Source organism: Aphidius gifuensis, linkage group LG4 (genome assembly GCF_014905175.1).
Source record: "Aphidius gifuensis isolate YNYX2018 linkage group LG4, ASM1490517v1, whole genome shotgun sequence".
Lineage (NCBI taxonomy): Eukaryota > Metazoa > Arthropoda > Insecta > Hymenoptera > Braconidae > Aphidius > Aphidius gifuensis.
In genome coordinates this window covers 18,876,172-18,998,067 of record NC_057791.1, presented here as the reverse complement: position 1 = coordinate 18,998,067, position 121,896 = coordinate 18,876,172, and the positions used below count along the sequence as shown (strand labels likewise).

At 25.4% G+C, this 121,896-nt stretch overlaps 11 protein-coding genes and 1 long non-coding RNA gene across 24 annotated transcripts; 6 read left to right on the top strand and 6 right to left on the bottom strand.

Moving 5' to 3' along the window:
• The first annotated feature begins 277 nt into the window (after window positions 1–277).
• Window positions 278–23,397, top strand: LOC122855444 (POU domain, class 6, transcription factor 2). 8 transcript variants are annotated; one of them, XM_044156803.1, is made up of 13 exons: window positions 279–1,083; window positions 2,446–2,743; window positions 17,708–17,876; window positions 17,999–18,148; window positions 18,225–18,416; window positions 18,596–18,757; window positions 18,843–19,090; window positions 19,205–19,415; window positions 19,523–19,703; window positions 20,427–20,483; window positions 21,743–21,826; window positions 22,795–22,946; window positions 23,042–23,397. In XM_044156803.1, exons 2-13 carry the CDS (start codon window positions 2,468–2,470, stop codon window positions 23,161–23,163), a joined length of 2,004 nt encoding a protein of 667 aa, XP_044012738.1. In that variant the 5' UTR covers window positions 279–1,083; window positions 2,446–2,467; the 3' UTR covers window positions 23,164–23,397. The 8 variants fall into 8 exon arrangements, with proteins under 8 accessions (XP_044012746.1, XP_044012738.1, XP_044012739.1 ...); XM_044156804.1 differs by having other exon boundaries at window positions 281–1,083; window positions 22,810–22,946; XM_044156805.1 differs by lacking the exon at window positions 20,427–20,483 and having other exon boundaries at window positions 281–1,083.
• A 2,480-nt stretch (window positions 23,398–25,877) lies between these two features.
• LOC122855443 (transmembrane protein 147) lies at window positions 25,878–27,441 on the bottom strand. The gene is made up of 3 exons (XM_044156802.1): window positions 27,270–27,441; window positions 27,062–27,200; window positions 25,878–26,723 (listed from the first exon to the last, which is right to left on the bottom strand). Exons 1-3 carry the CDS (start codon window positions 27,344–27,346, stop codon window positions 26,250–26,252), a joined length of 690 nt encoding a protein of 229 aa, XP_044012737.1. The 5' UTR covers window positions 27,347–27,441; the 3' UTR covers window positions 25,878–26,249.
• A 1,256-nt stretch (window positions 27,442–28,697) lies between these two features.
• On the top strand, window positions 28,698–30,040 carry LOC122855442 (coiled-coil domain-containing protein 130 homolog). Its single transcript, XM_044156801.1, has 3 exons — window positions 28,698–28,911; window positions 29,013–29,327; window positions 29,398–30,040. Exons 2-3 carry the CDS (start codon window positions 29,016–29,018, stop codon window positions 29,998–30,000), a joined length of 915 nt encoding a protein of 304 aa, XP_044012736.1. The 5' UTR covers window positions 28,698–28,911; window positions 29,013–29,015; the 3' UTR covers window positions 30,001–30,040.
• Window positions 30,009–33,800, bottom strand: LOC122855441 (arf-GAP with coiled-coil, ANK repeat and PH domain-containing protein 2). Of its 3 annotated transcripts, XM_044156799.1 has the most exons (6): window positions 33,268–33,344; window positions 33,005–33,184; window positions 32,865–32,922; window positions 32,724–32,782; window positions 32,453–32,626; window positions 30,012–32,382 (listed from the first exon to the last, which is right to left on the bottom strand). In XM_044156799.1, exons 4-6 carry the CDS (start codon window positions 32,759–32,761, stop codon window positions 30,261–30,263), a joined length of 2,334 nt encoding a protein of 777 aa, XP_044012734.1. In that variant the 5' UTR covers window positions 32,762–32,782; window positions 32,865–32,922; window positions 33,005–33,184; window positions 33,268–33,344; the 3' UTR covers window positions 30,012–30,260. The 3 variants fall into 3 exon arrangements, with proteins under 3 accessions (XP_044012733.1, XP_044012734.1, XP_044012735.1); XM_044156798.1 differs by lacking the exon at window positions 33,005–33,184 and having other exon boundaries at window positions 30,009–32,382; window positions 33,268–33,800; XM_044156800.1 differs by lacking the exons at window positions 33,005–33,184; window positions 33,268–33,344 and adding an exon at window positions 33,435–33,799.
• A 196-nt stretch (window positions 33,801–33,996) lies between these two features.
• Window positions 33,997–35,726, top strand: LOC122855440. Its single transcript, XM_044156796.1, has 4 exons — window positions 33,997–34,424; window positions 34,640–34,720; window positions 34,792–35,187; window positions 35,260–35,726. The coding sequence occupies exons 1-4, from the start codon at window positions 34,422–34,424 to the stop codon at window positions 35,464–35,466; spliced, it is 687 nt and encodes a 228-aa protein (XP_044012731.1). The 5' UTR covers window positions 33,997–34,421; the 3' UTR covers window positions 35,467–35,726.
• A 246-nt stretch (window positions 35,727–35,972) lies between these two features.
• Window positions 35,973–38,884, top strand: LOC122855439 (palmitoyltransferase ZDHHC23-B). Its single transcript, XM_044156795.1, has 3 exons — window positions 35,973–36,694; window positions 36,770–36,946; window positions 37,020–38,884. Exons 1-3 carry the CDS (start codon window positions 36,189–36,191, stop codon window positions 37,210–37,212), a joined length of 876 nt encoding a protein of 291 aa, XP_044012730.1. The 5' UTR covers window positions 35,973–36,188; the 3' UTR covers window positions 37,213–38,884.
• Window positions 37,377–52,518, top strand: LOC122855438 (calcium/calmodulin-dependent 3',5'-cyclic nucleotide phosphodiesterase 1-like). 3 transcript variants are annotated; one of them, XM_044156793.1, is made up of 12 exons: window positions 38,986–39,074; window positions 39,489–40,096; window positions 46,656–46,860; window positions 46,970–47,083; window positions 47,207–47,359; window positions 47,493–47,742; window positions 47,822–48,079; window positions 48,238–48,407; window positions 48,531–48,776; window positions 48,850–49,070; window positions 49,144–49,236; window positions 49,302–52,518. In XM_044156793.1, the coding sequence occupies exons 2-12, from the start codon at window positions 40,072–40,074 to the stop codon at window positions 49,364–49,366; spliced, it is 1,800 nt and encodes a 599-aa protein (XP_044012728.1). In that variant the 5' UTR covers window positions 38,986–39,074; window positions 39,489–40,071; the 3' UTR covers window positions 49,367–52,518. The 3 variants fall into 3 exon arrangements, with proteins under 3 accessions (XP_044012729.1, XP_044012728.1, XP_044012727.1); XM_044156792.1 differs by having other exon boundaries at window positions 38,987–39,074; window positions 47,204–47,359; XM_044156794.1 differs by lacking the exons at window positions 38,986–39,074; window positions 39,489–40,096 and adding an exon at window positions 37,377–37,481 and having other exon boundaries at window positions 47,204–47,359.
• On the bottom strand, window positions 42,883–46,200 carry LOC122855437 (maltase 1-like). The gene is made up of 8 exons (XM_044156791.1): window positions 45,902–46,200; window positions 45,643–45,830; window positions 45,202–45,489; window positions 44,621–44,863; window positions 44,362–44,550; window positions 44,023–44,278; window positions 43,609–43,957; window positions 42,883–43,528 (listed from the first exon to the last, which is right to left on the bottom strand). The coding sequence occupies exons 1-8, from the start codon at window positions 46,056–46,058 to the stop codon at window positions 43,363–43,365; spliced, it is 1,836 nt and encodes a 611-aa protein (XP_044012726.1). The 5' UTR covers window positions 46,059–46,200; the 3' UTR covers window positions 42,883–43,362.
• A 1,292-nt stretch (window positions 52,519–53,810) lies between the features above and the next one.
• Window positions 53,811–66,907, bottom strand: LOC122855436 (homeotic protein proboscipedia). The gene is made up of 3 exons (XM_044156790.1): window positions 65,661–66,907; window positions 56,003–56,145; window positions 53,811–55,916 (listed from the first exon to the last, which is right to left on the bottom strand). The coding sequence occupies exons 1-3, from the start codon at window positions 65,923–65,925 to the stop codon at window positions 54,066–54,068; spliced, it is 2,259 nt and encodes a 752-aa protein (XP_044012725.1). The 5' UTR covers window positions 65,926–66,907; the 3' UTR covers window positions 53,811–54,065.
• A 19,819-nt stretch (window positions 66,908–86,726) lies between these two features.
• LOC122854018 (homeobox protein Hox-B3a-like) lies at window positions 86,727–88,656 on the bottom strand (the record flags this gene model as incomplete). Its single annotated transcript, XM_044154431.1, has 3 exons — window positions 86,727–87,204; window positions 87,262–87,487; window positions 88,566–88,656. Coding segments are annotated over 3 exons (795 nt in total), but the record flags the coding sequence as incomplete, so codon positions are not given.
• Window positions 88,657–101,579: 12,923 nt separating this feature from the next.
• On the top strand, window positions 101,580–102,516 carry LOC122855435. Its single transcript, XR_006374074.1, has 3 exons — window positions 101,580–101,695; window positions 101,976–102,065; window positions 102,359–102,516. It is a non-coding gene; the product is annotated as an uncharacterized LOC122855435 (long non-coding RNA).
• Window positions 102,517–108,957: 6,441 nt separating this feature from the next.
• On the bottom strand, window positions 108,958–114,983 carry LOC122855430 (homeotic protein antennapedia). 2 transcript variants are annotated; one of them, XM_044156775.1, is made up of 3 exons: window positions 113,303–114,811; window positions 110,240–110,617; window positions 109,643–110,152 (listed from the first exon to the last, which is right to left on the bottom strand). In XM_044156775.1, exons 1-3 carry the CDS (start codon window positions 114,222–114,224, stop codon window positions 109,950–109,952), a joined length of 1,503 nt encoding a protein of 500 aa, XP_044012710.1. In that variant the 5' UTR covers window positions 114,225–114,811; the 3' UTR covers window positions 109,643–109,949. The 2 variants fall into 2 exon arrangements, with proteins under 2 accessions (XP_044012709.1, XP_044012710.1); XM_044156774.1 differs by having other exon boundaries at window positions 108,958–110,617; window positions 113,303–114,983.
• Window positions 114,984–121,896: the final 6,913 nt, after the last annotated feature.

Genomic DNA, 121,896 nt, shown 5'->3' with positions numbered 1-121,896 from the left:
TTTTCACCACCACTCGATTTTACCCATTACTATTTTCACCCATCTTCTATAGACCCTGTATCCTCATCCCGTCACTCTTACCACCCGGCTCGCTACTTTGTGGAGGAAACTCGGACTCTCACAATAATGATAATAATAATAATAATAACAATAATGATAATAATAATAACAATAATAATAACGTGAACTCACGACTAACTTGCAGCCCACCCTCACATATTGGCAACGCCCTTTGGCACGCCTCCGAGACCCCTTCTATCGAAATTGCACTGGACAAACGAGAGGCGGCAAACTACATCAACGTTGTGCGGCTACCTTAGCATAACCACCGTTTGCAAATCTACAGCATAACGCAGCCAGACTGCGATACGTGTTGTTCAAGAAAGAGTTATTTCCAGCTAAAACATTTAAGTACATGACAGATTAAATGTGCTTCGAAATATAGTCAAAATATTCAAACAACTTTTAAAAGGATTAATTTTTTTTATGTTTTTTTTTTTGATAATATTAACATTTATGTAAAAAAAATTTCTTAGTGATTAATCTAAAATGTGAAATTGAACTTTCATTGTTTTTATAAATAAATTACAAATTGTGGTGGGAAAATTAATGAGTTTTTTATATTTAAAAATTGAAAAGCTCAAAAAAATATTTGCAAATTATAGACATGTGTTGTGATAAAAAATTAAAATTATAAATAAATATATAACTATGACTGATTTAACAAATTTCAAGATTAAAAAATTGCACTATTTCAACAGGTAACAGTTTAAAATATACTCATGTTTGTGTAATAAATTATTTGAACAATAAATAGTGTTTAGTAAATGATCATCAGTCACATAATATAAAAATGAACTATTAAATAAAAATAACATTCTATTAATTTTTAATATTAGAAAATAATTAAATTGTGTGATTATATGACTATTGTGTAACTATTAAAAAGTGATATTTGACAGTTTTAATTAACATTTAATATTTATTTTACAACGCGAGTTTTTATTAAGCTATTAATTTTAAAATGCAAAATGCATTAGTAATTACACATAGATGAGACAAAGCTCAAGCAACTCTTTTCTGGTAAGTTAAAATTATAATTACATTTAATAAACGATAAATAATTAAAACAACAAATTTTATAAAAAACAAAATATTTGTTATTTAAACAGTGTACACGTGGTTGTATTTTTTTCTGTCAAAGTCGCAGAGCTTTTTCCAACAAAATTATCTCTGCGCAGATATTACATAATATTCTGAATTAATTAAAAAATAAAAATTACAAATTGCACTTTTATTTGAAAAAAAGTTTGTTGTTTTAAATAAAATTATAATTCATGAAAATATAAGAATAAATTTTCATAGCTAATGTTAAATTAATTTTAGCGAAATAAAAATATAAAAATTTGTTGCGCTTGCGCTGTTATTATATATGTAGTCTTTTCAAATATTTTATTTATACTTGGCTACTACACGTGCTCTCAAATACCAATCACTGTACACACCAGGAATACATGAATTGAACGTACAAGTCCGAGGGCTACTCGGCTAGTAGAACTCATTTATCGAATTTTTCCACACCGTCATTCAACCACGTGTTACATGATTATCATTATGATGACTTGTGAAAGAGAGATAGCCATAATATATTGACTCGAGCTTTAAACATTTTTTTTTTTTGTTGATAATATTTATTCGATAATTCCTAATGAATATTTATAGCTAAATAAATATTGATATATTAAATTATTTCAAAAAAAAAAAATTAATGCACTTGTCTTTAACCACAAATACCAGTCAAAATAAATTTTTCAAATTGTTTATAATTTTGTACTTGTAAAAAAAGCATTAAAAAAAATTTTTTTTTCAATGAAATTGGGAGTTTTTTCATTGATATTTAAATATATTTGAGCAATTTTTAAAATTGATAAACTTAAATTAAAATTTACAAGATTTTTTGTAGAAGAAACTGTTGATTGTTAGTGTATGAGAGCTTATTAAATTAAAAAAAAAATATAATATAAAGGTCATATATCGAAGCCTTACATTAAGAAAAAATTAACAGACGCATCTATCTGCGTCAGAAACAGAGAGAGAAACCAACTAAAGATTACAGCTTGAGGCAAAGTGGGAGGTTAAAAATTCCCTTCCATAATTATTTTTCTATCTAAATGCATGACCGTAGGGATAATCTCAACCCAAGACTTTATCTGGTTTCTCTCTGGGTTAATAGTTAACACATATCAAGCCGGCGCTAGCGTTAAAGTATACATCAAGTTGACCATGCGCAGCTTTAAATCGCGCCAAAATTAGATACATGTAAGATGATATGATACTTGATACTCGTGTTATATGCTTTCTACAATTATTGATCATAAAATACAACATATCTTTAGCATATATTTATTATTAATAATAATAATATTGAGATAAATTTTGTTATAGAGGCTCGAAATGATCTGTTGACATGGCAGAAGGTTCAGCTGAAGAAGAACAGGGTAATACAGCTGCACCAGCAACACCACCGTCAGATTTACGTTCATATAGCAATCATTCATCAACTTCTTATTGTCATTTTCAAGACTTTCAACCTCAAACACATTTTTATCGTCAACAATCAAATATGTTGGCGACACCCGTTCCAATACGGCATGGCCGAAATAATTTACTATCTGATTATATAAAAACTGAAAACACCATGGACAACACACCATATGATTTTCCACTTAATCTTAAAAATGAGGTAGGTATTTCATTGAATCTTCATTTAATATATAAATAAACTTTTAAATAATCAATTTTTGCAAATAAATAATTTTTTTTTTAATCGTAAATATTGCCTGGTAAGTATTTTCCATCATAATATATTCATTTTTGATTTTTTTCATCAATATAAAATTTTCTGTTCGAAAAAAATGACGGTATTTTGAAATTTATTTATCAGTACATCGATGTAATATCGATTTTGATCAGTGGCGCTGTTTTCGTACGGGTAGTTTTGTAAATTTTGAATTTCTTTCGATTAACAGTAACGACGTGAAAATAAATATTATACAACACTCAAAGAAAAGCACAGAAGTGTCATTGTGTATGTATATTAAATTATTTAAATTAAATAATTAGTGAAATAATTGAAATACTGAAATAACAATAAATAATAAATGAGAATATGCAAAGTGCTTTTACAAAGTGATCGTGTTGACCCACATTTCGATCGAAGACTAAGAAAAATAATAGAAATTTCAGTCCACGCTGAATATCATGTTTATAATAATAATTCAAAAAAAAAAATTGAATCACTTGTTTAATATATGTCGAAGTAGTTTTTTTTATTTAGTTTTAATTTTTTTTTGTGACAATCAAAAACATTACTTTGTGCGGTAACCAACATGATTATCAGTATTCTATTGAAACTCTGACGCAGTTATAGAAATGCTTATCAAGAGTCTCATCGATTGTGATAATTACTTTTGTGGTCGAAAATTTAACCACGATTTCAATGAGTTGTGGCTTTTCAATTCGGTAAGCACCTGATCTCTTATAGCTTGTAGCAATTTTATATGTAACTTGTAAAAGTATACATTAACAAATGCTATTTATTCATATGAAAATTTTGTTTGATATGTCATATCAAATTGGAAAGGGAATTCAATTTTGAAGAAATAAAATGCTCTACAATATTGCAAAGTTTTCATCTTTCGAAAAGAGTTTGATATAGCTGGCGAAGAAAGCCTGAAAGTTTGTCAAAAAATTTCGACAATCACATAGATCGATTGATGAGAAGAATTCAAAAATTTCTTGGAAACTTTCTTGTCATATTACAGTTTGCCAAGGAAATTTATCATCCAATAGATTGAACACTCTAAACTGACTGAAAATTGTGAGTAAAAGCTGCCCAGCTGCAAGAAAAGTGAATTTATTCACTCGATACAAAAATTAATTCACACAGAGTGAGGGTCAATAGAATTTGCATAATTATTTATATCAAAGAAACTTTATCGAGAAGCTTCGAAAATAAAAAATTATATATTTATCAGAAAATCGTATATTGTACCTTATAAATATTATAATTGTTAATAATACTAGTTAATAAAACATTTTAAATGAACCAAACTAATTTATATTTTCCTCATCCTTTCAAAGTAATCAAAAAAAATAAAATAAATATAAAAAATAAAATTAAATAAAAAAAAAAACCTTGAATGTAAAAATGATGATCATTTTCCAATGACCCAGTCATCAACAAGTCAATTGATATACAAACATCATTTCGATAAAGAATTTTTTTTTTTTCAAAAATAATTTCAAAGTGTTAATTCTCGATTGTGGTGGAATATTTTTTTGCCAGACGGTTTCTATGGCAACTGTGCGATAAAAAGATTCGACACAGTCGAGAATCAAATAACTGAAAATTTTATTTACTTTTTTTTTTTTTAATTTCATATACAGTATTATCAAAAAAAAAAAAAAAATTATTTTCGATTATCGTCAGTCAAATGTCGTAACGCCTTGTTTCGATATTATCGATTATCGTCGTAACACTTTACATGTTTATTTCGAAAGAAGATAAGATATCGTTTGTAAATTATCGATTTCACTTAATTATAAATAAAACGAATTGGAAAAAATAAAAAAAAAAAACTTAAAACCTCATATACAATGTTTATTTGTTTGTATGATAATATTTGAATTAGTTGTTGCAATTATTAACTTGCACAATTAAAGTTATATTTCTGTAAAGAAGTAACTTTTTTCTTGTTCAATGTTTACCCGGTAATATTTAGTGGTACAGAGGTAAAAATAAATTCGTATTCATGTACGCTCATACAATACGGGTATGAGTGAATGAATAATACCTTTTTCGGCTGTAATTTTTTATCAGTACCCAGCACTGTGCGCTTTAACGAATTTCTCACACTCTGTCTATTTGGTTATCCCTCGCTTTTGGTCCTCCCCTTACCTCCTACAGTCTGCCCCGGCTCGCTCCACTCTTGTCTCTCCACATTTCGTCCATCGACGATTTCTCCTCCATATCAGTGCTCAATCACATTTGCAATGCATTTTTGCTATAAAGCAGGATTATAATTGCATCACAAGCTCAAGTCACGAACAAAAAAGCAACTTCCAGCATTGCTGTTGCCAAGTTAGTGTGAGCATTATTAATATATATTGCAAAATATTTATATATGTATCTTTGTGTGAGCCTATATATATGCTACACGCTGCATATTATTATATTAATCATCATTGCAGATGCATGCGTGTATGTACGAAGAGAGCGCGAAGGCTCAGTTGAATGATTTTAGGAAGTAATAGGCTGAGTTGCGGTTTAATAAACCATAATGAGCTTATTAATTTATAAATTGATAGAATTCATGCAATGATTGGAGAAGGGCAAAGGGGGGAGGGTTTCATTAAAGATTTATTTTTAAAAAAGTCAATCATTCTATATTATATGATGATCATTGTGTATATAAAATTAAACTCTTGTTCAAATGACAAGATGAATGCGAGGAACCCTACATGTACAAAGAACATGTATGTTCGACCCTTGATTAAATTATTTTTTTTTTTTTTAATATAAATTAATTAACAATAATTAAATTAAGATGGCTTTTTATTTAATGATGTTTTAAATTTTATAGTTAATAATATCAAGAGCTAAAAAGAAAAAAAAAATGATGTCATAAATATATATTGACGAAAATGATTTGATAAATATATCGATGATTTAACTCAAATGGTAAAATATGGTAGGGGAAATTAAGCATTTTGTGAAATAAAAATTTACGTAGATATTGGCACTTTTTAACGTTATATATATATGTATAATATAAAAACATTTTCATTATATTTGTGTGTATACATAGGTCAAAAATATTCAAAAAATTCTATCTATCTTTAAAATACACGTAAAACGTCAATACGAACGATTCTGCATTTGTGCCGCTTATAAATGATATTTATTCACGAAAAAAATACAATGAGGAGGTACAGGGTAAACGTACGAGGCAGATGACCACGAGTAAAAAAAAGGAGTGAGATCAGTATAGGGGGAGGGTCAACATAGATGGTAGTACGGGGTTCGGAGAGAAAAGAGACGCGTCTCCCCGAAAAAAAATCCATACAATCCGATCAGAAACAATACATAAAGCCGTGTGAATATTTGATTGTTTGTACTTTACATGTGTGTGTGTGTGGGTGCATGTATATATTGTATATGTGTGCTAAAACTGTACGAGAACAGCCTGGATTCGAAATGAGCGATGTTCGTTTCTAGCCGGAATTAATATCGTTCATGACCGGTTTCAGCACGTATAGCCGCAATTGTATTTGTACTTATTTTTATCATTAATAAGTTTTTGCATTATTTTTACAAGAGATAAATTTATTATATCAAATATGATTAATATATACGTGAGTCATTGGATCAGTATAGCTAGTAGCAAGTGGCTATTTGAGGCGAATAACATTTTTTTTTATTATTATTGATAGAAGCTTTGAGCTTTTTTTAAAAAATTATTTTAATTAGTCAAGTTATATGCTCTGATGAACGTTGGAAAATCTAGTTCGATTTTTCGATCGATGATTTGCATACATAGCTTGGATCCAGATGTCGCGTCACTCGCTATATATAATATATAGAAAAACTGAATGTATAATCTCTCGAATAATATAAACTTGAATTAAAAATTTTTTTTTGTATTTATTTGATTATTAATAAATAAATTTTTCATGCATGGTATTGGACTTGGACTCGTCTTGTGTGACATCCATCTGGCTGAGCCACATCAATAATTTTATTTCAATTATAAAAAATAAATATAAAACACTGATTTTAATTATTTACAATTTAAAAAGTTTGAAAAATAAATAGTTGACAAAATGAGATGTCATCGGACGAGTCCAAGTTCTATTCCATGCATGGGAAATTTTTTTAATTTTATTTAAATTATATAATTTATGTCAATTACATTTCCAGCGAGCTAAAATTTTGCTTAGCTTTTTTTTATGACCAAAATATCGATCAAAAATGAGACAATAGTTTTTTCATCTCTTCCATTTGTCTAGTATGTTCATTGTTAATTAATTTTCCAGTCAAATTTTGTTTGCAATATCTTATTATGCTAATAAAAATTTTAAATTGACAGTTACGTAATGATTTTCGGTAGAATAAATATTTCCAAAAATAATCATAGACATATAGACTTGGATATATATGATATAATCGTGCTAAGGAACTAATTGGGGAGTTGCAAGTGCGATCAAAATCAGTCGGAATCTAAATTCCTCCTCACTTCCTATCATTGTTCTGGAATTCCATGTATATGATGCTCTGAAGTCTTGCTGCATGCTTTACCAGGACGTAATTTTCTAGGTGAGGTCTAATCATCTCTCAGCAAGGTATTCAAAACATACCACTCTCTGCGTTATCCTGCTATTTGTATCTAATCATCAGTTCCTTCCTTACGTGGACCTCATAAAAATAAAACTCAAATAATTTTATCACCTCGGAATTTAAAAGCTAAAAATTGTCATCATTGCTTAGATTGTTGCGCGTCCACAATCAATTTACAATCTACCTTTTATTTTATATTACAAAACAATATTCGTCTTTGTTTTTTTTTTTTTTTTCCCTGTGTAATTTAGATGAAAATTAATTTACTTAAATTTTTATTTAATACGTACATAGTTTCGATAAATTGTGAGAATCATGAAGCCACAAAAGATCACATAAAATATATACGAAATCATATGAAAATGTTGGCTTTGGCATGAGCATTATGAGCACTAAGTTTTTCACTGCGATTCTTTTGCCTGATATAGAATTTAGACGAATTAAAAAATTTTAACAACTCGCGTAGTCGCATTCAATTTTAAGCCTGAAACCGTATATAACTCATTCGTGTCTGGATACGTGTATTAAATTATAGAAAATCCAAAAAAAAAAGCATTATACAGATGTAAAATAAATGTACATCGAAGCAACATAACCTGTCTGCCGAAAAAATTATTATTCTCTCCTCAAAAATTAAGGAAGTAACTGACAATTAATTCAAAAATTTATAAAAATCATTTAAACTTAAAAAATTTGTTATTTAAATTAAAAATAAAATTATAAATTATTTGCAAATTATTTATTGGATTTTTAAATTATTAAAAATTCAAGAAAAAAAATTTAATTTCTATTTTTTTTTTTAATTAAAAAAAAATTAAAAAACAATAAATATTATTAATTTTAATTATAAAATAATTGAAATAAAACTTTTGTCAGCAGTTGTTTATTAATTTACAAACAAATTAATTGAAAATTGATAATTCTATGCTTTTGCTGTATCTATTTGGCGCTAGTGTCGCTTGGTTTTAGCCCTATACCACAACTCCCCGCTCGGGTGTGACTCCACAACCTCCTTAATTCAAATTAGAATCGATTGGACAGTTCAAAAGTTTGTCTGGCATAAGAACCAGACAGAAGATATTTTTAAAAAATAATATTTTCTTTATGCAATTATTACATGTTTCAAAAATTTAATTATTTTTTAACAAAGAAATCAATTTTATTTGATAATTAATTATTGGATAAATAGATAATATAATTTTATGGGTACTCTGGAAAATTTTAACTAATAAAGAAAAGTGCTTTAAAAGGTTGCTGGTCATTTTAGAATAAAAAAAAAAAATTCAACCTCATATAAACTCCATAATGAACACAAGAAAAATATTTCGTTAGTTAATGAAACTTGTAACAAGAATAAAAAAAAAATAAACTCTCTCAGTAGCTTGTGTTTAAATTTGTATATATTTTAGCTGTTTTTTCTTTTAAATTTTTTTTTGCTGATGACGTGGATAGCCCAAAATTACGAGGGAGAGTTTTGGGTTTACGAATGGTTTCTCAGACTAGTTTTCAGCTCAGTTGACCCGGTGGGTCGATGGGCAAATATAAGCTAAGTAAAACAATTGATTGCTCTGGAAACTATAGTGTTAGACGGTGGTGGTCAGCAAGTGACAGAGACTTAAGTAGAAAGTGAGGCAAGAGAAAGAGATTGTGGTGGTACTGGATAGTGTGGGTTAAGGAAATAGGAATAAAGCTATCGAGACAAGTCCAGGGAGCAAACTAAAAAAAAAAAATTAAAAATAAATTTAAAAAAGAATTTACTAAGTTTGCACATAGTTACTATAGCAGCAGCATTTGACACAATCATTCCAATTACTTTGATGATTACAATGCCTTATTAAACAAACACTTGTAAACTTTTTCTTTTGTTATCATCAAATTTATTTATAAATTTTTTTTCAACTCTCAATCACTAGTCAAGTATAAAACAAATAAAAAAAAACTATAGTCAACTTTTTTTCTCAATAGACGTATATATTTGTTGTTAAAAAATTGATAAAAATTTTGTTATCATTTGACTGACAAGAATCGTAAAATAGCAAGCCGGCAACACTGTCCATTTTGTCACTTAAAATCATCTATCCTTTCATCTATCTCGACAACCCGATCACTGTTTTCCGGCCCAACTGCCTTAAACACTTGGCTATACATAAACAATTATTTTCTCGAGTATTTTTTTTAATACTTTAACTCTATCGCCATCGTTCGACAATCACACCATGAATAATCACATTACACGATCGAACTAAAACTTTTTTTTTTTTTAGAAATTTTTTTGGGGTGGATATTGTGTTATCTATGACACTGTGGCTTTCATAAATAATTTTTTTTCTTTTTTTTTTTTGAAACAGCCTAATATATATATGCAGTATGCATTCGAGATTATAGCCAAATCAGACAATACGTAACACAGACTTTTTTAAAAAATATATACGAGCTAGATTGTTGAATTTTTTTATCGCGATAAATAGAGACAATAGACAATAACTAATAAATATAGCGAAAAAATATATTATTAATATTACTAACAACAATTACATTTGTTAAATTTATAAATAAATAAATAATTTCAATGTAAAATTTAATTTTTATAATTTAACAATATGCTAGTTGTTTAATTTGATATGAAAATATATGAAAATATAAATTAGGGTGATTGTCTATGATAATAATATTCAGAATAATAGTATCAAGATCATGTCTTGGTTATTTTTTATTTGCTCTTTCAACACTCTCGCCATTTACGCTAGGGTAATCTTTTGTAATCTGACAAATTTCGCTCGGTTGGCCATGTACACTTCAAACCAGAAGGTTGTTACAAGTTTTAAACTTATCGAACATTGTTAACAGCTAATAATAATTTTTATATTTTATATAATGGATTATCAATATCTTGAAAACCTCACGAATAATTGTCAAATATTAATTGACTATTTAAAATTATATTACTAATTAATTTTTTCAGCAATTTAAATGTTATTTAATTTCTTTTAAATTGTTCATAATATAATTGTTTTTAAAACAAAAAAAAACTTGTTATTCTTTTGATGAAATAATAATATTTATTTAAAAAAAATTATCCATTAATTTAGCGAGATAAATTGTGTAATGATAAAATTTTAATAATTAAATATCTTAAAGATGTCATTTGTCATCTTCAAAATACTTTTCAATTTAAAAACTCTTCAATTTAAAAATTAAAGTATATATAGTTGAATAAAAATTTGAGTATATTATACATGTTATTTTAACATGGTAAAATAAAAAAGTCAATGTGTGGTTCTCTTTATCACTTGGCTTGATACAGAGAAGTAACTTTTAAGCCCTGAGGCAGAATGAATAAAAAAAAAAGAAGAAAAAAAAAAATTTAATTGTTCACTATTCTAATGTATATGTACTTTTTATGTACACATAAAAGTGTGTATATATATTTACTTTTAAAATAAATACATGACACATAATATAAATGAAAATAATAAAATAGTTTTTTCAATTTTTTATAAATTAAAAAAAAACTAATTTAAAAAAATATTTATTTATTTATTTAAAGTCATCTAATTAGGTCGATATCCGTTTTAAAATCATTCAAACTCATGATCGGTTGAAGGGTTTACGATAAACAGTATCGAAACCTTCTCTAGGTAGTAATGGTGCTCATGCCACTGAGTTGGTCACCCTTCGTAGCGGCGAGCCTGCCTGACTGCTGCTACCTCATTTGAATTTCTAATTAGGAAACCTCCATGCAATTATTGGATTAATGTAAATTACGAGAGCTGCCTCGGTCTATACTCACGCAAGTTCCACCGATGTTCTAGGGTTCCATGCTCGCTCTCTCATGAACTACATCTTCTCTCATACTATCATGTATTTCCTATTCTTGTTTCACCCTTTCTCCAACTGCAGCATTTCTCTCCTCTTGCACCCCAATCCTCCTCTACCTATACCTCTGTACATTCTAGGCCCCTCCCAGCAAGAGCTATAGGAATAATTAAAATCCGTTGATTAATATGTAAATTTAATAAGATTACTGTTTTAGGAATGCCCGATGTAGACAAGTTGGCTTGGACAGCTTTCTCATTTGGGAAACACCCTGCCTTTCGACATGTTTAATAAGGAGTCACACATACATAAATACATCTTTATAACTCAATCGAATTTTATAAATATATAAATATGTATATTATTTTCTATAATTCATATAGTTTTTTTTAATGTAAAATATTTTTTTTTTTTTTCATTCACTTGGTAACACGCGATCGTCAATCAATACAATCATCAATATATCCAAACAAATTATTCAACTAAAATTATATACAATTGTTTAGGTGATATTTATTTAGAAATTTAAATGTAATATTAAAAATAATATTAAAATTTAAAAGAGCAATATATAGTCTATGGTTTGTGAATAAAATTATTTAAAATATATATCTATACAATATAGAAGGTAGACAACTGTTTAAAACACCTATACAATGAAAATGAACTTAATTGAATCACTGTCCGAATGTATAATATATATAGTTTGCATAATATTATAGAACAGTAGAGGTTGCCAGAATATTTCGATACTTAATCTACACGATGCTTGAGATCTCTCACTGCACTAAGAATTTGAGAACCGTGAGTTGGGAATTAGATATACAGTAATGTAAGCAGACCTTTGTGTGGTATGAGGGTTTCTGGTATGGTCGTGTATACTCATAGACTGGTTAGTCCTCTACAATCCTCAAACCATCTTCTTTTTTTTTCATATATTTTCTTTGAAATTTAATTGTTAAATTTTACTATTTTATATATGTAATTAATAATTATAAATTATTAAATTTAATGACAATTTAAAAATAGTAAAAATATTATCAAGTTTTTAAATTATATCTAGTTTATTTAATTTATTTGGGATTTTCCAATTGCCCAAAGTCATTATTTGATTTATCCCCAATATTTTAAATGACTAAATAAAAATAATTGAATAAAATTTACAGTCCCTGAGTGGATTCGAACCACAAACCCTTCAATCGAAAAATTCAAACTTTATCTTCTTATCTAGACGACTTAATTCATTCAAAAAATAAATCTATAATTTTATTTTTTTGCTAAAATACATTCTACTCATTACGCTGAATTATTTCATATTTAAAAAAAATATAAATTTATTTTTTTTTTTGAGAAATAAAAAATATAAGAAAAATATTTTTTGTTGTATTTAAATAATGGCCTGTTTACATTTAAAATATTGATTAAATTTGAAAAAAAGGCTTAAATAAATTTTGTAGACAATAAAAAAAAAAGAAGAAAATAAAGGTAATGTTTTTTAAAAAATGTTGGTCTATCTATAAGGGGTGACGATCTGTATGCGCTCGAATTTTCGGGGTGAACGCGGCTGTCGCCACGGCTCCGGGAATTGCTGCGATAAAAGTTAATTTTTTTTTTTTTTTCGTTAAATTCACAGAGCCTTTAAAAATCAATATGTTCAAATAATTTTTTTTTCCATACATTTTTGCATAATTGTAGCGAGTATATATACATTTATATTATTTTTTCGATAATTTGTTTATGAAAATAGTTGTATTTTCAAAATTGCGGCCTTATTTCAATTTTCTTTTGGGAGAATCTCTGCGCTAAGTGAGGAGTCTGTATATAGGGGTTGATAAAGAGAGAACAAAAAAATGCGCACGCCGATTGTATACTCTATCAAACTCATTTGAATATACATGTATATATTTCTTATGGCATTTCGCACGCACTCATGAAGTCTTCAATTTTTTATCACTCTTTTCTCACTATCCCTGTGTCTTTGGCGAACGCAAAAATAAGAGGGTCACGTACATGATTTTTTTTTTTTCAACAGCTAAAATAAAAATTTAAAATATAATATAGCTTTTATTAATTAAGCTACATGACAATTATTGCTAATCAGACTAGAAAAAAAAATAATAAAAAAAAATAAAATCCATTTATCTATTTTCCAACTAATTTTTTAAACAAAAAAAAAAAAAACCTTTTTCACAAGCAACATTTAATTATTCATTTTACAAGTTATTTTTAATTAAAAATTCAACAAATAAATAAATATTATTTTTATTCTTTTATTCTCTCTCTCTTTCTCTGTTGAAAAAAAAAAAAAAGAGTTAAAATCTCCGGGAATCGATTTTTATTTATATGCTATTATTATTTGTACTAGTAAAAAATCAAAAATATATATTATATTTTTTTATATCAACGAGAAATTTTTTTTTGCAAACGAGGGGGACATTGGAGAAACAAAGAGAAGTAAAAAAAAAAAATTAAACCATGAGTGCGTGTGAAGTATGTTCTCTCTTTTTACAAACCCCAACTAAACACAGAGGTTCTCCGACAAAAAAAAAGAGAAAAATTTAAATGAGCTTGCAATTTAGAATTATGACGATATCTTACAAACTAATTATAAAAAAAAAAAATCATTAAATTTACAATTAAATTCAGATAATAATGTAGAAAAAATAAAAAAAATTCCTCTTGAACTATTTTTTATTGAAAAAATTAAGCAACAAACACTTAACATTTTAATTATCGTGAAAATTATGCAGGAAAAATTGAAAAAAAAAAATAAAAACTCATTTGGTTTTACCGAAATAATCGATCAATTTACTTGGCTTAAATGCAATTTTTTTAAAAATCATTATTTCTTAAATATATCAGTGATATTTTTCATTGATAAATTTGATTGTTTATTAATGATTTTTTGATCAATTAATTATTAAATTTAAAAAAAAATTAACCAGCCTGAAATACAAGTTATTATGCCGATAAGAATATCTAATACAATGATGTTGAAGTACACAGAAAAAATATTTGCAAGTACAATTAATCAGAGATTTTATTATTCATGAAAACTTATTCATATTTATGATTCCTTCCATCTATACGAATTTGTATTTATTACTTGTATTAATGCATATCCCAAACTTATTGTGATAAATTATTATCGAACAAAAAAATATACATTATTTATCTCATTTCGCCATGTTTATTGCAAAACCTGTTATATTTTTTGGATATTAATTTGATATTATTTTTCACTTTAATAATCCATATACAATTTAAATTAAAAAAAAATAAATTTGTAAAATTAAATATAATCATTTTTGGCTATTGCAGCTGCCCATAAGAGTGACTTTTTCTTAATTGATTAAAAAAAGAAAAAATAAAAAAAAAACTATTTCTTATACTGTTTGTAATTAACCGGCTATTAACTGTGGTTGATAACCGGTTAATAATCTACTCGAATCACTAATGTAGAGACACAAGGTATGCAGGAGATTGCAGACGCTAGTTGGATAAAGAAAAAATAATAAAAAGAGATCGACAACAGGTAAAAAAGAACGTGTAAAAATATTTTAAAAAATTAAATATGATAAATAAAGTTGTAGAAAAAAAATAATATAAAGAAAAAAAAAAAACAAAAAACAAGTAAATTAAATATCAAGAGAAAACACAAAAAGGAAAATAAATTAAACAGAAAAAGTTTATGATAGAATGAATGGATAGAATATTGACATTAATTAAAATATGTTATAGAAAATAATAATACAAATAAAAAATAGTATAAATTATTTTACAAGGGGGGTAGATGTAGATGATTGTTAGGGAGCAAAAGGCGCATGCGTTGATGATGTTGAGATGATGGGTGGTAGTGTCGACTGTCGAGTCGACGGGTTATTACAAAGACAAGCCAAGGCCGAAGGCCGTAAATATATACATATATTTTCAAAGAGCTATGAACATACTTATTCAACGGAAATGTTCGTCCCTAAATAATATAATTATTATTTTTTTTTTTTAGTTTTTCGATCTGATTTTGCCTCCCCCTCAAACCCTTAATTTTAAGGGATGATTATCCAGCAGATTTCATTATATGAACAATCATCTTTCACAGCTGGATTTTTTAGGGACAATTGCAATTGATGACACATCACTCTCTCTAACGATAATGAAAAAGGCAATTTTTTAAAAATAAAATCTATCAAACATTTGAGGCTTTCAGGAAATAAAATATTAACTTGAAAAAATCGATATAATTAATCAATAAAATAACAATTAATAGATACAATTTAAAAATAATAAAAATATTTGAAAAAAGAAAAAAAAAATAATAATATATAATTTAAAAAATTATTTTTTAATTTTAAATTGTTGATAAATTTATATACAAGAGTTTGATGATTCACCAATCAAGCTAAAATGTACCTCCAGTATACAAATGCCAAAATATGATAAACATTTCTTTCATAAGTGGGTAATACCCCTTCGCTCTGAAGTTGGCCGACCCGGGTCAAAACATTAATATCGTGAAATGAAGCTCATTTACATTTAAATAAGGTGGCTTGAGTAAGAAGGAAATCATCAGTGAGTTAGAGAGAGAGAAAGATAAAATTATATAGAGAAAGATAGAAGAAACAGGAGAGACAGTATGAAATGAAAAACAAAGGGGTTAGTAAGAGGAGGACTTTAGATGAGCTGCGACGTCCCTGGCAAACCCTCGGACGTAACACACCCCCAAGTTCTTCGTCAGCTAATTACATTCACAGACAAAGCAGCCTTAGCAAGAAGGGTCTAACGCTCCCTATATATATTCGCATAATACTAGTTCGCAATGACCGTGTGATAACTGCAAGGTCTCCCCTGAATCGTCACTTACTATTCGCTATTCATTTTCATGTCTATTTATTTACGTTAAAAGACACAACTACTAAAAATAATATTCTATTTATTTCAATGTTTCAATCAATTTATTTATTTCCACCTCTTTTCTTCATCTAATAAACGCTAATATTATTTTTTTTTTTTTAATTGTAAATTGTCACTGTTTTGTACTGTTTTTTTTTTTAAATATAAATAATTTTTTTTTTGTTTTTGTTTCATTTGAAAAATACACTAAATATGCCACTAAGTTTTGTTGAATAATTATCTTACCATTGTTCCACAAATCACTGGATAAATAAAATAATAAAAAATAGAAAAAAAAAATATTGTAGATTCAACAAAAATTGAAATATTACCCAACACACAGAATAACACATTTTTATAATTTTTTTTTTGGCCAGACTCACTTCAAGGGACTCTTACTCCAAGCGTTATTATATGCAGTTTATAGTTCCCCCTTCTAAAATATAAACCAGTCAGGCTACGTAGTAGGGGCAGAAAATATATACACAGAATTGTATTTGTAAAGTATGCATGCATTAAAAATCCTATCGTCGCCGAACGGTTATACTGTTCTCTGTTCACTCAATCCTTACGTACTTTATAGATCACTGCTCTCAATGCTGGTGCAATGTTAAAATTTTATTTTTCTTTTTTTTTTTCAAATACTTGACAAAAGTACATTTCAATATTGTTTTTAAAATTATATTGTACATTGTTATTTTCAGTGAGAATAACATTATAATTAGTACAAATGAATCCTTTTTTTTTTTCGTTCAAAAAAATAAACTAAAAATATTTTTAAAAAATTCTAAACATTAATTTTTATTACAATTGCCAATAGTAGGGGCAAAAAAAGGCAAATGTATTATCATATTTGACCTATATCTATGCGAATAAAATAAACATAAGATCAACTCTAAAAAAATAAAATTAAACTCAGCAAAAAATTTATTTCGATCGATAAAAAGTAAACAAATTAATTGTCAATAATTTCATTAAAATAAATAAATTATATTTCGATTTTTTATTGATCGAAAAGATGTATAGAAAATAAGATAATTTTTCAGTATTTCGAATGAAAAAATTAATAAGGATTGTTCAATGTATGTATGAAAAATTGAATTGACAAAATAAGCAAGAGCATGCTTGATAAGCGGTCGATGAGAAAACAGTAGTGATGATGATGATGTTACTTGTTGAGTGATCAATATGAGAATATAATAATGAATACGCTCAAGCTACTGAATGAGTTTTATCAAGTTCCACTTGGGGTATTTTTATATACCCCCGTGTTAAAGTTTCTCCCACTAAAGTAACTATCATTATCAAAATGCACGTGTTACTATAGCAACCCGGAGATAAACGAAGTAATCTTTCAAGTTTTATATATGTAATAGATAATGGCCACAGCGTCACTTTGGTTGACCCAAAGTGACCGTGAGCGACGCCACATGCTTGAACAAATTTTTCATGATAACTTTTATGTTTTTATTTGAAGATTATTCAATTTTTTTGATCTTAAAAACTTATGTAAATCAAATAAATGTTTGATTATTTGAAAAAAAATGTTTTCTATAGCCTTTTGTGTTTTAAATTTTGTTTTTTCTTTGAAATTTATTACAGGGAAGTGATAGAAGCAGTACTGGTAGCCCTGAACCAACGCAAGAAGAACGACATGAGCATCATATGTTTATGAAAGGAATCGAACATGTTCGAAGAAAACGAAGAAGTAGATCACCAGAATCTACGACCAATGCGAAACTTGCCAATGAAACATCAACCAATGGCAATCGTAAGTTCAAATTGTTTCGAAAAAAATTAGAGTAATACATCAACGGCTTTCGAAAGATTTTTAAAATAATTTTTTGATCGATTTTGAAGAGAAGTTTTTGACTAGAAAATTTTTTATTTTAGCCGCAGGTGTAGTAAGTTTACAAAATCTACAAAACCTTGCAAATCTTCCAAAAGTTGCTCCGTTACCAGATGGATTACAGAGTATGTCATCTGATTTATCAAATAATCATTTAATAAATACTCCATTAAACCTTACAGTGACCACGTCAGGTAAAAAAGAAAATTCATTGTAATTATAATTATTGATTGAATTATTTTTTCAATATGATATCGTTTGATTATATAGCAACAACTTTATCATCACCTTCAAGCACGACATCAACGCCACACCCTTTGCCTTCAAGTTCAGCTCCGGTAGCATCACTTGGACAATTAGAATCTCAACTACAACCAGTTGCATTACCTCAGTTTATTTTAACGTCAGGTCAACTCATTCAAGGAATTCAAGGCGCACAAATTTTAATTCCAACTTCTCAAGGTACTCGTCATAGCATCAAATAACAATTTATTAATTTGCTAGCTTTGATTCAATATTCAAAATAAAATATTAAATATATTTTCCATGTCTAAATCGTGATAAATTTGACAATGATTCTTATCGAATTCTTCCGAAGCCTATTGCCACAAAAAAAATGAAAACAACTTGTTTCTTTTTAGGCATCGCAACACAAACGATACTCACTATACCTGTTAATCATGTTACGAATAATCAATTGGTTAATTTGGCGTTGAGTAACGGTCAAGTTGTGTCGACGACATTGGCAAATCTTCAAGCAATTGCTCATCCACAACCTTTTATGAATTTACCGTCAGGCAATGGTATGAAAATATGATCAATCAAATGAAAGAAATAAAATTCTTTAAATTAAAATTTAAATGAAATGTTAATTATTTTTTCTGGTAGCCGTACCAACTGGTCAAAGTGGTGGTCAAGAATTAAGTCTAAATTCCGTAGCTCTTTCACATTTATTGGGTAATAATCCAGCGAGTCATCAGCTACTAAATTCGATGCAACAAGGACAACATCTTCAGAGTAAAGCTTCTCGAGCTCATATGGCACCAGCTTGTCCGGTATCACAACCACCACAGCTTGCAACTTCACCTCAACATGGACAACAGCACAATCGACATACGCTTCTCAATCATTACAAGGTATTTTAGCATTTTGAATATTAAAATTTCCGTAAAAGTTATTCGGTTTTTACATGCACACGGTTTTCATGCAAACGAGATAATATTTATTTATTAAAAATTACAATCATCCAGACACCAGATGAACAAGAAAGAATGGAACCATCACCACCTTCAAATAGTCCACCTATGTTTGCTACATCAACTTTGAATCGACTTGTTGCTAACAATGGAGAACTCACGATAACCACAACACATGGACCAGTCAGTGTAGGAATAAAATCATCACCGGGTAGTCAACACAGTGCCAAAGATGACGACGAAGATTTACTAAGCAATTCTTCACGTAATAATTTATATATAATTTAATGAAAATAATTTCGAAAAGTTTTTCTAAAAATATCAATCGAAATTTCGAAAAATATTATTAAAATAATTTTTTTTTTTTTACAGGTCAACCAACAATTAATGAAGCTACCAAAAATCTTGTTGATGGAATAAATTTGGATCAAATTAAAGAATTTGCTAAGGCATTCAAACTTCGACGATTATCTTTAGGCTTGACGCAAACTCAAGTTGGACAAGCTTTGAGTGTTACTGAAGGACCAGCTTATAGTCAAAGTGCTATATGCAGGTAAGCTCACAAATTGACAAAATTTATAAAATTTTAATTATCATTAATTGCATGATCATTTTATGATTATATCACAACAATACAGTTTTTTAAAAAAATATAAATTTGATTTCAACTAGATTTATCTCACAAAAGATTAGAAATTTTTGAAAAAAAAAAAAAATCATATAAAATTAGTAATAAATTAGTAAAATTATTCAAAATAATTTTAATATTTATTTATTACTATCGATTTAATCGTGTTTAAAAAATAATTCAATTCATTTTTTTTTTTTTTTTATAAAATTGAGACAAAGGTAGTTGTAATCAAAAGTTTTATGGCTTAAAAAAAAAATTTACGAATTTTAATTTAAATAAACTTGATAGTAATTTAAATAAATAATACCGTTAGTAAACCATCCGATAAATGTTATTTTGTTATTTTTAATTATTTCGAAAATGAATAAAATATTATTAAATAATTTTATCTAAAAATCGACATGATAATACAAAAAAAAAAAAATATCACTAAAATGGGGTTTAAATTAAAATGCTTAAAACACAGCTAATAATGAGAATATAAATATAAAAATTGTTGATAATATTGATGATATAAATTATGGATAAATGACAATAAAACGGTTATATAATATTTAGAATTAAATATACAGTATTAGTCGAAATGCACCAATAACGAAAGTATGATACATTAGATTAACATAACCATTGGTGATTATTCCCCAGTGCCCTGGCTTCCCAGATGTATGCTGCGTCACAGATTGCCTCTCAGCAACAAGCTATGTACGTTTATTTCTTATTCTATCTTAATTTATCGAAAAAAAACAAAATTATTCAAACAAAAAAAAATATTATCCATATAAGTTTAGTTAAACAAAAATTTTATTCAATTATTCTTGAAAATAAAATGTCAATTGTGCTTGAAGGAAAAATTATATACTTGAAAAAATTCGGACAAGTGTATTTTATTTTTCACGTTATTGATAAAATTATTCTTATCAGAATAGTTGTTATATGATACTGACATATTGTACAATTACACACAACACTGAATGATTTAACGCTTGGCGCTAAAAAAAATCGGTAAATATTTGTCGGATGATGAGCCGTAAATCAATATTAGAAATTTATTTTTCAATGAACAATCATTGTTTATTTTGTAAATATTAATACGTTCAAATTAATCATGCAAAAGCCAAATTAATTAACGAGAAGAATCAAAATTTCGCGCCATTAAAATATATTATTTAGAAAATTTTAAAGAAAATAAATTTTTAAAACCGTAAAAATAATAGAGCAAATAAAATTGCTTAATAAAAAATCTATATTTTTTTTGTTCTCAAATTGAAAGGAAAAAAAAAAACCATATTTTAATTATATTTATTGAATATAATAAAATTCGATAAATAAATAAATTAAAAATTTTTTTTTGAGAAAATGTTTTTTTAAATATCAATTGGTATTATTGATTTGTCGTAATAAAATTAATCGATTGACAAAATCTTTTATATTTATTGTAATAAAATATATTTAAAAAAAAATTTTTATATGCTTAGTTGAATATATATAAAATAAGTCTTTATAATTTTTTCCCAGTAAAATATATAATTATTCTGTGCTAGTTATTTATTTAAAAAAAAAAAAAAAAATTAATTGTCAGATTTTTAATGGATAGTGCATGACTGATAACGGTCAGTTTAAAATATAAGTAGAAAAAATGAATTACGTATTGGAAGAAAACAATCAAACGTTAAAACGGAAATAAAAATAATAAAAATATAATTTGGGTACTGAAAAAAAGGTCTTAAGAGATATCGATTTATTGAGAATATATAATTTTTTTTTTTTTGGGCTATAATTATGATAGTAAATCAAGAAAAATATGATGATAAATTTGATTAGTTCAGATATAGTTTATTTAGCCATCAAGTTATTTTTTGATATATTATAATTTATCGATTGTTAATCAGATCCAATACGAATTTTTTTGTTTTTTTTTTCGAAATAGATGTACCAATAAAGGAATACTTTTATGGCCTTAGGTTTGAAAAGCTGGATATAACTCCAAAAAGTGCACAGAAAATAAAGCCAGTACTAGCGGGATGGATGAAAGAAGCAGAGGAAAGGTTAGTTGCATTATAGCTTGAAATATTAAAAAACGTTTCCGATTTTATGCATCCATTAAAGAATTTCTTTATCGTTTTGCATTTAAACTTAAATTGGCAGCTGTTTTTATTTTCGGTCGATTGAGCTTAATGTAACGTTTATTTCAATTTTTTAAAATTAAAAATTCAATATATTATAAAATATTCAAATGCACTATAGATCGCGACCATTAAAAGTATTTTTTTTTTTAATTTTTTTTATATTACTGTAAATAAATGTAAAAAAAAAAAAATATTAAATAACAAAAATTGATGGATAAGTATGTGTCGAAATAATTAATAATCTACATTGTCATATTATTTTTTTAATTAAAAAAAAAATAATTTTCATTATTTTTTTTTTTAATTGACAATCTATCAATATATTAATTTAAATAAAATTTTCATAATTTGTTTGAAATAGTAAAAAAAAAAAAACATTATTTCAGTGAAAAAAAATTAAATTATTGCGTTTTTTTTTTTTCAAATTATTTTTTCGAAAAATTATTTAATTAATAAATATCGTAGACAGAGTTTTATGAATTAATGGCGTAAAATTATGATTCCTCTTGGTTTTTACTTGGCAAAGCAATGTTTCATCTCAACAAAAATATTTGGCTCTATTTTAAATTTAAATCATCATCATCGGTTCGCGCCAAGAATAATAATCTTCACACTCGTATAAAAATTTCCAACTTTATTTATTCAATACATAATTATTATAATATCGCGACACGAGATTTTACACTATTTTTTTTAACTGGATAAATAGATAAGTTAATTCGTTCTATGTCATCAGATTGTTTCTATCAATCCAAAAGTTTTTTCTATAGATCTACTGTAAAAAAAATTTACCAATAAAAAATTTACCAAAGGAAAAATACTTTTGCATAATAGAAACAATTCACCATTGATAATTTAAAAAAAATTCAGAATTTAATTCAAAAAAGTATGTATGATTGCAGATACAAAAGCGGCGCTAGTAATCTCACAGAATTCATTGGTGTTGAACCAAGTAAAAAAAGAAAAAGACGAACATCATTTACCCCTCAAGCCCTGGAACTTCTTAACGCACATTTTGATAAAAATACACATCCCACGGGTAATTACTTAATTTATTAAAAAATATAAATAAATAATTTAAACAATTGCTTTCACATATCGACTAATTAATTTCCCTTCTTTTCTTTTTTTTAGGCAATGAAATAACAAATTTAGCACAACAACTTGGATATGAAAGAGAAGTCATAAGAATATGGTTTTGCAATAAACGACAAGCACTAAAAAATACTGTGAGAATGATGTCAAAAACAGGTTGAACGTAAAAAATATATAAATCAAAAATTAGCTACAAGTCTACATTATTGTAGAAGCTTCACTTTAACATGTACAAATGCTAATAAAAAGTGAAAAAAATAAATCAAACAAAATCAAATCAGCTAAAAATGAAGATGAAACTTCCCATTTATAATTTGATCTAATTAATAATAGAACCAATGTACTTTAAATAACAAATACATAAAACTTTTTTTGTTTTGTATTTTTAATTGCTTAGTAGAATAGTGTATTATGTGTAAATAATTAATTATTGTGAAGCTGTAGAATTCATTATTAATTTATTATTTGTAGAGAGGGTGAAATTCCCAAGTATCAAAAGAAAAAAAAAAAAAAGAAAAGCAACAGTTGTGTTGGAAAATATATGTATATGAAAATTTGTATGATGTTACGAAAAAAAAAAAAATTTGTTTTAAAATGAATTAACAAAATAAAAAATAAACAGTTTTTCCATATAAGAAAAAAATAAAATATGAAACAATATTAAATAATGAAAATAAACCAATAAAATTATTGATAATGTGGTGCAAGCTAAAACAATTAACCAGTAATTTAAAATTTATTTAAAAAAAAAAAAAAAATTACTGCTGTGTAATAGTGCCAAATTGTGGATCATTGATAAATAAAATACGCATAAATTAATTTGTTTTTTTATCATCTCAAATTGTAGAAAAATATCATAGATTACATGAAAAAAAAAATAAAAAAAATAATGCAGCTTATCAAAATGACAAAACTATCACAAGTTTACATTAATTTTAATGTATGAAATATTTTTAAATTTACTAATTGTAATTCAATTTTTAAATTGATATTTTTTTTTTCTAACAATACGATCACAAGGCTCGTTAAAATTGTCGTTAAGATTTTATACATTTAAAATTGAGTGAATTTGTGATTTTTTTTGTGCAAAGAAAAAAGAAATGTATCAAAAAAAAATAAAAATAAATAAAAATATTGTATATATAATATATCTCTGATTAAAAATAGTTTAATCTAGATATATTTATGAAATATCATACAAGTCACATTTATGGTACTAATAAAGACTTGAGATTGAGCCTGATAAAAAGTCTACGATTTGTCATTGTCATTGAAAAGTTTCTTAAATGTCACTCGAATACATTTGTTCAATAAAAAAAAATCCCAAGTTAATTAACGTTAGTTTATTTTTTCTTTTTGTTTTCGAAAGAATTGTTTGCAGAAATAATTATTATTAAATTAATATCGAAATGAAATTTATTCTTTGACGACTAATGGTGTTGTTAATTTTGAATTTTTTAGTCTCGTAGATATATTGAAATTTAATACACATAGATTGTCATTCATCACATCAACCAGATCAAAAATAAATTAAATGAAAATGTACTGGCAACAAAAAAAAACATACAGATAGATTAAAAAATCATGAAACGTTTTTCATTAATTTTCAATAATCAATTTGTTTTTTTTTTCTGCATTTATAAGCTAAATTATTTAAACAAATATATTTAGTTTATAACAAATGGAAAAAATAATATCTTTTATTGTTAAAAATTTTCATCTATGAATTGGAGGCTAATTTTCACTAATTTTTTTAAAAGAATTACTAAATTATTTGGAGGTTTTTTTCTATCTAAAAATTTTATCATTTCGATATTGATAAATAAATACAATCTTTTGTAATTGCTTGATATATTTTGTTATTACTTTATGATTTGTAGAAAAATAAAACGAAAAAAAAAAGTAAAATAATTTTTGCTCTATTATAGATATAGACTGTGTGAGTTTCATCCCTTTTTGCTTTTAACCCTTGTCTATTCCAAATTGCCACTGCTTCAATAATACTCAAAACGAAGCTCCATGACACTCGGTCAATAAAACCCCCCAAGACTAAGGTGACAGCAAGTATTGATTAACATTTAATCCAGAGAACTTAACCAGTGTATACTACTGTTGACGATAAATTTGGCCCTAATTTTTTTTTGTACTATTCCAATATTCCAAAATTAACAATTTATAAAACCTAAATAATTACAAATTAATTTGTAACTATGTGCTACATCAAGTCTATATTATTTTTAATTATATTATTTTTATTTAAATAATAAAATTTAATAATAATCATTTGAATTTTCGGGTTAAATCATGTTTAAGTTATTTTTTTTATAAATTAAATTTTCACTTACCTTACACGAAAATTCACTACACACTTAATTCTTGACAGATGAATCACATAATAAATATTATTTTTTGTCCAAAAAATCAACGATGCCAAAGTGTAGATGAACAGTGAACTCCTTATCTCCATCATCATCATCATCACAACCACCAAATGAAGAAGAAGAAGAAGGCTTTATCCACCATCTTTTAATGAATTTTGAAAATGATAATGACAATTGTTAATAAAATGATAAAAATGTAAATGAAAATGATAAATAAATGATAAAAATGTAAAAGAAAAGAAAATTAAATGATAAAAGAAAATAAAAATAAATGATAGAGAAAGTAAAAGAATAAAAATTAAAATTATGTCAAAGAAAATTCATGTCGTTTATAAATTATATATTAAAATCTAAAAATATATAATTCATGTAAATTATTTTCTTTTGCTTTCAAGTATATTTAAATTATTATTGTAATTTCAAAATTAACTAGATAATAATAATAAAAAAAATCAACAAAAGACTATAATAAACAAAAAAATAATTAAACTATTTTTTTTTAATTTTGGTTGTATTGATCAAGCAAGTGTTGTTGTTACCCGACAGTAAATTAAAAGTCAGTCATAACACGAACCGATTTAAAAAACCTACATCATTGTAAAAATTAAATTGCTAACTATTTTTTGTTTGATCATTTATTTTCATAGACAACGAACGAATGTAATTCCTCGCATTTTCAGTATCTTATAATCATTCTAATTCTCATTCATTCTTCATCAATATATATATATTACTAGAAAAATATTTTAAAATAAAGAAACTAAAAAAAATTAGAAGATAAACAAACTGTTTATATATCTATATAAAAAAAAAAAAAATATTATTACACGATGAATTAGTACCTAGCAAATGATGATTTGATCTTTTTAAAAAATACCAATTGAATTGGCTAAGCCAGAGTATAAATTTAATGTAATTCCACCGGTGCCTAATGTCACGATAGCTTTAATTAAAAGTGATGTCCATGGACTAATAAGTAACATCGATGATAGTATGTCAACTGTAAGTGGACGATATACAGTGAGTATGAGCATTGTAATAACCAATGGTACTAATACTCGTCGTAAATCATGTCGTGACCATAGCCATACTAAACAAGCTGTTGTTATATGCTGAATAAGTAAAATATTTGATTCCAGACTTTTTTGAATATACCTCCAATCAAATTCAGCACCTCTTGCACCAATCCACAACAAAAGAAATCTTGTTAATAGTACTTCAGCACCTGCCCAACCAACTCCAGCAGTTAAAATTTTTGCATGTCCTTTACCAGGTATTCTATTGAGAACCAAGAAGATTCCCACTAGGTCCAGTAAATCAATTGAATACTTTGAAAATTCCTGTGGGTTAAAAAAAATATTATAGATAATCAATACAGAAAAATAATTCATCATTGTAAAGAACAAATGAACATTTAATTATTATAAAATATTATATGCATGAAAATTTAATGTATTAATTGTTTAAAATATTTTTTTCAATTGTTGGGGGTTTGAATTATTATTTGAGGTTATTGGTGTATTGATAAATGATTTTTAAACACAAGAAAAAAATTGTCAACTCACGTCAAGAATAAATTAGTTTTCTTGTTTGAAAAAAACAAGTTTGTTGTTTTGATTCAAGGAGTTGTAACTTTTGATTTATCAATTTAAAAATGAGTAAATAAAAATCTACTTACACCAAAAAATTCAAATCCTTCTTGTACTGTATTGTCAGTTGTGGGAAAAAATGTAGCCAAAGCCAACATTTTTACAAGCTGAATAAAAACGTAAATTCCTCCTGCTTGAATACATTTCCAAAATGCTCCATACTCAGAACTAAAATACCAAAAAAATAATTATTGGTTAGAATAATAAAAGTATTACATTTATTTAGAGTATACTTACAGTCCTGAATATTTGTATATTAAATAATATGGCACATAAATTAGAGCAACGCAGTTTCCAAAATGATACAAAGTCATGATTGTTTTCAAAATTGTATGAACCAGCTATTAAACACCGGTGTCATGTGCCAATCAGTGCCAATATCAGCCCAAACCACCACGTCAAAAGTCAAAACTCCCCCCCGAGGGTGTCAATTAAATAATACGATTATTATCATTATTGTAAAGGCTATTTTACATTCGAAAAAAAAAACAAAAATGGCCGACTTTTATTCTAGCGGGAAAGAAATATTAAAATTCAAAAAACAAAAGTTAAAACAATAACTAAAACTGACAATAAAAATTGTTTAAATATTATTAATTATTTATAATATTCCTTGAGTGAATATTAAATGACTACTTAAATTAAATTAGTTTAAATTAGTTAAATAAAAATGTACCTATACGGTTTATTTAGTATAAATAACAAGAGGCAAGAAATAACAACTGGATAATAAAAAATAAATGTACTGAAATTTATCCATCTACTAAATTATTGAAATATATATATTCTAATTAGAACATTATTTATTATTTTTATTAAATCATTACAATTTAACTTGTGGTTAATAATAAATTAATAATTAATAAAATTAAATTAATTGAACTTTAAGTTCAAAGTTTATTTGAATTGATTTTGATTTTTGCTCAACAGAAAAAATTAATATTTTAACAATTTTTTGTAAAATTGCTTTTACAAATTGATAGTCAAAAATTTCACCGGAATCTTTAGCTGTTTTTTTCTCAAATAAAATAATAAAATAATAATGTTGGAGTGTGTGTTCTGAAGAAGAAGACCAGAAGGGCCTCCTCTCTCTTCTTCTTCAGACCACACACTCCAACATTTCTTTTAAGCAGCGCAACTATCAACAACAACTATATCGAATTATATTATAACTGAAGGCACCATCTTAATATTTTCATCAACGGTAGTTAAATGAACAGAATGATTCATAGATGATGACCATCTCTCATATTGAAAAAGCCGGGGATCGAACCCAGACTTTCACGATGCAGAGCAGCGGTTCTGCTGCTCTACCATTACGCTATGAAAACCTCCACTCTTTCCTTATAAAATAAACCCAATCAAATTATTTCCTCCGCGAACCATTGATTTGGCAATTATTTTTGTATTTGAAATATTATAATTTGATATATGATTTATTTTCGGAAAAAATACTTTTGGCGACCGCCGGGGAATTGAGGTCTTTACTCTTTAATCTTTATTTAAAATTTATTTAAAAATGTTAAAAAGGCTTTTTTACATCTCTCAATCTCTGGGGTTTTTATTTTTTCCACCAAAAAAAAAATCTCGAGCAGGGTCATTAATGACTGTTAATGACCAACCTGTTTTGTGTTTTTTTTTTTTTTTTCTACAGTAAATTTTGACAACTGACAAGTGACAACGACTTGATAAATTTATTGATAATATTGGATAATACAATTAATAATATTCTTGAAATTCAGCTAATATTTTGGATAAAAACTTTTGCCTACAATTTCAACTGTTCTTGGATGTAATCATCTACCTGAATCTAATAAATTTATTCACTGTAAAGTTGCACTTAAAAATAAACATAAACAAAGTCTAATTAAACAAACTCGTAAGTACTGTTGATAAATAAATAATACCAATACTTGTTTATTGTATTTTCATAATAGATATAATTAATAAAATGAATTTATAATTTTTTTTTAAATATAGAAAATGGGTGAACGCAAAGGAACAAATTTGTACTATCCACCAGACTACAATCCCAAAGCTGGTGGACTAAATAAATTTATGGGTACTCATGCACTTCGTGAACGTGCACGTAAACTTCATGAGGGTATACTGATAATACGTTTTGAAATGCCATTTAATATTTGGTGTGATAAATGTAATAATCATATTGGCATGGGAGTACGTTATAATGCTGAGAAAAAAAAAATTGGAATGTATTATACAACACCACTTTATCAATTTCGAATGAAATGCCATTTGTGTGATAATCATTTCGAAATAAAAACAGATCCAGCTGTAAGTTTACATAGCTATATTAAAATGTAAATTAATTGACAATTTGATAATGTTATTTATTTTATTGCAGAATTTTACGTACATTATTGAGAGTGGAGCAAGAAGACAAGAAAATCGTTGGGATCCAATCGAAAATGAACAAGTTGTTCCAGAAACAAAAGAAGTATCAAATAGATTGCATGACGATGCAATGTACAAATTAGAACATGGTGTTGATGATACAAAAAAAGCAAGATCACAAGATTACAGATTAAATAAAATAATTGCTACAAATAATTTACAATGGAAAGATGATTTTTCATCAAATTGTGCATTACGTGATGCATTTAGAAAGAAAAAAAATGATGAAAAAAATAGCAAAAATAAATCATTATTAATAACAAAAGTTGGAGTTAATTTTCCACTAATTGAAGAGCACAAAGATGACATACAATTGGCACAATTATTAATGAAAAATAAAAAAAATGAAAAAAGAAAAAAATTACCACATGAAAAAATATTATCACATTTAAAAATAACGAAAAAAAATAAAATAGTTAATAATAATTCAAAAGCTGGTTCATCAAAAGAACAAAAAGTTATATTACCTAAAATTAATTCAGAGCCTAGTCCATGTACATCACTTGTCAGCTATGAATTAAGTTCAGACAGTGATGAAAAAAATTCACCTTAAATTTGGTTACCTGTTTAATTAATTTATTTTTCTGTGTATATTATTTATTAAAAATTTATCGATAAATTTAAAAACAATATTTAATAAAAAAATAATATTAAATTGCCTTAATTATTTGTCTGTAAATATTATTTATTATTAATTATTTAAAAATGATTATTATAAAATTATTATTAGACTTAATTAAATATAATTTAAGGCTTTAATTTCATATTGAAATATGTCAAATGGTAAGAAAAATATATTATGTATTAAAATTGTTATTTGGGAGATTTTGAAATACTGTATTCATCACTTCGTCTTTGTAAACGTTCAGGATGAGAGCATGCTAATTGACTGAAATCACGAACAACTTCATTAAATGTTTCATCACCAGTAACTCCAGTATCAGGATTAATCATTTCTTCATTTAATAAACCCAATCTCAATAATGTTACACAATCAGCATTAGCTTGTTCAATAGCAATTGACAATGGTTTAATCCCATTGTTATCTTTAACATGCTGATCAGCATTATGTTTAAGTAATAAACAAACTTGTGCTGTATGTCCATATTCTGTTGCCAAATGTAATGGTGTTTTACCATCTGAATCTTGAAAATTAACTTTAGCTCCATTTAGAATAAGATATTCACAAGACATAACAGATCCACTTAATATTGCTTGATACAAAGCTGTTCTATTATGATCATTTGTATTACACCACATTTTATCAGCACCAGCTGCTAATGCTCTACACATAACTGGTAAATTATGAGCAACAGCAGCTTTATAAAGCAGCAAATCAGCATGTAAATTATCAATATCTTCTTCATTATCAAATTCTTCATCTTCACCAGCAGTTGAATCATGATCAGATGTTAATTCTAATGTACTTTCAATTAATGGTTCTGGTAAATTACAACCAAACACTAATACATCTTCATTGTTATCAATATTATCATCATGTTTTTTATCTTTTTTATCTTTATTTTTTAATGATTTTTTAGGCTTTATTTTTTCATCTAATGTAGTTTGATTTTTTGAATCTGATGTATTGCTTGATTGTGATTTTTTAATAGAACCACTAGACATATCATTTTTATATCTATATAATTTATCATGACTACGAGGACGACGACGTAATTTTTTAACACTCCATCTTCTAAAATTTACAACTTCACGACTTTTATGCTGACGTGATAATGTTAAATTTGCCAATGGCTCAACAAATTTACGATCAATGTATTTTAATTTAATCCATGTTTCACGAATATCATTAGCACATGATGGTGTTGCTTTAATAACAGATGATTCAACTGGTACAGCTTCATAAATACTATTGATAACATTATTACCTAATTCTGCCATGACTTTAAGTATCTCTGGTTCCCAATCATCAAGTGTTAATGATCTAACTTTGCTATAATGAACACCAAGACCTCTGTGTACTCCAGAACAATCAATACACAATGTTATACCTAAATTAATACTTGCCCATCTTGGATTTGAATTACCACAATCACAACATGTATCATTACCAGGTATTTTTAATAATTGTTCCCATATTCTTGTTTTTGGTTTTGGTGGTGGTCTTATTGGTCTTTTATTATCTTGATGAATTTTATAAAATGTACTTAATGTATTTGTTGTTGTATCTGTTTCAATTTCTCTTTGTATTGCAGCACCAATTGCTTGTTGTGTTGCTACAATCCATGCTAAATATATTTTTTCACTATCAGCTTGTAATATATGACTTCTTTTTGGACTAACAACTTCAAAACAATTTCTTCTATCACAATCAACAACTGGTTTAACTGAACATATACGTAAATCTTTTTCCATAATTGTATAATCATCATCACCAGTACGTTTTTTATAAACAAGTTGATGATCTTTTAAACAAAACCATCTTCTATTCCATGTTTTAAATGCATTTGTTGATCTTTTAAATAAATAACCTTCCATTTTTTGATTATCAGATGATAATTCTGGTATTATATCATCTGTTTTAACTTTATCATGACGATTTTCCATTTTTTTTTCTAATTTTAATGAATCATTACGCATTATTATTAAACGTTCACCTAAATCTTTTAAAAAAGGATCTAAATCTTGTGATAAATCACTTCCTTGATGATAATAAGTAAAACATGCATGCATATAACACAATAAACTTCCTAATATTTCATGACGACGACGAGCTTGAAGCATTGTCAATGCATTTATATAATCCAATGCTGTATACTGAAAACATGATCTTGTTGCTGTTAATATATTTGAAGTTTCTTCATACTCTGATGGTCGAGATTTTGATATTTGTGAATTTTTATTCAATGCAACATCTAAATCATTTGATACTTTTTCAAAACAATGACGTAATTCTTTTGCTTTTTTTATATCACTGTAAATAAATTTGATAAATTATTAATACTATTATTTATATTTAAATTAATTTTGATTTATCAAATTACCTTTTTATAAAATTATTTAAATCTTTAACAACTGTTCTTAATGCTTGGTCCAATAAAATTGTTTGAAACTTGTTCATTTCTTGCAATGCATGAACCAACTTACTGAGACTCGTCATAACTTCTTCATCATCATTGAAAAATTGAGACAACTCAAACATGCTGTTTGTAAATTGGCTAAAAAATATAAAATTATTTTCAATGCAATTATCATGTAAATATTTATTATTTTAAAATAACGAAATTGAGAGGAAAAAAATGTTATTTTCTATACCTTTGTTGGTTTAGAAATGATTTACCAAGATCAATCATTGATGAACAATTTTTTAACACCTATAAAAATTAAATGAATTATTATTTTTGATAATAACACTTATAAAAATTGTTGATAATAAAAATACATATGATTATATACCTTTTCTAATTTTTGTTCGAGTTGATCTATGTTTCCTTCTACTTTTTCGATACATGTTCTGTAAATGACATTTTAAAATAAATTAGATATGTATACATAACTTGAAGCATCAAGTTGTACAACAACAAATAATACGTAACCCAAATTTGCATACCAAGCGTAGAGAATAAAAAATATTTCTTCGTTTTTTATTTACTTATTCTTATCATTTGTTATTAATTAAAGCAAAGATGTTATTATTTTTTTAAATAAAAGTAATGTTGAATGTTAAATTGGAGCATTCCAAATTCAAGCAGAATTTATGACAAATGAAATAACTACTAAAATTTAAATATTTCATATGAATTATTATAAAAAATAAATTATTGCCTAATTAATTTAATAAATTGAGGATAATTCTCACCGAAATTGTGGTGAATCACGAAGACACTCATCAAAATTTGTTAAAATATTCATGACGTTTAATTTTTTTTATAATAGTTCAACTGATTGTTTAGAAATATTATTATTTATATTACCAAAATAATTATTATATTAATTTTGAGTAACAAAAAAATTAAACATGCTCACAATTTTATTTTTTATTTTCTTATTATTGTTACTGGTAAAAGCAACAATCATATTCTCAATACTTTTTTGTGTGAGTTTTTCTAAAAACTTTTAATTAGTGTTGATTACTCGTGATAAAAATAACATATCCTGAACAAAAGATTAAATTTATGTCAGATTGTCACAATTGTCAGTGAATCACAGAGTTATAATAATGAGTAATTTACCAAATTACCAGTCATCTTGGTTATTTACTGTTATTTAATATAAAATGTCCAACAGTGTTGGGCTTTTTTTTGTAAATATACGCATTTTGTATTGTTTTGTATTATACCCGTATTATACAGATAAAATTAATTGAAACTAATAAAATATTATTAATTTACCGGTATTCTTTCATCTCTAAAAAATTAAAATTCATTAAAATAATAAATACAAATAAAGTATAGTTAGTCTAGCTAATTGTCAATTTTTTTTTTTTTTTGTTATTCAAGTATTTTAAGGGGTTGAATTTAAAAATTAATCAAACAACAATTTAAGGGTGTAAATTTATTTAACATTTAAATAGGTAATATTTGTTTAAATAAAATAATAAATTTGTTTGTAAATATTGTTATTGTTGTTGACATTGTTGACATTGTTAAATTGTTTATCTCGATTGCAAATTGCAATGAGATTCATGAGCCGTTATTCACGGTTTAGTTAGTCAAAATATTTTTAAGAGGGGCAAGTGGGGGCAAGGAATTGCAAGGAATCAAGGATTTACAAGAAAAGGAACATTGGGGGGAAGTAATTCTACTTGTTGCTGCATAACGGTACCAGAAGAAAAGGAAAAAAAAAAAAAAAAAAAAAACCACGTGTGGAGTAATTTTATTGAGTTGTAAACTGGAGCACTAGCACCACTAGTTTGGCCTTACATCATCTAGGTTTGCTAATTGCTATTTAACTTGCAATTGAATTCATTATTATTTTAAAAATAATACAAGTGGATAAATAATTAAATGAAAAATGGTAAGTAATATTAATAAATTATTTAAGCTAAGCACTTATTTTAAGATCAAATAAAATAGAGGTTATGATGAATTTTTTTTAACAGAAAAAAATAAAGATTAACACAATTATTTAATAAGCAAATAGGATTTATTAATATTGTTGTTTAAATATATTTATTTAAATTTATTTTTGGAGTTAATGGATTAATGTGATTTTTTTTTTTTTTACTTTAGCTTACTACAGATGACATTGAATCTGTTTTTGGTGCCAACGATGATCGCCTGTCACAAATTGAGCTAGAAAAAAAGCAAAAAGTATGAATATTATTATTTATTTTATTAATTTTTGAAAACAATTTTTAATTATATTAAATTATTTTTTTTAGTTTGAGGATGATGTAATACCAAGTCAATGTTTTTCAAGTGACGATGAAAGCTGGTTAATTTCATTTTTTAAAACAAGAAAAATGAAACATAAAATCTCCACTGAAGCATTTAAAGAACTGAAAGAAAGAGAAGAAAAGTTATTAAATCCTGAAGCTGTTGATAAGATTGATAGTGAACATGGAGATAATTATGTTGCACCTGCTAATCTTGAAGGAAGTAGTACAAATTTGGGTGATAAATGTCGTCAAGATAGTATGGATTTTAATGCATCATCATCAGGCTGTGGATCATGTAGCAAACATGACAATTCAAATAGTGAAAATTTTAAATATGATGCAGTTAGATGCAGAGATGCAATTAGAAGAACTAAAGACTTGTTTCAACAATTATTAGATGTAAATTTTATTTTATTAACTATGTATATTTTTATATTTTAGATAAAGTAATTAATTTTGTTTTTGTTGCAGACACCTTGTGATAATGATGACGCTATTTTAAATGACTTTGATACAGATGATAAATTAATAAATCAACGTGATGATACTACATGTGATAGTGAAAATTTAAATTATGATTCAATTAGAAGACAACGAATGAAACGTAAAATTTATATTGAAATACTAAAAGAAAAAAAAAGTCGATTAGGAAAAATTGCTGTTAATAATTTAAGTTGATAAAAAAGGTTAATATTGTAAAAAAAAAAAATTGAATTATTAACTGCATCAACGTGATTGTATAATTATAAAATATACTGTATCTGATTTTTTTTTTTTTTTATTTTTTTTTTATATAAATTAATTATTGTAATTTATATTTTTATAATTATTTGTTGTCTAATTTTTTTTTCATTTAATTTGACAATCGAGTAATGCAGAATATTTTATAAATTTTTTGTAAACTTGCTGCTAACAAAGTATAATACCAAATTGAGTTGCAATTTTTTCCCATTAATTTTATAACATTAGCTGCTAATTTTTGTAAACAATTAAAATATTGTCAATGATTATTCATATGTAAAAATTAATTAATATATTTTATTTATCTGAAATTTATTTATACCAAATTATTCTTTACGCACATGACACTGAGCAACGCGCAGTAATATAATTCCATTAGAAATTTTTCCTACGAAATAGCGTAAATTGACCAGTAAATTACATACTAATATCATCCCTTTTTTTAATTTTGTAAACAAGGCTTGAACGAGGCTTAAGTGTCAACTGTCAAGTGACTAAATGTAATAATCACATGAGTAAGTTTATTGACATTTTTAATCCTTATAAATAATATGAAAATATCGACAAAAAAAACCACTCACTGTGATTGTTACAAGTAAATTTAAAAAAAAAACTACACAATTAAATAAGCTAAAACTGTTGTGTTAATTAAAAACAATATGAGTATTTTTCATAGATTAAGAAATCCATGTTCATGGAGAAATGGTGTTAAACAAATTCCTCTTGATGCAATTATTCCAATTTTTGCTGTACCATTGTTAGCAATAATTGCTTCAAAAACAATTTACACAACATTAATTGTATTTGTAACATGTCCAATAGTTGTTTATCATTTACATCATAATTTTTTACGTTTTTTACCACGTTCAAAATTTTTTTTAATGTGGACAATTACAAGTGTATTAATGTTAATGTTAGTATTTGAATTTTGTGTTGTGCCATTATTAGAAATATTACCTGAAGAAAATTTAGTATTTATAATTTGTGTATTTGGTGCTATTATTTGTGGTTATAAAACACGTATTAATACAGATAAAAATTGTGGTAATCAAGATAGTACTGGTCTATTTGATGTAGCAACTGGAAGTGAAGAGGCATCATCAAGAGTATACTACTGTAGAATTTGTCAAACTTCAATTCTTGGTAGAGAATATCATTGTAAATGGTAAATTAAAAATCTTTTACAATATTTTTATTATTTAAATAATTAAATATATTATTTATTTTTTATATTTTACAGGTTGGATTGTTGTATTGGCTCAAGTAATTTACAATGGTACCTGACATGTTGTCTTTTGTCAGCAGTTGCATTTATTTATGGTTCAAATCTTACCATGACAAGTGTTTGTCATCCATTTATACTTGTTGGAACAGTTTTATTGCCAGATGATTGCAGTGATGTATATCATCAATTTGAGTGAGTTAATTTATTCAACTAAAAATAAATTAACTAAAGATTATTAATTGTTATTGTTATTTATTTTTTTTAGCTTGGCATTGTGTTTTGTTTCATCAGTTTACAGTCTTGTCATTGGTATTGTCGTTGTTGGCTATCTTATTTATCACTCCTGGCTAATTTTCAAAGGCACAACTGCACATGAAAGACGTTTAAATAATAGTAATACATCATCTGATAATGGAGTCTTCAATGGCTTATCTCAACTTGTATGTTGTCAATCATAAAGCTATCAAAATTTAGCTATTTGCCAAATACAAATTCAACAGTTATTTGCGCTGATTTAAATAAGCATTTGCAATAATAAAATTGACTGATTGATTACTAGAAAATATAAAATATTTTCTTGTTGTCAGCTTCAATTTTATGCTCTGATATAATTGTGCTGTGATGAATACAACATATGGCAAAAAACAAAAAAGTAGTATTTTAAAAACTGGCATTTAAAATTCATAATAATAATTGACAAGTTATCTCATTGAGGAATTTATAAAAGGTATTCATTATTATTTATTTTCATTCATTTTTCAATCGTTCATTTTCATTTAATATCACTTGATCTACTTACTAAAAGTTTTAGTAAAATTATTATAACTACAGTTGTGAATAAAAACAAAATTATAAAAATTATTCTTTTACAAGCAGTTTGTAAATAATTAATTTATTTATTATTATTTTAAGTTAAAAATCTATTGACATCACGTATCCAATTTAATTAAAATTTTGTTGACAATCAAATGGTTATCAAGCTTTCATTTGATCATAAAGTTAAATTAAAACACTAAATTCATTTTTACAACAAAAAGTATAATTAGATTATACAAATGTAATAATTTTTTATTGACATGATAGTTAAATTTTTATAATAATATTAGTTATTCATTGTAGTTCAATGATGTGTCAATAATGTTGATGATTAATTGCATTTTTTTTTAAGACTTCAAGTCGATGTATCGTTTGACTTTGTGAGTTTTTTTTTGTTATTAATATCAGTAAATATTTGAGAATAATTAAAGCATGACTAATAACTAAATTTTCATGGCAGATAAATATTAACATTTAGAAAAGGTATTTTTGATCCACCCAGAAAATAAAATAATAAAAAATTCGAATTGCCCACAAAAAATGATAATAATTTAACCCAAGAAAAATTCAAACTACCTATAAATGTAAAACAAAGAATAAAAGTTATCGGTTTAGGTCTATTTATATGGAGGGATATTAAATTGGACAATTAAAACCCTGACCCTTGCTGATTCAGCCTTTTTTCTAAATGCCATTTGACCCTAACATCCCTTATTTTTTTATTTGGTAAACGCAGATTGCCTTGATGTGAAAACATTAAATTTTAAAATGATCAATTTATATTAAAAATTACTTTATTCTTTAATCATCTGATAAACTAATTATTTTATTTTTTAATTTAATTATTTATTAATAAAAAATTCTAGATAAAAAGTAAAATTAATTTTTTATTTAAAAAAAATTATACGAGGGTTTAAAATAATTGTAAAGAAGAAAATATTTTTCATTTCATACCAATGATTTCAGTAGTTACAAAAAAATATTGATTTTAAAATAATTCAAGTATTTTTATTAGTAAAAAATAAAGTTCTGAGACGTGCATAAGTACATTGTTCTATATTTTATAATTTTTATTTTTCAAGTCAAAGGTATGAGGTCAAGTACCGCGTCATTTTAATGAGTTAGTTGACATACAATATACACTGAAGAATAAAAATATTTCATTAAAGTATATGCCCTGTTACAAGTAACTTTATAATATATTTTATTCCTTTTTTTTTTAAGTATATATATACTCAAAATTAGAACACACGAAAATACGAAAATATAATTTATTCAATAGAAAAAAAAGAAAAATATAAATTCATGTTTATAATTTTTGTCTAAAACTTTCGTCACGCGATAATATTATTAATTTTCATATTATTTATTCATAGCATTCTATTTTATTCATTCAAAATGACTAATAATCATGATTAATTGTAAACATAGAGCGCATTTACGTCACTAAAAAAAAAGGGGAGCCAAGTGCTTTGTTATTTGGATCGCATTACGTACATTACAGGTTCGAGTCTACTTCAAATTTTTTTTTTTTATAAATTAAATATATACTCGTGGTATTAAAAATAAACTCATGCTTTTTGATAATTAAATAGTAGTAAATAAATTAAATCAAACATGTTCAACACTTTACAATTTAGTTAATTAATTTTTCATAATTTCGTTGAAAATTTCCATAGCTAAATAGAGGTGTACAATTTCAATTTAATGTAGTACATAACTATGTGAAAAAAAAATCTAATTCTATCTCGTTTTAGTGTCAAATGATGTTGATTAATTTAAAATTTATAATGTTAATTATTTGTGTTGATTTAATTGCTTGTGAAAATATTTAATAATAGTCTATTTATGAGATTGTTTTTGGGGTAAGGTGAATATACTTTTGATCATTGAAAGTAAATTTTTTTTTTTAATCAAGATAATGCAGATGCGCAGGCACGTTTTTGTGTGCACGATAACATATATCGAGCACCGGTGGTATTTAGTAATGCCAGTCTCTGACAGGTCGCCAACGAGCAATCATGCCTACGTTTATTGAGCGAAAAACGTAAGAGTATTGTCAGTCGGTTTGTGGGATTGTTTTTTTTTTATTTTTTATTTATTTAAATATAATTTTTATTTACTTTTTTTTATAAGAAATATTTATTAATAACATTTAATATTATTTATTTTTATTATTGTGATTAATTATAATTTTAAAAATTTAATTTTCATATCAAACAGTTGGGTCATAGTATGAAATTAAAACAACTACAGTTTGTCGATTTTAAATCGTGTTAATTTATTGTTATCATAAAGACTTTTAAATTTAGAAAAACTGATAGTGATTTAATAATCGTTGAAAAAAATTAAAAGAAGAAAAGAAACTCTTCCATTTTTTTTCTAAATGCTGGTATATATTTTATTTTTTTTTTGAATAAAATTTATAAAGAACCTTGGGACCAACCTTACACAAATATTTTTCCAATATATGTCGCTCAATAACGTCAAGCATATCTGAAATGGACAATAAGCAACATCTTCAAGGTATGTGTTTTTTATTTAAATTAAAAAAACACTTTTCTTCATTTTAATTTTGTAATTTAACTTTTTTTTCTTTTTTATTATATGGTAGAATAATTTTTAAATTATATTTATATACTTAACCTCATGCTACATATGTTTCTCAGTCTTACGAAATAAAAATAATACAATTTCGAAAAGAAAAAATCAATGTTTCTATTGTTATATAAATTAGAGTTTGATTTTTGTTGAGAAAAAAATAGACAATTGTTGCACAGCTGTCATAATTCAATAGGATAATTTTTTTCATATTGTAGAGAAAGTTTGTTTACATGAAAATTGATTTTTATATATGTAAACAATATTAATAATTAATGTATGAAAATTTTTTTTCGAATTATTTTATAAGAGTCTTTGAAATAACAATTTTTTCGATGAAAATTTTTATCTATTTTGTCTCAAAAGTTTACTATAATTTTTGAAGATAATAGTAATATATTTCGTGCACGTTAAATTTATATACATATAGTTTTTCATGAGCCTAATAAATCGATTCGTTGTAGGGTAGCTCGTAATTTAGGTTTAGGTCAGTTGGTAAGTTCAAATCCCAGCAGGGAAAAATATTTTTGTATAGGTATTTGTAATTTACGAAAAATAAAAAAAAAATTAAATTTTTAACCGCAATTAGTAGATAGCTCAAGTCAGTCGAGTAATGGATAAATTTACATAATTAAATTTTTGATAAAAATAATTTAAATAATTGAGAAAACAATTTAGAGATAAAAGTTTTTTTTTTTTTTTTCTTGGAATCATCAAAATTATAAAGTTATTTATTCAATAATTTTATTAAAGTAGAATTTTATTCTCATCTTATATCGTATTTCAGAATGACGTCATTTTAATTAAATATTAAAATAAAAAAATGCCTTGGACGCGGTTTGAACCTGAAACTCATAGACCGCAACTCATTAGCATGATTCGCTCTCGGTGAAAAAGATCTTAAAGATTTTCAGAATAAATGCTAAGGATTCTAAATGAATAAATAATTAATTTATTCTCTTTTTTCTCTTCATGAAAAACCATTTAAGAATTTTTTAATCTTTTTTTTTCCTTATAATTGAAAATATCAAATTGTTTTTTTTTTTTTTATTATTTCAATTTATTTTTTTATGGCTTTTTTTATAATACGATTGTGATAAATTTAGCCATGAATATTTTTAAATCTCTATAAAATATAAAATATGATTTTTTTAATACAAAAATATTGAAAAAAATTGAGTGGTTATAAAATATTAACATTTTTTTTTATTGATAAAATAAAAAACAAAAATATTAAAATCAAATTTATTGTTTTTAAAATTAAATTATAAATTTAATATTTTATAAATTGTTTATTTAAAAAATATACACAACATCATTATAAAATCAAATTAAAATATTAAAAAAGTTTTCTTTTTATAACTTTAATTATCAATTTACAAAAAAATAAAAAAAAAAAAACTTAATAAATTTTTAATTGAAAGAATAAATTTAAAAAAATTTGAATAAATCTGTTGAATTATTTAAAATTTGTTTCTTCATGTTGAATATAATTTTTACAAGTATACAAGTCAATTGGATACGAAATACTCTAGGGCCCATTGACAATTAATCTCTGGACATTCGACCTCGACTAGCCCCAGCCACCGATATTAAATTCATCTATGAGTTATTTTAGAGCAGAAGGTTTTCAATATTGATTATTTATTTTCTAATTACTCACACGTTAAACATTCAACGTGCAAGTACTTGAACTTTTTTTTTTTTTACAATATTTTTATTCTTTTAAAAAACTTTGATTGTCTATTGAAGTTTAAAGTTTATCAAAAACTTTAACACAAGTTTTATCACACTTTAATAATGTCCAAGTTTTAAAAAAATATTTATTTAAATATTGTAAAAGATTCTTTAGCATATTTTTTTATCAAATTAAATTGTAAAATTAGTTGAGTTGCTGGAAACTAAATGCGCATGATAAATGACCTTTTTCCACGACGCCATAGCCTGTGATGATGAGATATATGGCAACCTATGCCAGCTGATCAAGTCAGCATAAGAAATTTTTCAAGTTTGTCACGTAGTTGTTTAAAATAGCCATCTGAGTTTCTCCTTTTTTTTCATATTAATAATGTATTTTTTGGAGTTTAACTAGAATATAATTACCTTCGCATATTAGTTTTTCTAATTATTTCATTTTTCGAAACTCAACATCATTTTTATTTTGAAATTAATAAAATATTTTTTTTTTTAAATACAATCTATTTCAATTATTCATTTTATAAATAAAAAACACAATACATTTTATTTTCTGTTATTTAATTTACATAAAAATCTATATGTCTATTGATTTTTTTGTTGAATGGTCTACTTCGGAAGTTGAATTACCTACGCGGAAGAAAATGAAAAGCAATAGGTGTTTTTGTTTATATAGATTATCTATAACGATAATAGTTTTTAGTCATTCTAATTTTAACTACAAATAGTTATCTCTTATGCATGTATTATTGCAATTAATATTTTTTAGCTAAAAATATACAATTTTTTTTTTTATTGAAAAATCATTGTATCCAATCAATTTTATTAATATAAAACGGATATTAACATTGTATTGATCATAAAATACGAAATAGGTAAAAAAAAAAAAATAATAGAAAAACATTGTTAAATGACAGTGTAAACATAAAATTTAACTTGATTAATTTTTTTCTCTTGAAGAATATAAAAATAATTGAAAATTAAAATTTTATATAGACTAAACGGTTATGATTTTTTAAAAAATATATTAGATCATTTTGAAATCTTAGATGAAGCATTGATTCATACATGGTTGGAACCAATAAACTTGACAAAATTTATACCAGATAATTTTCATTGAGTTATTCAAGTCGAGCATATTTTTTTCCAAATGACTCACTTTTAAAATGTTAATTAAATGGCAAGAGAGGATAAGATTTCCAAGGGTTAATAGAATTTTTTTTTTTTTTTTTTACTTTTTACGGTCAGTATAATCTAGCCAGCTGCCAGAATAACTATGTATATTATTTTTTAAGTCATCATGCTCACTTTAGTGGAAGACTTGATGTAAATATAAAAAACTTTGTCGATAAATTATTGATAGATGTATGTTTAAAAATAACACATGATTGATAAGCCAAAAAAAAAAAAAATAAATTTAAAAATACATTGAAATTATCTATTAAAATTTATTTGCAATTATATTTTAATCAAGAGTTTATTCAACAAGAAATTTATCAATTAAAAATTATCAACAATGCTATAGCTAACAAAGTTATAATTTTTGTTGATATAAAAATACTCTCAGCACCATTGTCTTTATTTTCTGGTTTTAATGTATTTGCAATTAATACAACTGAATGACTTGCAGGTACTTTAACTTGTCCAAGTTCTACTTGAGTGCTATTTTTCCAAAAAAAAAATAATAAGTAATTTTATTATTAAATACAATAAAAATATAATTAATATTATTTGATAAATACCCTTCAGTTAAAGATGATCCAAGTGAAGTTATATTAACAGTTGCAGTTGTTAATAAATTGCTTGAAATTTTGCTAGCAACATTGACAATTGCTTCTTCTTTATCCGAAAAATTAATAATTAATACAACAGATTCATTCATTGAATTTCTGATAATTGATAATGTTTTTTTATCATCTGAAACAACAGTCTCAATTGTTCCATCCTTGAGTGCTGATAAATTTTTTTTTAAATTAACTAAATTTTTATATATTTTTAAATGTGATGAAGTTGCTGATGTTTCAGCAGCTACATTTAAAAGTACATAATTATCATGAACTGGAATCCATGTTTTTTGTCCAATATTAAAGCCTAAAATAATTTTTTTTTATTAATTTATATAATATTAATCAATAATATAGTTGATATAAAAATACCAGAATTTGTTGTTCCATCCCATTGCATTGGTGTACGATTAGGATCACGTGTTTTAGTTTGATATTTATCTTTGCCAGCTTGACAACCTGCTGGATCTTGTGTGTCTTCAAAGCTTATATCAGATTTATCAAGCATACCAATTTCTTCACCGTAATAAGTAACAGCAACACCTGGTAATATTAATGTCAACATATTCATTTGATCACCTCTTCCAGGATATCTTGTTGGTGTTCTTGGATTATCATGATTAGCTATCTGTAAAAAAAAAAAAAAAACCATTAGCCATTTGTATCAAAATAAATATTAAATTAATTTTAAAATATTTATGGTTGTCTTACCACCCAGTTTGATACACCTTGTTTTTTATTTGCCTCTGTTATCCATGTATCAATGACTCGTTTAAAATCATCAGGACCAGATGATTTATTAACTTCAGTTAAAAAATTAAAATTAAATGGTATTTGTGATCCAGAAGTATAGTATCTCGTTGTATTATCCAAAGTGGTGTATGCTTCAGTCATCATAATCTAATGGATAAATTAAAGATGCATAAAATATTTTATTATTATTATTAAATAATTAATCAATTGAATCAACCTTTTCATCTGAATCCGTACTATTTGCATAATCATCAAGCACTTTTCGCCAGCTTTGAACCAGGGCATATGTTTCATCTTGATCTTTTGTATAAGGATGATAAAGATAATCGTACTCATTTGATTTAAATTGTGGCCAATAAGTACGTGGCTCATCAGCAAGATCTTCAACTTCAAATAAATGTGGTACTGCGTCAATACGAAAACCATCAACACCTTTTGTCAGCCAGAATGTTATAATATCCTGGAAAAATAAAATAAATATAAATAATAATAATTATTGTTTGTGTTTTCAATGACTGAGACCTTGAAAGTTCAGCTATTGTCAACAGTTAGTTATGCAACAGTATATTTTTAATCACATACTCATGTTTGTCACCGGAAAAGATACAAATTTTTTTTCCGGTATCAGTAATCATTAGTCATTATTTACACACGAACATACTCAATAATAATTAATAAATTTATATTTTTATCTTGATAATTAATCAGGCTTTATCTAATCTAAATTCACTTCAAGAACACAATACTTGAGGGTTAAAAAAAAAAAGTTAAAACTATATATGACTAATAAAGAGTTACCTCCATTTCCTTTTGAACAGCCTTGCTTCGATAATTTAGGTCAGGTTGTCTTCTGTGAAATTGATGAAAGTACCACAATTTTGCGGTACCATTATACGTCCAACCAGAACCACCAAAAACACTGATCCAATTATTTGGTGCTGAACCAATGTCAGTTATTAAATCGTCTGTTTGACCTTTTCCTTTTCGCCAAATATAATAATCTTGATATGATGAATTTGGTTTTAAGGATTCTTTGAACCAATAGTGATCATCTGATGTATGATTTGGCACTAGATCAAGGATGACCTAATTTAAAAATAAAAACACAGTTTTACACGCAATATTCTTAAATTCTTCTAGTCGAAATATATATTTGAAAAATAACAGTTGAAAAGTTTTTAAAATAATTCAAATTTTTTATATGAATTTAATGAATCTATGAGTAAATAATAATTTTACCTTGATACCCAGCTTTTTTGCTTCAGCTACAAGTTCTTCAAAGTCACTCATTGTTCCATAATCCGGATGTACTTGACGAAAATCTGATATATCGTAACCGAAATCTACCATTGGACTGGCATACATTGGTGACAACCATATTGCACCAATGCCAGTATCTCTAATATGCGTCAATTTAGAAGTAATTCCTAATTTAATCAAAGTAAAATATTATTACATTCAGTTAATTTAAAAAGAAAAAAAAAATTAAATATTATACCTTTTAAATCACCGATTCCATCATTATTTGCGTCCATAAAACTTCGTGGATATATCTGATAAAATACAGTATTTTTCCACCATCCAACATTTTTAATTGCACCAACAGACAAGCCAATTGCCAGTGAAAAAATAATAAGTCTAGCTGCTCCCAACATTGTTGCTTTATGCACTCGTAAAAAAATCACGTCGTGTCTTTTTATATACTTGCTTGTTATGAAAAAAAAAAAAAAAACAATAAACTGATTTTTAAGAAATAAAAATCAACACTGATATGACTAGATTAATAATAAGATTATTTATTTTATACTGAAAAATATATAAAGGAAAAATCAAATTATCTAGTAACTGTAGTTTTTTTATTTTTTTCTATTTATTTTTTATTGCACAATACTTGGTAATCTGATAATAAGAATGACACGAAGGATAAGTCAATAGCAATTCAACAAATAGAAAATAATATTAATTACAAAGTATTATTTAAAAAAAAAATCAAGGTTTAATTTATTTTGCTGCTTGAGAACAGATACATTTAATTTGTTAATTAGATAATTAAAAGTAAATGAAAAAAAAAAAATATGATTTTAATTTTTTTTTATTATTTTAAAAATAAATTTTCAAAAGAAAAAAATTAATTAATAAATGAATGAAGTTGGATGTTTTTAATGAATTTCGATAATTTGCAGTAAACAGTTTTTTTATTTCGAATTGAATAGAAAAAAAGAAAAGAGAAAAAAACAATGTATTTGTTTCAGAACAAGGCAGTGTAATGCCATTATGTCGTATTTCAAATAAAGACAATGTCAGCAGTCTAGAAACTTCTCCATCGAATGCCAATATTGATACAAACTTGAGTTGTAAGTCAGTTGATCATGAAGAGCTACTTGACAATATTGATCAAACAGCTGATTCACTTTCTCTTTATGATATACCAAATGCCTGTGAGAGAGCAGCTCTCAGGTATTTATTTCAAAAACTTTATGTTCCTTAATCTATTTTAAAAAATTCACTATCGATTTTATTAAATTATAACAATCAATTTAATTTTTTTTTTAAATTTTAAATTTAGGCTAAGATGTTTGCTTAGACATTTGCAAAGAGGTGAAGTATCAGCTGATACATTACAAAGAAATCTTCACTTTGCTGCAAGAGTATTAGAAGTGGTACTTTCAGACAAGACTAAGTAAGTTTTTCTTTTGATTTAAATTTTATTGTTTTTATAATTTTAAACTTGGCATGTTTTTATTATTTTTTATTGTTCATTTGTACAATTAAATTACAATTGAAATTTATTAATTGCCAGCAGAGTAAGCCCAACTAGACATGATCATTCGCAGTATTCATGTAGGAATGAGCCAAATTCAACAACAGCTGAAGAAGGTAGCATTGATATGGATGGACTACCAAGACATTCAGTCACAATACAAAAACGAACTCTTAGACCTCCAGTATGGGCAAGGTTGCGAAGTATTTAATTTTTAAAATTACATTTTAAAAAAATATACAGATAATTTTTCATTGATGATTTTCATTAAATCAATACCAATGACTCATCAATGTTTTTTATTTAAATATATTTATGTTGACAATAGACGAATAGCAGATGATGATGATGAATTATCAGAAGTACAACCAGATGCTGTTCCACCAGAAGTTAGAGAATGGCTTGCATCAACATTCACGCGACAAGTAGCAGCACCAAAACGTAAAGCTGAAGAAAAACCAAAATTTCGTTCAGTTGCACATGCAATTAGAGCTGGAATATTTGTCGAAAGAATATCACGAAAAGTTACGAATAGTGTAATGATGCGATTTCCACCTGATGTTATCAAAGTTTTAAAAGTAAGAAGACATTTTTTAATTATATAAAATTAAATAATAATAAATATTTAAAAAAGATTTTTATTTTATTTTTGGCTAGACTCTAGATGACTGGTCATTTGATGCATTTTCTTTGAGCCTTGCTGCAAATGGTACGCCAGTTAAATATCTTGGTTACGATTTATTAAATCGTTATGGAATAATTCATAAATTTAAAGTTATACCACAAGTATTAGAAAATTTTTTAACAAAAATTGAAGAAGGTTACTGCAGGTACAAAAATCCATATCACAATAATCTTCATGCTGCTGATGTTGCACAAACTATGCATTATATTTTATGTCAAACAGGATTAATGGTAAGTTTAATTATTTTTATATCAAGTTAATTATTAATTCTATTGATGAAAAAAAAAATAGATCTTGTTTGTTGGTTTAATTAATTAAACTACTTGTAGCAATTTAATTTAGAAAAAAAATAAATAAAAAATACATTTCAGTGATACAAAATTTTCAGAACTGGCTAACTGATCTTGAAATATTTGCAACATTAGTAGCTGCAGTTATTCATGACTACGAGCATACAGGAACGACAAATAGTTTTCATGTGATGTCTGGTAGTGAATCAGCTCTTCTTTACAATGATCGTGCTGTTTTAGAAAATCATCATTTATCATCTAGCTTTCGGTAGGCTGAATTAACAAAAACAAAATAAATGACAAAATTACAAATTCTAGTAACAGGAAATTATTTGTATTTTTAATTTATTCAATTGTTTAATATTATCTGTTTTTTTTTTTTCGATAATAGCATTCTTAAAGAAGAAGATTGTAATATTCTTAATAATTTATCAAAAGAAGAATATCGTGAATTTAGAACACTGGTCATTGACATGGTACTTGCAACAGACATGAGTTTTCATTTTCAACAATTAAAAAATATGAAAAAATCATTGAGTCTTGGTGAGCCAATTATTGATAAAAATAAAGCTGTTAGTCTTGTTCTTCATTGTTGTGATATATCACATCCAGCAAAACGATGGGATCTTCATCACAGGTTTACATAAAATCTAAACTTGTCAATTAATTTGTAAAAAATAAAATAAACTGAGTTAATTTTTTTGTTTTAGATGGACAATGCAATTACTAGAAGAATTTTTTCGACAAGGTGATAGAGAAAGAGTTATGGGTTTACCATTTTCACCATTATGTGATAGAAATAATACTCTTGTTGCTGAATCACAAATTGGATTTATTGAATTTATTGTTGAACCCAGTATGCAAGTGTGCAGTGATATGTTAGAATTTATCTTGACACCATTTAATACAACGGATAATATAAATAACTCAAGTAATCTATTTTTTTTATTATTGATTTCGAATTGAATTTTTATTTTTTAATAATATATTTAAAATTCATTCAGGTCCAACAATGGAAAGGAGATCTAAATTCAAAAAGCCATGGGTAAAATGCCTCGGCGAGAATAAAAAATTTTGGAAAGAAAGAGCTATTCAAGGTGAAATATAATTTATATATATTAAAAATATTATCAATACTTATTATTATTTATTTATTTATTAGACGCACAAGCTAAAGCTCAAAAAGACGCTGAAAAAAATTACGAAGAACTTGATGATAAAAAATAATTTATAAAAAACATACATCTAGAAAATAATCAAATTTTAACTGAATGATAAAAGTAGTTAAAATTTGATTTGATAAAAGAAAAAAAAAAAAAATATCTTGACCTGTATTTTTCTTTAGAATATACTTGAAAATAATAAATCATTACTGTGATTGTTATAACTTGAAATCTTGAAAAAGCTGACTGAAGAATCACTGACTATCCTCTCAGAAATAATACTCAAATAATAGTAATCAAATGACAATTTTCATTTCTTTTTTCATTGATTATATCAATATGTCGCCAGCATATAAATACATAAAATATATCAAATTGAAAATGTATTTTCATCAAGTATTTTTTATTATTTAATTTTTCTTTTAATAATTTATTTAACTATAAGAATTAAAAATATAAAAAATGTCAGCACAGGAATATGATGATAATAATAATTAATGTAAATTTTCCATAAGTTTAAGAATAGCAAAAAATAATTGAAACTTTTTCAAGTTAAACTTGGTAAAGGGATACTTGTTGTTGAGTATTAATTTCTTCCCTGATTGATAGTTTACATTATACAAAGTCATGACAAAGAGCCATGCATCAAATAAGCCACTATATATATTATATGTCTAATAATAATACATGTATAGAACAATAAAAATTCATACGATATATTTAAATAGTCATGAGATAGATATTATACATCTTTTTTTTATTTTAAATAAAAATGTATAGCCTGATTTTATTTAAAAAATTTTTTTCGACAAAGTTGACGTCAAAGTTTGTAACAGTTACATAAGTACCTACTTATAATTTTAAATTAAATTCTCTAGTACAAAATTTTATTATTGATTTGTACTACTTTAAAGCAAAAAACAAAAAAAAAAAAATACTTGAAAAAAAAAAAACATAGTTACTGTGTAGTAGAAAAATAAAATAATTGAATAAATGTGGTTTTTTTTTTTTTCATGTAAAAATTTAAAGAAAAAAAAAACGCACATAATGTTAGCACTTATTTACAAATTAATTTTTCAGTATTAGTTTGTATACATACACACAATTTTTTAAATGTGTAAAACAGGGACAAATATAAATTATGCGGGTCCATAAAATTTTTTGTGTTCAGTATTAGCCTTCTACATATTTTTTTTGTACATATCTTGCAGTTAAAATCAACACTAATTATTTAAAAAAAAAATAAAATAATAACGTACTTGTGATTGTACTAATCACATGATAAATAATTTAATAATTTTAGTTAAACTATATAGAAAATTATATTATAAAAAAAAAAAAACAGATTGATATATAGAAAATAAATAAAATAGTAATACTGTTATTTTCCTGATGACTAAATCACAAAAAAAAAATCTTAAATCAATGATTTATTGTTATTATTTAGTATTTGTTAATTTAAATTTTTCAAATTTATATATTGTTGCACTATTTGGCAGCTCAATGGATTTTCATTAATTTAAAATTTATGATTTTATAAATAATAATTAAATTGAAAATAAAATCAATTGAGTTATCAAATAATGAAATCAATTGACAATGCACTGAATATTTGTAGCGATTTTATCGCTAATTTAAATTTTATTATTTGTACCTAAACACAATAAATTTTCAAATGTAAATTTAAGAACCAAAAAAAAAAAAAAAATACATATGTGCAAATGTAGTGCGAAAAAAATACTAAATACTTATTAATTGTAAGATCATATCAAGTATATAATAAAAGTATCTAAGTGTAATAGATAATTAATTTCACAAAATATGCATTGAAATTGAAGTAGTATTTTAGCTGAGAATATTTTGGAATGATATAAGCATTTAAATAATTTCGATTTAGAAATAAACAAGTAAAGAAAAAATTAAAGCAAAATGATATTGAAATATAAATCAATTGTTTATTGAATTAATAAAAAGAAAATATATATTTAAAATGTTCAAGATGATTTTTAAAATTAGCTATCTTTAAAATCATTCCAAAAAATTCTTAGCTATTGTCTGACTAAGCTGAATATCAAACAAAAAATAAATCTGAAAGCATATAACTTTGTGATACTGTGTAACCTCTAGTGATCATCAGATGGTTAGAAATTTAAAAAAAAAAAATAGAATATATATTTGACTGTATATAAATATAAATGGATAAATGATCAAATTAAATTTCATATATGGTTATATCGCCCGACCAAAAATCAAACTTTGTCAGGAGATCTTACTGGACAATTTTAATGTTACCTTTTGGGAATAACGATATGAAATTATATATGAAATTTTCGATCGTAAAAAGCTGTTAATAGCTCTGGCACAAGCTGAACTTTGCTAAAGTATTAGCTATACATTTGAAAGTTGACTAATCCATATACCAATGCGATCCTAGTCATGTAAAAATATACTAAATTTATTTTATTCTCAATGAGGATTTTGAGCAATCGTATATCAATCTCAGCTTGTCATTTCAAACAAATAATGTCTAATGAATTTTTAATAATGACAAACAACACGTGTCTTTATTTATTTATTTATTTTTTTTAATTAAATAACATTATTTTTTTTATTTATTTATTTTTACACAGTTTTTTTATAGATTCAGGTGGTTTATTGCCTTTTTCGTGAAGAAAAAAATTATAATAATTATTGAAATGCTTTGGGGTGATATAAAAAAAATTAATAAATATTTTGGATATTGTTTTTGATAATATTCAAAAAAAAATAGAGAAAAAAAGTCTTTATTTAGATTTTTTTTTGTTATTTTAATTGACATGTTACATATCTTATTTATAGACGAAAATAAAATTAGGAAATGTAAGGTATAAATAAATTAAGTAAGGATTATTTATGGCAAAATGAATGTGAATAATTTGAAAATACTTTGTTGGATTTTATTTTTAATTTGCCTCTGGTATTGAATTGATTTTGTCATGTTAAAAATTCAAACAAGAGCTGCTAAAAATAAATTAAATTTAGCTGGCAGTTGAGACTTGATTGATTATAAATTTTTCGAAATTTTTATTGAGAACAAAGAAATGAAATAATAATTCGTTTCTATAGATACCAAATAAGTTAGTATTACAGTGATAAAAGTACCATTCATAAATTACGTAGGATATTTATTTTTTAACCGAATAATTTACAAAAAAAAAAAAAAATCAAAAAAGCAATTATTAATTTAACCAACATCTAGCAAACTTACTGAACACTAACGTGGAAAATAAATGAAAAAAAAAAATGTAAAAAATGTTTCTAAATCTTTCTTTAAAGTAAAAAAGCTTCTAGATATTTATGGAATTCCTTTTAAGAAAATTAATCGTAATCTATGAATGAAACTTTAGAGAACAAACTGAAATGAATCTGTAACAATGGACCATAAAAGACAAAATATGTGAAACAAACTGTTTAATATTTACCCTCCTTAAAATGTACCAAAATTTTTTTATAATTCTATCAAGTTTCAGATAAATTTCTGAACGGAAACATCTATTAACATGTTCAACAAATAACAATAATGATAGAGAGCTGTAAAATCAATAAATTTAATGTACTTCCCAAATAAAATTATAGAGCTTTTAGTCTATTAATAAACTGTCAAAATAAATAGATCAGACATAGATGAAAAATATTATTTTCATTTTTCAAATGTAGTCTAGGTGTCCCTTCACTTGTAAAATTTCAAAATGCAATTTATTATGTAACAAAATATATTTAAAAAAAAAATATATGACAAGACTTGCTCTAGATGTGACAGTAGTATTTTTTTTTTTTTTTTCAAGTAATCCTCTGCTTTTTATCTGTAAATTTATTTTGTCCAAAGGCAATGAAAATACTTGATTTATCATTTGAACAAAAAAAAAAAAAGATTGAGGAATATTCAACCTGAGGAAAAAAGCTGAGGAATGAATTTTCATTTTATTATTTTATTTATTTTTTTATCCTTTATTTCTTGTCTGACATTTTTTTTAAATTATTTTTTTTTAATTTAAATTTACGAATGTATTGGTGCTTGTGTGAATTTTCATGTATCGATTATTATACAAGCATGAAATTCTCTTGACTCATATTTCTCTAAAACAAAAAATACTTACTGAAAAAAGAAATATGCCTACGGAACACTCAAAGTGCAATTATCACAATTTACTGAATTTTTAATTTCTATTTATTTACCTCATAATAGATTGTTTTTTTTCGTGAGCAAAAAAATTGAGTAGAATTATGCCAAATTAATTTTCTCATTCATACATTTATCACAAATTTTGTAAATTTTATTTTTCCACAAATCAATAGTGTGCAGCTTTACGAAAAAAAAAAAAACTATTGAATTTTTTTTTCGAAAATTTAAAATATTTATTTATCTAAAAAATAAAAGAAACATTATAATTTTTAAATTTTTATTTTATTTAATAACAAAGAGTGATAAAAAAATGTTTGATTGAAATATTAAATTTTTATTGCGAGTATCACCAATTTGATTACTACCATTCTAATCACATTTTACGCAATATTAGAAATAAAGAAAAAAAACTTACTATATTTACACTACCTCAAAGGGTTTTTTATACTTATTATTTTAAATCATATAACTTTGTTCATATTTTACAATATATTTAAAATAATAGACTCAATATAACAAATCAATAAAGTCTATATCAACTATGTCAATTGTCATCAGCTTGACAAAATTTCAGTCCACCAAGTTAAAGCTAGTTTGCTTTTCAACTAAGTTGATAGTATTCAGGTGCAAAATCATTAGCAAGATTACTCAAAAAATTAAAATCAGATGAGCTATTACTATTATCAGCAGATGGTGTTGGAGCAGTAAAATTAACTGGTTCATATGAATTGCCAAAATTATTGTATGCTTCATTTGTTAGCTCAGCTTGTTCAGTACTATTTGGTGGTGTTATAACAGCAGCATTTGCAGCAGCAATTGCTGTTGATGTTGTCATTCCACGTGATGCAAAATTATCATGTGTTGATACATAATTATTATTGCCACTATGATTATTTACTACTTCATTATTTTGATGAACATATAATTGATGATTTTGATTATGGTGAGTATGATTTTTATATGATTTATTTGTTGGTCTGTAATTTGAACTTGAAATAATTGAATGATAATTATCTAGACAATGATGTTGATGTTGTTGTTGTTGATATGATTGATGCTGAGATCGATACTCAAAACCTTCATAAGAATTTTGAATTGGTTGAGATGCAACTGTTGGATGAAGTGCAGCATTAACATTTCCATGATAATCTCCACTTGTATAGCCACAATTATTATTCATATAATTACTATTTGAATGATCGACATTATAAGAATAATCATTGTTTGTATTATATGTAGTTGAATGAGTACTTCTATTGTAGGAATAACTTGAATTAATTTGTGAATAACCATTGTAATCATTTGTTGTATTTGAATACTGTTGAAGTTGATGTAATTGAGACACAGATGCATCATAAAGTGGTCTTGTTGTCATTCCAGGTTTTTGATAATTAACTCGTGCTATTGAATTTTGTCCGTATGAAGATTGAAATTCATTGTCATTTGGAATGTGTTGATAATCTCTGGTGCTATCAGTTGCTTGTGACTGAGAGCTTTGATGAACACTGTGACGATTTGTATTTGAACTGTTGTTGTTGCTGTTGTGATGATCAGTTGTTCGTGATTGATACAGTGCATGATTATTTGTTGTTGGATAATTACGAAAATGCAACTGAGGATCAACAACACCACGAGAATGTATTGGCATTGTTGTAGAATTTTGTGTAACATGTGAAATTGGAAGTGAACTTGTTGATGATGGAGAACTGCTTGGTCTTTGCATGTAAAAAGGATGTGCTTGTTGAAAATTAGTTGTTTTTTCTTGTTGTTGTATTTGATTTGATACTGGTGTACCTGGAGTTGAAGAAGGAGTTAAACTTCTTACTGAATTTTGTCCTAATAATACTGGTGTACTAACTGTTGAATCAGGCATTGCCAATAGTACACCATTACTTGTAACTGAACATATTTCTTTTGTACTTGATGATGGTGATTTATTATTATCATGTAAATTATGTTTTTTAGAATTTGGACTTTTATTATGTTCATCTTCAACTTTAACACAAATATCATCTGATAATATTTTTCTTGTTGTTGTTGGTGATGTTACTTCATTACGATCATTTGATTTAGCATCATCATCAACAATCATTTTTTCAAATGAACTTGATACACTATTTGTACTTTCAATACTACTTGCACCATTACTATTTGCATTGAATATCACATTTGTTTCATTCAAGTTATTATTTGTTGATGTTAATATGTTATTATTATCACCATGATTATTTGAATTTAATTCTTTTATTTCACCATGACCACTACTGTTGGCATCAGTTACACTTGATATATTACAATTATGGCAACTATTTTTTTCATCATTGTCAATTAAAATTTCATCTCCTTTTTCTTTATCTACACCATCTAATAAACCATCTTTTCCATCACCGTCTTCTTTATTGACAGTTTGTCGTTTATGTTTCATTCGACGATTTTGAAACCATACTTTTACCTACACACAAAAATTAATTTAAATTATACATTGACTTGCGTACAATTAAAAAAACATATAATTTAAATTTTAGAAAATAAACGTACTTGTCTTTCTGTAAGATCTAATGACGCTGCTATTTCTATTCGTCTTGGTCTGCATAAATATTTATTAAAATGAAATTCTTTTTCTAATTCTAGAAGCTGTGTATTTGTATATGCTGTTCTTAGTCGTCTTGGTAAACCACCTTCTGTAAAATATAAAAATAATTTTATAAATTTATTATTATCCAACTGAATAATTTATTTAAAAAAAAAAAAAAAGTAATTTTAATGAATATCTTTTTCAACATGACGCAGTAATTCATAGTATTACTGATTCTCACGCTATCAATATACTATAAGATGGAATAATTTTTTGAATTTATATCGATGCGGAAGTAGTTAAAAAATTTACAGCGGCCATAATGTTTCTACGGAAGTGGGGTTACTGGACAAACAGACCTGTAATTATGGCTGTTGTATCGAATACGTTGTCAGGTAAACTTGGAAGAACGGAGTATATATTAACATGATATATATAAACTTGCCATAAATATTAAAACCCACTGGAAAAAGGCGTTACATATACATAGAGCCAGCTACAACCTATAATCATCGGGGTGGAGCAAATCTAACAACTCAAACCTTTCTATATTATTTCAACTTTCAAGGGGCTGGTCATTGATAATTTAAACTTGTTTTAAATTTTTGAAAAAAAAAATTATTTTAATTTAACATATAATAAAACTAGTTATACATAAAAATTGTGGAAGGATAAAATTGGCTAGATGTAATTTTAATTTTAATTTATCTCAAAGGGTTGATGTTGATTGTATTTTTGTGTTTTAAAATTGAAGATAGAACAATATGTTTTCACTACCTGTGCCAGATGTAGAAAATCCCGAGATTATCTTATTTCCGACCTTTGTGACTTGTAATATGAGTTAAGGGTTGACTTTTTTTATTTTTATTTTTTTATATATATAAAATATGATACATATCTTGAGACTTTTTCAATTTCATTCTTTCTTTTTTTTCCAACGAAGTTATAATGAAACTGGCATAAATCATATTAAAAGAAAAATGAAATTTACTGATGACTTTTTTCTTATTGATTATTTGCAACTGTGACAAGTGTCATTTATTGAAAACTTTGAAATTTGTAAATACAACAGTAGTACCTTTTGAAATGTTGAAAACCAACTGTCGATAAAGCAACGTACTTTTGACAATAATTTAAGCCAATATAATATACAAAAAACAAATAAGTTATTTTAATTTTTGACTAGTTATATATATACGCATTCTTTTTTTTAATATTTGTTATAATTTTTTTTTTGAAATAAATTGAAATTGAATGTACTATATTGTCTCCAACTTTTGATGATGATTGATTAACAATTTCAGATAAAGAAAAACAAAAACTCTCGACAGTTCGTTACGTTAAACAAAATCTAAGAGAAAAAAAAAAATAGAAAAAAAGCACTAAAATCAGTCAATTAAAGAACTTGACCAGAGGCAACTTTTAGTAGTTGCCTGTCAACAGTAAAGAAAGTGACATTGATGATAATCGAGAAACAAAAACAACCCTTGAAATATCCTTTTGATGTATCGATTTTATATTCATTACAATTTATTTTGAAATGCATACAGGAAAATTTTCATGAAATTTCAAGATTTAAAAATTAAATTTATCATGTTAAATAATACCAGCATCTATTATTTTATCTGAATATAAAAATATCTATCAAATAAATAAATTATTTATAAAAATTTTATAAATTTAAAAATATTCTATTGATATAAAAAAAAAAAAAAACAATTGATAAATAAATGTAATTAAAATATAAATACTTTTGAATTCAACATTTGAATAAAAGTTCATTATTTTATTTTTAATTTATATCTAAAAAATATATATGTTATCATTTTAATAAAAAAATTATCCGGAGTGTCGGCCACGTACTTCCTGGCGTAGAACAAGTGAGGAGGTTTATGTCCCACTAGTTCTATGCCAGGAGGTATGGGGACCCGAACGTCGGATTCCTGGCTCGATCCTTATTTAGCCTTGAAGATAATTTATATTTTTCTATGACTAATTGTCAATCACCAACTGGCTCCGAAGCTACAAGGAACTGTTTTTGTATCAAGGAATAACTACCATCATAATCTAGGGGATCCAAGATTCGAACCCGAGACCTCAAGCATCGTAGGCAGAGCTCTTGCCTACTTGACCATTAGGTTACTCGTTGCTTGTTTACTCACATCAAATTATATATAAATAATTTTTTTTAATAGTTACTTATATGCATTTTTCATCTAGCTTTTTGAAAAGCTTGTTATTTAATTATTAAAGTTTTATAGTAAATACTGTTGATGTGTTTTTTTTAGCTATATATATAATGAAGGCAATGGAATGCGTCAAGCAACATTGAGAAGCGAGCTGAAGCAAATAAAGATGGAATTGCAAATTCAGTTAATTACACAGGGAATTCGTTGCTGTGACAGTGACGACACTTAGCACTAAGAATAACTTGAAAGCTTCAAAAAAGAAAATTGTAAAATGCTAAAAAGCCACCCTTAGCGACGCGACGTAACGGTGAAGACAATGTCATGGAGCTTTTTTTTTTTTAAAGTTTATATATACGTGTGCGCATACTCATTGTGAAAAACTTTCGAAAAGCGATCAGAAAACTCACCTATACACAGATAAAATTTACATATAGATATAGGCTGAAATGGGATGAAACCATCGTATATATTATTTATATTTTTTAAAAATAAATTTCAAATATTTAAATAATTTTTTAACATATTTAAAATTAAATTTATGATTTGTTTAATATTTTTTAATATTGCCCTTTTCATGAGTTAAATTTTAAGGTACACTAGAATTTTCTCAGTGTCTTTTTGTTCGACAGAAACGCTTCGATACATTTTATTGATTAAAAAAATAATGTCATCTCATTGACTAATGCCCTCGTTGAGTCTCGTTTTATTTCATCTTTTATTTTTCAAGTAAAAATGCGTGAGCTTGTTCAAATGTTCATCTCATTATTTCCATTACAAGCATAGAAAATTTATAAATTTAAAATTTCATTTAAAAATTCTCACAATCAATGGAAAAATAATATTTTCACGATCATTATTAATGATTACACTGTGCAAAAATATTTTTATTTAATAAATTATATAAAGTTATATTAATGATCTACTCATTGGCTATTCAATAAAACACGAAAGTTTCGCTGTGATTGTTATCTACTGAGAATATAATTTAAAAAATAAAAAAAACAATTTGCAGTATTCATGTGATTTTTTAAAAAGCGTTTTTACACGTAGCTTTTATGAGAAAACAAAATTCAGTCAAGTGCGGTAAGCGCATACTGAGTGTTCCGTAGTAATTTAATTTTTATTCAGATAATAAATTTTTTTGTAGATAATAAATTATCATAAAAAAAACGTAAAATTATGGTATTGAATATTTTTTATATTTTCAAACAAATGTTAAATATGAATTTTATATTTACGTGGTGTTTATTAATGTTCATTACTTGAGTTTATCAATAAAAAAAAAAATAAATAAAAATAGCTAAAAAGTTTTACAAGTAATACATAACATCATAGAAAATATTACACTGTAAATTTTGCATAAAAAATTATTATAAAGTATAGAAAGATTATGTGTTAGTGGTGGAACTTAATATGTAGCCTTTTCGTGGATGTGTATATATATATCCGCAGGTGTACATGGCGGCAAAGAGTCCGCTAGGCATCATCAATCAGAAAAACAGTCAGCCGTCCGTCGGCTAGGCTAGCAATGTTCGTTCATAGTGGTTCATGTTCACAATTTCCTAGTGAAACACCCTCTGACAAACATCAACATTTTCACATTAAAACCACATAATGCGCGCATACTGAGTTAAATGTATTTATCCTCACACAATCTGTTAGTTATCTTGAATTTCATCATTAAAATTTATCCAATACCAAGTTTAAAATGAACTTTACATGTGTATATGTCGAAAGAAAAATTAGCATTCAAGTATAAGGGGCATGTGAAATAAACACTTCATAAAAATATTAATTTTTTAAAATATTTCAACTCTGTGAAAAAACAAAAATAAAATAAAACCTTTTTTTGCAATAAAATATCATTTTTATTATATTAAATTTTTTTAAAATTATTGTTGCAGATGATCATTGATTTATGAATTTTAATATGGAACAAACTGGCGAGATTAATTAGGAATTTTCATCATTAATTGCAGCAATATAAATTTATTAATTTTTATTTGTTTATGGAAATTATTTAATATAACTTTTGAGTTTTGTCAATGAGCCAAGTAAAATAAAAAAATTAATACTTGAAAATTTAAACGTTAATCTACTAAATAAGTAATTTAGTGGCATACTAATTTATCCAATCTATACAACATATGTGTCACTGAAATCAAAAACGTTGAACGCGGCTGGTTGACGCTGATGTAACAGATTGGAATTTAATGTGAGTCCTGGAAGAGTCAGATAGATAGATAGATAAAGATAGCAAAAAAAGAGAGAACGTACGTGCCTTTCCCACAAAGACAGCAAAAACAAAAAATAAAATAAAATAAAAAAGCTAATGTGAGAAGAATGATTGCGTCGACTAGTAAGTTAGAAATAGGATCGACCCTCTTTGCTTGTTTGTTCTCTGTTACTTTTTGGAAGTGTTGATTACTTTCAAAAAGGCCTTTTTTAATAAAAATTAAAAAAAACTTTCTCGAGTTCATATGCTGAGTAATATATTTTTTAATTTTTTTGATAAATTAAAAAACAAGTGTACATGTAAATAAATATATCCACCGCAAAGTTATTTTAAAATTTTATATTTACATTTAATTTTAAGACAAGTAAATGACAATTATTTTGACTAAAAAAAATAGTGAAAAAGTGAGCCTCTTTTATTGTTTAAATTTAGCTGATTTTTATTTGGATATTTTTTGATGTTTATCGATCAAATTTAACACAAAATTACCATAAAATCTGTAAACCATATATCCAACTTTTGTCTGAAATTCATGTATTTATAAATCACTCTTTTGGATTTTTTATTTTTATTGTAACTAGTTACAATATTGCTTTCACATTATTGCAAAATAAACGTTGGATTTACGAGCAAGCATGCGCAGGGGTTCCACATACATGCCAACTTTTTCAGAGGGCTGTACATGAAAAGCTCATAGGAGGAAAAGAGGAGGTATGCAAATCAGGACAGGCCCTTATGTGGTATATAGAAAGAAACTAACAAATCCTTGTAAAAACTTTTGCCTCATACAGTATGCAACTTGATAAAAAAAAATATTTAATTAATTTTTAAATAATTTTATATTATTTCATTATTTTATCTATTTTTTTTATCGACAGGTGAATTTTTCTTTATAAAATTTTTAAATTAAAAAATTGTAAATAATTTTGTATAATTTTTAAATCAAAATTTCTTGTATTTTCAATTTTTAAATTATTTTTTTTCCTCGAGAGAGTAGGTAAAGAATATTTTAAAAATTTATTAAACATTAAACAAAATCGAAGAGAAAAAAAATAGAAAAAAAACCAATAGAATCAGTCAATCAAAGAACTTGACCAGAAGCAACTTTTAGTAGTTGCTGTCAACAGTAAAGAAAGTGACATTGATGATAATCGAGAAACAAAAACAACCCTTGAAATATCCTTTTGATGTATCGATTTTATATTCATTACAATTTATTTTGAAATGCATATACAGGGAAATTTTCATGAAATTTCAAGATTTAAAAATTAAATTTATCATGTTAAATAATACCAGCATCTATTATTTTATCTAAATATAAAAATATCTATCAAATAAATAAATTATTTATAAAAATTTTATAAATGTTAAAATATTCTATTGATATAAAAAAAAAAAAACAATTGATAAATAAATGTAATTAAAATATAAATACTTTTGAATTTAACATTTGAATGAAAGTTTGAAATTTTTTTTTTAATTTATATCTAAAAAATATATTTATTCTTATTTTGATAAAAAAATAATCCGAGGTTTGGGTCAAATACTTCCCTGGCGTAGAACAAGTGAGGAGGTTTTTGCCCTACTAGTTCTATGCAAGGAGGTATGTGAACACAAACGTCGGATTCCTGGCTTACTGTACGATCCTCAATGATAAATGAAGTATACAAATATCAATATTCGAATATTCATGAACAGGTCCGAACGTTTTAAAAGATTCGAACCCGAGACCTCAAGCATCGTAGGCAGAGCTCTTGCCTACTTGACCATTAGGTTACTCGTTACTTGCTTGTTTACATTAAATTATATATAAATAGTTCTTTTAAATAGTTACTTATATGCATTTTTCATCTGGCTTTTTGAAAGCTTATTTAATTATCAAAGTTTTAGTTAATACTGTTGATGTGTTTTTTTTAGCTATATAATTTTTTGAATTAAAAAATTGTAAATAATTTTGTATAATTTTTAAATCAAAATTTCTTGTATTTTCAATTTTTAAATTATTTTTTTTCCTCGAGAGGGTAGATGAAAAATATTTTAAAAATTTATTAAGCATTAAACACAGGAAGGTAAGATGAGAGAGTCAAAAAATATATTGAAAAAAGATTTACGTAATTTATATAAACAAATTGAATTTTCAAAATTATTTAACAATTAACATTTTAAGGTTGAAGCAAAATATTGAAAGTTTTTTAACATTTGACATTATTGTGAAATTTTAAATTACAAAGTTGGTACATCACTCATGAAATATTTAATGAGTGATGTATACAAAGTTTGTAATTTGATGTACATCATAGGAAACTATATGATGCCCTTTAATTTTGTTTTGCAAAGTAACTTCTGTACTACCTTAACAAGATTTAAATACAACTCAAATTTATTAGTTATTTTTTACTAACAATTCAAGCATCTCAACTCGAATCATATCAATCATCATCAATCAAATCTTGATATTATATATTTTAGCCATAAGTGATTCATGAATATACAATAGATTGCGTAAAGTAATTTTTTTTTTAATTTTTTTACATCCGTATTTCAAAGGTTCATCATAAAAAAAAATTATATTCCCCTAATTTATTTATTTTTTTTCATATATTTTAAATTCACCATAAAAAATCAACAAGAATATATTTTATATCAAAAAATTTAGAATTAAATTAGTAGGTATTGTTGTTTCAAAAAGTGAATGGAAATAGAAAGTTCTTGTAATTTTTTATATACACTATTGTCAATTTTTAGACAAATTAATTTAGAAAGTTTAAATTCAAAAAAATTAAAATGATACATAGAATTTTCTAAAGTCTTCGTGAAGATAAAAATTAAAAAAAAATTTCTTCACTGATGCCATGGTGGCAATTATATTTTGTACAAATTTACTTATTTAAAAATTTAATCTTTCTATTTTTTTTTTTTATGGATTTGAATGATGCTTGAAGTATGCTTATTAAAATTTCGTAAACTTTAATCTTCAAATTTTTTTTACCATTATAAAACTAATTAGAATTAAACAGAGAAAATTTTATTGTCTATATTTCAAAATATTAATTTGATTATCATATAAATTAAGACTAATTTTTCATTCAAAAAGTTTTAAAATTATTATTAACAAATTGACGTAAAATTGAATGAAAAAAAATTCAGTTTAAAATTTATTTAAAAAGATTTGTTAACGTTAAATTTAATACAGCAATAAAATTATGTTAGTAAATAAAAAAAATGTGTTATTGAGGGAGAATGTGGGTTTATATAGAAGTTTATAGTGTGAGGTAAAGAATCCTCAAGTTGAAAACGTGGTTGATGATTCGTTGTACTGGGTACAGGACTATGGAAAGAGAAACCCGACGTGAGTTATGGGCATCCCAACACTTCCCGTACTACCGACGCTCAATTCACAGATGATTTCAAATGTTACCACTGTCCAGTGGTTGGTTAACCTCGTCTCGACCAACCACTTTATCTTCTTGATTCGCTGTTATTTTGGTTAAACCGTTGTACATACACAAATTTTCAAAGAATTTTATTTTCTTTTGTAATATTTTCACATTGAAATATACAACATTATTCTATAAGCTTTCAACTCTAACATTGCTATTTAAACTTGTTCCCACATGTACACTGCAGACAAGACTATTGTTTTAAACTTTATACTTTGAACAATGTCAACTTTTCTTATGACTCATGTTGATATATTTTTTCTTAATTTTATAATAAACTACAGTTGATATTTCTTCTTGACGTTTTAAGAAACGACTCATCATGGTTTTTCTTATTTTTTTTTGTTGCTTTTAATTATTTTTATTATTTTGTGACAGACAGTAAAGAGTTGACTTAAAATTATTTTTACTACATGACATTTTATAGTTCACTAATTGGAAAATCCATTTGGATATATTTTTTTTTCCTGGCTAACATCTTAAAAATAATTTTTATATATTCGAAAAAAAACCATAATGTGGGAAATATTATTTTTACTATTTAAAATTGAGACAATTATTAATAATGAGCCAAAATCGAAATGATAAAAAAATAAATCAAAAATATCTCAAATATAGTTTTTTTTGTAATTCGGAATTTTTATTGTTTGCTAAAATTAAGAATTGTTTTGTTTAAATTTAGTAATTTAAATTTGAAAAAATTTAAATAAATAAATAAAAATAAATTTATTCTTGGCGGTAGAGTGAGAGTAAAAATTTGTCAACACTTGACTGCTAACTCTCTAAAATGACATCATCATAAATGAGAAATGATGAATGACTTGGTATCCTGTGGTGTTTCCCGTGTGTCAAAAAATCGGAAGCTGATACAACTTTAGCTTCTTTGGAATGTATACTACAGTAGCTTGAAACAATTTTTAACCCATCGGAGCAATCGTTTGAAAAATGATTATTCACGGTTTGAAAGGGTTTTCACAGAAAAAAACTATAACATATGGTGACCATTCACAGTAGCATCCTGAATCCTGATGATCATATTGGTAATTCATGTTAGATGAATGATCACGCATATGTATATTCATTTAAAAAAGAAATTTAATGTCTTTTGACTGACCATTTGAATTTTATGAACTTCCTTTCGAACGGAAGTCAAACATATGAAGTCTCAACTGATTGATCATTATATAGCTTTCAATACCAATGGCTAAATTTTGGCTATCACAAAAATTAGCCAGGGTATTTTTAGAAGATTCTGAAGGCAATTAGGTAATTTTTTTTTGTCAATCACTAAAGTTGATAAGCAATTTATAAAATATTATTTCAGCAAGATTATGCTTCCCAATAAAATTTAAAATTCTTGATTAAGTTTTTACATGCGTTCAAATCTAATGCTATACCAATGAGGGTGATACTAAAGAATAAATTAATACCATCTTGAAATAATATTGTACTTGAATTATTTTATTCTGCATTGATGAACAAGCCTGATAATTTTTAAACGTTGTGCTCTAATTAATTTTTAAATTAACTGGCTTAAAAATAATTGGAAAAATTATTGACCGTCGTAGCTATTACTACTTCATTCAAATTAATTTTATGATTCTATAAAAGAGACATACTTTAATGTATAATTGTATTTAAAAATGAGATTTGATTTAAAGTTTTTTTTAGAAGAATCCTCCTTCGACTTTGAAGCCAAAGGACTTTATGTACCAATTGAAATAAATTTATGCATAAAAAAATTAATGAAATTTACCTTGTTGGCTACTTTTACGTGCTGTTTTCTTTTCTTTCATCCATGGATATTCTGGAACATTAACATTTGTATGATCAGCAATTCCATGTGAATCAATTAAATTATGATAAGACTGATGTTGAGTGGGACTTAATGGACCAACAGCACTTGGAGAATCCGGAAGTGGTCCGTCGCCACTTAATTGAGGAAGAGCTGTCATAAATTCTGCCATTGATGGTTGACTATTAATAAATCCAGTTTCCGATGGCCCATGATTTGGGTCCATATCCGAGTGGGAAATATGCGGAGGCAGAGTAGCTCTTGTACTTGCCCCCGCTGTTACCGAGGCAATCCAAAAGCCACCCCCAACTCCGGTTCCACCGGAACACTCGTCGTTCGCCAGGACGGGTGGTGTTAATGGCGTCGTTTTAAATTTTTATCACTACTATTTATTTAATTTATAAACATTTTTTTAAATCGCAATAATCATATACACTTTAAATAATCCTTTTGATTGAATCACCACAAATTTTTTGATATTTAAATTTAATTAAATACACACACAAATTATTTGTTTATTTATTAAATAATCAGATATATTTTTAACACAAATATATTCCATTAAACAATATACAAATACTTATTTTCACTAATTTATTTCAGTCACTATCACTCCAGAATAAAAAAAAATAATGGCAATGAAAATGAAAATATTTTGCAGAGTTGTTCTAGTCTATTATCCTTTTTTTTCTGATGACAATAGAAGCACTATAACGATGATATTGATAATGTTGAAAAATCATGAGCCAGCAAATAAATATAAAAAAAACTTTTTAAATATAAACACAATTGATTTCAATAATTATTTATCAATATTTCAAGTTTATATATTTTTTTTTCTTGTTGTGTTATCATCACATGATTTTTGTACATTCACTGTGTCGTATATGATTGTAGCTACTACTGTTGATTTATTTATTCATCTTTTGGGTTTGAAGTAAAAAAAAAAAAAATTTGAAAATATTCTTCAAGTAGTATCACGTGGTTTATTGTAAAAGCCAATAATATGCCGGTATCAAAGATTTGAACAACAGGGGCGGTCCTGGTCCCCTCTCTGTATGGCAAGTAGTTGCAATTCTTGTTTCAGTTTTTTTTTTTGCTGCACAAATTTTTCACTGCATCTTCTTTCTCATGTATACTACTTAACTTTATTTTATTGTGATTATTATAAATTTTTTTTTGACATTTTGTGAAACCGCGATGTACGTCCGGACAGTACGAATGCGGACAGTCGACTCTTTGCTTTCACCAGCATGTTGTTTAAAGGCACCAAGGGCGGCCACGGAAATCGCCAGCCCGTGGGCGTACCATGAGAGTGCGCAGCTATATTTATTTCATAGTGGTGGGGAACACAAACTTAACATGCTTCAACCAAGTGGTATCTTTTAAATCATCTACCTGGTTTGTTTTTCTCAAGTTTTTCTTTACATAGATTATAGACACAACTTGAATGTTTTATTAATTTTTTTTTACTCATGATACGATGAAATATATTCACAGTGTCTATTGAGTCTCACAATTTTACTTGTATTCATACTTTGATGCTATTTTTTTTTTCTTTAAGTTGAATTTTTAATTGGGTTTGATTTTTTGTTATTTAAAATAGTGTTTTTGCGATGATATAATTTTTTGATGATTGAATTTATAAACCGTGGGATGTATGTGCCAGTTTGATGGTCTTTGAGGGGGTAAAAAAAAAATACATAACCGTTAAAACCCACTATGACAAACCGTAGGCACCGGCTGGTGTGGCAGGACAGTTTTGATGACAGATCACCCTGATCTGTTTTATAGAGAACTTCTTATTTAGACAGATTGTTTGTATGAAAACTAATATATAACCGTAATTTTTGACAATATCGAAGGTAATATGTATTATGTATTTTTTTTTTACTATTTAAATTATACATAACATAATTGTTTTAAAATTTCTTAGTGGTATTTAAATCAATAAAAAATAGTATTTGTTTTTTTTTTCAAATTAAATTTTTCATAAGTTTTTTTTTTAAATAAAAAAATTGCAGTTTAAAAAATCCATCTCATTTTAAATTTGAAATGAAATTTTATTTTATTTTTTGAATTTTAATATTCTATTTTTGATTTAATTTACACGAGTTTATAAATAAGAAAAATTTGAAAAAATTAATTTAAAATAAATAAGCAAAAATCATGTAAATTTTATTTAAAAAAAAAAAAATATAATTCATAACCCTTCTGATACTTCTCATGTATAGATAAACTCCCTTTGGTATGCTTTTGAAAATCCACGTAGCCTAGCGAGGGGTAGATGAGGTATATATACACTAGTATGAAAGCAACACATCTGCTACCGAATTTAACTATACATTACAGACACACGATATGTCAAAGTCCTACACTTCATATCGACTGGGCCATTTATTAAAAGTTTCGTCGCGCACATGCCTGAAACGCTATATACTTTTATTCAAAAAAAAATGTTTTCAACTTGAAAATTTTCTTCAAGTAAACCATTCAAGGAACATCAAATTCAGTATATTCCTAATAAAAATAATAAAACATTAGAGGCGCATGGTTAAAAAAAAATGAAATTTGAAATACAAATTTAAATTTATAAATTTTTTATAAGAGAAAAATAAATTTCAAGACAAAATTATTATCAAGAAATTTGATTATTTTATAATTTTAATTTACTATATTTTATAAACAAAATTTCAAAAATTAATTAGTTATATTACTATATTTACAATACTCAAAAAACATTTTAAAATTATTTTAAAACATTTTTTATATTTATTATTAAATTATGACAATTTAACAAATATATTTTTAAAAATAAAATAATGATTATAAAAAGTCACAATGTATGGTATTTAATACTGTAAAATATTATTCAATGACATGAATGATATAGTCATCCAATACAACACACCTTATATATACAAAATTTTGATGAATGGAATGAAGCTTATTCATCAACACTTGTATTGATGATGTATAAAAAAATAAAGATACAGAAGCACGTGATTTAACAAATGGTATAATCTATCAATGAAAGCTTATACGAAAAAAAAAAAAAAAGAAATTAAATTAAAAAAATATATAATGAAAATTTTAAACAGAAAAAATATCAAGGAACACGATTGATCCTATTTTTTTGAAGTCTAGAAAAATGGACTATTGTCTGGAGGTTTAACAAAAGCAGTTTGACCACTTTTTTCTTAGATCATATAGGGCTGAATATTTTATCATCATCTTTTGTCGGAACGTTTGAGTTTCATCATCAAAATTAATAAATACTAATTTGTTTTATTATATTTTGTTTTTTTTTTTTTCTTTAATTATTACCGTGGTGCTTGTTATTTTTCATCGAAAGAATCTTTCACTTTTATTCGTGGGAAACAACATCATCAATATTACAAATGCCATGTTAAAATTTAACCAGAAAATTATAAAATTTAAAATTTGTTGAGTTGAAATATATAAAAAAAAAATATTAAATAATATTTTTGCAATTAATTTAACAGTTATAGTGATTATTTGCGATCATTGATATAGCCACGTATTAATGATGATGGTGTGACGTGCAATGAGCTTTTATTTCCCATAATATTCAAATGAATTTTAACAATATATATTTTCAGGATTTATATATCATTTTATTGGCAACTCATTCCAGAAAAATGAAAAAATATGTCTGCTATTCACGTGACCAACAAAATTCAACAACATGCGAGTGATATTGTTAGTTTTGTAAGTGTAAATTCAACAGTTACTAAGCTGTATGTGATAGTTTCTGGTTATTCTATTGCCGAGTCATGATGAATCCTTGCAGCGTCATTATCCAATAGTATAATCATTGGAACGCAGGAGATTATTGACGTGACCAGCGCGAATACGTTGATATACATTTATGATTATGAAGAATGACTAGACTTATACATAAATAATTTATCTAACGTATCATTTTCATATATACACATGCGAAACTAAAAAATAAATAAACAAATACAACAAACGTATACTCATTTAGAAAAAAAAAATTAAAAAAAAGAAATTGTTCCAATTGATAATTGCACCCCACTTTTAAAAAGATACTTTTTTATCAATTTTTTTTTGCATTGGATCAGTTTGAATGTCAACTTGATTGTTTAATACAGAATTCGATAAATAAAAATTTAAATTTTTAATCACCTTGATGTTAAAAGATTAAACTATTCGCAATTGTTGATTATTTATTATTATTTTTAAAAAATTGAAATTTATCATACAAATATAAATGTGCACTTCATGCAAATCGTTGCAAAAAAAAAAAACGCAAAGCTGGAAAGTTATGAAAATTTGTGAATATATATAAAACAAAACCCTCGGAATATTATCCGCAAATTTTAAATTTTTAACCGAAACGTTTGTTGTTGAGTAAATAAATATAGAAGGTTAATCTGTTATGGTACAGCCGATGGATCTAATTATCAGTTTGTGATATTTTTTTTTTATTTTTTTTTTTGCCATCACGGTTTGTGATATGTGCCATTTCAAACTGACTCCCTATACATATCACAAACCGTAGTGGTAAAAAAAAAAAATGACAAATTCTCGTGTATAGCTAGAAATTTGTTTCATCCGATTGTGGATCGATTGAACTACTCATGGGGTGACCTTTTTTTTTGCAACCCCTCTATATACAAAAAAAAAAAAAAAAAAAAAAAAAAAACTAATACAAGTTAAATAGTCTCTCTGAAAAATCGTAATAGAGATGTATTTGTAAAGTTTAAATAAAATGTTTTGGTTAAATCTATTAGTGAACTATCAACAACTTCATATATAGAGCACAACTACTGAGAATGGTTGAAGGGCTTCTCTATGTAGATGACCTGACCATTACTCGAACAGGTGTTGATCCCTTGAGTAGGGCTGAAATACTGTATAAGACTCACTAAACCACATTGAAATATGGTGTGAAACCATTAGCCCTACATTTTCATCATCAACCAACTTTGAATATTAAAACTATATCTCAAAAATAATAAAAAAAAATATATTTACACTCTTCATAATCATTAAAATCAAGTCTATTTATTAAATATTATTAAATTAATTTTATTTGCTTTGAAAATTTATTATTTATTTTAGCAAAATGTATTATTTTCTTTTTCTTGTTTCGAATTAATTTTAGATTTTTAATTTACAGCATGGTAGAAATAATTAATGTCAAAGTTGACAACTTTAATACACAAACCAACTCAAATTTGTTCACTTGCTGAAAAAATTAAATTAATTATTATAAATTTAAATTATTTTTTTTAATTTTTTTTATAATCAAATATATATTGTAATTAATTTAAAAAACGTTCAATTATTACCTATAATTACAAGAATAATTTACAGACCTAAAATTAGATAAAATTTTGCAAATTACAAATGTTGGAATTTTGTGGTTTTTAGATATGGTATTCGCATTATAAGAAAATGCATTATAAGAAAAAGCTAAAGTTTACCCTAAATTTTGAGGTATAAATGTGTATAAAGTATTTTGTGTAAAGTATACTGAGCTTATAGAAAGAGGGGGAATATGTAAAAGGATGCATAGAAGAAGAGAGTAGAATAGAAATGAAACCTTTCTCTATATTGTTGGACTATAATTGTGGCCACAACACACGTGGTGGTTCGGGCTTGCACCAACCAAACCATAGATTTATGTGCTACATTTTAGCAGGGCAATTTGTACAAAATGCAAGAGAGAAAATTAAGAGTCAGATAAAACTATATGTATAATTTTCCAAGTATGTGTATCAACATAGGTTGGGGTTGTTTTAGTCAACACTTATTTTTTTTTTTTAACCCCATCTCGTTGATATTTTTCTTTCTCCAAAAAACAACAAATTTAAAAAATTAATTTCAAGATAAATTACATAAAATAATATATATTATATATATTAATTATTATTTTATTATTTTTTTGAATTTAAAGCTTCTTCTTTTTTTTTAATTTTCAAGAATACAAATCTATTTAGTGCTAAATGCTTTATACACCCTAGGGAGTCTAATAAACTTAAAAACCAATGTAGCCCAAGAACACCAGAGAAAATTAAATATCCATTATTAAACTTTCTCAAGACACTAACAATGCGTGTATATATATACAAAGATAATGTTTGTGTGTATTTGTGTGTGTATAAAGGATTAGACATTTGTAATTAAATTCAAGAATCAGATAAGCCTAAGTGAGACCTCAAAATATGTTTTTTGTGTGTGACTTTTGTGGTAACAACTAGTCGAGAAAATCAGAAATTAAGAAAGACCTTAGAATACGACGACCTTTGTCTTCATTTATAAATATATTTTTTAGATTAAAACTTGCTTATTTAAAGCTTCATGAATTTTACATATATAAATAAAATATTAATTTTCATATGCAGTTTGTTGTAACAATCAGTCGTCTTTGAATTGAACAAGCGTCGGACTGTTAAAATATTTAAAAATTAATACAAAATTTTTTTTATAATTACTGTATTGTTAATTTAATTTAAATTTTATAAATATTTCTCAAATAATTTTGATCAAATCACTTAATTAAAAACAGTTGATAATTTTTTTCATTATGAATTAAATAATATTAGTGTTTTTTGTTTGTTAATTTACCATGATAATTATTAACAATATAAATTTTAATTTATTTATTTGATTGTATATGTATAGATGACACTTGTGTTTACACAAAAAAATAAAACTTGTATATCACAAGCATCAAGATACTTGTGTGAACGACAAATTGCACTAGACGACTGGCTCTCCCTAAGTTGTTGAATCCCCAATAAGTAGAGGATTTAGTGGTCTTTGTATACACATAAATAAATCTAGTATTAAAAACTATATACAATACAAATTAAGTCAATAATTATTAATCAAATATTTGTCATTAAATTAATATAAGCACTAGTGCTTATATTTTATTTATTAACTTGAATTATTTTTATTTGTTACAGCTTCATTGGGTTACGATACATTAACCACTTATCATACACCCTGTATACATAAAGGTAAGCTGTATCTAAATTCTCATTTTATTCAACTTCCTTCAGAACTATATGCAACGTTATAAAAAAAAAAAAAAAAATAGAGAATACAGCAGAGAGATAAAAAAAAAAGTCGGTCGTGTACTAAATTTAAAAGTCGAAGCTCCGCCTTCATAGACGAATCCCTAGCACCAAAAGAAGAATGTAAGAATAAGACAAAAGAAGGAGAAGGAGATGAAGAAAATACAACGTTCCAAGGGTAGAGACATTGTGGTTTTTTTTATTTTTTTTATTTTTTTTCTATATCTTTAGTGGGTGAATCCCTCTTTCAACAGATTTAGATGGAGCTCAACTATGCTCGACTAAAACGACTGTCTCCCTAAGCCATTGTTTTAAGAAATTGAGATTCTTCAGTTAAAGAGAATTTTAACTATCTTAGCAATCCAAGAATATTTTTTAAATAATTATTTGTTGAATTTATTATTTTTTTTCTTTCATTTGTCGTTAATCAATTGATATCGTTTGTATTTTTTGCTGATATAAATTTGTAATGAACAATGAATACAATTAGAACAATACTAAAATGAGAATGAAATTTAAAACACAAAAATAAAAAAGAGAAATATATATTTAAAGCCTAAAACAAACGAGTTTTCATTTTGGTAATGTTTAACCAACGGATGGGACTGCCACATTAACCGTGGCTTTCTAACATGTTTTCCTGAAACGTGCTTACGAAATTGTAAATATAAGGGTCCAGGAAATGAAATATTTAAGTAAATTATTTATAAAAAATGACCCTTGGCCACAAAAACCACAGCTGGTGTCATAAAAAATAATGATGTTTTTATAATGAAAATTTATTGTAGGTAAGTTTCTTGCACATATCGCATGATGGGGTTGACCATACTTAGAAACAAAGAAAAAAAAAAAAAAGAACAATTACGAGATTTGTCTGTACCAATATGGCAGTGATATAAAATAAATTTTTTCCAAAACAAAAATACATACACAAAAATATTTTCTAATAAAACTACATGCTAAAAAAACATTAATATTTTTTTTTTCATTTCGTTGAAATTAAATTTGTAAAAAAAATATTATATCATATTTTTTTTTGTTTTTTTTCACAAAGATAATAATACCAAAATTTATAATCAAATTTAAATTTTTATTTTTTAAAATTTACTATAAATTTTCAAGACACCGATTTACTATAATTACAGTATTCTAAATTTTATAAAATTTATTATACATTTTTTTTTTTATTATTTTTTCTTTTGGAGAAGCTTTTTTTTTTTTTTTTGCTATTTTTTACTTTTTATTCTACCAGGTTTGGTGGTCTTAGAGAAACGCATAGTGAGAGTATCGAGAACGCTAATGTCCCCAAGCAGGAAATACCGTTTATCTTCTTGTTCTATCCTGTACTCTCTATCTTCTCGTTCACTTGTTCACCTATTTTTATTCCTCTTTATCTGTAAAATTCGAGTCCATTCCTCTCCATTTCCTTTCGAGGAGGAATAAAGAAAGATAGAAAAAGAAAAAAAAAAAAAAAAGAGGTTTCCTATCTGCCAAGCTTCAAGAACCACTTCGACCACCCCTGTCGTTTTGCAAGAGGCATCCGTACATGGCCTCGACCTCAAGCACCACTATCAGAAGAAACGTCATAAAAAATAAGGAAAAAAAAATATAATAAAATAAAAAAAGATCTAGCATACTGCCAACCAATGTAGTGACAATACCATACAAACATTGTAGTATTTGAATTTCCAATGCTGATATATAAAAAAAAAAAAAATTTATATGACAAATAAAAACCTGAAAATGGTTGTTTTTGTGGATAAAAAAATATTGAATATTATAGCTATTTGTACACACAAGTGTTATAGATTTCAAATAAAAATATAAAATTGTATATTTTTTTTAATGACTCATTTTTGAATCAGTTTGAAAGTGTCAATATACGAGTCAATAAAATAGACATAATATAAATAAATATAGACTCAACAGCTATAGGTCTACATTAATTAAAATTAATATAAAAAAAAAAATTTACAATTTAAAAAAAAATTATAAAACATGTATTTTTTATCTAGGAAAAATTGGACATAAATATTTTTGTATAAAAAAAATATTTTACAAAACCTAGCAAATTTTATTGTGTAGGTTTTTTGTTATTTTTTGTTTTATTATTATCATTTTTTTTTTTTATTTTCTACATTAAATGATGAATGAAAAACAACGAATGTAGTGTGATTAATCATTGGAAGTGGCCTTGTTTAAGTGCAGATGAGAACTAAAGGAAAAGAAGAACAAGTGGTCTATTAAGTTGAAAGGCATCAAACAAAAAGGTCAGTTGATGTTTTTCCTCTAACCCATGAAAGCGAGAAAAAGATAAAGGAAGAAGTATATATATATGTATATAAAGTGAGACAGTATAGTAGCCACCATGTACTTTAGCCTCCCTGTTGAGAAGACAAATGAGCTTGAGGTGAGAACTTGCCCGATAAATACCAAATGCGACACAGTGTTTGACCATATAAGACCAAAGTAAGCCTGCAAGAAATATACTGTGCGGACAGTCTCACCTTTCTCACCCTTTTCCAGCTATGTCATCAAAACCTATATATACCACAGAAAACCCTGACCTTTGAATGCGCATTACAACGATAATTTTAGGGTCCACAAGATAGTCATTTATAAATCTACAAATGAAATAAATTTTCAATATTCAAAATAAAATAAAAAAACAATTATATAGCTGATAATATTTTGTAATTTAAATTTCAGTCAATAAAAAAAGCTCAAAATTGATTGTTGAATTTTTTAACAAAGACAATATGTACTTGACTCTTGAAAATAAAATATACCCTTAAAAGCTCTCCCTAAAAGCTCCCAAATTCAAATGTCAATAAACATAATTTTATTATTTTAAGAAAAACCAATCTTTTTGAAAAATCACTTGTACATATTATTATGCATGCATGCGTGTATGTATATATAGAAAATATGTATTTTATAATATTTATATATCACATTGTCTCTTGTAGCCTGATAGTATAGCGATATTATAGCTCCATACCTGACATTGAGCTAACTACAAAACACGCGAAGTCGCACTTAGTGTCGTGAATTAATATTCTTTATCGTCACGTGACTAAAAACATAAAAGAGGCATGTAGCCCCCCCATCTGAGATATATAAATGCATTGTATCAGGGCGGGCACTGGTAGATGGTTGGTCGGTTCCCCTTTCAACGAAGCATGTCACGTGGCACGCCCACGAGTCACGCAATATAATTTTTTTTTTTTTTTTTTCTATTTTTTTATATATATTTAATATTATTTTCTATATATTTTTTGGAAACATGCATTATGTTTCGTCATGATATATATTACAATGAAGATGGTAATCACAATCGAAAGAAATTTTCTATGCGAGCGTATAATCGTGGTGGTAATATTAAATTGTAATTGTTTAAAAATATACGGGGAATAATCTTGAGAGTCTTTTGATGTTATTGCATGATGAAGTTTTTTTTTTAACACCTGCATAGTGTTTAATGAGGTAATTTTTTTGAGGTACACAAAGTTTGCTCAATTGTTTTAGCTCATGTTATTGGGAATTTGGTAGAAATTTTGTGCAATTTTTGTGCGTTATTCAAGTAAAAAAATAAAAAGAATTATCGTTCGATAGTTTTTTATTTTAGAAGATATTTGCAACCCCTAAGATATACATCACAACTCGTCTACATCAGATGTCAACACACTGTGAAATATATTATATTTTCAATTGAAGCAAAGAAACTCTCATCTGTTATATTTTGAGAAAGGCAATTTCGGCATATTGAATACGTTCAATTTGTTTGTTTTTTTTTTTTTCTTTCTTTCTTTTCATTCATGGGGAAAAAAATTTAATTTTATGTAAAAAAATTTGACGTGATATGATATGATTATATATATAGTAAAATTTTTTTATCATCTTCTTGAATGACATTTAGATTTGAAGAAAAGATGTCTCAAAATTCCGCAATATAACTTTCATCTTCTGAAACTTTTTTTAAATTTTTATGAAAAAGTTGTATTTAAGTGCTATTAGTTACGTTCTTCAATGAAAAAACAGATACCATTTTTCAACATGGAGCAAGTCAGAGAGTTGAAGTCCAAAAAAAAAAAAACTTGAAATTTTGTAAACTAAAAATTTGAAATTTAATTTTAATGAAGTGAATGCATATTTATATTATTTTTATGTTAAAAAAAAAATTGAAAATATATTTCTTTAATATTTACTAATGCTTTTTTTATTTTCTTCAATTTTTCTTGCTGAAATTTTGGATATTTATGTTTTATACATTGCATCATTAGTCGATAAAAAATACACAAATAAAAATGGATAACGTAAAAAGATAAAATTTGGAAAATTTCACAATGGCTTTGGCACGTAGGATACATTTCGTGAAATTGCACAATCGTACGTATGCTGATAGCATAAACTAACAGTCGTGTCCAGTTTTACATAAAAACTTCTCAGAAATATATCCAACAGCTATGGTGAAACAATAAAAAGATATATTCAAATCCCTCATTTTAAAATTCGTATAAAAAACGTGACAGATGCAAACTGACCTTTGAAGGTCTAATAAAAATAAATTTTAATACATCGAAAATTTTTTCCTACTTTTTTTCCGCATGTAGAAAAATAGAAACATATTTGCAATGTTATTTTAATGATAGATATTTAATTGATACAAGTAATATAAATTCAAACGAAAATAATAACGAAAAGCTTTTGAAAAATCTTTATATTCAAAAAAAAAATAAATAAATACAACACGACCAACACAATTTTTTTATTTTCAATAGAAGTCACGTAGTATCGTGGAAAGACCAATTTTTTTTTCGTTTTTTTTTCGTTTGCATAACGTGATTTTCATGACATCGGAAAATATGAGATTTATATATATCATAGATGCTTTTGGTATCTAGAAAAAGGATATGAAAATATAAATTCATCTTGATGTAAAAAAAAATGAATTAATTAAAAAATTCTAAAATGTAAATTGTGATTTTATAAAACCTAATGACTGAAGGATTTCAAGTAAGGGATGATAGTTATATTCAAATGAAAAAAATAAAATATAAAATTATATTTTTAAATAATTATAAACAATTATTTTATTGAAAAACAATTTAATTTAATTTTTAAAATTATTTTTAAACATAATCATTGTTATAAATTATCAACTCTTATTATTTTCATTTAATTATAAAAAATAGTTTGGTTGGCTTACTTTACTTCTGTCACCTTTTATCTATATCTCCAATTGGTCTACATTCTGATTGTTTCATTTCATTGTATTCTAGTCAAACAATAATCAATCAAACACGTCAAAAGTGCGCCATCAGTCTCGTACAACTCGTGAATAGAAATGTAATAAAATTTGACTTGATAAAATTATTTCTTTTAAAATATAATTCAACAATAAAATTTATAATATTAAATCTACAAATGTTTACTATATTTTTTTTTTATAATAAAATCTCAAACAATAATATACAGATAAAAAAAAAAAAACATTCACAATTAAAATTTTTTATTTCAGTGAACAAGTTATTTTTCATTTAGTATAAATTTTTTAATTTTTTTTTTTCTTGTGAAATATATTTCATTCTTGAATGCAATCGGACATATTACTTTTGGAGAAACTAACATTAATCATCTGCACAACTTTTTTTATTATTTAAAAAAAAAAAAAAAGTTTATTTTTTAAAATTTTTTCTCAAGGATATATATATAAGTTTAACTAAAAACACGGTGATTTTGATTATCATTCGTTGCGTAAATTGAATAAAAAGTTAAATATATAAAAGAAGTTTAAAGAATTTTTGCCGATAATGTTAAAAGTTAAAATAAAAAATATATTGGTGTTACTTATACATGTTTTATTTTGTATGTATTATAAAGATTTGTACAAGGTACATATTTATTTATTATTTTTTTATTTTATTTTTTTATTGTTGAATAAGTTTGACTAATGAGTCGGCACGTCTCCGATGTTATTAGATCGGTCAAAAGAGTTTTTTTTTTTTTTATTTTGAAATTTTTTTTGTTTTGTTAATTCGGAGAATGCCCTACCGTTGGTACCAAAACACAAGAAAAACCGCACTGGCCGGCACCACGAAGGATGGGTAATGATACGCCTGGATACCGTTTCTTATTTGTCAAACGTCAAGCACAAAAGCCCACTTGTTTTGTGCCGACGGCGTCGGTCTTCCTGACCCAAGAGGAAGTTAACACTCAAAATGAACTTTATATATTTATATATATTTATATATACATTGACTTTTTATATATGTGTGATGATCAACTTGCAAACGTATAAGCAACAATATTTTCTTTTTTAAATGGTTTTTTTTTTTATTTTATTTTTTTTTCTTTTCAACCCACTGACTTCATCATTCTCAGGACTATAGAGGAAACTCAAATGATGTAATTATTAATAATCATAGGGGATGTTATTCAACGGTGGAATGGAAAAATGGAATTATAATTGAAAAATATAAAAAATATAAATGAGATGAATAATTATTTGAAAATAAAAAAAAATATATATAAATAATATGATCAATTATTTAAATATTCTCAATATAAAAAATTGAATTTTTTTGTTTTATAAATTATTTTAAATATATAAATATAAATTTAATTTTTTTTAATTTTATTTTTCAATTTTAATCGGCTGAATTTGATTAAAATATTTGCCTCTTTTTTCCTAGAGTATAAAAATTTTATTTTTGAATATTATTGTTTTTGTCTAAACAAATGGATGAATTTTTCGAAAAATCTTCAGATTATTATTTTCTAAAAATTATTTTGTAAATAGAAAATTATTTGGGGGTTCAATTTTGACATAATTATGTTAAAAAAAGATACTTTCAGGCAAACTCATTAGATAAATTATAAACATAGACTAAATTAATATAATTTAACAATATTTATTTACAAATAATAAAAGTATTGCTAGCACATCCATTAAGACCCTTCACATATACAGCTCGTCAATAATCAGGCGTGAAAAGGTATAGGGTAGATATGTTCAATTTTTTTCTTCAAAAAAGATTCCTTGTTGACTAGAAATATAAAAGAAAAAAAGCTGAACAACTTAATTTTAATTAAAAAATCATTGAACCACCTTGAGTCAGTGTGGCTGACCCATAATCATGCAGATTTTTGATTTTTTAAATTTCCATAGCTGTAGGAGGCCAGAGAAATGCCTCAGGGTCCAAAAATCAAAATGAAAAAATAAAATTCAGTCTACCAGGTTATTTCCATTTATTTATATAATTTTTTTTCTCATGCCAATGAATTTACTATACTAAATTTCTTTGATTTAAATATTCAAAAAAAATAATTTCATTAGAAAAAATATTTATAACAATAAAAAATATTATAATAATACTTGAATTTATATTTATTTATTTATTTTTATTTATTTTTCTTCTAGTCAGATTTAGCGATGGTGCTTTAAAAAAAGCTTCCCCTTTCTATAACTCTTATATGATAAAGTTTTCTCCATAAAGGTACATAATACATAAAGTAGATCTATAAAAGCTTTTTCTCAAATATCATTTATCAGTTGTATCATACATTTATTTTACATGTAATATTTTAAATTTTCATGTTAATGCGCATTTTAACAGTTTGTTTACAATAATTTTATATCAAATAAATTTTTATTTGTTTTATTTGTTGCTTATTTATTTCATTGACTTTATGGGGTGTTAAAAAAAATCTTGTTTTTAATTAAATATGTTAAATTATAAATTGGGGAATTTTTATAATAAAAAAATATGCATTTATTTTGTAACGATAAAATAATTATATTTAAAAATTACAGAGCAGGTTTAATTATATTTTTTTTAAATATTACTGTATTGTAATAATATTTTTACAACTATACATACTTTAGCAAATTAAATTTTCGTAAAATTTTTAAACTCTTCTCAGGCATATAGGTCACGAAAGAGCTCGCCAAAGAGCAATGTAAAAGATCATTAATCTTATTTGCGTATAGGAAACCGTCGGAGATAAAAAATAACTAAGAAAAAAATAAAATAAATAAAGTAAATATTTTGTAAAATATTTAGTAAAACATCGAGTATTATAATAACAGTGTATTGCTTATCACCATTATGAAATAAACTATTAATTATAAATTTATAATAAACTAAAATGACAGAAACAGAATGAAAAAAAAAATATATATTAAAAATTTTTAAATTTACTCTACAGTTATATTTTTTAAATATAATATTTAAAAATTAAAAAAAGAAATTGTTGTTTTTTATCATTTAAAAGGATATATAAATTTTTTTTTTAATTAATTTTTTTAAATATAAAAAATTAAAAATTTTATAAACATTTATTTTTTCTGTCTGATGAAAAGTCATTTTTTCGAACTTCTCATTTATGTTACATTGTACGCAATCAAAAATAAAATTTTTTATTTTTCATTTTATAGAAAGAAAAGAATTAGTATTGAAAAAAAAAAAAAAAGAAAAAGTAGCTGATCAAAATATTCTTCAGTGAATTCACAAAGAATTTCATTAATGAATAAAAGTATTTAACAAAAAAAAAAATAAAATTTCTTATGACATGTGTATGATGTGTAAAAAAAAAAAAAAATCTCAATGTAGGAAGCCAACCTTGAAGTTTAAAAAAAAAAAAAAACAATTTCGACTTGCGTAGTCGTCTTTACATTCAACCAAACCATTTAATATGAATGCATAAGCATTGTGAAACGGTTCGTTCTTGAATCATTTATCATATTTTGGTATCTTTTTTTAAAGACGCAAGTTTCTTTTGTCAACCAAAGCGTTCTTTATGGCTTATCGCGGCGGTAGGTAACCAAGCAACACAATTGAATATGAAACTTAGGGTCCTCGATGCGTTATTATATGTATATACATAATACTTGAACTACGTTATCATATATAAATGAATAAAAAAAAAATAAATAAAAAAAAAATAGTAGCCTTCGCGGGTGGTTCAAATGTTGTGAGTCTTTATGTCAAAAATTTCAAAAAAAAAATTTTATTCCATAAACAAAATTGAAGCAACAGATGAAAAATTATTCTTCAGTTAAATTAATTATTAAAATTGTCAATTTTATTTATTCATCATTTTGTTGATGTATTAAATTTGATGACATAAATAATTTTTTAATTGACATACTCATTTATAAGAGTTTAAAAATTTCTTAACAAGTTTTTTAAAAAATGTGATTATAAATAATATGAAAAAAATAATAAAAACAATTGATAAATAATTTTTAAAATATTAATATTCAAATAAAGTTAATGTTATTTGTTGATAAATTATACTAAATATATTTTTTCGTGTTAATTTTAAGTTAATTTTATAAAAAAAATTTAAAATGTCAATTGAAATAAGTCATTTAAATTTCAATCTTGGTAATATTTAATTTTTTAAATTTTTTGTTGATAAAATATATATTTAGTTTGTTGAATAATAATTTTCGATAAAAGTGTACCTGACAAAAAAATAATGGTCAGTATTTCCGACTCGTATCATTTTTCGCGATGTACTATAGCTTATCCTGTGGCGGGCCAAACCTCATGAATTATGACAACGAAATGGAGGCAGAAAATTAACGATTCCAAGTCAACGATAAAAAATTAAAAAAGCGAAAAATTTTATTATTATTTTTTGTTGTTAAAAGTAAAGTTGAATAAAAAAAAAAAAAAATTGATAGCCAGAACAAAATAGAGTATATAGAATAAGCAATGAGAAAAGGTGGAGTAAAGTAAAAACTAAAAGTTTTTTTTCTCAGTATTTTAATATAAATGTGATTTTGCGGACTTGAATAAGTTTATGCTTTTGCGTTAGCGAGGTTATTTGTGGTAGGTTGTGCTGAGTTGGATAAAGAATGGAGCTAAAATTATTTTGCTAAAAAAACAATCAAACAGGATGTGGAAATGACACAAAAGAGATTTACTATATTGTTACGGAGCAAGTGCGTGTGATTGTTTCATTATTTTTGAATTATATTTTTGTTGTATTACAATTCAAATGTTGATATACAAATATTTTTTATTATAAATATGAATAGAGCTTTTAATTTTTATATTTATTTATCGAAAATTAATTTTATAATTGGTGAGGAAAATTTTAAATACTTTTCGGTTAGAAAAAATTAGATGCTATCGGTTTTTGATTTATTCCGCAATCATTATTAAATTTTAATTATTTATAATTTATTTTGAATTATAATTTATATTATTTTAAAGCTTTTTTATGTGCCTCAATTTTTGTCAAGTCTATTGCAGTCGATAAAAACGAATGTACTATTATTACGTTGTGGTCAAATATTCGAGACTTTTTTCAACCTTTTTTTCTATTTCCATTTTAGAAAATTCAAGACAGATAATTTTATCTAAAAAACAATTATTTTTTTTTTAATAAAAAAAAAGCTGTCTTATGGTTTGTGACTATTAAAAATTTCCCATTTGTAAAAATGTATCCACAAATATCTTGTAAATCAATAATTAAAAATAGCTTGCTCATTATTGTAATGAAAAGCTTGTGCACTTTTTTTTTTCTACAGCGAAAATTCTTTTTAAAGTCACTGTGAATTAACTTTTATATTTATTTTTTTTTGTCAAAAAAACAGTATTGGTTCAGAGCTTTTGTAAAAGCCTTAAATATTTTTTATATATTTTTTAAAATCCATTAGGATAAAAGAAAAATAATAATAACTTTTTGAATTTATTTCGCAGACAAAATATAGAAAAAAATTTTGTAATTTAAACAATTTTTTTTATCTGTTATTATCATAACCTTTTTTTTTCTCGATTTACGCAGTGCATAGATACATTTATCGACATTAGATGAAGAACCAAATGATGCCAATACACTGGGTGGATATTGGGGTATATGAATTGTGGTACGGGGTGGTTCAAAGGCATCTAAAAAGAGTTTTGAAATCGCTCTTAGTTTCCCCTATATTATAAATATCATCTATGAAAGATGGCGCAGACAGCAGCAGAGATGCAATGGAGCTGGGGGAGACGCCTGGGTAAAGGAGTGGAACAGAACCGGAATTAGCATAATCAGAATAATTTCCACCAGCTGACAGCATCCTCATTCTTTTTCCCGGCGACGATTCTACCCCAGGATTTTAGTTTTTTTTTTTTTTTTATTTTAATTTTTCATTTTTCCCCTTGTGCTTTCTATGGTCGAGCTACCATATTCTTCTGCTCTCTTCATTCTCGTTTTAGTATTTACTCCGTTTTGTTTTATTTTTATTTTTTTTATTTTTTATTCATTTCTTGACATCACGCTTCAAAAATTTTTTGGTTTTTTTTACCATCTTTTTGTATACGATATATATAAATATATTTTCATTTAAATACTTGAGTATTTTTTTTTTTTTTTAAAAGTGATATTTTGTTGAAAAAAAATTTATTTAAATCGTTAATATAAAAATACACAGAAACATATTTTAATAATTTTGTAGCATCATTAAGTTTTGGACATTATTTTGTGGGGTATTTTATGTCAAATTGACAAGTCATTCCCATTATCCTACGAGACATTAACATATATATTTTTTTCAATGTTCTCAATTCGAAAAAACATCCCTGAAGTTTTTCAAATTTTATACTACCCTTTTTGGCTTGACAAAAAAAAAAAAAAATTCCTCGCTTATTGGACTTGTATATATAATATTTCAATATTACTAAGTGGCAATACAATAGACTTGATTAATTAATAAATTGTAAAATTAATCTCAACCATAATCGAACCCATGATTTTCACTTTTCAATAGATCTTAATACAAATTCTATAAGCATCCATGTGAAGTTTAAATTTTTCCAAGTCATTTCTAAATATCAACGATCAAGCCACAATTTCATTCGAAAATAAAATTAATTACATCTTTATTTTCTTTTTCAATTGAGCTATTATCTTAATTACTTTCAAATATATATATCATACTCTTCTTTAATTTTATTTAAATTTATTATTCTAATCTAAAAAAAAATATTAAAATAAATGATTCTTTAAATTGTCAAATAAATAAAATATTAAATATTTTGACTACTTCATTGTATATACATTTCAAAATAATTTATCGACAAAATTATTTAAAAATTATGAGACTAACTTTTTTTCAAAGCTCTTTTCAGTTTTAAAATTGTACCAATACAAAGTCCCAAAAATAATTGACATAGATAAGCCTACATACAAGAGAAAGTATTTTTTTTTTTTCCATTCATTAACTAAAAAATAAATAATAGTTATATTCAAAGAAAAAAAATAAAAATAGTAGGACAAAAATCCCATGGAGTAAAAAGAAAAAAAAAGAAATTCTCTAAGCCAAAATATAAAAAATAAATAAATATATAAATAAATATAAATAAATAAAAATGAAAATTTTATTTTGAATAGGTTCAAACATATTCAATATGGTTTATATATGTATATGTAATTTTATATATATATATATAAAAAGGGATAACGTGTCATGTATAAACGTAACTGACGTACGAAGCAAGATTTGCCACGTCATCGGCACTCGGATCTACGTCTATCTGTCAGTTTCCAGTCTCAAACAAGATGGATGGCTGGCGAATGGAAATCATGGCTGAAGCCTTACCACCCCATGTATACTCGTCCAACGCCTACTTCTCTCGTATATAGTATGCACAGTTTGTTTATCTCTCTCTTGGTTTGCCTTTGGGCGACCTTATTTCAACCTGACACAAGAACAACATCTCTCCCCTAGTATTTATATGTATTTTCTATATATATTTCAGTTAATATATACCTCTATCTATGTACTTTATATACACATGTATTTTTTAAATATATATGTACTTTTAAATATATAGAAAATACATGGACACTGTTTTCTACCCTTATACTTTTTTATCATATGAATGAATTTGTATGCCATATTATGCAGCAAGGATTTTAGCAGGTGCCTTCCACGATCAGTACGCAAAGATCTTTTGTATATGTATATGTTTCAGTATATTCATTTAGTTTATTTTTATATATTTATTTAAAATTTTATTTTGTATTTGTTCCATTGTTCGTGTTATGATTTTTATCAAAAAATATATTTTTACATATGTCGTTATTTATTTTTTTTTAAATCTAAAAACATTAATTAATCGTGGCTTTGAAATAATTATGAAAATTTTTTTAAGCAGTGAGTTTTAAAAAATTATTCAAGTATTTTTTAATAATTTTATTGACAATTTATTATCAGAAAAAAATAAAGGAATATTATTTAATATTTTTTTACATATTTATTTTATTTTTATTTATTTTTTTTTTTTCATGCTTTGATGTATTTTATTTACATATATAGAGAATAAAAATGTTGAAGGTTTATCGAGTAAAAAGATAAAAAAAATTTAAATATATAGAAAAAAAAATTTTTAGACTTGATAAAAAAGTAAAAGTTTAAAAAAAAAAAAAAAAACAATGCTGATTCAATTTATAGCTCGTAAAAATCATTTATAAAATTCATGTAACAATCATCATAAAATTATCTATCTTAAAATTGAATTAAAAAATAATATTTATCTATTATAATCTCGCTATCAATTGATCATTATTATTATTTTTTAAATTGCTATTTTATATATTGTTAAAAAAATTAAGTTTCTTAATTATTGCCTGAGCGTGTATTGCCATAACAATTAAAAATGTTTTAAAAATATTTAAATTATTCATCAATATTATATTTGACTAATTATTATTTATTGATATTAATTTTATTTGTTAATGTCAATTTTAATAATCTACTTTTTATTTTAAAAATTAACTATATCAATTCGTTATTCAATTTGGATTCATCATCAAAACCTGGACGTGTATAAATTGTTTAAAAAATTTTTATAAAATTGTAATATTTGTTTGACTCGGTTCGTAATGTTCAACTGAATTATAATTTGGTGGTTCAATGGGATAGGTTGATTTTTCAACAGTAGTTGAATCAACATGCTCTGAACGTTGTGATAGCTTGTAGCTCTGTGTGGCTGTAACATTGGCATTCAGCTGAATGATGATGAATATCTTGAGTAAAAGCTGAATGATGCCCAATTGAATTATCAGCATGAGAATATTGATTATGATTCCAATGATGCTGTTGATATCCACTTGGATATGCATAATAGTATGAATTTTGAACATCTTGTTGAACATAATTATCTTGCAATTGATGATGTGACCAATGATCACGATTTTCATATGAATTAATTGGCTCTGATGCATTTAATGCATTGTGAACTGAATGATGATCTTGTTGATTAATATAACTTTGACGTTCTAAATAATTTTTATAAGTTGATGAATTTTGTGATGTGTCTGTATGACACTGATAATCATATGCTGATGAAGATTCAACTTTAATTTGTTGACGTTCTTGTATTGGCCATGTTTCTTTTGTTAAATCACATGGTGAACATGATGAACTATCATTTTTTTCATCAATTATTGATAATTTTTCTTGTTTCATTAAATTTTTATCAAATATCATTGTTTTTGTTGTTCTATTGTCTTTTTTATGTTTCATACGACGATTTTGAAACCAAATTTTTATTTGTCGTTCAGTTAAATTTAATGCATGTGCCATGTCAATTCTTCGAGGTCGACAAAGATACTGACCACGAAGAAATTCTTTTTCCAAATCAATAAGTTGAGCACTTGAATATGCTGTTCTACTTCGTTTTCCAGTTGTTGATTTTCTTGTTGGTACTGAAAAATAAAAATTACATTTAATTAATAATTAATCAATAAATTGAATAAAAAAAATTATTTATTTTATTATCAATTTATAAATAAATTCTCAATTCAGTGGTAACGTGTGAACACTAACCCGAGGGTATTTTGAATTTAACCATTATTAAAATAACTTATCAGTTATCAATGTCACCTCTAGCATCCTATCATAATAATGGAAAGTTACAGAAAGCTCAGAGCTTTGACATATAAACATAAATAGATGAATTTTTTTTTATCTAATTTTATTACATCCGTTTGATAAGAAACAAAAAATTATTAATAATCAAATGATCAACGTAACACTCTATTTATAAATTAAAAAATAAATATAAATAAATTTTTAATTCTATTAATAACTTTTTAATTTAACAAATGAATAATTAATTTTATAAATAGAATATTTAAATTTATAAATAAATTTTTATGTTTTTGATTTTGTTATAAATAAATATTTGAATTTTTTGTATTACATTTTATTACATTAGTTTTATAAATGGATACAAAAATTTTTAATATCAAATGATTTTACGTTTACATAACTAAATTTATATATTAAAATTAAAATTTTTCATTGAAAAAATTTTTAATTCTTTAATAAATAAATTTATTATAACAAATTTAAAAATAAATTTTTAAATTTGAAATATTTACAATTTATAAATATAATTTATTATTTGTTTTACATGAATTTGAAATAAAAATTGATAAATTAAATTTTCATAATTTTGTTAAATTGAATATATTGCTTTATTTTTACATATAAGGTTATTAATTACTGTGATTATTCAGGATTTTTAATCTGTCCATAACAAGTTTTGATAGGATATTTTATATGGTTAAAATGTAATTTTAATTTATTAAATTTTGATTTACAACCTTTTGTAATTTTCATGGAATCACATTTTCATTACATTTAAATTTTAATATTTTTGTGATAAATTTTTTATCATAATAAGTTCTATGTTGTCTTGAGAATATTGATTTTTTCTGCTGAATAAGTTCATGTTGGTTAGAAATATATTATAAATTTTTAAAATAATATTAAACTTACCTTGATTAAATTTCTGGACACCTGATCCATTACCAATAATATTTTGATCGATAATTTGTTGTCGATAAATTTCTATGTGTTCTCGTTGATTTCATTTCAATATGCATAATATTGTCATTTTTTTACTGTATTTTATCATTTTTTATTCAAATTGATTGATCTTCAATTCATTTTCTTATATTTGTAATATTTTCATATTTTTTATGTGACTTATACATTAATCGTTACTTTCTTACTGCTTCATTATATCAGTACTTTCAAGCATAAAATAAACAGTGGCTACTAATTTATTAAATTAATTTGATAATAAAAAGAAAAGACAATTTTATTGATCAAGAAAAATTTATATTTTTAATTAATTATGTCAGTTAAAATTTTAAGTAATAATTGATGTTGACAACGTCAAAGCACTGAGCTTACTGTTTGTATTTTTAGTTAATTTAAAAAATAAAAAAAAATCATCCACTCTAATCAGTAAACTCGGTTTGATACGACAGTATTAGATTTTTTATTTTTTTATTTTTTTTTAGATTTTTTAAAATAATTATTATTGTTTATTTAAATTTATTTTTGACTGTTGTTTTATTTTTTTTTTTTTTACTAAATAAAATTAAAATAAATTTATTAACAGAATATTTTTTAAAATTTTAATATTATATTAAATAAAAAAAAATTAAGTCTCATGAGTTATGAGCTTGTTCGATGAAGACACATCACTACCAGTATTTTCATTCGACTCAAAATTTTTGATCGAACTTGTCTCATGATAAAAACATGTCGCCTCAGGCAAATATATATTCTTTGTTCACCTTTACTCAGTATTTTTATTTTATCTATATATTTTTTTTTTTTTTTTCTTCTATTTTTGTTATTTATTTTTTCTACATTTTATTTTTCGTCACGTGATTCAGTGTCCACGTGAATAGCTGATTAAAAAATTATATATATAAAAAATAAAAAAAAAAAAATTTTTTTCTAAATAACATTATTTTTCGAGTGTATTCAATTGATTTAAAATTTATAAATTAAAAAAAATTAAAAATTCGATAGGCTAATAATATTATGAAATAAAAAAAAAAAATTTCAACTCAAAAGATTGATTACCCATTCCCGCGGGAATTTTCACAATCGTCATTTCGTCTTTCTTAATTCTTTTTAGTTTTTTTTTTTTCATTTTTTCTTGCTTCAACCACTTGAGATCGAATAGCTCGTTTTTTTTTCATTTCATTTTATTTTTTTTAAGGATACTTCTACTGACTATCTTTTTTGTCTTTGTTCATCCTATTCACCGTCGGCATGCGAAGAACTGTCTGCAGATTCCCACCACCTAGCCCTCAAATAGTTGGATTTTTTTTTCTTCTTATCTTCCATGGTTTGAATCTTCCAACACACCCACATATATAGATATACATATTTACCCTCTATCGAGTTTTTCCCTTCACAATTTTTTTTATTTTATTCTATTTTTTTTTTGTTCACTCACCCCGTCTTATTTTTTTCTCAACCCCACAAAGAGCATGTCTTCGGAAGAAGGGAGAAACCGTTTCACAAGACAAAAAATTCTAGGACCCGACCTGTTCCTTCCGCTAATTCTTATCCGTTAATCTATTTTTTTGTACACGATACTACATTTACCATGACGCTTGTGATTTTTTTTTATTTTTTAAATTTTATTTTATTTGTAATTATTTATTATAAATAGGAAAACAAGAGTCGAAAGCTCAAATTTTTAATTAAAAATTGTAAATATTAATTCTTTTTCTGAGCATATAAAATTAGTCTCAAGATATGTATATATATATTTTTTTTTTTGGGAAAATAATTTTAATTTAATTGTAAAAATTAAAATCATGAAAATTGAAAAAAATTTATGAAAAATACATGGAAATAATTTTTATTTAAATATTAAAATAACAGTGTAGGCTGACACATTTGTTTTTTGTTTTTTACTTTTAATTTTATCAACTGGCTTGTCTATTATTATCTCTTTCTTTTTTATTTTAAAATAAGTTATATATAAATAAATATTAATAATATTATTTTGACCTCAATCCTTCTTTTTTTATCATCCACGTTCGCTAAAAACTATTCGTAGCATAATATTTGAAGTCCAATAATAAAAACGAAACAAAATAAAATTGATATCAAGTCGCTGATATTAAGTTTATAAATAAAATTCACCTATCAATATGTGATTTCATTCGTTCCGAAAAAAAACACCTGATATAACCAAAGAAAAATTATATAATTCAACCTTGGCAAATAACATTTATATAACAATACCAATCGATTTTATTATTTTAAAACGTAAAAGAAAATAATTAAAAGAAATTTTAAACAATATTAATTTACGTAATATAAAAAAATACATTTTAATTAAAAAATTTTCATTTTTTTTCATTTTTACAAATGCATAAGAATTACAGAGAAAATTGTCATTAAATAAAAATCACTATATATTTTTATCTGATTTTTTATTTTATATAGCAAAATTTTTTTAATTCAAACAGCAATTATTCTCAAATTTATAATTTCTTTAAATGAAAAATGAATAAACAGCTCATTAATTTATTAGAAATTATTAAAAATCAATTTGTTGATAATTAATTTATTCATTAATGGCAGTTATTGTTTGTCAAAATTTGTATGCGTTTACTGGATTATTTACACTTTTCATTTATTTTTTTTTATCTTCAAATTATCTGGTTAAATATATATTAAAATGATAACAACCATCAAGCCCATTTAATAACAATTGTATTAACAAATAAACATTGCAATATTCATTATTACAATAATAATAATGTAATAAACAAATTAAATGGCAAACTTAAAAAACAAATGACATTTTGATAGCTATTTTTAAAATTAGCTTATCTAAATTATATTTTAAATAAAAATATTTATTCAGCTATTGTAATGGAAAAATCTATGGTAAGTTATTTAAAAAATATTGAATTTTTTATTTAAATATTTATAAAATTGACTTGTAGCATCATCTAGAAAATAACACACACTCTTACAAGAATTTTTTCGTTGGTTAATAAGCCTTGAAGGTAAAATAAGGGTGAGGGATAATTTAAAAAAAAATCAGAAGGTGTTCTAGGATCAGCTGGAGCACAAAAGAAAATTTATGACCAAATCTGAAGGGGTCAGGAATTTGATACAGCCGACTTTGGCTGTCTTTTTTTTTCTACATATATATTTTATTTTTAAATGAAAATAAAATTAGGATACCCTGTGTAAAATTGTTAAGGGTGCAAATGTACATATTACATGTATATTTGGGGTCCAGTCATGACTGGATAAAGGCCCATTTATCAGTCTTTGCTTGAAGCTTGAACAGACAACTTCTCATTCTTTTAAAAAATTTTAACTCAGCTTGTGTGATTTAAGTTATATACTTTCAAAGATAAATACAAATTGTTTATGTGTTTTTAATTAACATATGATTATGAATTAATTATTGAAAAATAATTAAATGCTGTATGCAAATATTAAATTTTTTTTTTTCATGCGTATTGACGTAAGTGAGACGTAAGAAATTTATATATATATTTAATAAATCTTTTTTCCATCGCATTGATAACGTAGTTGGCGACAGATTGTATTTTGCAAATGACATTTTGATGTCATATTTTTTTTTAAACTCAAACGTAAATGAAAAAAAAAAAAATAAATAAAAAAGTATTAATTATTTTATTAAAGATGAATTTTTTATTCCAGTATAACTAATTTTTAATTTATTTTAATGATAATACCAGCATCTCCAAATAATCAACCCAAAATAATTTTTAATAAAAATAAAAAAATACTTTTAAAAATGCCAATCACTTCAACAGTAAAATATAATAATTTATATATTTTTTTTAATCAAAAAATACAAATGTGTAATGTAGGATCTCTATATAAGCATCGAATGATCAAACTGATTTTTTTTTCTTCAAGGGTAGATTGTTATCTATTACACAGGTGTTATCATAAAAGAAAAAAAAAAAAAAAAATAAGAAAAATAAATTTGAAACAGTCTAATATAAATGTGTGTATAAATTGTATATATACAAGAATAAGTCTCGTTTAACATTGTTGGTTATAAGAGGGTTGAAAAATGGGGTTGATGGGTATGTAGTCGTCAGGAATTAAGTGGAACAAAGTGAGCGTGTGTTTTGCGTAGACAAGGTAGTATTGGTGTTGAGAGAAAGGAAGTACAACATCGCGAAAAACAGATGATTTATTATCTTGTGGTGTTTGCACTTCGACAATATCGCGAGGGCATAAAAATGCTGAGTCATTTAAAACAACCCCCGGGATCACTTTTACGTATATATAGATGCTGCGTGCAGCATATCACATTTACTTTTTTGTTTATTTTCTCTTGTTAGTTGGACAAAGAAAAATTCCTCTCGCGATAAACCTTCTTACTTCGATTCCTCTCGTTGCCCTTGGGCTTCTCTCAACCCTCGTAACGCCTTGATCCTGAGGGAATGACTGTTGCACACTATCCATTGCGGTCACCTTTTATCCTAAACTCAATCACTCTTTTTTTTTGTTTGTGTCATTGCTTTTTTATTTTGTATCTTCGAAAAAAAAAAAAAGAAAAATGCTACGTAAAACAAAAAAGAAGAATGGCTTGCCTCAAATATATATATTGTCTTGTGTAAGCTTTGTTGAGAATTAATTGTTTATAAAGCTGTATGGTGAATAATTTTCCAATTAGGATTATTATAATATCGCTGCAGTAAAAAAAAAGAATAAATAAAATCGATTGACCACGATATAAATGAATCTTATTTCACCTGATTTTTACCTTGGGAGATTACTGAAAGACATCGTTCATCATGAAGCATCAACAACTAGAACGACATGATAAACAGAATGACAAATGTTTGCAAAGCGATTCTTTCCAAGGGTCTTTTTCAAAACAGTAGAGAGTTTTAAAAGAAAAATAAACGCATGTCTCACTCAAGACACCAGCATTTATTTTTTATTTTTTACTTATTTATTTATTTTTTTTCGGTGGCATCATGATGTCACCAAAATATAAGGTATTTTTTTTTCCTGTTCTCCCTTTTTTTTTACTTGCCTAGCCCCTTTCATATCCTATCAATATATACGCGCATAAGGAGGGTTTGAAATCATCAAGTTACTGCGGAAATGACGAGCCGCGGAGACCTTATCTTTATAATGCCCCTCCTTCTTCCTTTTATTTCTCATACCTATTCTCTTTCTTCCCCTAAACCATACTACATACTTTATACCCTGTTGCGGTGCATTTTAGGTAATGCTAAAAGAGACGTAAAATTTTTTTTTTTCATTTTTATGTTATGTAAATAAACTCTCAATCATTCAGAATATTCAAATATTAGTTGACTAAAAATTGTATAAATTTTGCTGTATTAATTTATCATTGAAAATTTGAAAATATAATTTTTGATTCAATTATTATTATTCTAGTCATAATTAAAGTGCATCCTTCAATTTGAAACACACTGTATATAAATTGTGCCACAGTGTTTCATGGCATGATAGTCAATCAGCGTGGTTTTAAAAAAGAAAAAAAAAAACATTTTTTAAATAAACGAAAATAGAAAAAAATGTCAACGCGAAACGTGACGTACCCACAATGACTGACAGCAAAGTTCAATCAATAACCACATCAATATAACGACTCATTGTTCATGCATTTATATTTTATCTATATATACAGACAGAATAAAACTGATGGAAAATATCTTTACTGAAAAAATTGAAATATAGATATATATTTGTGGCTTTGGTTCTTATTGATTTATATTTACAATTTATTGAAAAACATATAATTGTGATTGTAATTTATATAAAATTAACATCTTTAATAATTATTTAAAGAATGTTTAGAATATAATGATAATATTGTGGAGAAATATATGATACAGTTGGGGAAGATGATGATTATCTCTTGTCGAATCTGGCATTTCAAGTTTCATTGTATAAATTGATAACAATTGACCCGGAACGATACCGGAGTTGACGACTTTCAAAGTGGAAGACTGGAAGTTGATTCCAAAACTCAGTATTGAATTAAATGATAGTATGATTTTAAGCTAGCTTGACAATTGAACTGGTTTTAAGATTGTAAAACTGATGGGTAATGTTGTTGCTGCAGTAACAAGAATTATGAAATTTAATCAAACATGTAATCTAGAAATAGCAATTCTCAAAATTCAGAGCATGTTTTATTTTGCTACAAGTGAAAATTTCATAGCTACCCGATGTTTGTTGTAAAATATATAAAAGGCTCAACAAATCACTTGAACAGTCATGGAGACACAAAATAGACTCATTTTTTTTTACATACATGCTGAGAGATATAGAAAGTAACGATAAAAAAAGCAAAAAAAAAAAAATCAAAGTTAAAAGTTTTTAAAATAAAAACGAAAATTGACGATGAAAGACGGAGGAACAGACAGCAAGAGTCTCCAAAAGCTGCAAAGCTGGGCTTGTTGAGTGATGGCTGCTCAGTCGACCCTGTAACCGGCACTATACATCATTCAAGATGGCTGGCATCTCACGCTACTCTAAAAAGAGAAAAGACAAGGATGACAAATTCCCCTTTCCCTTTACTTGCCGACGTTTCTACCTCATCCGTTGCCACCATAAACTTCTCAATCAGCCCTTTATATTGATAAAGCTCTTCACGGATCAGTCGAAAGATATACTTATGGATAATTCAATTTATTATTTTTTAATATCCTTGTTTTTTCAAATACAAGTTTTCATTATGTAAATGTAAATTCAAATTATTTTAAATACAAAAAAAAAAAAAATAATAAATAATCTAAATTAGATTATTTTTTTTTCTTTTGAATTTTTAATTATATGTTATCTTATTTTTTGTTTATCACCGGTAATTAAAAGTCAGAAAAATATTTTATGAATTATAAATTAATTTGATGGAGTCATTTGCCTCATATGATAATTTAATTTCTCAAATTCATTTAATTTCCGACATCTATTGATCGAATAATTCTACAAGTACGAAACATCATAGACAAAACTGCCTTACCAACGACAGATAAAAGCATTTTATCTATCCTAGAGATGAATAATATTTTGCTCAGTTTCCCTCGAAACCTGATCGAAAGAAAAACACAAATTTCAATAGAAAAATATTTCAATTAACTCCATCATTTAGAAGTTGGATCAAAAACTCAAAAATTCTTTCGAAATCGAATTTTTCTTTATCGTCAAATTATGGCTTTTCGATCATTCAAATAAGACACCCTGTATATGAACCCTAAGTTTTAATACATGTGCAATTTTACAGAAAAAAAATTTGCATATAGCAAAGTGATTTGAAAAAAACACAAATGGATTTATCAATAAATTTAAAGCGGATGTTATGGAGAATAGCGTTACACTGAAAATTTGCGGAAATCAATTTGGGAAAAATTGAAATATCGAAGATCATATGTGATTATGAAGATTTATATTAAAATCCTCACTATGGTTTTTATACACGCGAATAAAATTCTAGTATAGTCATGATTTTTTGTGAGTACATTTGACAGTAGCATTATAGAGAATGGATCAGTTTGGGCGCAACGATGCGACAGCTGTTTGTCGGTTGGGCAAGCTATTCGATTGTCTCGCGCCTAGTGATTGATGACCATTTGGGGTTGCCGCTTCGTTCTGACTCAACTGCCATATTTATTTCTTTCTTTTTTCTACAAACATCTTTCATTTATTCCATAACGTGGTTTTATTCACTCAATGAGACTTTTAATTTTTTACATTTATATTATTTTCTTTTTTTAATTTTTATATATTTAATTATATTTTTTGTTTTTTAACTAGAAAAAATTAGTTTTAATTTATAAAATTTATTATTTTTATTTGAATATAGTTTAAAGTCAAACCATGCGTAAAAATAATAAACTTTCTATTATTCAACTCGATATTCACATCGGCAAGAAACGAATGCAAATAATATCACTGACAACTGTTGTAAAAAATTCATGAATATTCTAAATAATAAAAAAACAATAAAGAGCAAAAAAAAAAAAAAATACTCCCTCTATATATTAGGGTGAGTTATAATTTTTTTTTTTTGTTTTTTCATTTTTATTTTCGTTGATGTACAAATTTTTTTTTGAATTTTTTTGAACAGCATTGAGAGGTAGCTGATGGATTTGATTGATTTTATGTAATGAATTTTTTTTAAAATAAAAGTTTCTCGATGAAACGTCAATGGCAACTCAGAAAAAAATACTCTGGAGTTAAAAAATATATATAAGTGTGTTAGGGAGATGCTTAAAGATTGGGGAGCTTAAAAAAATTGATACTTGATAAAATTAAAAATATAAATAACATACTGTTATTTGTATAAGCAATAAATATAGATCATCAGACAAATATTTTTTTACGAAAATTCTATTATCTTGTATGATAAAAACACTGTCTATTTTTCATGACATGCAACCATAACTAGTAATAATAGATTTTTTAAAACATAAAAATATTATAAAAAAAAAAAAAAAGTATAGTTGTTTTTGCACATGGTGAATATTATAGGGGTGAATATAAAAGAAACGATAGAAACAGATGGAGCTTGCATGGTATATCAAGAAATTCATGACTTCAGGAAATAGAGAAGAGTGACACCCTACCTGGGGTCCAAGATCATAAATCATTTCCCCACACAACCCTCCAGCCTTTTCCAGCATCACTTCTCGCTAGATCAACGGAACAGTCGGCATTACATAGTAGTATAGTTTATAGACTATAGTCACCAGGTCGATTTTATGGGCCTTGTGAGAGTGCCTTAGGTAATCAAAGTGATATTTTCTGCTTTTTTTTTTTTTTTGATATTTTTGAGTGTGAAAATCACAATTATGAAATTATTTTACTTTAAAATATACTACTGTGCAAGATAGAATTATTTTTTATCGAGTAGATATAGTTACCGATTAATTGGGCTTGTGTAAAATATTTTTTTGACATATCAGTGAGGAATTAAAATATTTTAAAAATACAATTTTTAAATTGCACGTGAAATTGCATTTTTATTTTTTTTTCAACAATTTAATTTTATTTGTATATGTATATAAATTAATAATTAAAATTTTAATATGTTTTTATTGCGCATTAATTGTCGAATTGATAATTGTAATTGGAATTATTTTGTCAATCAATGTGCTTGTGATTAATGTGTATTTCTGTTTAAATTCAATATTCATTTTTAATGAAAAAAAATAAATTTAATATTGATCAATTGGTGGGAAAGTTAAAAAGGTAAAGGGAATAATAAATTTTATTGTCGAATTGAAATTATCTCTTTCTTTTATTACCGCAAAATAAAAACGACGGGTTAGTTCGGTATAGTCTTTCATCACGTACAGTTGATTCTGTTATAATTCCGGTTTAAATTTTTGTTTGTTGTTAAAATTATATACGTAAACTTAGTATGTTGTTTTTGAAAATAGTGCTTTTCAACAGAAAGTGAAATAGAAATTACAATTGTTGTACCTTCAATCAATTAATCAAAATTATATATCAATAATTATTAAAAATATTTACCTTATTGTTTAAATTATTTTCTTGAAATTTGATCGTTATACACAAACACTGATAATTGCTCAAAAGTGGTAAATTCAATTCCAATATCTTTTTTAAAAATAAAACACACAGTGAGTACATAAAAATACAAAGAATAATCTATCAGTTATATTTTGTATATACTCAATGAAAACAGTTTAGCGATAATAAATTTTCACAACAACATTCGTATACAATCGGTTTATCAGTGTCATCATGCGATGAAAACTCCAACTAATTTTCAAAATAGTCTAACAAAATTCCAAGTGATGGCAGTGGCTTCGCAAAAACAAACTCAAGCACAAAAGCTCAATGAACTATGTCTAGGCCATTTTTTATTTTGATATAATTTTTTCATCAATAAAAATAAAATAAATAAATAGATGAGCAATTAATTATCTAAACATATAGAAAAATAAATTAATTAATTAACCAACTAATTTATTTATCCATCAATATATACTTGTTGATATAATTTTCAAAACTACTTGTTAAAAAAATTAATTTAATTTTCACAATCAAATATCAATGCCTCAATTCATTAGCTCAACTCATTATGGATTTTTTTTATGAAATTAATTTAATGTATTTATTTATAACAATTAAAATTTAAAAATAATAAATTATTTATTATTTATTTGTTTAATTGATCACTCATATTATCGAGTAGAAAAATAAATAAATTAAAATATAAATAAAAATGGAAAATTAACTCAGCCATATTCTGCGAAGATTATTGATCCAAACAAAAATAAAAAAAAAAACTGACAGGGTTTTTTTGCTTTTGTCGATACGAGATGAAATGGCGTCGCTTTTATTCACCCTATTTATTCCTTTAAATATATTTTTGTCCATCTGATTACGTTTCAACCCTCTTTCGACACTTTCTTGTTGCCTGCCAACCCTTCGTCACCGCCTATTTGAATGTGTACATATCGTTCGATGCTACAGCATGATATTTCCATTCGAATTATATTTTATTTTTAATATTTTTTATTGACAATTTATGCTTTCAAAAATAATAACTAAATATATTTTAATTAGAAAATAAACAACTCATCAATCATTGTCATTCAATAAAAAATAATTTTAATTTTTCATATAAAAAAATTATAAAACTGTAATAAAAAAAAAACAAACTCAATCGTCGAGTTTGCTATCACAAAAGCTGGTTTTTTTTTTTTTTTATATTAAAACTTTTATAAATTCACTTGTGACTGGATCCAAGTTTTGGAATGAATTACTACAAAGTATCATAAATTTCAGATAACTTGGAGACAGTTGTTACAAATTTTTGATGAATATTGAGCATAAAAACATTAACTTTATTGCATAAAAGTTATCAAGGCTATATTAAATTTTCCAACAATTTTTTTATCATCATCAGCAACCAGAGAAACAGTTGTGAATTTTGTTTTTTATTTTCAATTAAAATATAATTTTGTATTTTAAAACTTTTAAACAAAAAATGTAAATTATATTGATTTTTATATTTGAATATTACCAAAACTAGATTATAATATATCTATTTATATTTTAAATATGATTTACATATATTATTTAAACTTGGGTGCAGCTGATAATTATTATTCAAGACATCGAGTTTAACGATGACCATTTTGGAATATACAATCATCATGGTTCAACTCAGTCCGTTTCAGGATTTCGTTTGATGCACACGCTTTGACATTCAGTCACTATTCATCAATTGTTATAAGTTGTTTGTGACAAACGGAACAAAGTTTCATCAAAACTTCATCAGTACTTCAGGTAATTTAATTTAATAAATTAATTCAAAATTATAAAACCTCTTACAATTAGCAGTATAATTTTAAATTGATGTAAAAATTAACAATTGATAAATTTAAATTCCCTAAATTCCAATTTTTATTATAATAAATTTACAATGTATAAATATTGTTAAACAAAATTGTCTCTAGATAAATTTATAAACTTTAAATTTGTATAGTTAAATTGAATATTATTAATGTCTGTTTTATAATATTGATATTGCATTTTAATTCTGTTTTTATTTATAAAGTTATTTATCTGTATTAATCATAATACCACAGCGGCATTTGAAAGTCAACAATGTAATGAATAAAGTAAAAAGACGTGTACGTTCAGCCAAGTGAAAAATAAATTTTCATTTTAACTCAATATTTTCTGAGATTGCAATTAATTAATATGTCTTGTAATACTATTTTCTAAAGAAGGATAAAAAAAATATACTCCTTTGTTCATTCATGCTGAAAAAAAAAATTATCTCGGGTTATATTTTTTGTATAACATTTTCTTTTTTATGTTTTAGCTTTTGCGAGGGATTCAGCTAGTCTTTCTACAAGCTTCGATCAATACAATATTTGTATATAAAAATACATAGTAGTCATAGTAATGTTTGCTAGTGTACCATACACAAGTATACACATACATTATCAAAAATAAATAATATTATATCATATATTTATATAAATAACTCTAAATACTGTTTTTTCTCTGCTTTATTAAATTCTAAAACAAGATTTTTACTTCTTCATATAATATGTTTGAGATTAATTTTTTACATATTTAATAAAAGAGAGAGACGAATTTTGAATCATTTATCACATATAAATAATAAAGTGATACAAAACGATGAGATTTTACAGGTTTAAATGTCTATAGTAGTGAAAAAAGTGCTAGTATTTAAACGGAAATTCGCGAAAATCCCCGAAGTACTGAGAAATCAGTAAAGTATCAAAACATCCAACGAAATTAAGTGCCCGGATTTTTTTAAATGTCTAAATAAAATTTTAATTGAAGCTCTTATCAGCCACTATTATTAATGAAAATCATTTCCAATAAAAAATTCAACTTAAATATTTATAAAAAAAAGAAATAATTGTTTTTTGCATTTTTTAAATATTTAAATCTTGATTTGTGTCAGACAACTAACGGATATTTATGTACGACATACCGATGTACAAATTCAATTACAACGATAAGATAAAAAAAAATATTTTTTTATATTTTGTTTAGTCATAAATAGTAATATAGATTCAGACGTCCCTGAAAAGGTGCATTGTTGCGCACGACTTGAGGGTGCGCATGGTCCAATCATCGCAAAATCTGTAGAATATCATGTTATACCCAGGCAACATTGGGTGTGGAGACGCCCCGCGTTATTTATGTGATTCGCAGCATCCTGCCTTTTTACTTTCGTGGATGAAAAGTATAGTCTCGAGATTGTGCACTGAGGGGCGTTGGCCAAATGTTCGCGTCTTTGTGAAATCAAAACTCAAATAAAGTTTAAAATTTACACTTCATCAGTTTAAGTTTAATATTATGTGCATTATGATGTACTTTTTTTTTTTTTTTTATCATCTCAGATAACAATATACACACGCGCACATACACATGCACTTTTTAATATGACATTTATAAATATTGACATGTCAAACAATTTTTAAATACAAGTTTTTTTTTGTGAATTTTTGTATGGAAAATATTTCCGACGGAAATGAAATAATTTAATCATAAATATACACAAAAATTAGGCGTGTGTTGAAATTCAAGTGAGCAAAATAAATTTAGTATTATTTCGAAATTGATATGAGTAAAATTTGTTGGTAGAAAAATTTTTAAATCAAGCACGTAGTATTATTATTATTAGCAAAGTATTAAATAATATATTTTTGTGTTGTCTTATTTAATTTGGTCAAAGAGTTGAATAATTTAAATTACCAAAACGTTGTAATTATTTTTGTAGTGAAAATTTAATATCAAGTTTTTCATTAATATATGAATTTGTAATTTAATTATGGTAATTTACAAATTATTTTAATTTTTGGGTAGTCGATAACTGGGCTCTGGAGATGTCAGCATCTGCGCATTTCAAATTTCAATTAAAAAAAATTATTAAACAAAGAACCATTGAAGGACAAGGTAAAAAATTAATTAATTTTTTTTAAATATTATAAAATAATAACTGTTGCATATACAATCATTGGATATATTTTTTTTTTCATGTAAGCTTTGATATGATTTTTTTTCTTCAGCTTAAAGTGTAAAATTATTTACATTGAGGATTAAAATTTATGGCCCTCATTTTTATAAATTGAAATATCAAAATTTAAAAGAAAAAAAAAATATTTTCAATATGATAATAATTTAAGTATATGTATACAAGTAAGAATAAATTTATTGATAATTTTTTTTTTGCTTTAAAAATGTTTCAGATTGAGAACACGTTCTAGACATCCTAATCGAATGTTGAAAAATTTTAGTCGGATCAGGTACGATTGGTTAAAATTCGTGCTATCTTTCAATCATATTGGTATAATCCTTCATGTTCAGTCACGTTCGCATTATCGATGGACAAGAGAGGACGTCACGTATCTAGCACGTGCAAAATTGAATTTTATTCGGATGATCATTTAGCATCGTCAATTTATTTTTTTTTTTGATGTATATATTTAATTTTGTTTTTTTGATTATAAAAAAATTAATTGCATACAATAGGCACATTCGTGATCTACCCTGTAGATCCGGGCTTTTGTAGAATTTTAGATATCAGAAGCTCGTCTCTACAGGTATCTTACGGATGATATGCCACGCAACTCTAGTTTGCAAATTTTATAAATTTTTAATTATATTATTCAATAATATTTGCAAACAAATAATATAGATAGAAAAAAAAAACATTGTTATGCATAATTTTAAATTTATCAAATATACATCAAATAAATTAATAAAAGATTTATTTTAATTATCTTATTATTCAAAATTAATTAGAAAAAGTCTTTTATTATTCTACTGAGAGATTAAATTATATTGAAATTAATTACTTGTATTAATTTTAATTTAATTTTACAGATACTGCGTAATTTTTAAAGACATTTAAACTGTTGGAAGACTGGTCTTTACATCCAAGGTAATATTTTTTAAATTTTATGATTAACAATTTAATAAAATAATTATTGTTATTTATATCATTTTATAATTTTTATGTTTGCAGATACAATCTGAATTTTATACATCAAATCTTGGTATATAAAATGGGATAGATGAAGATGAGCCAAGGGAAAAAAAAATAAAGTCATACTTCAACACCATGGGAATCAAAAAAATGATTATTACCTGATTTTTATATTTCAAAATTAAAATAAATATTTGTAATGAAAATGACATTTTTGTAGATAATAATCATGTAAATAAATTCGTCAATTAATTATTTATATTTGTAGAAAAATATCAGCAATTTATATAATATAATTTCATTAAAATTCATTTACGACGATTAAAAAATAAAAGTAGATTATGCATAATATCTTCATGAAGATAAAAATTGTTTATTCATTAATTTGAAACAGAAATTTATTTACGAAGTAAAAAATTATTTAATAAATTATTGATTAGTAAGATGCTAGTGGTTATTTTTTAAATCTCCATTTATAAATAAATAATTTAATGTTTGGGAATTGATAAGAATAAACACCTAGTGCATTTTAATTTACCATAAAGAATTTATTTAATAGAAAATCATAGTGTGTATGATTTGAGAAGCTCTAGGCGTTTTTATAATTAATGTAGCTGATTAATTATTGAGTCATAAAGTAAGACTCAATACCCAACATAAAAACCGTTGTTATTTAAAAAACCTTTTGTTTTACATAAACAATTTTTTTCTTAATTTCAATTGGGTAACAAAAAAATGAACAGATTTCTGCAACGAAAAATTTTACCCTATTCTACTTGATCCTCCCTAAGTCAGACTGGTTTCTCTATACTCGGTTGAAGAAAATTTCACACTCCACCACAAGATGGCTATCATGAGTTAAAGTAGAATATGACTAAAACATTGAGCCAAGTCGGTAGCACAACAATTATCCTGGGTTCATGTTTGACTAAGGTCGAAATATTTCATTTCAAAGAGCAAGTACGAAAATATTTTCTCTAACTCATGCACTAGATACTTGAACTCAGCATTAATGACAAGTAGAATTTTTTTTTTAAATTCGTTTGTCATGTTGTAATTTCCACAAAATTTTTAACAATGAATTATTAATATCATCAACTATTTTAATGTCAATATATAAAAAGTAACGAATTCTCCCGAGTAATTCCGATCACTTGATCTCCCCACGACCCCTTGCACAAGCGCATGCACATTTGTTGAAAATAGACACGTGATATCATCTGCACATTTATTGGAAAGCATTAGACCATAGCATTAAAGTTGGTATTACATATATGTTTCTATGGCAACAATCTCCATGACAACCATATACACAATATACTTTAGTTGATGCTTACAATATAACAACTCGTGATGTGGCAACGCTGCCATCACTGTCAGACTTGACAACAATGCACGACTGAACTCTTTCTCTAAATCATAAAAAAAGTAGCTATATAATTTTATTTTTTCTCCGACATCAAATTTTAATACTAATGGTGATACTATTGTAAAATAAAAACGTTTCATAAAACGATTGTAGAAAAAAAAACAAGTTACATAATACGACGTTATTTTTTTTTATTCCTAATAGCTATTTTTGAACGTAATCACAGGATTGAATTTGAAATGAATGGGATTCAGGGTCGAATTGAACTTATTTGGTATAAGAGAACTCAAAATGAAAAATATTGAAGGAAAAAAAAAAGATACGCTGGGTATACAATGGTTTATAAGCAGTTGATGAGTAGCATGGTATGGTATAGGGTTAGTGGGTCATTTCAAAAACATCTCGCTGCTACATCGACAGATCTGATCAAGATTAATGAACAAGGCACACGGCTCGCAAGAGGATAAAGTATAGAAATTCAGAAACCTTTACTTTGCTCACCACCCAGGATGCCTTTCTTTGCACGGAGGTAGCAACTGGACGAAGGGTCGTGAATACATCATGTACATTCTGTACATGATAGTCAAAGTAAATTTAAAATTCAAAAATAACTAGCTTTGAATGTAATTATAAAAATTGTTTAGGCTTTGCGAGCTTAGAGTTTTTGAAACAGAAAAAAAAAAATCATTCCGCAATAGACTAGAACTTTTTTAGAGTCCAGCTAAATTATTTTTCTATACGAAAGATGTCAAGGCTTCTTGTAAAAAATGGGAGAATTGAAAAAGCCAATAAAAAAATATTCATCTCTATACAAAAAGAAAAAATAAGCTGAATCACAACAGCATAATGATGTTTTGTTTTGAAGGATGGATGGGGTAAAACTTGGGATCGACAGGTACATTTTTGATACAAAAATTCTAACAAGGCTCCTGATTACAATACTATCAAGCATGGAGGTAACTGTCAACCAAAGAAGTCCAGTAGGTCCAAAAGATAAAAATACCAGTTTTCGTTATAGTATTTCTTGGTAGTTTGGATTCTTAATAAACCTCGACTGAAAGTCATGACGGAAACCGCCCACGTCATGGCAAGTATGAGATATGAATGTGTCACATATAAAGGTACAATATTCATTCATATACATGATTATGAATCCTTAATGACGAATGTTCTGCTACTTGTCTTGAAATATAATATGAAAAATAAAAAAATAACAGCTACCTGGAATGCAAACTAATGAAACAACAATAATTAATTGCTTGTGCTTAATCGAACAATCAGACACAATAGCATCATTACTAGCGAGTATTTATATTTGGCTTATTTAAAATTTAAAATTGATTTTTATATTAATTAATTTCGAGTCTAATCTTTCATTCATAAATAAACATCAATTTGTTTTACATTATATTTTATGATTGTTTAAAAAATGATTACTGTTTCAATTAAATTAATACTAAAAATAAAAGCAAGTATTTTTCATTCAAGTTGTTACTGAATAACTAGCCTATTTTTAATTTTAAAAAGTGATTTTTTTCCATAGTCATTTATTACGAACAAACCTTAGTTAGACAATAAAAGGACAGTCATGTTACGAGAACCCGCATCCGGCGAATTATGGATTATAACATACTGAACCATCTAGCGGATGTGGATGACAACTTTCCAACTTCATCTGCACCAGAGTGCTTACAGATAAAAGCGCCATCTTATTTTTAAACTTACTTCATATTATGTATGATCGTTCATAGCCAAATTGGATCAGTTTTCTTGGAAAAAATCGGATCGAAAGGCGCAAAAAAAGAAAAGAAGATCTTTGAGTTTTTTCTATCAATCGTCTGAATTGCAGAATATTATTTTTCAGTTTGTTAAATTATTGATGTTAGCCAAAAAATAAAATTTATATTTGAAAATATTGATTATAATAATAATCGAAAATACGTGCGGATGAAAATTTTAGAATTCATGAAAATTAAATAATCGAAAAAAATTTAAAATATTTAAATTATATTTAAAACTTTACATAAATAATTTAAGCATACAAGAAAATGTTTATTCCGACGACAGCGATCACTATCTTATTTCTAATTACAAGAGAAAATGTATTTATATGCAAACACGGACCCTCTTATTGGTTTTTAGGGTGCGTCAATCAGTGTCAGTCAACGGAAAGAGGCTCGAGGGAAAGAAGCCTCTTCCTATCAATGTAATATCACAATATATAGCCATTATATATGTATATATATCTATCGTCTGATACCACAAAGTACGATAACTTATTGACAAGGATGACGATACTTTGTAATTACAGAATTTGATAGATAAAGACATGAATCGTTAATCTTTTTCAATTATCATATAGAATGATTACAAACGTTTTTGTTTGTAATGCTCCGAATAAAAAATAAGAATAATAAAAAACTCAATACAGAAGCTGCTAAATTTTTTTAAATAACTGAGGACTTTTTTAAGTGAAAAACGAAATGGCTTTTTTATTATTACAGAAAATAAAATGGAAATTGAAAGGAGAGACTTGAGGATTATTTGAAAATCTTTTTATATCGAAATATTCGAAACCAGCACAACATCGAGGCGAATCTCATCTGGCGTTTGCAAAAAAATATTTTATCCTCGACAGGTATACTTCATTGAAAAGTTGAATTTTTTGAAATGTCATTTACTATAAACCTACCATGTATGTCTGAGAAAAAAAAATGAAAAACCTCTGCAAAGTGAGATCGACGATACTATAATCTGACGAGTAAATCGCGTCGCGCACAACGAGCACAAATTAATAATTGCAATAATTCATCTCCACGAATTGAGATATCTTTGGAGCATGAAAGTTTTACTTGTTTCAGGTGTTATCAAAGCAATGATAGTTATTAAATTTTCTATTCACTGTATGTGTACTTTTAAAATACTGAGAAAAGATAAAGTGCTACAAAATATTTCATTGGCTCGGTCGGATTCTATTCTTTTCATGTAATACCATATCATTTATTATGAGAGTCGGTTCTTTTTTTATATATATATATTTTTTTTAATTTCGTTTTCTTCGATTTTATTACGCTTATGGGCGGAGATATATGCGCATAGGCGTCTCCTATTTGTTTCTTAGGTACCACCCTCTTTTTCCAACTCGATGACAACCGCAGGGCAAATATACATACAAGTATCTGTATCAGCTCATACTCATACCCTTCCTCCCCACATGAAATTTCATATAAATAATTATTATTTAAATATAATGAAATTCTTTTTATGAATTTTGAAATTTACATTAATATGAAAATTTTATTTTTATGCGAGAAATACTTTATAAAGTAAAAATAGACAAGTCCATCATGCAAATATAACAAGCTCAATTTTTCATTTTGAAAGCTGCTTTATTAACAGCACATCTGTTTATATTTATATGGTTGTATTTTAGGTTTTGAATTAAAAATAAAACTATAATTAAAATCAAAGAAAATAAATTTTTTTCTTTTAATTTTTTCAATATTTATAGTATATTATTAAATTAATATTTAAAAACAATAATTTTTTATAAATTTTTTAGATTTTTTATCTAGTTTATTTAAATTTTAAATATTTACAAATTCAGTTGTGTATTTTAATTTTTATGGAACGGAGTATCTACATTATCGTTGAAAATTAAATCATCGATACACGTGTATTTTTAAAATTGGAATTATTAATTTGGATATTAATGATTTGCAATTTATATTTAATAGAACATGATAGTTCAAAGAATATTACATTGTAAAATCACACAATTTACATTTACATTTTAATATACGTATAGAAAAAAAAATATACAAAATAATATATATATTTTGAAATTCAAATCATAATGCTCTGTTGATTTTTTTTTATTCTTATTTCAACAATCAAGTATTTACAAGATTAACTAAATTATTTACAAATTTTTTAAATTATATTCAATATCAATTTTAAGATTAGTGTATTTTAATTTTAATGCAATATATTATTTGCAATTTTATTGTTATTTTCTTATTTCTGTTTGAAATAAACACGACATAATTGTCGAAAAACTGTGTGTCACAAATTGACTCATCTAAATTTTTAGTATAACATTTTTTTACGCTCCGAATTTTAGAAAATAATTAAATAAATTATTATCAACATTTTCTGAGAGTTATTTTTCAGACAAATTTAAATAAAAAAAATTCGTTTGGATTGGTCAAATCTATCATCTAGAAGGTGCTATGTGCATTCAGATTTCAGACGAATATTTTTTATTTTATGTTGGCAAACTTTCATTCGAGATCCGACGCACTATAGCCAAAATTTATATATTATTTTTTCAATACTTAAAATATATCTTGATATATTCAATCAAAATAATCAAATGCAATATTTAATTTTTTTTTAATTATTATAAAACAAAGACTAATTTAAAAATGAAAAAATAAGTATAACCTCCAATGAGATTTGCACCCACAAAACATACAAAAAATGTATATGTAAAATTAAAACTAATTTTTATATACAATATTTTTTCACTTTGGTTATTAAATTTCTAATCGAAAAGAATCTAATCTAGACATTAAATTTGATGAGTAATCTAAACTGCTTCAATACACATTCTACAAATTTGATTCTATCAAGTTTAGATAAAAATTTAACCAACGGTGATAATAATAAAAAAAATAATAATGTTTTCTTCTTTTTAAAATTATTTCAAGTAAAATTAGCTATGTCTCATTACTTGCTCCTAATAAAACACTGTTAAATACACTAATTTTCATATTTTTTTTTTGAATTGTAACTTGAATAAAATAATGGCACATTAAAAGCTTATTCTATTTCATCTTGACTTGAATAAAACTAAGAGGTTTGTCATATAATTTTAATTTACCGAATTTTATTTTTTTTTAACAACGTGCACAAATATTTTATGCAACACTTGATTGATAAAATTAATTTTAAAAACTGATTTTACACTGAGAAAAATATTCAAATACTCAAATAAATAAATGAATAATTTAAAAATTATTCACACTTTAATTTTTCAAATTATCATTTTTTAATTATTATTAGTACTAAGTAAATTAATTTTTCCATTGATTGTTTTTTATTTATTCAAATAATGTCACCTGTCATAAATTATTTTTAATTATACGTTAAACTAAAATATTATATTTCAAATATTTTAAATAAGTTTAAATGGCTAATCACAGTAATGCCAAATAAGTTGATTCAATGTAGCTAAAAAAATGTTGCAAATAATATGTAAATTTACAAATTTATCGATAAAACAAAACCTCAAAAAAGAGTCATAAAATTTACAAATCATAAAATCATCATGGAGTCATCATTGGTACAATAATATACAGAACACTTTTTTCCTTCATCTTGATAATAATTGATAAGACAAATCGACGTTATTGATATTTTCAACGATATTTTTTCAGGTCGCTGAGTTTGAGCTTCATATAGTTAACAATGATTTACGTTACAATGCAGTTAAATCATAATCAGGTTTAATTGTTATTGATGCAACATTATTTGTTAATCCAGGTGGTGTTGTTGCTGGTGCAAGTGGACTTATATTACCAGTACTCATTTGTCTCATTGTACCAATTGTATTATCCATCATTGTTCCAATATGATGATGACTCAGCTGTGATTGAATGTGTGCCAATGAATTTTGATGACCTTGAAAATTTGAATGACTATCAAGTGAGTGTGACTGACCAGTATTAATACCACTACTAACGTCACCAATATCAAGACTAATACTACCATCCAAACTACTCTCCATTCCACTTGATGGTGAATTATTATTTCTTCGTTGATTATTATTATTATTATTTATATTATTACTACTTGTTATTGTGCTATTTTTTGTTTTTTTTTTAGACGATTGTCCACTTGATGTTTTTCGTCTAACATTTTTTGTATTTGGTAGTTTATTATCTTTTTTCCATTTCATTCGTCTATTTTGAAACCATATTTTTATTTGGCGTTCTGTTAAATGTAACATATGGGCAACTTCAATTCTTCTTCTTCTTGTTAAATAACGATTGAAATGAAATTCTTTTTCTAATTCAAGTATTTGATGACGTGTATATGCTGTACGTTGACGTTTTGGTTCCATTCCAGGCTGAAAAGATCCATTTGCTAAAAAAAAAAAAAATTAAATTGTTTTTAAATATCAATTTATTATTTACAGTTAAATTATATTTATTAAATTGAATAATAGTTTGTGTAAAAAATATTCAGGGTTAAATTTAACAATTCATTATGAAATTCATCAATTAATTTTGATCATGAAAATAAATAGAAAAAAAAATAATAGAAAATCAAAAAATTTAAATTCAATGGCATTGATGAATTTTATAAAAAGTTTATTTTTATTTTTTTTAACGGTTGATGTGTCTTTGTATTAATAAAAGAATAAATATAAATTCAAACAAGTCTACTAAATTGGGATTCTATATGCTGCCTCACGCTCTTGGATCATTTTGCAATTTATTAAGCTTATAGAAACTATTTAAAAACAAGTCTTTAAAAATGATTATTTCATCATTTTTAAATTACAAAAAGCTTAAAGCTTTATAGAAAATTAAGTGCTTGTTTAGACGTATTACCAAAAAAGGTTTAAATTTTTTTTTTCAAATTTTAAAAACTAGCTACCTTTTATTTGTCCTTTGTATCACAATATTTATTCTTGTTAAAAAATTAGAAAATAAAAAAAAAACCAATTTATTTGATGATGGTAAATCCAGACGTGTTGATTCAAAATATAAAATAAAATATATTGTGGAACAAAGGCCACAAGATAGGTAATTCCCTAGTGAGTGCGGAGGTGAAGTGCGATTCAGAAGAAAGCCAAATCTCTGGAGACTTAGAGACGACCAAGAGACGAGCCATCGACTTTTCCTTCTGACGAGTCTGCACCTCGGCACTCCTGGGGATCGGTTTGTCTTTTCTAACACACTAAAATATTTTTCCTAACGACGATTTAAAATCCATATAATATTAACTAAAAATTTTTAATGTCCAGATTGCTACCCGTCACAGTTAACTACGTGGGTGGTTATTTTTTTTCTTTTCTGCACAATTGTCTTGAAAATTGTGGGAGTTTTTTTTTCTCACGGAGTCTTAAATGTTTTTTTTTTTTTCCTTTTGACTAGGAGGTCTTGTCATTCTATTCATTACAACACAACTTGTGGTAACACTATTGAATAAACAATAATTATAATTTCTGGTAAAATTAAATTTTAAAAAATTAACAAAAAAAAACAAAAATCATCTATCATAATATTTATAATTACGATGTGAATTTAGATAAATTGACTGAAATATTTATGAAAAAAAAAATGAAAAAAAAAATATATATGTATGTATACATTTCGAAAAATAAATTCTTCAATTAATATTTCGTTATCAAAATTTGATTCGTAAAATTCCATGTACAGAAAGATATTTGAGTGATATGAAAGAGCTCGAAAAAAATCTGTACAAGCACATTCCATTCCAAGGATGACCGTTGTTGGGTTCGTCCTGTGTGTTCGTCGCCCACGAATCACGTTTAGCTTTGAAAGACAAGATTGCATTTTGACCGTCGGGCTGTCGGGTGTCACATACCATATTTAAAATAAAATATTCGATCTAAACTGAGCTACTACAAGCTATCATTTCAAAAATAAAATATAAAAACAATACCAGATTTATATAATTTTTAAGATGGCTAGATGACTAAATATTTACCCAATCAACCTACAACAATTTGTGACAACAAAGCACAATTAAAACTTTTTTAAACTTTTATAAACGAAAATATATATATTTTTTTTTTTATAATAAAAGAAATTTGCTTTCATTGTTGCAAGTATATCAAGACTTGGATGAGTCGTTACTTTTTATTCAAAGAAAATGGAAATTCATGATTTTTCATTTTTAAAAAATTACAATGTATAAAATAGATGAAAAAAAAAGTTTAATTTTTATGAAAAATACGTTAAAGTTTAAGCTATTGTTATGTTAAAAAAAAATACAAAAAAAAAATATTATTTTCTTTGAAATTAGTTGACTAAAAATTATTTAAAAAAAAAAATAATTAATTTGATGAATTTAATTACATAAATATATCCCATATTATAATTTATAAATAAATTTTTAATAAAATATTATATTGATAAAAAGAAAAAAAATTGCAATAAATATTTATTTAATTTTTTCTCTTTGCCAACAATATATATTTAAATTATAAATGATAAATTAATCTTATCGAATTTGGGTGTATACAAATTACGTATATTTAATGGGAGTATAATTTATTTTTATTCTTCATTGATTGATTTTTTATTTAATGCTATTTTAAAAAAGAACTTGAGTTTATATTATTGTTAAATATTTAGTCATCAGGCAACATTAGGGTCTACTATAGCTTCATAACGAGGTGAAAAGAAAGCCGAAACAGGATAAATTACATCCCATATGTCTTCCGTCGGTTGGGTCAACATTGCAACAAGGATGACAAAGTGCATGACATAAATCTTACAATTCGATGCGTAAGGTGTGCGTGTATTGACTACAACAATAAAATGACCCTGAGAAAATTCGATTTTTAACATTCATCAATGTAAAGTGGTTACAAGGTGTTTTACAAATAACCTGTACATATTTACACCTATTATTGAACATTAGCAGTACAAAGGATAGTCATCAACTTTAAATTCAAACAAATTGGTGTTTATAAAAAAAAAAAAGATTAAATACGTAACCACAAGAAAAAAGAGAGTATGTGTATATAGTACATGTAAAGAATAAAGAGAATAAAAAATGAAAAATAAAACTTACCAACTCCTGCAACGTGAATTTTTTTCATCCAAGGATATACAACTCGTTCGCCATTTTCATCTTCATCATCGTCATCATCAAGCATGCCTGGAGACTCTAACATATCATCATCCATGTCATCTAGATCAGATCTATCATCAGAATGATGCTGTTGTTGTGTTGCTTGTTGTTGTTTAAGAGCATTATGCAATTGTCCAGAGCGTTGAACAGACTGTGATTGTAGTGTTTGATCAGGAGAATTATTTCTTTCACCCGTCGGACTGCATGTGTTATTATCCAATTGTTGCTGAGATTGTGTTTGTTGTGGCTGATGATGAAGAGCATCTGATGATTGTACATGACTAGGTAAAAGTGTTGATGACAATGTTGCTGATACATGTGTTGTAGTTGCAGACTGAGGTAATTGTTGTTGTTGCTGTTGTTGTTGTTGATGCTGATCTTGTAATTGTTGTTGTTGTTGTTGTTGCTGTATATGTAAATTTTGTAATGATGATAAACATGATAATGGTGGCTGTTGTGCTTCTTGTGGCATTGATACAGCACCAACAGCATGATGATGAGGATGTAATCCTGTATTATGTATAGCATGAGTTTGTTGATGAGAAGTGTAATAACTACTGTATGGTGTATATCCACCATTCAAAGATACTCCTGTTGATGCTGCATAGGGTGTTGATACAGCTTGATGATGATGCTGATGATAGCCATATTGCAATTGATGTGATTGGGGATGACTTAAATGATGTGTACCACTAAATATATCAACACTTGCTGATGGAATGTAATTTCTTTGACTGTATTCTTCACTTGGTGGAAATTCAGGATCAACAACAACTGATGGTGCTGATAAATGATGTGATAATGGTTGATGCTGCTGATGGTAACCACCTGTAGCTGATGGATTCATTAAAAATGAACTCATTTTGATGGCAAAATATTTCAAACTAATTCAACTTTTTAATTACACTTGATTTTTTTTTTTTTTTTCAATTCACCATCAAAGCTCTAATACTTTGAAATAATACTCACACTTTTGATAATATTATGAATATACTCCATTTAAATTTATGACAATATATTTACTCTTAGTCACTCTTGTCAATATTTTTTTTTCTAAATTTTTCACTGGATCACTTACTAACAGCCAAGAACAAGTAGAATCTTTTGGATCACTCAAACTAAAAAATTTTGTACGCGAGTCGATGAACAACACATGATCCCGCCCACTAGATACCAATTACCATCTCACGTGACCACAAACCAACGAATCAAAAAATATTCTTATTCGCGACCATGATGGATAACCGGCACACATGCAACATTTAAGTGGCGCCTCGCTACCTATAACGGCAGGTGTAATAACTAATACTTGCAGGTAATATTTAGTTATTATTATTATTGCTATTTATAACTTGTCAATTTTTTTAACACAAAACATATATCATACGAACACTACCTCAAAATAATTATTATTAAATTATCTTTTTTGTTTTGATAATTAAACACACATTTAATTTATAATTGTTCACACTTTTTTTTTGTTGTTTGCACTGCACTTAATTAATTAATCTATAATGTATTTTATAATTGCTATTGAAAAACGAGGTAAAAATATATATTTTATGTTTATATAATTTATGTTTTGTAAGTTAGCACTGGCTCGACTAAAACTCGTCTGGCAAGTCACTTTGGCTTGCTTTAGCTGGCGAGCTGACTCTACTTCTTTTACTCCAAAGCATCAACTCCCTGCGCTTTTTCCCCACCATTGTTCCATCGTTGTTACGATCCCCACCCTTTAATATTACATGTGGGCAACCCTTGGATATAGAAAAAAAAATACAACGAAAGGCCCCAACAACACAAACTATTCTATGCAGTGTAAGTTTTCATAGTTTTATATTATAGAAAAAAAATTATTTAAATAACTATTTTTTTTTGTTATCTAATACTCATATAAATAATTATCATTAATAAATTAATGTAAAATAAATTTCGCGAAAAATAAAACTCTATCAATCCATTTAAATAAATATTCGCTGAATTTTTTTTTTCAAAATTATTATTACCAATTTTTTTAAATTATTGAATTCAAAATTAAAATGAAAAATTTGTCTAGTTATTTATTGAAACTATTGCTATAATAATAGTTAAAAAATTAATAATTTTTTAAAATTATTTTATGAATTATTATTTAGTTAAAAAAATTTTTTTTTTGTCTAATATTATTCAAGATTAATTTTTTTTATTGTAATAAATAATTATTTATTCATTCAGTTATTTATTTATTATAAATATTTAAATAAAAAAATTATTTAAATTAAAATTTATTTATGGTAATTTTTTTTCAATGATAATTTTAATAAAAAAATAATATTATTTCTTGTTTTATTATTTATATTATGATGTGTATGTGTGTTGTGTACAGTTGTATCCGCCTATACAAGTTTTGTATACAAGTATGCAGTATAACTATGACTTGGCAAAATAAATATGGCCGTAGACATCATACTGAACGGAACCAGATAAATCGGAAGGTTTCAATAGGAATAGCTGCATATAAATTGAGAGTTATTTAACTTGATAATATATGAATCATTGACCCATATTATCATTTCACTTTTTCAATACTATTTTTTGATTTTCATGTTCTTCATTATCCATTGAGCTTTTTAGTAATGATGTATATCAATTGGTCATTGAATATATATTTGGTTTTATTTTTTTTTTTATTTTCTTTGTTAGTATTCAATGCTGATGTCGTAATAACATTTATCAGGTATATTTGATATTTATTGCGCAGAATTTAGACGCTCATTTAAACCATCAATCAACGAGTTTTTTATATAAATATATTGACAACATTTATTAATTTATATAATAGAAAATATAAGCAATAAGCATAAATGAATGATTAATTTTAATATCTCAGACTTGATTTTCTTTTTTTTTTATATTATTTTTTTCTATTTACCTGCTGTGCAAATTATTTTTAGATATTAATAAATTATAAAAAACAATGTTGCATGAATTAATTTTAAATCATTTTTATTTTGCATTTAAAAAAATTTATATTGTCAAAAATTATTTATAAAAAAATGTATGAAATAAAAAATTTTTTAATCTATTATTTATTAGTTTTTATTTCAACAAAAATTTAGATTAATTTTCGAGTAAAATTAAGTTGATTTGAGCAACATAATTTATGTATACTAAATGATCAAAAAATTTGATTATAGACAGATTAATATTATAAAAAAAAACTATTATCAATTTTGATATATATCATTCATAAATCAAACTAGTCCTGTACATTGTAACAATTGCAGAATGAAATATTTATGTAACAAAATATCAGATTCAATCAATCAATGTAAATATAATAATTATGTTTGTGATAAGAGACTTGTGAAAGTTATAGATTTATGACTTTTTAAAATTATTCGAGATAATATTGGCACTTTTGTATACTTGTCTTGTTTATTATACTATTAACAAAAAAAATAAAAATAAAACTCACCGATCCTTTGACAAAGTCATCCTGACTCTGAAACAAAAATATTTATTTTTATTTATTTTTTTTATCGATCATCATTGTTGAATAATATTAAAAAAAAATAAAAAAATATATTTTTAGATTTTTAAAACATTGATTGGGACCATTTTGAAAAAGAAAAAAAAAAAAAAATATGTTACAGTGAAATGAAAAAAAAATATATATATAAAAAAGTATAAAAAAAAAAAGAAACGATGGAGATTGGGATTCGTATTGGGGAAAAGGCGGATGAAAAGAATGACGGTAGTCTCTGACGAGGGTATATTGTACCCTATATTGGCAGGCGTGGTCGCGGGATAGCATACTAGAAACGAGGGATATTCGAGAGATCGCTGATTGGTTCTTTTGGTCCGTCAATTCTTGGGAACCCTTCAGTATATATATATATAAATTTTCTATGGTTGTGTTCTATTATAGACCCTCTTCGCTATAATAAAATGCGCATTTATATCAAAGCCAGAGCTCAACGAACATATCCCCTTAATATTGGCCTCGATAGAATTTCAAGCTTTTCATATACACTTATGGATTTAAGAGAGAATTTTATTTCTCACCGATTAAAGATCGTGAACAGAATTTTAGATGAAAAGTTTTTCCTGGAAAATTGATAAATTAATTCGACAAATTTATATTGTTTTAATAAAATATTGAAAATTGAATTTACATTTGGATTGGTCATGATGTTATGTCATCAAAATAAATTATGTGGTTTGATGTAATATATTTATTAATATGTCATATGTCACACGAGATTGAATGGAAAGTCTAAAGAAAAAAGTAGAGTATTTCAAATAGCGGTTTTCACTGAAATTGAGCAAGAGAAAAAGATGGAAAATAACAAAAAAAAAAGGAGATGGTGACTGAGCGCAATTTTCTAAGCTTCACTTGGATGGGTGATTGATTCACTTTGAATGATTAAACGAAGGAAGAAAAAAGTTAAATCAGAGGATAGGGTATATCCCAAAAATAATAGCATTCGATAGACTTATCAAACTTTATCATGAAAATAACTTTAAATATTTTTTTATTTATTTTTTATCAAAAAGTTATTTTTGAATTATCATAGTCAAATTGATATCAGTTATAAGTCAGATAAATATCTATAAAAATTTACAAAAATAAAAAAATAAAATTAACAATTTTTGTAAAAAAAAAAAATTAAAATTCTTAGTAATTTTTCTTTTAAAAATTATTTTTTTTTTTAAATTAAAAATTTATTTAGAAAAAAAAAAAAAAATAAAGTTTAAAGCTAGCTTATTTTATTTTTTTTCAAATTATAATTTTATTTTATTTCAACAGAAAAAAACAAAATAGAGATTAAAAAAGAAAAAAACAAACTGTTCAAAAGATTACCTGTCGTGCATAAAACAAATAATTCATCGGTTTTAAATAAAAAGAAACTGGTAGGAGTATAATAAGAGAACACAAAGAATTGTCATTGTTAAAATTTTGCAAACACAACAGTGAGCATAAGCGATTTTCGAAAAACTAACGGTTCTTTGCTAGAGGGAGGTCTGCAGACCTCCTAGCGAAAATGCAAAGGAAAAGAGTTACTGTCTACTACTGTGCGCAGTTTAAGTTACCGAAAAATATATACAATTGATTGACAGCTTTAAACCGAGACGAATTTTTCTGTGTCTTTTACATTGTTCTACTTATTGTTGTATATGTTTCACGTGTTGTATATGTGTGAGGCCTGCAACTTATTTCGTCGTATAGTTTCTAACGACAAATTTTCCGGTAGATATTCGGCGAACTGGGTCAGCAGGTAAAAAAATTTTATGAATCTTATTGGATGCCTGCATACATGTATTCTATCAGTTTATTCTTTTTTTTTTATATATACGCATATATTTATATTTTATATTTTTTTCTTTAACTTATATATTCTTTATACAGATCAACACCTTACACGACTACGACATCTCAAGGGCGCACTTCCCACGTGGCGGCATTTTTCAAAAAACAATTCCCACGGCACCAACTTGTGCGCACTCACTCTTTATTCTTATTATTTTATTTTATTTTTCCGTCTACCACTGCGTGTTGTTCCACCCCTTAGAAAATCTATGCACTAAGAATAAATAGAAAATACAAAATTGCAGGACAAAAATTTTCTCTTTTGCAAGCAAATCGGACCCAATGACTTGTAGAAATGCCAAGTTTTTCCAAACCGTCTACAATACTAATTCTTTGGCTTTTGTGCTTTCATCATACCGCATCTTTTACTTACTAAACAGCTTAACTGAAAAGAATAACGTGAAAAAAGATAACAAAAAAAAATCCTACCATTTTCCATAATATTTGTTTTCTTTTTTTCTTTTTTTTTTTCATAAGAAACGTTATTTTATTTATTTATTATTATCAAGTTGGTATGGGGTATGTTTTTATTTTACAATCTTTGTATAGAATATTTCTATATTTTTGTTTGAAGTAATTTTTTTTTATGTAAAAAATAATTTAGTTTAAGGAAATTAGCGCATAAATTTATGAGTCTTATAAATTTATTTTTTCATTGTTAATTTGGTGAAAACATTGGTAATTTTCGATAAGACAAATGAGGCAATAAAACAATCGATCAAGTCTGACTATATTTTAGGGCAAAAAAATACTCAGCAAATATATAAATATTATTAAATAAATTACAGACATATCGATAGTTTAATTATAAATATATTTTAAATGCAAAATGAAATTTATTCATAAAGCGACATATTTAAAAAATAAATAATAAATATATATGAAAAAAAAAATGAAATGAAAAAAGATAAGAGGCGTTGAATGGTCTTTTCAATGAGATATATATATAATATAACTGGATTTCTTCAACGATATTCATAAAGTAGGCAGACGTTTCTCATCTGTAATACCTTGAGAAAAGTATATCATACACAGAACACGAGAAGAAGCCGGCAGAGATCTGACAAACCACCTCAACCGTGACATATAATATTAATGATTGTTCAGTGTTTCACTATGTAAGAACACGCACTAATTCCCCTTCTTGAACTAATGAAAGATACGCTCTTTTATCCGGCCAATATACGATATAATACACAAATAAACCAATGTAAAGTATTAGACAATCAAATAAAGAAAATTTAATTTATAAAAAGTATTATGGACAAAAAAAAATCATGAAAAATCTATTACGTTCTCAAGTGTCTTTATGTTTTGAATTTTGCTTTTTTTTTTTTTCATTTATATATCGTTTTAATAATGACTAAAAAAATTATAAATAATATTAATTTAATCAGAAAATAATGACGAAGGAATGCTATGTTTTTTGTAATATACAATTTTTTTTTTCTCATTTTTAAAAGAATAATGGCGTGCTTTTATATTTTATAAAAATATTTTCTATTGTTTAAAATTATTATATAACGTTCTTTTTATTTTTTTAATATATTTTTTTCTTCATTTTTAAAAGACGAGCACATTGGCGCGCTACGCGCGCCTGTATCTATACCTTCTAAAAGGTTCATTGTTCATTGATTTTATAAACACAAGTATTATCATAAAAAAAAAAAAGAATGAATAAATTGACGAAAATTTTTTTTAATTTATTTATTTACACATAAATCACACATAATTCACACGTAATTTTGAGTCTAATAACATCAAGATTGAATGTTTACTGAAAAAGTTGTGCTACCTTAATATGTCAATTTTAAAAAAAAATATAAAAAATATTTAAAAAAATTTTGTTTTTGAATTATTTCTTCACACATAAAAAACACATAATTTGCACAAAATTTTGAGCCCAATTGCATTAAGATCCGATGATTATTGAAAAAGTTGGGCTAGCTTAATATATGTCAATTTTAAAAAAAAATATAAAAAATATTTAAAAAAATTTTCTTTCAAATTTATTTCTTCACACATAAAAAACACATAATTCGCACAAAATTTTGAGCCCAATTGTATTAAGATCCGATGATTATTGAGAAAGTTGTGCTAGCTTAATATTTGAATTTTTTAAAAAAATGTAAAAAATAAAAAAAAAATTTTCTTTCAAATTTATTTCTTCACACATAAAAAACACATAATTCGCACAAAATTTTAGGCTCAATCGCATCGAGATCCGATGATTATTAAAAAAGTTGTGCTAGCTTAATATGTCAATTTTAAAAAAAAAAATATAAAAAATATCAAAAAAAATTTTGTTTACTCGCTTTTTTTTGTTGTTTTTTCGTTGCTAACGAAATAAATAAAAAAATAATAGAAAAAAGCAAACAGAAAGAAATTTGTATGAGAGTAAGTGAGAAAAAAACAATGACCAATCAAATGTCCGGAAGACCGATGATGTTTGTCCTTTTTATATTAGGAGACTATTGTCTCAAATAATTTTTTTTATAATTCCAGCATTTTTTTAAAAATTACAAAAATACCAATACTATTTTTCTAGCAATACCTATAAATACCCCCAAATTCTGTAAGACAATTATTTCAATATAAAAATAAATACTTCTAATAAAATTTATAAAACTCCTTCAACATTAAAAAATATATACGATGAAATAGAAAAAAAAAAAAAAGATTTTTCGTAGACATTTTCTTCTTGAGTTCGGTAGACACACAACATTTGTGTGAAAATATATGAATGTGTCGGGGGATACTTGTCAGAAATGGAGGATGAAAGTTCTCTACAGGGGTAGATTTAACCAGAGCCAAAAATCCCACCTCTTTGAGGACCCTCCCCTTCAATATATACATCCACTGAGCTCTCTCTTGATTTTCATATATATTATATTTTATTTCATATATATAACCCCACTAACACCCTGTCCCCCTTCCTCCCCCAGGGATGCATATGAACCTCGAGAAGCTTTCAAATGATCTATATAGATGTACATATGTATAAAAAAATATATACATATCATATATATTACATATGTATATAATATAATATATAAATATATATATGTGTACAGTTTTTTATTCTCATTCTATTTATTTTTTTTATTTTTTTTCTTTTTTCTCCCGTATTCTCTGAGGTTCCTTGGGAAAAGTTTGTTGTTTGAAGCACGGAGGCTCCTTG

Bases quoted from the DNA above. Each gene is read 5' to 3' on its own strand.
- LOC122855438 (XM_044156792.1), top strand. From the start codon at position 40,072: ATGGACAATAAGCAACATCTTCAAG. The intron at 47,743-47,821 runs GTAAGAAGACAT...ATTTTTGGCTAG, and splicing joins ATGTTATCAAAGTTTTAAAA to ACTCTAGATGACTGGTCATT. The intron at 48,777-48,849 runs GTTTACATAAAA...TTTTTGTTTTAG, and splicing joins CGATGGGATCTTCATCACAG to ATGGACAATGCAATTACTAG.
- LOC122855443 (XM_044156802.1), bottom strand. From the start codon at position 27,346: ATGACTTTGTATCATTTTGGAAACTGCGTTGCTCTAATTTATGTGCCA. The intron at 27,201-27,269 runs GTAAGTATACTC...TTGGTATTTTAG, and splicing joins ATATACAAATATTCAGGACT to TTCTGAGTATGGAGCATTTT. The intron at 26,724-27,061 runs GTAAGTAGATTT...TTTAACCCACAG, and splicing joins AAGGATTTGAATTTTTTGGT to GAATTTTCAAAGTATTCAAT.
- LOC122855444 (XM_044156803.1), top strand. From the start codon at position 2,468: ATGGCAGAAGGTTCAGCTGAAGAAGAACAGGGTAATACAGCTGCACCA. The intron at 18,758-18,842 runs GTATGAAAATAT...TTTTTCTGGTAG, and splicing joins GAATTTACCGTCAGGCAATG to CCGTACCAACTGGTCAAAGT. The intron at 19,704-20,426 runs GTAAGCTCACAA...ATTATTCCCCAG, and splicing joins AGTCAAAGTGCTATATGCAG to TGCCCTGGCTTCCCAGATGT.
- LOC122855442 (XM_044156801.1), top strand. From the start codon at position 29,016: ATGGGTGAACGCAAAGGAACAAATTTGTACTATCCACCAGACTACAAT. The intron at 29,328-29,397 runs GTAAGTTTACAT...ATTTTATTGCAG, and splicing joins AAATAAAAACAGATCCAGCT to AATTTTACGTACATTATTGA.
- LOC122855430 (XM_044156774.1), bottom strand. From the start codon at position 114,224: ATGAGTTCATTTTTAATGAATCCATCAGCTACAGGTGGTTACCATCAG. The intron at 110,618-113,302 runs GTAAGTTTTATT...TTTTTTTTTTAG, and splicing joins AATTCACGTTGCAGGAGTTG to CAAATGGATCTTTTCAGCCT.
- LOC122855440 (XM_044156796.1), top strand. The intron at 34,721-34,791 runs GTATGAATATTA...TATTTTTTTTAG, and splicing joins AGCTAGAAAAAAAGCAAAAA to TTTGAGGATGATGTAATACC. The intron at 35,188-35,259 runs GTAAATTTTATT...TTTTTGTTGCAG, and splicing joins TGTTTCAACAATTATTAGAT to ACACCTTGTGATAATGATGA.
- LOC122855437 (XM_044156791.1), bottom strand. From the start codon at position 46,058: ATGTTGGGAGCAGCTAGACTTATTATTTTTTCACTGGCAATTGGCTTG. The intron at 44,551-44,620 runs GTTGATTCAATT...TTTATCCATTAG, and splicing joins GTACGGATTCAGATGAAAAG to ATTATGATGACTGAAGCATA. The intron at 43,958-44,022 runs GTATTTTTATAT...AAATTATTTTAG, and splicing joins GGATGGAACAACAAATTCTG to GCTTTAATATTGGACAAAAA.
- LOC122855439 (XM_044156795.1), top strand. From the start codon at position 36,189: ATGAGTATTTTTCATAGATTAAGAAATCCATGTTCATGGAGAAATGGT. The intron at 36,695-36,769 runs GTAAATTAAAAA...TATATTTTACAG, and splicing joins AGAGAATATCATTGTAAATG to GTTGGATTGTTGTATTGGCT. The intron at 36,947-37,019 runs GTGAGTTAATTT...TATTTTTTTTAG, and splicing joins GATGTATATCATCAATTTGA to CTTGGCATTGTGTTTTGTTT.
- LOC122855436 (XM_044156790.1), bottom strand. From the start codon at position 65,925: ATGGACCCAAATCATGGGCCATCGGAAACTGGATTTATTAATAGTCAA. The intron at 56,146-65,660 runs GTAAATTTCATT...TATATTTTACAG, and splicing joins ACGTAAAAGTAGCCAACAAG to AAGGTGGTTTACCAAGACGA. The intron at 55,917-56,002 runs GTACGTTTATTT...TTTTGTGTGTAG, and splicing joins TAGATCTTACAGAAAGACAA to GTAAAAGTATGGTTTCAAAA.
- LOC122855441 (XM_044156798.1), bottom strand. From the start codon at position 33,320: ATGAATATTTTAACAAATTTTGATGAGTGTCTTCGTGATTCACCACAA. The intron at 32,627-32,723 runs GTATAGAAAATA...TATATTTTTTAG, and splicing joins TCATTTCTAAACCAACAAAG to CCAATTTACAAACAGCATGT. The intron at 32,383-32,452 runs GTAATTTGATAA...ATTTATTTACAG, and splicing joins TTAAATAATTTTATAAAAAG to TGATATAAAAAAAGCAAAAG.